Genomic DNA, 144179 nt, shown 5'->3' with positions numbered 1-144179 from the left:
TGAACATTTCAGTAGCAAAGGAAAAAAATATCCTAGCTAGTCATTAGCTTCTTTGAATCTTTTGTGAGGAACTTCAGATATTAGTATTTATTATTATTATTATTACTGCTACTATTATTATTATTACCACCATCATCATTATTATTATCATTGTCATTATCATCATCATTATTATTTTATCCTCTAACACCTTACAATCAGTGAGGGAATATACCACTCTGGCTTGAAACCTGCAGTTCCCCAAGCTGAGTGATGGAGGAAAATCGGTTGGACTGCCCCAAGACCTGACTCTCCCCACCCGTATGCAAGCACTGAGTCTTTTCCAGTTACCTCTATTATTAAAAATACTAGAGGTACCTCTTCCAGGTACCTCTATTATTAAAAATCCTCTCTGCTGACATCCCCATACAACTCATTGCTACTTTTTTTTTTCCTGTCTTGGAGAAACACTCTAGTCTCAAACCAGTCATCTGCATGTTAAGCTGTATTTAGAACAAATCATTTTAAAGCAAAACAACAACAAAACCAACAAAAGAGCTACGCTGATTTTTTTCTCAATTTTTAACAAAATGTTTGATGTTGTAGAGATTTCCAAACAATTAATGTGAAATTGGGGATTGTTGTTCCCATGATTTATTTACCATCTATAGAGAACTCAGCTGTGGTGCTGCTGCTGTTGCTACTTTTCCCTCTGCATTTAGAGTTGAAAACTGGTAAGCTTTTTGTTGGGGCACACTTCCATTGAATTAAAGTGTGCTGGAACTGCAAAGTTCAAGCTACAGAAGCATGAAACAAGAGTTCTTTCAATAAAGCACATACAGAAGAGGCAGGCTGGGTAAGAGCAAGTCAGGCTTGCTCTTTCCCTCCCTCAGTAATATACGGGGTAATGTTGGGAAGGCCCGAAGAGCTATTTTTTAAAATATGACTTGCTTTTTTTGGTGAGGAAGGCAGTGCTGTTCCCCTGGGGTTAACAGGGAGCTCACCAGCCTCCAAAGGGTGTTGCAGGGGGCCGCTGTGCTCCTTCCTGCCCAGTGCTCACCACTTGCAGTTGAGCACTTCTAAGGTCACTCTGGCAGGCTTCACACCCCCATCTCAAAAATTGCAATAGTAAACTTGCAACGTGCTCGGTTTGTGTCCTGAAAGTGCAAAAGAAGCAACTTGAGGCAAACACCTGATTTTGTTTGGAGCACTGGGGGCTTGCTGTTCAAAAAGGCATTTTTCCATAGAGGAAGAAAACCAGGTTGCATGTCCCTCGCACCAGGCTGACACTCCACTCTCACCTCAAGCAGGTCCCCCCAGGCCACTTCAGGCAGGAAATCTTTATCCAGGCTTAAGAGACGTCTTCAGTTGCTAGCTCCCTGGCAGCATGATTCATCTGGAGCTGCAAATGTTGAGCTGTTTTCACTGGGCTTTCTTTTCGAAAAGGCAAATCTCAGAGGTCAGGGGTAGCCGTCGGGCTCCAGCTGCTTTCTGCTTGCTGCAGCCGGAGCCAGGCCTTCCTTGTCCACATGCTTGATGAGGACCTAAATTACCAGATTTGGTTCCTCCTACAATTTGCTGGTCCCCCCAAGGGCAATCAGTTGACTGGTTTCTATGTATATATAAGATGGAGGGAAGCAGTGCAGAGATTTGGAGCAGAACTTGAGGGCAAGGAGGGTATTTTGTTTGTCTGTGCTTTCCTCAGCTAGAAGAATGTTTTATTTTATTTTTTAACCACTGCTACTAAGAATCCTATTTCCCCTGTCTCTTGTTTTAATACTGTATGGCTGCTTTCAATGGTAGCACTGTAGCCAGAATTAGATCTAATAACAGCCATCATATAGCGAACGCTAGATGCAGCACCACATAAATAAACCAAGCTGGGTATTCTACAAAATTGTAAAAATGAAATAAGGAAGGTGTGAAGTTAGGGGGTTGATTTATGTGTGGAAAACTAGTGCCAAGAATATTGTTATGGGCCTGGCTCCTAGAGGCAAGATTTGTTAGCAGAAACTGTCTCTAAATATTTATGCTGAGCTAAATAATTGCTAAATAATTCCAGTTCTCAGCTGGAAATTCAGGATCAGGCCTAGCCCAAATGGGTGGCTGAGTAGGATAGTATATTGGTATTTTATACAGCAGTCCTCTTACTCAATGACACTTGTAACTTTCAGGATATAATTAATCTCCTTTTATAAAGTGCTCTTCATGGTCTGTCATTGGAACACTTCTTTTGGAAGTATTTCTTTAAAATAAATGAAGCACTTAAAAGCAATATATTCGGTGTTATTTATTTGGGAATTAGTGAAGAAAGTTGTGCTTTTCTGCTCTGATTGTGTACTCTGCTTTGCATGAACTCTATTTTTGTCAGTTAACAACTTTGTGTGTGAGAGTGAGATTATGCTATTACTGTCATTATTTAGGCTTCTGCAGCTTAGGGACAAGATTTTTTTTAATGTTCTTTTTACCATGTTGGCTAATACTTACTGTGCTCAAGATTAATGGTGGGCTCCCTGTAAGGAGTTTTTTATGGAGAGACTCTAGAAGAAATTACCTCTTATGAACATACAGGGAAGAGAGAGCCTCATCACTCAATGCAGCTGGGAGACAGACATCTACAGTACAATATTCTTGTATTTTCCTCATCTCAGAGCAGTGTTACAGTGATGTGGCAAAGGGGACTATTTCGAGTTTATGATCATGAAACAAAGAAACATTTTAAAGGGACCTTGTCAAGATTGGGAATTCTGATACTGGTATGGGCCTTCAAATGGACTGGCTTTTGGTTACCTCTGTCCTGTCTCCTAGGCTGCCCCCTCGTCCCCACAAGACCGTTTCTGTAAATATGTTGAAATAATCCACTGTCAGGATTTATAAAAAATCAGATCACAGCAAAGTAGCAAGTGGCAAGACAACAGCAAATGGGAGAAGAATCACTTCTGAGTGGGTAGCACAGGACTGCCCAGGCCTGGGAATGAGCAGTGAGCATAGTGCGCTATTCTACAGAGGTTCTTTGGTAATTTAGGATTAGGGATACCAAATGGTGTGCTCTTAACATTTTTGAGTTAATAGCTTAGCATTTTCAAAAACTGGTCCCTTATTGTCAGAGCTGAAAGGGTATTGACCTCTAAGAAAATGTATTTTTGTTGGGGATTTCCCCAGGCTTTCTTGCACCTTGACTTGATTTACTGCCACTACCAGACTTTTGGACAAACCTACCATGGGTTGTCACAGTAGAACCAAAATTTTTCCTCTTCTTCCCTTCTCTCTGATCACTTTTCTAAAGTGCTGGACTGTCTGAAGCACAAAAGGAGGGAGAGACAGTTCTGTAACACCTCTCAGTTTACAGTTCTGTAAATGACTTGTCAAAAAAGGGGCCCTAAAATCTTAAGACTGTTGATCTTCTGGACTTCAAGACTTTATTGAATTTACAGAAGTTAAGGTATCTTATATCATTTACATGTACAAAGCAGCAACTATCTTCTGAACCAGATATATTTTGAATATTTATGCAGAAACAGCTCCTTTATGCATTTTCAAATGTTCCTGATCTAGTTTAATCAATTAAAACAACATTAAATGCATTTGAATATCTCAGCTCTTTCTCTTATCAATATAATTCTCAAATGTTTTCTTTTCAGAGCCCAAGGTGATGAAAAATAGATTCATTTACTCTATTAGTTCTTATAATTGTGGCTTCAAGATTTTTTTCCCCTAATTTTGAAGCCACAAGAAGACTTTATGTGGCTTTAAAACTGCTGTTGGTTTTCATACCACAATACTCAAGGGCATATCTCTCCTTCAGGCTGCTATTGTTTGCAATCTGGAGATAAAGGCACACTTGATAAAACTCTTTTAATGATGTTAATATTAATACTTTGGTGAAATACTTTATCCTCTAGTAATAGCTTTAAAGAGTTTGTTGAGATTTTGTCATCTCATACATTTTAATAGAAAATTAGGTTTGTGATTAACAAGAAAAATATATCTACCTGTTACTTTATTTTACTTACAGTGTCATATAACGGCTGCCAGTGGAATAATGTATACCTTGCACCATATGTAGCTCAGCACTCGTGGTGAATACTTGATGCTTCAGACAGAAAGTGAGGTGCAAGCTAGTTATGAGCATTAGCATAGGCCACGCTGTTTAGTGTCAGTCCCATGGGAAGCTCTGTACAGAGGTAAGCTGCTCCAAGGGGAGGGTGTGAAGCACTTCTTTCTGAAGCAGGGAAAGCTCCCAATCTCACAGGTGACCCAGCTGCTCTGATACTCCCATTACAGGAAGAAGGTCATTTTCTTATCTGTAACCCAGCAGGACTGTGTAGGCTCTGGAGCTAAGCCAGGAACTCGTAGTTTTTCCATCTCTGCTCCTCCTCTGGGAAGTTTTTACACTCAAGGAAATAGTAGTAGCAGTTTGAGAGCACTTAATGGCAGGGCAATGGTGAGGAGGGCAGAGGAGTCCTCTGGAGGACTTTGTTGAATGGAAAGGATCCCAGTAAGCGTGTGCAATTGCAGTTGGTGAAGCTGTGCAATATCCACGTGGAAGGAAGCTCGGTTAGTCCTGGGGCAGGGAGCAGGGATGACTGGAGCAACGTCTGCTGTCATAAAAGACAAAAAGAAAAGATGCTTAGTGCTCAGGGACTTGCTTTTACTGCTGCCTGTCTGACAGCCATGATACACACTCTGCTGACTCCTCTGGCTCACATTTGTAACCCACTGTTACCATATTTGCCATGGGTCTCCTGAATCTCAGTTAAAACCAGCCATCCTCTAGGCTCTAGGTTTAGGTGGTCACATTTTTCTACACTGCCTGGTTTAGAAATGGGAATACTGATGACATGAACCAGAAGCTATTAAATTTATATCTAATTCCCCAACACATGTACAAGCAGGCTAAAGCTAAGGCTTCACTAAAGGGACTTAAGCCTCTACATGATAAGTCCTCCTGTGGGCTGTTAGTGAAACCACTAACAGGGTTTCTCGAGAAAGGTGGAAGCAGACCTGCTTAAGGGAAATCATATCTGGCTGTAGTCAATGGTATCTAATGCTATCAATACCCAACAGGAGGGAGACAACATTAGCCAAATAGGCCAGATTTACTCACATGTGGGAGAGAGAGTAGGGGAGCAACCTCTAGTCCCCTTGGTGGAGGACAGGGCTGCTTTGTCTGGCATGGGGCTGCATCACAGCGATGTAAGTGATACCACTATCCTTGCACGGGTCAATCACTTCAGATGCTATTGCATTCCCAGCTGCATAATTTATTGTGGCTGCCACGTGAGGGCTAGTGAAGACAGCCAGAATGAAGTGCTGTGCCAGTAACAGCCTTGGTAAATTAAGTAGTGATGGGCTTGAGCAGGAAGATTTTGATATGGATCTGAATTCTGAACAGCTCGAGTTCAAGGGAGCTGGGATCCTGGTTTTGGGCTCTGTCCCATTTAGAATTACAGCAAATGAACCCATCACCATTTTGAACCCAATGTTTCACACTGTGATAGTGGCTGTGGGAACACTTGATCAGCTGCTGTCAGTCAGAGCAATAAATTGGCCAGCTTTGTGTCAGCTGATGAAAATGCTACAGGAAAAAGTGCAGGCTCTAAATGTCCTTTGGTCTTTTTACTCTCAGGCCAAAAAACAAAAGATCTTCATAATAGTATAAATAAGAATGAATTCCCCAGATTCCCCTCTCTTTCAAGCTGGTAAAACAATCATCTTCTCTTCTTGCAATGCTCATCAGAGCTCAATTCTTTGTGTCACAGCCAAGTATAGCAAAGGCACTGCAAATAAGGGAAAATAAGCATTCTCTTCTTGCTTGTTGTGTGGAGTTATCTTAACACGATTCTTGCTGAATGCCACTTTGCAGGTCTCTTACACAGCCCAACTATATCCCCACCTGAAGGAACTTGCTTTCTCCTGAGAAGCTTCTCGGGGAGAAGTTTCCAACCCCTACATATGGAAGGATTTTAATCTTCTTGATACTATATGGAGTGCAGGATTCATACTGCATAATGAGATTCCACTACGAATCAGGACTGGACTTTAAACCTGTTAGGGCTGGTGTAATGTGTCAATTAAAGATAATCCTGCTTGGAGTTCCTTAAAAACACCCTACCAACTGTTGGTCAAACTAGTAGGGCTGAAAGTGCTGATAATTCAACAAGCTCAATCTGTGTAAGTCTATGAGCTTGGGCTATTCTGAGTGCATCTTTCTATCTTTCAGGTACATTATCCAGTGTGTAACTTTGAGGTGACACTTAATTGGCATGCTTAACTGGGAATAATGCTTCATTGCAAAATTCAGTGTATGGTTGTTACGTTGCAGAGAAACTGCTGGGAAGTGTAGCATGGCAGGAAACCTTCAGCTTGCATTAAGAAAGTACATTAAGAAAGTACAATATAGACTACATGGTAGCTTTCTCTTACTTAGTGAGGAGATGGACTATTATTTCAACTAAACTTGTCAATCTCAAGTGTTAACAGTCTCCTTGGCCCATGTTAGATGTCCTCTAGTTATGTGCATGAGTGCTAGAATTATAGAGCTAGCAAAAGAGTGATTTCCTGCTGAATGCCCAGTATTCATGACACAAACTTTTTCCTTTCATCTCCTGCTGCCCCAGGATTAATTAATACTATTTTCTAGACCTCTGTGGAAAGGGAAACAGTTTTTTATTTTTTATTTTGCTTTTCTAGATGTAATTGTTATTCCTGGTATTTTTTCTTTCTTTGCTTTTTTTTTTTTTTTTCCAGCATCATTTTTCTTCCAGAGAGTTCACATTGCCCAATGTAACCTTGCTATCAAAGATAATGGACTTTCTGAAAGACTCTTTAAGTCCCTTCTTTTATGAATAATCCTAATTGCCTAAACAGCCCATATGGCTTCTATGAGATTACTTGTTTAACTAATGGTTTCTCTCTCTTGTCTTACAGTTTCTTTCAATCCATCTGGTAATCCAAGGTTATAATTGGTCACAAATACTTTGTTAATTTGTTTTTGCAATTCAGAAAGAAAAAAAAAATCACTGAATAAATGGTTCTTCTTCTGTCACTTTGTAAGGCTATCATTCTTTGACAATTCAAAACTCTAAAAAAAAAGTTCTAGCAAAATTTGGATATGGTTTTATCTTCTCAGCTCTTCTGACTAGTAGTTTTAAATTCAATTTTCCCTATTATAAATCTACTGGGCTTACCTATTGTGTATGCATGACGGTAAATCTAACCATGTCAGTCTACGAATATGATTTAGGAAACACGGCTATTCTAAGGAGGGTATTTCTATCTTGACATTACCACGTATTGTGGTCCTTCACTGTCCTACAGTGCCTTTTAAGTAGTTGCCTTTTTCTAGTCTCAGGAGAACTTTTCAAGTGTGACGAGGTGATAATCTATAATAGGATTTCTTCCTACACAGTGCTCACAGGGTTTTGAAGCTAATAACTTTAGCTAGAGATATTCAACATTCTTGAAGGAAGGGTGCCTAAAGAAGGAATGATTTCAATTCCAATGTAGAACAATAGATCGCCAACCTAAAGGCTAACTGATGAGTGCAGATGTTCAGGGATCATGGCTAATTACATCAAAAGCTGGCAACCACTGGATTCTAAGTACCATATGTTGTTTCTCAAAAATAAGTGATGCTGCTCCCATCCAAGAGACTGCCACCACTGTCAAGAAGCTAATAAAAGAGTTTGGGGTCTCAGTGGATCTGCACTGGAGCCAAGGATGTAACTTTGAAGCTGCCACTTCACAGATACAGCCTAATGTTTGTGTGCCCAAGACCTAGACAGTAGTGCCCATGTTGCAAGTGTGAGAGTTACTGTCTCTTCCTCCTGAGAAAGCCCTTGCTAGCTGGAATTCGATGGGAAATTTGGTAGGAAAATAGGGTGCCTGTGCTAGTAGTAAAACAATGCAACACTATTGGAGGTATTTTGCAAATACTTTAAAGGCCCACCATTTGTTCTGTGAATTATGTCACCAATCAGACCTTGGAAGAGTCTCGACTATTTATTCCCTTATACAGGAATATTTGGGATATATGTCTTCCTCCTGCAGCAGCAGCTGCTGTCAAGCTCTGTACTCATAGCTGTGCTTGTCGGCAGGAAAGAGTTGCTCCTCTGCGTCACTTGAACCAGTTATACCTGCCCCAGTGCAGGGCTGGGGCTGAGGTTTCATCTCAGCTCAGCTCAGTTTCCTGCCCTCTCCAGGGGTGAGGTTTCCCTAGGCTAGGCACACAGATGGCTTGTCTCAGCCACGGTGCTTGGCGGGCTAGGCAGCTGGGTGAGTATTTTTGGGCTGAGAACTCCCTTTTCTTTCGGAGAGTCTGGAAATGGACCCCTGGAGAACTATGCAAATGGAGGCCCTTGGATATTAGCAGTGAAGGAAAGAAAATACCATGGAGTAGTTTTACACTGAATTTTTCAAGTAGCTCAGTCACAAGTATCTGTATTGAGAGAACATCTGTGCAAGAAAAGTTGCATATGCAATATAAAATAGTGGTCTTTTTATTGTTGGTTGGATGGTCTACTTATCCACACTCATTGCTTTTGCCTCTTATATTAAAAGCCAATCAAAGAAATTAAACACCTAGCAACTGCAGTGAAAAAATACTAGGAAAAAAAAGAGACAGAGATGAGGTCTCTGAGGTTTCAATTCCTAAACACAAGATCTCATCTTCTGTTTTATTACAGCAAATGGCAACTTGACCAGCAATTTGGGGAACAGAGTCATTAAGAAACATAATGTTAAATATCCATTTTTGAAAAGTCTATTCTGTGTAGTTTTTATGATACTTTATTTTCTTTGAATTTCAAATGTGTTGGCTGTCTTAAGAAAGAAATATTTTCTTAGAAAAAAGATCTAAATAATGAATAAAAAATGTGGTTTTAGCCAAGACCAGACATTGTAAAGGTAACTATACTCCACGTAGAAGCTCTGAAAGGACAACGTAGAAAGTTGCCATACCAAATTCAGTCATAGTTTCAACCCAACAAGATGGAATTTAGTGTAAAAAATGCAAAACCTTTAGCTGTATTAATTATGACATTTCTAGCTCAGAACACCTCACATAGTGATAGCTATCAAGAAAATCTTCATTTGGAGTGAGAGGTGCCTCTTCAGGTGTTCTGGAGCACTTGCTACACTCGCACCTTCGTGAAATTGTTTATAACCATGACACTTACTATCCCGCTGTTTACTCACATTTAAGATTAAGAAATTATTCATTGTTTAATACAGCATGTAATGCCTCTCCTAGAAAACACCTCCTCTGCGCAAACATACCATGTATTTATTATGAATGAAACTCATTAATAAGTAGTGCAATCAATATTTGAGCTCTCGCAAATATCACATGCTAGAGGTTGCTGTTTGGCTGCTATTCGTCTTAATGTCAGGATTTGGAGAACAGGTTGTACTTCAACGGAGGTATCAATTTCCATAAGTCAGAATCAGAAGTCGTGTCACCTGTTTTGCCATCTATCTACTAAATCTTTCATCTGTCTCTTGCATACATACACACACATTGGACTCACTAGTTATGGCTGCAATACTTGCTAGTTTACTTTTACAGTTCTTCCCACCTCTGTGTTTATGCCCCAGTCAGGAAGATCTTTTTTTCATATGACTCCCCATTCGATTACCTTCTACTCAAATAGGCAAATAGTTTTCCTAACCAGATTCTCACTGACATATACACTTCATCATGTGTGAGACATTTCAGTTTAGTCTGGCTCCTTGAGATTTAGAAAAGGTTGAAAATATAAGTACGATGGATCTTTTTTTTTTTTTTTTTTCTTTTCTGAACTCAGTACATAGAAACTCCCCTGTACATCTAGAGAAATCCAGACCTGATGAAGAAGCAGTGATGTAATGTGAGAGTAAGTCTGAGTAAATGACTAAATTTGTAGGAATGAAGAAATGATCCCACAGGGTGAGATATTGGCTAGGTGTGGGATTTAGCATAATTGCAGAATGGCTGCCTTTAAACCTGCTCAAGTCCTCTCTGAAGCTTGCTGGTGGCCACAGAGAGAAGCAGCCGAGACCATTGCTGGTTAGTGGCCAGGTTTTGGTCCTGGACACGTGCCCCACACTGCAGGACAAACAGCTCCTGTGTTGAGTAGTCCCCCACCTTCCCTGTCCTCCATCCCTGCCTCACCCTGACAGGGATGCTTGCTGCCCTGCTCTGCCACTGCCCCCTGCAAGAGGGAGGCTGTGCTCACCACAGAGATGGAGAACCTCCTCCAAAGGCTTCTGGTACCGTTTTTTTTCTGGTGTAACCTCTAAGGAAGACATACTAGTCTAAATAAATAAGCTGTTCACTTCACAATGTGCTTTCCAAGTACAGCTCTTTTTACCGTGGAAAGAAGAAGAAATACTGAAGTAAATGCAAAATTAATGCATATATATATATATGTATATATGTGTGTGTATATGTATATATATATATATATTCTTCTCTTTCTCCTGAGGTGCCTTTGGAATTAGAGTAAGTTACTTTCAGGGACCTTAAAATATTCCTTTTGAAACTTCTTAACCTTTATAAACTCAAATTTGTCTTCTTGAGCATGAAATCACAGTTTTTCTGTTTCCTTTTTGTCCCTAATTCTTACAGCAATTCTTTTAGAATGCCTGTTTTACAACTCTTGCCTATGTCTTCTCTTCTGAGAAAAGAAAACCCACTGCAGCAAGCCTTATTCTACATAAAGCTGGGCTGGAGCCATTCTACTATTTGTTAGGGCTGGTCTGTTCAGATTATTTATCTAACTCATTTTATGAGCAATGTAATACCTGACCCATGCACAGACAGACATCCAGGCATCAGGCTTCATAGCTTCACTGTAAGTAAATATATAATACAGTAAAAAGTAAGAATGTAGCAAGATCAAAATTGTAAACAGAGTTCATAATGTCCAACTGAAGTCATATGAAGACAGATGCCTCAAAAAATCACAGGAATATGTATGCTTGCAATTTAATTTTGTTACACAAATGTTTTAAAATGTAATTGCGGCACTTTATAAATTCAAATTTCTGCCTTTTACTTTGGAGCTGTTAAGCAGTAAAATACCTATTTGTTCCTAAAGGCAATATAGGTACAGATTTCACTGTCTTGTTTTCTGCTGTAGGTCTAGAAGCCTTCATCCTCCTCCTTGTTTTTTTTCATATTATTTTTTCTTTAGGTATGTAAGAAGCAGATTTGCACAGCAATCCAGTACAGCCTGTGTAAATCACTCCATCCAAATCAGCAGAGCTATACTGATTTACACCAGCTGAGGCACCAGCTGAAGACAGTCGTAAATTTTGTGGTGATGTTTGACTTCAGACTTCCTCCTTTTTCAAGGATATGTGTGATGAGATCTCTCACGTATCTCATGGGCAAGTGTGTTGTGCCTTTCCTTTTGAGAAGCTGTGTGGGTTTGTGCTACATGTAAGTCCTAAAGGTGTTTTTAACTGTCCTTGATTGTTCTTCCACTAAGGCTGCAGTTAAGCATAGCTCTGAAGAAACACTGCTTATAAAGAAACTATAGGTTTTTGTGTCTTTTTTTTTTTTAATATATATATATTGATATACTTAACACATGATGTATTAATCAAATAAATACCACTTCAAGCAGTGCATAGCTGATTTAAGGAAGAATATTCTCCTCTCTTAAGCACAACTGAAAGCTTATATACGGGGGGGAAAAAAAAAAAAATAGGAACAGTTATCTCCTGAACTGTATCAGCGTCCTCTGATATAGCCATCTTTAAAGCACTCCTTTGGGTAATAGTACTAATTAAATCCTGCAATGCTTATTCAGTCTTCTGTCCATAAAAACTCCCACTGATGGGATCTGAGAGTCCTCTGAAAAGCAGGGCTAACTTTATTTATGTGTACAGATATGGAATTAGATGACTAACATTATACAATGTGTTGGAAAATGTTGGCCTCCATGCTCAAGGACCACAGAACAGGAGATTTCTGAGGTGGGCTGATAATCAAACGAAGCTCTCTCGGCCTTGTACCAATATAAAGGTGCAAAGAAATCTACAATTTATATAGCTGGGTAAAATTTCTTTCCTTCAAGGGGAAAGAAAAAAAAAAAAAAAAGAAAAGAAAAAAGCAAGCATTGAAATGATAGAAAAGGAAATCAATAGTGACTTACTACATAATATATAAGAAATTTATGGGACATGAGTTCAAGGTAATGTAAAATTACAAGAAGAAACTATTTCAACTATTCATACCTAATGCTCTGTTCCGAAATAGAGAAAATCTCTACACAAAGCCATCAATACCAAAACATGTGGTTTGCTGAAACATTATTTTAATGGAAAAAAGCACAGAAAAATTAACTACACCATAATGTAAGTTTGTCCTATTGTATATGGATAAGTCCTTTGTAAACTTTTGTCACAGTTGGGTGATTGTGACATGACATAGTGTTGATTCTTCTGTTAGTTGTGTTTTGGTACCTACTGCCTTGTTCTGTCCAGATTTCCGTGGTTTGAGCAATGGAGCTTTTTTTCTTACTGAAGGAATGTTAGGAAGCATTTTGTGATATTCTGCCTAAATATTACCAGGTTTGGGGAATGTGTCCTATGTTCCCCACTGCTGTTCATGTGCAAGGTCATTGTGAATGTGACCTTCTTCAAAACACCCTGGCAATGCTACTTTACCTTGTCACATCCTTGCACCCCAGTTTTCAAAAGTCTGTTGGGAAGTTAGTGGGACTGTGACTCCTTTGACAAATTTTCAGAGCTGCCTGTTTACATTTTGATGATTTGGCCTTATGTCCTGAATGTTAAACATTTAAATCCCTCTGGCTTTGCAAAGCTAAGAGGACTGAAGAGAGATAGGGATTGTTTCTGTATAGCACTTGGAAGAATATCAGGTAGTTTATTTTTGCCTGTTCATCCAGCTGCTCAGCCATTTACCATCCTAATAAGTCTAAGTAGGCAACCTTCTGTTTCCCTAAGGAGTCTAGATTGCCTGTGGCTACGTGGATTGGTCTCTAATAGGCAAAGTATCCTATACGCAGAGGATGTCGTGCTGGTACATTGACATTTGCTCGTGGAGGGGAGTTTGCCTTCACTGTCCATCTCTTCAGCTTTTGCAGGCAATTTCTGCAGAGGCTGCAGATCCTGAACATTGGTCCCCCACCTCCTGCAGGGGTAACCCTCTCCCCTCCATGGGGTGCAGGGGCTCCACACACTGGTGTGGGATCAGGACTGAAGCAGCTCAGGCATCACCCTGGAAAGCTGCTTGGCATGCAGTGTGTCTGCTGTGTTTGGCAGCCTGGTGTTTCAAGGCTAATCAGCATGTGCTGTAGCACAGACAGCACAGTTTAGAGTGGAACTGACCCTCAAATGTCCCTTTTCAGGAGAAACAGCAAGGGTCAGATTAAGCAAGTCTCACTGCTGAGCTGACTAGGCTGGAAGATTGCTTTGGTCTTGCTCCTGGCTTCAGGTGGCTCCTGTCTTGGCAAGGGTCATCAGGCCCAAAAATGGTCATCATGCCCAAAAAGATGGGGAAGGCTGGCTTTGGACCCATTCCCAGCCTCTGACCCCTGTAGCTGCCCAGTGGGATGCCCACATTCGGCCCTCATCCCAGCCACAGCTCTGACTCAGGGGAAAGGAGATGCCAGGTAGCTGATGTCAGCTACCATCAGTTTGACATTAATACCTCCAGTGATTAGTGCCTTAACAAATAAGTCATTAACTGCAGTTTCAAAGTGATTTTAACAGCCAGAGCACACTGCTGCTAGGAAAGGAAAGAAATTTTTTGATATCAATATTTTAACGAATAGGGAAGAGACTGTACCTGCTGCTGAGTACTTTGTGTTCTGTTTTAAAGAAAACAAGAGTTCTGCAGATTTTTTCCTATTTTTTTCTTCCTTAGTAGTAGAAGATCAATTTTTCTGGCTGGACACAACACAGAAGAGAAACTCTCAGGCTTGTAATTCCCTTGAACAGGCAGGGAGCTTGCAAAGCAATTACGGGCTTCTGTGGATTAGGATAAATAGCCCCTCTGAACTACGGTGTAGCTACATACAAAACCAAAGTATGTCCTACAGCAATCTCTGCTGTGCTTTGGTCTAGCTTGAACCTGCCAATGACTAACCTGATATATGACTTTCTCAGAAGCCTAGCAATAAGTAGAATTATTTATGAAATTGCCAGACAACTAAAACAACGCTTGCTCTTCCTCACTCCTAAGCCACAATGAACCTCAGTGGCACTCTGTTTTTTCCTGCAAGGAGGTCTGAAGAGACACAGTGTTTTTAGTGTTATGTTATGTTCTCCTCAGAAGGAATCGGGGCATGGCAGGAGATTGGCGAGAGCAAACATCAAGATGTGAGGAATTCCTTCTCCCACTGAAATTTTGAATGAATTTTCAGAAAACAGAAGAACAGTTTCAATATTTCTAGGAAGATGTCAGGGTACTTGACTGACTGAAGGTCCATTTGGATCTCAGTGATGGTTGGGTACCTAGGAGTTTCATTCCTCATTACCTGTCTGTGTATCATGATGCCCCTCTTACTCCTGGACATAGAAGGATATGTGCCAGTATCCTTTTTAAGGCCTTTGGGGGATCAAAGCTCTAGGGGCAGGAGGAAGGAACAGATTCTCTATAGTCTTCAGAAACTCCTGCCTCCAGACTGTGAGATAAAGAGGCAGGAGAGAGAAAGGCAGTGGAGTGGGAGCAGCAGAGCTCCTTAATGCACAGCTTTTCTCCGTGGATCAGGCTTCAGCCCATGGCTGGGGCTGCTGAGGGAGTGCAGGAATCCCACTGCTGGACCAGGGTGCTTCAGCTGAGCCCTTGTCCACTTACCGTCATTAAAGGAACCACAATCCTTTAAATGAGACATGACTTAGCCATTACTTTCTGGTTATGTTCCAAATGAGTAATCATATTTTACACAGGTTGCACACTCTTCAGGGAGAGTTTTTGATCTATACTTAGGCTACTCACTATTAATAACGGGGACCTTTGCAGAGGTAGGTGATAGCTCATTAACATTCTTCCCAGGACCTTCTATGTTTAGATGTTGTGTTGATAATACTGTCTTCTGGTACAAGTGCTCAGAAATAAAACTCTAATATAATCGGCAAATTAGCTGCAGAATAATAAGCTTCATTACAGCTAGCCAGCTACTCCAGCCTTCTGCTTTTATCAATGAATTAAAAGCTCTTCATCTGCAGTTATTACTGTAACATGACACGGCAGCAATGCTGAACAGTCGAGAAGGCGATTTTGCTGTGATAAGCATGGTCCCCCACAGACTCTGTGGTTCTGTAACATGCATCCCCAGCCATGGGATTGTTCTCCATAATCAAAGATTTCATTTAAAAATAAAACTGCATTACATCCAGCGTGCCTGTAAAGGCAGCTTTTAAAATAGTCCTCCAGTGTAGGACAGCGTCAGGATGTCAGTCCGAGACTGCAGGCAGACAGGAAATTATCAAGCCTAATTCAGTCGCTGCATTCCTCCCTGTGTTTTGTGCAGGGGACAATGAGAAAATGTTCAGGTCCCTGCACAAAGACAAACTGTGGCAGTTGAAAGCTTAGGGAAACCCTACCTTCTCTTGGGATTTCTGAACTTCCCAATGGCTTTTTGTTGAGTGCAGGGTCCTCGCTGGTGTCAGCGTTCTTTTCTTAGGAATTTGTATTTGTCCAAGGCCGAGATTATTACTTTTAATCCTTCTTCTTCCTGAGATTTAGAGTTCCTTGTGCTGAAATATTCTTTCCATGATGGTTTCCAATGGTGTTTGCTAAAGTTCTATCTGGCATTTTAGGGCCGGTGTAACTAAAGGTACAGAGATAAATGTATGCCAAAAACAAACAAACAAACAAACAAAAACAGCTTGGAAAAGTTTTTGCTGTTGTTGTTTTTTGTTTGTTTGTTTGTTTGTGAATTTATATCCACACATCTTTAAAAGTGATTGTCAGCTACATATCTGATTGGAAATCCTTACTGATTTCAGCATAGGCTATCCAGGGCTTATGTCTCCCAGGTTCCATTTTGAAAGGGGTCTTGTCTGTCACTCCCTGACTTTGGTAACAGCCCAAATGTTTCTTTTCCAAGTGGAAGGTCCTTTGAATGGCGGTCATCAGACACAAGGACACAAGGGCTTTGTGTGAGTGGTGACAGAATTAACTTTTTGGGTGCTTGGGTGCGTGGGAAAACTCCTACATTTCTCCTGTATAAGGTCTTCCTGTACTTCTCCTGCTCTAGCATGCTGAGGGCAATGGCAGCAGCAATGTAGCATTGTGCTGGCTCTCCTTGGAGTTGGGAACTGCTGTGAGAAGCTGGAGGAGAAGGTAAGCTCAGAAGAAAACAAGAGAGGGGGGGTTGTTGGCTGGACTGCAGTCACCTTCTCATCATTGACAGTTTCAGGTGTAAAAAAATCAGCAGGCAGTGTAATAGCACACTAAGCATATGGACATAAATTTTATTTATTTATTTTCTCAGGAGAAATTTCTCCTAAAAATCTCATTCTCCCCCACTCTCTCTAATAAATCTGGTAACAATATTGTCATTAGCCTTCTCTCCTTTCCTTCCCTAAACTCTTCAGAATGTGTTTTTGTATGATACAATGGCTGAGGCACTGGAAACAGCCTGTATTACCTAAGTACAGCTTAATCCCTCCTGCTGGCACAAATAAAGGGACGACACGAAGGTGGGAATGAGTACCCAGCAGAGGCTTTTTAGGTTACATTACAGTTCAGGAAAAGTTGTAGGTACTCATATGTCGAGGATTTAAAAAATATGAAAAAGCCATCCCTTCAAAGTCCATCTTCCTTTTTTGAACTTTCTAACCTTTGGGCTTCTTTCTCCAAGAATGAACATAAGCACTGAGTGCACCCTATGGAGTCAAGAACTTGGAAACTTTTTAGAAAGATCAGAAATCTTTTTAAAAGTAAAAACCTGAAAACAATCTCAGCCTTACAACTTGATGTCTTTGAATGCTTTAGACATGACTACGCAGTTCGGTATGTGGAAAAGAATAGCTTTTCTTTTTTTTTTTATGAAAAATCATATTTCTGAAATAAATGTTTTTGCTGAATTTCATTTTGTTTGTGTGAAAAAGCATCATTTTCTAAATAAAAAAGTTCAGCTGCTGTGTAAGAAGGCTCAAAGAAAAAGACATTTTTTTGAGTTTGAGTGACTTTTTTTGTGCATCTATTTTGAAATGCCAGCTCAAAAATGAAATGCAAGTTTGAATCTTTTCCAGGCTTGCCATGTGAAAACAGCACTTTTCTAATAAAACAATTATTTTATCTGCTGATTTCTTTCTCCTTTTGATCTGCTTTAATAATGATTAATACCAGACATAAGTTTATAGCAAGTCTTTTTTGGCATGTGCCACAGATAGCATGTACATTACATGTTGGCTCCAAAAATAACCAGTCCAGTCCAGGTAACATTAGCCTCTGCAGGTGCTCGTGGAAGGTAGGGCGGGAAGCGCTCTCCTCCTCAGACAACTCAGCAGCTCCTTGCCAAGGAGCTGGTGCAGAGGAGGCCTGGTGTCTCCACCTAGCCAAACTTCTCAGCTGAATCAGTAACACCGCTGATGTGCCAGCGTTTGTGGGCTTCCAGGGCTTTGGTGGCCTTCTTGGTCACTGATCTCCTGTGCTGGATGGAGACCAGCTGTTTTTGTCCAGGCCAGGGCAATAGCTTTCCAAGGGATGGCCCATCCAAGAACCAGTTAATGGCTGTTGTATTAACTCCTTCAAGGAATTTTTATTCGGTTTTATCGGGGCTGAATGGCGGTTTGATTTCTATTGCACATTCGTCTCTGTGTAAAGATGAGGCAGGACTGTTTCTGAGCCAAGGAGAGGCCCATCATTGCAGGAGACAAGAGAACAAACACTCTCACAGTATAATCAATCTTATAGAGCAGATGGATACAGTAATTAGAGCAAAAACAATTTTGCCAAGAATATTAACATTTCAACAGTTTATCAGAAAGGGGGTGTTGACACCGGTCAATAATTTTCTGATTATTGCAAAAACATCTTAAGTTGTTGACTGTTTTGTGCAAAATGGGACAGACTAATTTTGGCCTCCTGACCTTGTTTACAGCGATGGGAGGTAGCTTTGCCACCATTTTTTTTTTTTTTTTTTAAGACAAACAAACAAACATGTGTTTTTCCATGATTTGAAGGTATCCTAGGCCATAAAGATGTATGGGGTTTCCAAAGAGCATATTTATTTATATTTTACTCAGTCTCTTGATACTTGGGTGCATGTTGCAAAAAATTAAACAACTGTTGCCAACAGTTAGCATGAGTCAAGTCTACCCATTCCTCCCCCTCTTCCCATGCGTAGATGAAATAAACATCGTGCCAATGAGCCCCCCAAAAAAGAATAAGAATAAAAAATAATTTAGAAGAATCCAAGTACTTCAAAGTTTAAAACACTTCCTTCACTGGGTAGGAAATACTTTCTATTTGATTTCTATCAGCTGAGTGAAAAACTGACAAATATATGTGAGACATGGAAGGAAATACTGGAGTTATATATATATAAAGTATGAATGAGGGCAGGGGCATTTTACAACTGTTAATGTAAATGTCACTCATCTATTTGTCCTTCGTTTCCTTTTTGCCCTTCCCACTTTATTCTTTTGTCTATTTTCTCACATCAGTTCCTCTGTTTCCTCCCCTGCACTGTTCCTCACATGACTCTGTCTGAGATCTATTCTCCTCATGCTATTTCAGTGTTGTGCCCATTAGCACTGGTGCTGCTACACAGACCCAAGACATCAGATCCTTCTACTGTGTTGAAAGACACTCTCAACTACTACTGGAAGGGATTCCTCCTTGATATACCCCTTGATATACCTTGATATACCTGCAGGTTACAGAGCTGGACGTGAGCTTCTCAGAGAAGTCAGGACAAATCCCCTGAAAGCATTTCCTGCTCCTATAGTCAGCAATTGCACACATTCAGTTATTATGAAAGACTGGAGTTGTGGATATAAATTCATTTTTTGTTTCTTGCTTTGCATGAAGGAATCACAGAAGTCAGGCTCAGAATGAGGCCGTGAAGGAGAAATCAGCAGAAGGAAGGAATTTCCTTGGTATCAGGAATGCCCTGCTGCCTACCTCCTGCAGCTCTTATGCCGAAGATGGGTAAAATACCAAAAGGACCGTGTGTCCTACAACTTCTGACTAGTGGCAGTAACACTTCACGGCTCTAACTTTATAGCCTTAAACTGAGACAGTACAAATGGTTTGATATTGATGAGCATTTCTTGCAGCAAAACCAGACGGTATGACCTTAAATCAAATTTGTTTAGCCCCTGTCTCAAGTGCCAGGTGACAATGAGGCCAGCTCCTACCATAAGCCAGAGCAACTTCCTGCTTGAAGTTACACTTTCTGGTCCATGACATCTGTGGGACCACAGCAGAACTGAGGGCTCAGGTGGATGAGTTAATGTGTTGGCTGCTCACTTTTTTTTGCCCTAACACAATCTTAGGAGGTGCATTGAAGAGGTGCAGTCCAGCGGTCATGAGTATGTCTTGGAAAGGGTGAGGGATGATATCAAATCCCTTGATCCTCCTCAGTAGAATAGCTTACTGTTTATGACGTGGGAGCTGGCTGTAGGGCTTCACCTCCTTTTTAAAGGCAGAAGTCAATTAAGACTTTATAATATGATGTCGTGAAAATAGAGATTTTTCCTCTTGCCATAGCAAGTAGCCAGAGACCAGGAGCAGAGCAGCTCAGCAGTTGCAGTAGAAAAGGGGCAGCTGCTACTCAGAGCTCTTACAGCTGCTCCGTACTGGATCTGGTGGGTTAAAAGTCTGGGCTTAGAAGTCCTTGTGAGAATAATTGTCCCATCTACTCACTGTCTGGCAGGGGTTGCCATCGACAGCTGACATTGATTAACCAGGGGAGAGAGTGGGTAAGTGGGTAGAATCCTATCTGCACGTAAAATTGAAGCTAAATCACTGGAAATTTGCCCCTGTGAATCCTTAAAGGTCAAGAGTGTGGATCAGAGATCGAGTAGTGCAGGCCGTGGTGAGAGAGTCAGTGCGCTCAAGGGCCTGAAACAGCTTGAGTTTTGGCTGTCAGGGCTTGTGCAAAGCATCTCCCAGAAGGAGGTGGAGAGGAGCAGGGCAGTCTTACGCCAAGCCCTAGGGCAGGCGGTGGCAGATGCTGCACACTGGAGCGGTGCTCCATGGGACACGATGCCAGCCTGAGGCTCTGCCTGCACAGGAATGATACATTGGATTAGGCTATTCACCCTGGCTTCAGGAATGAGCTGTATCAGACGTGAAATGCAATCACATTGCTTTGATCTGCTTTCCCACGGTGCGCTTTTTTGTCCAGCAGCATGCTTGCAAGCAGTGCCATGCTTGTGTACCACGCAGAGCCCAGGGGATGTACCCAGGGCTGCAGTGTCCATCCGTCCGTCCGCTCGCTGCACCCTGGAGGGCATTGTAGAAAGCCTAGTGACAGCTGGAGGAGACCTGGGATCAAATCAGTACATTCCTGTGATTATTCTCCCAGCCATCCTGTAGTGCACCCTAAATAGCTTTGGGCTGATGTAACACAAGGGAATGATGCAAATATACAAGCCTATTTTTTCCAGTTGTCCCAGAAGCCCTCACTTACCTTTCTCCCACGTGAACCTTTCCAGTGGTGCTTTTCAAGAAGAGAATGGAACAGGGCAGGTAAACCTGAATGAAAGTAGGATGGGCACAGGGGGGACTGAAAGAAAGGTGGTACCACATAAAAACAGCCTGATTTCACAGGTAAGTGGGTCAAAGGGGCCTCAGTTCACTCTTGCTGCAGTTGGAGCACAGTTGTGAATAGTGACTGCACTGGTACCATGGCAATGACCAAAGTGCGTTGGGTATAAATTGTTATACTGGCCTGTGTGGGAGGGAATGTTTTCTAAATAATCAGGTGACCCACTCCTCAATGAAATTATTCAGGTCAGTTGTTTTAAAATCCGGTTATGAACAAGACAGGGAATAGAGCATACAAACTGCACTCAGCGTACCTGAGCAAGAACACTGCCGCTTTTAGAGCTCTTGCATTCGTCTCACTCATGACTATGGAGCACTCGAAGCAGCCATGCCCCTGCTATGAAACAGGGTGTGCAACAAGGAGGTCTGCAGTTCAAAAAAAATTTTAAGCTGTTGCTTAAACCTGCTGCCTGATAATCTCAAACATTGACTTTATTTGCCTTATAAGAAATTTTGAGTTTTCTCTGTATTCACCCCTCACAATTTTGCAGGTGTTTGTTAAGGAAGGAATCTGCTGCTACCTTTTTGCAAGCCTTCAGTATTTAACCTTTCCTCTAAAACAAGTCCATAAGACTGATCCTTCTTTCTGTGTTTTTGCAGGTTGTTCCTATATCTACATCTAGTATGTGAACCATGAGTGCTTCTCACTTAGTTTTTTATTTCTTAACTCAGATCTCCTTTAGTTTAAACTAGTCTTACAATTCTCCACTCATTGTGAGGCATGACTGGCCCTAAGAAGTTTGTATCCAGATACTTCTCCTCTGTCTTCCTTTTCTGTCTCCTTCAGTCTCTCAGCTGTTATTAAATTCCTATTAGGCTGGGGGTATAGCATTTTTCCCACTTAGGCAAGCCAACAACAACACCTGTACTTATTTCCCAATCCAAGCTGTCATGCTGATAATGATAAAGAATCACTTTCCCTACACTTTTGAAAGGACATCCTCGCCTAGCTTTCCCTGCCATTGTTTGCTCCAAGGTAAGATGTTTTCTAAAAAAAAAATCTTCTGCTTTCCCCATGTAAAAATGTAGCCTGAGGAATAAGGGCCTTTTTAAAGTTGATTATAAGAGAATAAAGAGAAAGAAGGAGTATAGGGGCATGCTTCGAGCCGGGAAGCCCCCTTGAGATGGGGTAAGAAGTGATGCACAGCTGTGGGCAGTGCTGCCAGTTACAGGATGGTGTCCTTCTTTAATGCAGATGTAGAAGAGCAGCAACATCCAACAGCTGGTCTTGCAAGGCTGTTTATTTTGTAATGCGAATAACACAAGAGTGCTCTTTGCCTTGAATTATGTTTTGGGAGAAAGTCTGTGGCAAAGTCAGCAACATTCTACACAATTTTTTTCTGGCCCCAATAATAACAAATCATTGCAACTGGTTTAAAATGTCAGTAGCAGTCTGAAGCTTCTTGGGGAAAGTTATTTGCCCCAGATTTTTACCCCAGAACTGTGCATGCTTACATAGTTCTGCATACCCTCAGAAGCAATTTTTTTTTTCTTTTTTTCTTCTGTTCTATTGCCCTGTGATAAACATGCAGGCCATACAACACATGTGATTTGTTTCAGCTCCTATGGCACATCTGGTTCGAGGAGGAGTTAAGGCTGTAAACATGCTGTTTGTGGTTGCATGGAATCCTGTCGGAAAAGGAGGTTGGTTTTTTTTTGTTCCACAGACTGTATATTGCTTTAGCATATTGTGTGGGTAAGCAAGGGACATGGAAAGAGAGCCCTACCTTCATCTGCCATGGCAGCTGCCAGTCTGAAACTAAGGAAAAAACCTGCATGCACTACATGGTGGGGTGGCACCAGAACACACACTGTTATGGAACCTCTTTTGCTGTGGACAGGCAAGGAGGCTTTTGTGTTATGCTGTATCTTATATTATGCTGTATCTCTGTTGGAGATCATGGTACATTTCTGGTCAAGAACATCTTCTACAGCATCCTGCTGGTACCGTGTAGCCTTCTGGGGTGTCCCTCTAGCACACCCTGTAACAGAGCCCACTCCTCCAGGATAGCTACTGTGACTTTCCTGATGCTCCCATTCTTCTCTGTCGTCATCCACTTTTTCTCTTCCTGCTTCCCTCTGGGACACATATCCTCTCTGCCCCCTCTACCCCATCACCCCAGGGACTACTTGCCTGCTGGTGGCTTTGCTCCAGACAGCACAATCTCTCTGATGAAAGTGAGCTGTTCCAGAAAACCTATAAGGCTCACAGCACGAACAGTGATGATAAGAGGTAGGTGACGACAGATATGTACTGTATTTACTGCCTAATAGTAAACCGTGGTGCACATATCCAAGTGCTTGCATGTAAGAGGAGAGATGTCATTTGGGCAGGCTGACCCAGAGCAGGAAGGGCGCCTGGGCCAGTCCAGTGCAAAACAATGCGGCGGGGGGTGGCGGGGGGGCTGCCAGTAGCTGAGCGGTTGGGAAGGCTCCCGTATGAACCTAAAAGCAAACAAACGCACTGCCAAGTAGTGCTGCTCCTGCTCCAAGGAGGATCACTTATTGCAGTTTGAATTATTAGCTCATTTGTTGTAGTAAAAGACTGTGTGGACGCAAGGCACTGTGAGGAGACCAAACTAAAATTACATCTGTGTGCAAAAAAGGCCTGGGAGTGTATTTATATCCCTGCTTTGCCATGGGACTCTTATTCAAAGCACAATATAAATCATTATGTAAAAATCAAAAAAAACCTTTGGTCTCTGCAATGTACCTGACATAAAAACACACAGTCGATGTTAAGCAGAATTGCTAATACTTGATGCTCAAGTAGATCTTCAGCAGTATGTTATTTACTGTTAATGTATGGGGCATTCGCTTTGGCAACTGGACTCAGCAGCAGTGTTTGGTGTTTTCCCAGCACGCAACCAGAGTACTGAGTCAGAAAATCACTGAAACCATATCACTGGTTCAGGGAAACCTTCTCTTCCTCCTCCACTTGCTTCACTGTTTTATCTTAAATAAATAAATAAGCATGATAATTTACTTTCAAACCTAGACATTTCTTTCTGCATCATCTGCCCAGTTCAAAGTAGCAATGCAAAGTGCAGCTCCAGAAATCCTCTACTGTAGGGCAGGGAGACTTTGCAATAGCACTCAATCTTTGTATGTGTGCTTGGGGCATCTGACTGCCCCCAAGCCATGGCCCTCCTGGAATAGGGGGCCTCTTTGGTTTCATTTCAGGCTTCAAAAACGCTCACTGGAGACTCCAGTATATCTGCATAAATCTTGTCACTTAAATATAGATTAATGGGAACCAGCAGGGAGTAAAAATACTCTACTTTTTATGGTAAAAACCATAAAGAATGGTAAATGCTTAACTTCAGTTTTATAGCAAAAGCTGTCCTGCCATCCCCACCCAGCACTCAGTTCTCTCTTTTTTAGGCATTTGGCTTTATTCACAGCTCAAATTTTATTCCTAGTAAGCACTATTATTTCCCCATACTTCCCTAAGCACATACAAAATACTCTATTTTCATACACTGCCAGCAAAGTCCTACTCAGCAGTGAGTTCTACTGACAACTTCCCAACTAATTGTCTTTTTGTCTGGGCTGCATTTAGAAAGAGACTTCATTACTGAAACCAAGCCCAATTTCTTGATCTCCAAAGAAATGGAAAGTTTGTTGATAGGATTATGACAGATGATGAGAAAAAGGAACAGAAAAGGGCATAAGGTATTTCCTAGGTAGTCTAACTGGTCCTAAAGTCAAGGTGACATATACTGGTAGTGGCTTAACTTCTAACAGTATAAACCTCTTGAACTCACATAACATTGAGATCCTTAATATCTGTATCACCTTTGAGGATGCTGCTAAGGATTTAACAGAAATACTTTGATCACTCAGGCCATGGTAAAAGACTTCTTTCAGCCCACCCACGGGGACACAAAATGCACTGACTCAAACCTCTGAGCAGGTAATGTGTGACTGCACAGGCTGGACCACTTGGAAGATAACCTCATCTAGGCCAGGAGAAGGAAAAACAAAGGTAATGGAAAAGAAACAGCTATAATAACCATCTGCAAGCCCACATGGCCTCCACTTCAGCACCCATAAAACTTAAAAGGATAAAAGAAAAGGAAATTGCTTTCGAAATTGAAAAGACAATTTTATAAATATTTCTTCTTATGCTTTTATAGGGTGTTGGACTTGTTGCCCTATTTCTGTTATTAGGAGTGCTGCATATATTAGCTTTTAGCATGAAGGGGAATAAATTCCGGGAAAGTGGCATTTTCCTTCTACCCTGCATATGCACACATTAGTTTAAAAGTGAGTTTTATTTTTATTTTTAATCTTAAGCTTAATCTTACTGCAATGGGCTCTTGGCTCTTCAGCTGTCCCCAGGGTGCCAGTGGCACCATCCTGCACGTCAGCTCAGCTTGCACTGCACAGCAAGTCTGGATCCCAGAACAAACGACCAAAACAAATGATCCCATTTACAGTATGAGAAGAAAGTCAATGGTGTCCACAGAGGCTTCCCTGGACTGAGCTTAGGTTATGCCCTTTTGCAACCAGCACAGCTGTTGGCTATCAATAGCTTTATACCTAATACAAGTTTCTTAAGTGATAGTATAGTCTTGCTGTCTTTTCCTTAAATTGTGATGTCAAATTACACATCTGTGCCCCTTCTAAGGCTTGTTGCCCTCCCAGCATGGCATGAAAGCTCCATTCTTTTAAATCAAGCCCAAAGCCTGGTGCAGCCTGGTGCAGCCCTGGGAGCAGCCCAGAGGTGCCATGGCTGGGACCCGCTCAATAAACCCGTGGGTGCTGAGACAAAGGCCATGGACAACGGTGATTTTAAATGTGGTATGAAAGACTGCCTTGCTACCTAAGGATTATCTTCTTAAAGAACTGAATGGGGCTAAAAGGAGAATTTTTCAGCCACTTGTGCTTTTGAAACAAAACTGAGGTTTGCAAACTTTTAGTCGTTTTAGAATCGCTGTGCTGAAATTGAATCTCATGTTAAAAGCTAAATTACACCAGGTGGAAGCTGTCCCTCCTCTAGGAATGGAGAACAACTGCATACATGTCATGTACAAGGTTCAGCTGTAGACTCCTCTGTAGCCTAGACAAGAGCTTTGCATAAATTCAGAGCTCCCCAGTTATGATGGCTTTATCAAGAGACTTATTAGTGATCATTTAAAATTATCTTGCTTAGAAGGGGACTGCTATGTGCAAAGCCTATCTTTCCTATGTAGTATGTGACTAATAATGGTTTATTTATTATTTTTTTTAATGTTTCTACATTAGTGCAAGGAATAGTGTTAGCATAATTCTAGTGTAAAAGAAAACCAGCTGTATCCATTATAAGTGCATTACTGCCAGGAACTGTAAATATGTTTATGCCTGATAGCCTTTTGACTCAATAATATCCTGCTATCTCTGTTGGGCAGGCAAGTTTTTAAACCAAGAAAAGACAGGTTATGATTTTCATAACCAAACTGTGTTTCTTTTTGAAGTATGTTATCTATATTCAAATATTAAGAAGGTCATTAAAAAAAATCTGCTTGTGATTTTAAAGGAGAACAATTGAAATGTCATCTTCAAAGTGGTGGCAAGAAGGTACAATGTGCACTAAGAACAAGTTATTCCTCCCAGATACACACATACGCAGACAAACCCTGCCATATCATACCATACAAACAATTTTAATTGTGTAGTTACAGTCAATAACCACTCCTAGTCAGAACATTTCTGCATAAAGAAAATTGTGATACACTTATAAAAACAGCCAGCTGTAACAAAATAACTGGTGTTTTCATAGCAATAAACTCATAAAAAAGAAATACACCTTTATACAGAAAATTTATACAGCTGTAGCTTTAAAATTGATTGTAAACCAAAGGAAGACACATTGCAAACATCAATTATTTTCACATTAATTGCATAAGTTTCTAAGGTGATCTATTAGTTTTATTTACCTAAGCTTATTTGCATGATAGTAAAAATTGCATACAACAATAAGAGTGAAGCTTATAGTATGAATTGCTTGGATAACATAGAGCACTTTTTATAGGCAACTGTGTAAAGCACATTTTCTCTATTTAAAACTTTTAAGACACTTTGTTTTACTGCCCATCAAAATACATTTATAAATAGAAAAAAAAAATCAGTATGATAACAAGAGAAGCAATATTACATTTAACGGAAACTTCCAAAAAAATTAATTACAACATGATGCTGCAGGATCTACAAATAAATAATGAGGACTAAATTGTGTTTCACATTTTCTTTTTCATTTTCTTTAAAACCATGTAACAATGAGAATGGAAAAAAAAAACAGTGACCTTTATTTCCAAAAGAAAACAAATCTGAATTACGGCAGTGCCATATAATACAAGGCATTTGTTGGCATATGTTATCTTTAAACTGCATTCCACAGTCTATAGTTCTTTTGTAACATACAATAGAACAAGAGTAACAAACTCTTTTTATTTTATTTTTTTTTAAATAAATGTGAGTTTCCAAAGATCAAGTGTGGAGTGCTACAGTAATAATTAAAAAAAAAAAAAAAAGAACAAAACAACAACAACAACAAAAAAAAACAGTAAATCACAAAAGTTGTAATGCTTGTCTGAAGGCTCCAGAATCAAAATCACTGGTATCATGCTTATTGGGTACACTCACAGTGTATCCAGTGAACACAAATTAATATCAAACAATCCTCAACGCTTCATCTGTTGCTGCGAAGCAGTTTGTAAAACAGAGTAAAACATCTAGTGCAGTCTGCATTATCCTTTTTTCAACTTTTGTGCAAGTTTTGGAAGATTCATTGGCCAAACAATGTATAATAAAGGTTTTTGACAGAACGCAAGATGGAACTTTCATTTCATTAGTAAATACCAGTGGCACTGTTGAAAGAAAATAATACTTTTAGATCAGTCTTTCAATTCAGCATTAATTTCTGTGTTCCCTTCTACCGATAACTCTTCTTCTAGTTTAACCGGAAAAAGCGTGTTTGCATTTTTATCTTGGATGCTGTCTTCTAAATCCTTGAGCAACTCTTCCTCCTTGTATTCTGCAACATCCACCTCTAACCCAGAATTGTCCTTCAGCTTCCCGTGGTGCTTGAGATAATATCGCTGGTTCTGAAAGAACTTGATGATGGTGTGCTTGGGCAGGTCAAGCTGAGCGGAGAGAGTCTGGATTGCTTCTTCATCTGGATACAGGCCCACATCTTGAATGAAACTCTGTAGGATCCCTAGGGCTTCAACAGAAATCTTTGTTCGCGGCCGGGGTTTCTGACGATTTTCATCCTCAGATTCAGCTGGTGATGCTACTGTCGGTTGCCTTGGGGGTAGTCTGGGACCTGGTTGCTGTTGCTGCTGCTGCTGCTGCTGCTGTTGTTGCTGTTGCTGCTGCTGCTGCTGCAAGACAAAGCACAGATTTTTTTGTACATGCATTCCTGCCCATATTTTGTGTTACGAAGAAAATCCATGGGAAAAAAATTGCAGAGCTATAAGTTATTACTCAGTAACTTTAAGCGAAACAACAACAACAAAAAAAAGGCTCATTATCAATGATAGTAAGGTGAACCTGAATTAAAATAATTAGTAAGCCTCTGCATACCTTGCACACATCTGCACATGTGTGAGCAGGGACTGGGGATAAAGGGCTGGCAAGATGCGGGCAGAGTGGTGGAGCACTCTGAGTTGGTCCGGCTGAAACACCGATGACGTGACATCAGTGCAGTTCAGCCGACAGTTTAATGAACGTGCTCCATGAGTCAAGTGCAGACAAGACAAAATGCTAAGTAGGTGACATAGCGTAGGATTAACTTGACCAGCTTAGCCAGAACTGTAGCAAGGGCAAAGTGAGAAAAGTGCCAGATGAGGGCAAACACACAGGAGCTCTGCCAGCAGCAGCAGCTGCTGCCCAAAAGCAAGGACTGAAAATCTCTAGCAATGGCTAGACAGAACGGACCGGGGGGATCGGGGAGAGGGAAAGCATTTTAGCTAAGTGTGGAATATCCCACTACCGATCTGTGCTGAGCAGCCACTGAAGCCTCCCCAAACTTGCAAACGTTACTGCAGACTGCGTTAGCTGGAAGGGTCTAACATCATGCTGCCAAACCCTGCCTCCACAAGGACAAAGAGATCAGGAGGTAGCAACTCCTTGTTTCCCGGTCTGGCTCTGACCCATCTTGCCTGTGGCCATGGAGAGGGTGTCTTGTCTGTGTTCAAGGATCCCAGCGTATAAACGGGGAACAAACATATTTACCTACTGCAGTGTTTGTGCTGGGGATTATTTAGTTAATATTTATAAAGCACTAAGATGCAAAGCTCTAAATAAGTTGCACTATTATTATTAGAAGGGAACATGCTGCATTCCAAAAACTCAAGCAATAAAAATGAGCCAGTATGCACATCAGAAGAATAAGATAAAGCAAATCATGATGTAAATAATTAACAAGAGCTTAAAATGAAGTTTTGCAAGCATGGATTCAGAAACATTCTTAAAAGGTGAGGCACTGAGCCCTAGGGACAGAGATGTTTTTCTCTTCCACTGCTAGAGTACAGCACATTATAAGATCATGTTTAAAATCAAAAGTAAATTTATCAGCTACTGTTTTTGTTGACAATTCTCTTGCTTCACAGCACAGGAAGCACTGGTTAGTAAGATATTTTGGATCAGCAAATTTCTTGTCATATGGTACAAACCACCAGTTATTATTAAAAAACAACAGCAGCAAAACAAGCAGCTGCTATCACTACATTTCATTTCCCTTTGCGAGTCTCTCCTCGACAGTTTTTTGTGTGTCAGAAGTAGTTCCCAAGCTTTTGGTTGCAATTTACTTGCAGACCTTAAGAAGCACAAAATATTGTAGGGATTGGATGAATTTAATTTCTGGCCATTTCGCAGTGCCACTTGTGGTTGTGAAGACTTCATGTAGGTCTCAACACCCACTTCAGCAGCCCCTGCTTGAAGCGATCCTGTTATTGTAAAATCTGATGCAAATGCCCATGGAATTAGGGCTCTTGCCTCATCCCTATTCACATCCTTTCATGTTTTACGCTCTGTGAGCAGTCCCATTGAAGGTTTCAAAGCCACAGAGATTCAAGACTACTCCCAGCACATTAAAATCTTACAAGACTGGAGGCTTTGTATATACAGTTTGAAAACTCGTGTCTTAACTACACAATTTTGCATCTCCAACAATTACAGGGTAGAAGAGCACAGACAAAACTCAGGCCCAGTCTCCCAATCCACTCTTACAAGTCATATTAAGAGATTACAGTGCAACTGCTTAGGTGAATAATATTTGTGAGATCAAACACAAAACTTTTATCAACAAGGCAAGAAAATCTAAGTAAATGGCATAGTGGCAAAATGTTTATACCGTGCATAAGCTTTTCCTTTTATCCCCTTAAGAAGTGATTTTATTAAAAACAATGTAGGTTTTCAAACAAGTGCTGTTTTCTTACTTAATATAGATCTTTCTCTCTCTTTTTGCTAAATCAAACAGCAACTTTCCAGGCTTTCACAATTATTTTAGTAGTTGATATCCTAAGGGATTGACTTATTCAGTTTGCTTTATCTTTAATATACACTTGTGTTGTTTCTGGCTGTGAGATAACTCTATCCTCCCTAGCTCTGTAAATATTTTCCTGTATAGGTAATACAAATCGTGCACCATGTCTCAGCTGAGGTTGGGAACTGAAAAGCAGGGGTAATATCTGCCCTGTAAGAGGGAGCACTTAAAGGCTGACCTCAGGTCTTCAGTGAGAAGGGATTAAAGAGTCTCTAGCTCAGAGAGCTGCAGATCTGGCCTGTGATATTTAGCAAACTGGCCAGCCGTGCTCCCTGGCTGAGGGGCCACCAGGCTCGCGTGCATGATGCCTGGGAGAGCCAAGGGACCAGCACCTCCAAGCCAGGTGGCGTGGGTCCTGCAAGCCCTCTGTTCTCTCCCTGGCACATTTGCCCTTGTGCCAGCTCACCTGCGGAGCAGCACCCAGCCAAGGTCCAGCGGTCAGCAGGCCTGGTAAGAAAGCGCCTCTATGCTCTCCTTTCCCAAGGGTGGTGGGAGAGGGGCTCTAAAGGAAAAACAAACAAACATTGACTCATCCCGGTCTCGGCTGGGGATCAAATGGGACGAGGAATCATGTCCCCTTCCCTCACTCCTACCTGGGGTGGGCCACCACTGCTGAGGGGTTGAGCTTAGCTTTCCAACAGCAGCGTGTTTTCACCTCCTCCCACTCTGCTGGCAATGCACAGCTAGTGCCCAACACATCTGTCTTTTGGTCCTGATGCCTGTCTAGCTACAGGCAGCTCATGCGGATGGCTTGTACTGCCCCACGCACATGCGCCTGAGCTGCCCTCTCCATGCAAACTTGAAAAAACCCAAACCAGAAGAAAAACACAGGGGGTCACCCACTCATCTTTTAATTCAGGTGGCGGAGGGCAGTGTGCTGTTATCTCTTACCAGGAGACCTGTAGTTAGTCTGGTGGGGAGGAAAGAAACACTAATTTCCTTTGCTATGTTTAAAGCTTTATTTACTTAGTGCTCTGCTGGATTGGCCAAGGTAAACTAACCTGAATCTGGTCTGCTGGCACATGGATAATGTGGGAAGGCCTGTCACCATGGTGATGAACTGCATTGCTTTCTTGTTCATAAATGGCATCGCGTTCAGGCTGAGGAAGACTGAGGAACCTTCGGATCATGGAGAGATTCTCCCAGAGGGTCCTGTTCTCTGGTGAGGGATCTTCTTTCCAACGTAACAGCTCGCAGAGCCACCCCTTGAAGATAACACCAGCAAAATGTTAGTATTTCCACATCTCATGAGGAGCAAATGAGGGTGAAACGTGGACTTCAGCAGCACTGCATTCTCTCACCTCCTTGGCAATACGCGTCTTTCACTGTAAATGCTGGATGTGAACCAAACGTCAGCACACCAAGAGACCACCACCTTATTGCTCAGACCCTTGCAAGACACAAGCACATTTTCCTTGGTCCTGTAACCCAGTGCTCTTTGTTCAACAAACCCATTGACCAAGGCAGAATCCCCTATATCCTCCCCTACACACCGATACCAGTACGTGATACTCTCTCTGCTGCCTGTTTTATTTTATGCAAGCCTACACCCATCTGAGAGCATCAACACCACATTTCAGTAGCTGGTAGATCAGCTGCTGTGCAGTTTCTAAATGCTGGTACTACTCCTCCAAACAGGAAAGTACTTCAGTTACCTGCTTTGACTGCAGAGCTGCCTGATGGAAATCAGAATGATAGCAAAGCTCCCTAATGTCTTTTTAAAAGAGAGGAATCCTTTTATGGGATGCAGGAAGGTAAGATTCGTGCAAATGCTCTGGGAAGCACAGTGTGCATTGGCAACAATTTTTTTGGTATATTAAAATTTAGAAACAAAATATTGCACGCATGCAACATGCGTATTTCTTCCTTTTAGCATCGAGGATCTGTTTTCAAACTAGGTCCATGCAATTTTATTTCTTAATGCTGTGGGAAAGATAATATGACATTTTATTGAATCAACAAATAATATAAATGTACAGAAGCTTTTAGATCCTTTTTATATGTACTGGTATTTGAAAAATGGTTTATCCAGACCAGTTTACTACTAGATACAATAGATACATAGATACAGAATAGATACATTATTTTTTTGAAGACATTCATATCTTTAGCTAGCAGTTAATAAATGCAGTGTAAAAATATTGCCATGATAGGAAGAGGTGAAAATAAACAAATAATCTTAATGCATTCATATTGTATACGAAAATATTTGTTGAGGTGTGTATAAAGATTTCAAGTGTATGCTCTTGGAGGAAAACTGAACAAATGACACAGGAGAAAAAGCAGAAATAACCCAACTGACAAATGTTGGTGAGATGCTGGTAGCAGAGCTGAGAAGGCAAAAATTTAAGCAGGGCCCAGACCCACAGCATGCTCATCAAGTGTGCTGAGATGTAGGTGAGCAGCGGCAGCAGAGAGGCCCCCTGCACCCTGGAGGTGGGGCACACCCCACTTTTTGGCCACACAGATGCTGGGTGTTGCCCCAGGGCTTAAAAAGTGAATTGGGAAATGTAGCCAAATGCCATCCTACAGATGTACATATAATGTACAGCTTGTCTCAGTTCGAGCTCTATGGCATGTTTCTAAAACAGTAGCAAGGGTATGTATGTTCTCCCTCCCCATCATGAGGAGCCCTGGCATGTGTCAGCAGGTCGATGCACAAACTCTCCCTGCCCCTAACAAAATCCATATGCTGCTTGTGGTTCTCTGCCTGCCTTGCTTCTGTGGGGTCAAGTGCAGGACTGTGCTCACCAGCAGTACTAGCCTTCTGCAGCAAGTTAAGATGTGAACTCAGAAAGCATAGGTGGTGTGTTGGGATGGAGGGGAGAAGATGAAGAGAACCAAATTGAGATCTTTTAATTGAAATGAAAATTTAATTAAAAAGAAACAGGCCCACCCTGAAGCTGAAAAAAATGTCCTAACTGAAGAACAACTGGAGTCTGCACTGCTTCATATTGAAACTGTTGGTCCTGTTTCTAGTGGTGGTAAAAGAGAAAGGTGAACTTCAAAAGCATTTAGGTGAAAGTTTATATATATATATATATATATATATATATATATATATATATATATATATATAATAAATATATATAAAAATACAAGACAGACAATATTTCCCCTTCCATGACAGCTCTTTAAGGTATACTCACAGACCTAACAAGAAATTGCACCACGCACTTAGGAGCTGCACATTTTGTCTGCTGGCAATGGGAATTTCAGATGCTCTTTTGAAAGGCAGTTGTAACTCTTATTAAATGCCCCATAGTAAAAATAATTCCTAAGCAATCAAAGTTTATGCTGATTAAACATATTTCACAACAACACTTTTGTTAACTAAGGAATTCCTTCTCCCCATATTGCCTTTTCTGTGTTTCTACAGTTGATAGATGTCTTTAGCCTTACAAATTACTGTTAACTAGCATTGCACTTTCAGTACTATGCTATTAGTATTTGCACTGAAATCTCACTTCTAATTTTTTATGTAAAAATGATTTGATGAGTTGTAAGATGAAGCACGTCTCTGCTAGCCTTTCAGAGAAACACTGATTTTGAGATACTGAAATCAGTTGCTGCTGACACTGTGTATAGAGTATACTGCTACTCTAATTAAATGTCTCTTTTCCACTCTGTTCTTCACGCTCTTAAGTAAACAGTTATTCTGATAAAATATATAATAGGCAACATGGAAATGACCAGCTGAAATCTTCTAAAATTACAAGGACAGAAGCAATTTTGGGTCTTTGTTTATTTCCAAAAATATTTGTAAAAGTTGACCTTACAGAAATTCTCAGAAGAGTCAGTGAGTGGGCAGTAACAGAGGCTGTAGGGGTTTATTTAGTTAGTAGGACTTTATACCACCGTGTTCAGAAAACCAACCAACCAACCAAAACCCGTAAGTATTTAATTTAATTTCAGTGCAGACTTCTGTTTGAACATAAAGCTTATTCAGGAAAGTCAGCTAGATGAGAATGTATGAAATGTTTTTGTTACGTTGAGAAAAAATAATAATATAGACTCGTCTAATGGGGATTTTAAGTTATGCAAAATTTGTAGGTTTTGCTTCTATTTGATCTGAAGAAGTATGAAGTGCTATCGTTAACATAGTTTAATTTACTAGTGAATTTAACAAGGCTGATTTTTCTCCTCTTGTACGCACCTACATCTAGAGTAATTTCTGTATAGTTCATACAATTTATTCTGAAGGAAAGCTCACACCACTGCTTTTTCATGCTTTTATAATCTTATAAAACAGGACCCTAAAATAATAAGGAAATATCTATAACTCAAATTTGATGTCAGCCAGTTTCTACAGCACATACAGCACATCATTAAAAAACAGCCTTAAAATAATTAGACAGATATATCTATGCAGCAAGGCAAACCCCCCAAAACTCTGCAATGACATTGGGAAAAACCTTGATTTTAAAACAGTAAATTTGCCAGGCAACATTACACTGAATATAAAGAGAGTACAAAGCAAAATATAAACATTAGCCACATGTAAATATGTTTGCAGAACTTTCAGGATGTTACTACTTTTCAAACTGACAAAGTTTAATTTGACACCTTCTGTTCTAAAACCTTTGTTTCTATTCAAAATCACGCCTTTAGCTGCTATCAATCACTATGCTCTCCCTATTACTTAAAATACTGGCATGGGCCCTGGATAAGCTGAAAATGCCATGCAGATGAATTCTGAGATAATATGTTCAAACCTGTTATATACAACACAAATCCTGTAAAGTTATGTATTGTAAACCTACATTTATTGGGAACTAAAAGTCTTAAATCCATCTGCTACAAAGAAAATACTGTTATGCACTTTCAAGTAACCAAGTACCATCTGCAAAGGTCTTGCTACAGTAAGCAAGAAAATGGTGAAAAAAAAAAAAGATGCTAAACCTAAGATATTTAAAATAAATAAGGGTCTTCTGCCTGGTTTTCTTGTAGGGATTTAGTAAAGAAACATAAGATATTAAAGGAAAAAAACCCGTGAAAGCTCTACTGCCAAACTATTGCAAGAAAAGCGCAAAGAGGATAACTGCCAAACATTAGAGTCTGCAAGACCCATGAGCACGCTTATTTTAAAGAAAGCATACGTGCATTTTATTTACGTATCCAAATGCTATTTTATTCAGACTGAGTTGAGCTGTATTTAAAGTCCTGCTCTGTCACACACAGCATCTAAAAAACCACTATTCTTGCATTCCAGTACCCTTCTTATTATATGAAAAAAAAAAAAAAGGAAATCTACACTTATGGTGTAAATACCAATTCTAACTAGATCAAAGAGGGTAGCATTACCAGCATGAAAGATGCTCTCTGGGCAAAGCTTCCTTCCAAATCAGCAATAAACAAGTCCGGAAAGAAAGGGCTTCAAGGTGGAGCAACGGAATTCTTTTGTTTGGTGAATTTGCTATAGTGATGATAATTTGCCAAATGATGATTTTTTTTTTTTCCAGAATAACTAACAAGGAATCAAACATTTTTAAAAGGAGCTGTAATTTGAATCCATGAAGGCAAAACATTTTACAGTATCAGTGCTAAGATGTGAACAGCTTTTCTTTGGTATAGCATATCGGAGATTATTTTGTATCAGTCTCTGGGGCATATAGCATAATAAAAATATATAGTGTTAGAAGAAATCAGTCTAAATAGGGAGGTATTTGATACAAACATTTTAGCAAAAAGTGTGAATTGCATTTCAGCTTCTACTGTGAACAAAGACTAAGTACATAATCCATTAAACAGTACTTTGAACTAAAAAAATTGAGTATTGTAGACTAAACTAAAGTAGGCATTTTGAATGAGCACATTTTCAGCAACTAACTATAAAGCTAGCAATTTATCATTCAGCAAATAATTTTCTACTTTTAAAAGAATCTGTAAGTGTTACTTATGCTAATGAAGACTGTTTTTAATCTGCCCACAAACATGCTAATAGAGGGCAATTTTTTTTATTTACAATGCTGAAGGCACTCCAGTTTATAGAGCACAGATATGAAATTACACTTGGTAAAATGGGCTCTTAATTGTCTGAGCAACCCAAATCCTTCACCTTTAACACAAAAGCTTATAGACAAAACAAAGGAAAAGAACTCATGAACTAAACTTTAAATATTGACTTTTTCCCTTCAAAAGCTGTCCAACTTGCTTTACAAATCTCATTTTTGTTCCAAATGGCTGTGTTTGTTGTAGATATTTCCATTTCTTTTCAAAACTGAATCCACACATAAAAGAGAAGAAAAAAGGCCGATACCACCACTACAATACATGCATATAGTCTTAGGCCTCAGTATTAAACTTGTAAGCTGCTCATTGTGCAGAAAGGTTGCTTTTGGAAAAGTCATAATACTTCCAATGAGATACATTATGGTAGCATAGGAGTACTGAAAGCATTTTAAATTATTTACTAGGTTAAAAGGGTGAAATGGTACTTTAAATACATCAAATTTCATCATCTGGGCCATTTTTTGGTGGCAAAGTGGTATTGATCTTTCCAAATGCTTAAAATTAACTATTTCCAGAAGGTCATTATTTGATTAAAGGCATTAAAGTTGAGGGCAAGAAATGATGCACTTTGTCTTCCTTCCCATTCAAATAATCATGTAATTTAATCAGAACTATCCCTTCATGTCCTGTAATAAAAATGTTTGTCTTAAGATATTGTTCTTTACCTAACATATTAACCTTTAAATGTTATGAAGTTCTTAAGAATAATCTCTGCTTAGAGAAGATTCTTCCATAATGCAATGAAAGGATCACCAGCATTTAAATTGATAAGGCCAAATTTCCTACACATTGATTGGAAAACGCATTAAACCCTTCAACTGAGATTTCTCAGAGTGTTGAACAGGATCGAAAATTCAGGGAGTTCAGAATACATAAGCTCTTGTATAAGGCATCATGAAGGAAAACAAACAAATGTTGCTTCAGCACAAAACAAATCCAACAAATAAGTAGCAATGGACTCTGTTTTAGTTTACAGTGGGAATGCAGTTTGCATTACGTTTGTATTATCCAGAAAACTACATCAGGCAACCCCCACTGCAGTGGAAGAAGACAGCATTTAATTCAAAATTCATCTTTGGGCTGAGATTAGTGAAATTTGACTTCTTTCTGGGTGAAATACTTGTGGGTTCAGACATAGGTACAAGCCCAGATGATCAGAGTGCTCCTTTTAAGCCTTAAATATTCTTCAGGAATTCCCTGACTTCAGGAGAATTTATTCTGACAGCAGGTTTGTATTTTTCCTAAACTACATAAACTGTCGTGGTTATCTCCTATCAAAGCTGAATAGACCTATATGTTTCCCAGAAGAGCTGAAGTCTGTTAAAAGAATGGCCACTGCATATCTTCATAAAATGTTAAGGAAAATTAATAATCTGTCAGATTCAGTAGTTTTTGATACTGAACAACGCATTTGTTAGTGAAAAGCTTTTCATTTTAGCTTATATTTTCAAGTACTTTTAAGAACTGACTTCTGTGAGGCACATACTTCCAAGCAATTTTGAAAGCTGCCATCAATGTTCAATAGCTTGGGATTTCTTATTTTGCTCACAAAACTGTGTATCTGTAATTCAAGAAGCAAAAGCTGGTGTTCAGTCTGATCCAGAGGATGAGGAGAGCTGCTAGAACATGAATGCGTCTTCTTGAGATGTGGCATAAAGTAAAAATAAATGTTCCCAGAAAGATGTTTGCTTTATTATCTTATTCACACTAATCAGTCCTAAATTTCAGGCTCTGCTTTTTAGCATTCCACTAAATCAGAGAAAGTTTGAAACCTGAAGCTGTCCTTTATCTCCAGATATTTCTGGTTTATCTGTTCTACTGGCTTTCATTACTAGAACATTGAAAGGGAAAGCCAGATGTGAATTTTAAGTAAATCTGTATCTGCCATTGTAATAGATGAGATTTAGTAAAACAAACAAACTGAAAACCCCACAACCTCATAGGGCTTTTCAGAAGAAAGGTAAACTTCACTAGCAGGAAAAACTTCCTTTGAAGAAACAGATTATGCCGTTAAATTTCTTATCCAACCTATTATTCAGCTGCACCATCTGTCTGCATGTTACCTACACCTCTTCTCTGGGTTGGGAAAAAAAAAAATGACCAAGCTGCCAGCAGTGGTGCTGACAGCATTTCACTGCATTTTTCTGGGGAGGAAAAGATCCCTGATGATCTTTTTCCCTCTGCCTTTTTTCCCTGTATAGCTGCAGCACTTACAAATTAAATATGTATTTCTACTCTTGTAAACAGCCAAACAAAACAAACAAACAAATAAAAACCACGCACACACACACACAAAAAAAAGAAAAAAGAAAAAAAGAAACTTGCTAAAGCAACCTGTAAAATTCAATGATAGGCATGAAATGAGTACGGAAACAAAACGACCCAGGAAACTGCTGCCCTGCTCCTGCAGTCTAGTCTGTCATATCAGACCTCTCTCTGCTTGGAGCCCTGGTGTGTGGCTGGGAGCCAGTGCTACAGAAAAACTTGTCGGATTAAGGGCTGAAGCTGTATCAAAATCGGTATGCACGGTCCCCGGGTGCGAATACTTGAGACGTACCACCAGCGCCTGGGAAGAAAAAAAAACAGAACGCTCCTAACCCGTTAACTCTAAAACTGGCTGAAAACATAAATATCATTACTTTTTAGTCGAGTACAGAGGGAATTAATAAACTAAATTAAGGGCTTCTCCCAGGCTTGGTTTCTCTGCTCTCAGCCTCCTCCACCTCTCCGTTTCCTTGTTTAAATGTATCTTTTCTACAGTATTGCCTTCAATTGCCTAGCAATGATAGGCACAAGCCCTAATCAAAAACATAATATGCATTCCTTTGAAAATCTTACATAAAATGCAACTACATTCATATGTAAAAAGAAGGGAAAAAGTAATAGATGCAAAAAACAGTGGGTGAAGCTTTATTCTGCCTTCCTCTCCTCCATATCCTTCCTTTTTCATACACACGATTCAGTTGGCATCGTAACCACGAGATATGCAGGACAAAAAATATACTTAAAAAAAATCTAAACAAGAAAAAATAACTGCTAATTATTAAATAAGTCAGTCTTAGTCTGGTACATTACTTTTTATGGCATAGGCACATAAAATGGGTCAGTGGGTTTCACAGAGGGTGACTGGTAATATATGGCCCTTTATCTTTCATTTAAGTAGGGAGAACTACTGATTTCACTGCAATGCCAATGCTTCCCCTGAAAGTAAATACAACCCTAAATCCAACCATGACCCTTAATAGCCCACATTTATTTATTCTTAAATGTGCAATCAATTTTCATATGGCAGCTATAGCTACAGCTTAGTTAGAGAAGGGTCTTTAACAGAAAGAGCTTGGCAGTTTTAAAAATCTTTTTCAGTACTATCAATTTACAAGTGAACTAGAAATGTTTATTATTATGTTGCTTATGGAGATTTAACATTTGCTTTGGGGGAAAGATCTCTAGTAAAAAGGCCACAGGGCCAAAGTGTCACTTCCACAATTACTTGTACATGTGCACCTCATGTCATTAGATTTATTATTTTTTTTAAAGATTATAATTTCCCAGAGGGAGTAATTTAAATCTGTGGCTCCTTGTCATATGCCTTTTTCTTTCCAGAATTCATTTTGGATCACAGGAAGATCCACCTCGTGCTGAGGAATCACAGACTTGTAGATATTCGGACTTAACTGTGAATTCAGCTCAGCTGACAAGATGCTCCAACAAGTGACATCAGTCCAAAACCCACACGGCTCAAACACACTCTCAGACATCTCAGGCATTTTTATGGCCTAACTAAATGCTTTCCTGTGTATTTGAATTAGACTTTTAAATAAGCTGAGAAGATTTCTTTTAACACTTCTCATACGATTCAGCTGGATCCTGCAGGTCCTGGTTCCGTGGTGAACAACATGTAATTCTTTGATCATGCCAAAGGTGAAGGGGTCTTAAAGAAACTGAAACCAAACTTTTCCCTAACTTTCCTCCACACTTTGTAATTACATCAGAAAATTAAGAATGCCCATTTCCTCCATGCATGTTAAAAAAAGTTTAAAATTCACACTTGTGAAAGACGGAAACCTCCCAAGCGAATGAGAAAGAAGCCGTCAGAAACACATACATCACCCATGGAAAAATAAAAGCAGTGAAGCCATCAGAAAGCTAAAATCCCCCGAACTGCAGTGTGGTTGCTTGGGGCATCGACCTGCAAGAATAGGAAAGCTGAACTAAAAGGGGAAGCTGGAGAGGAGCTTTTTCCCCCCTGGCTGGCTGTGGCTGGGAACCCACACAAGGGCATTTTCAGGTAGCTTGCCCTCATGCTGGGGACAACCATGGCCACAAGGGAAATGCTCCTAGAAAGAGAGCAGCTCTTAGTGTTAGGTGTTTCCTCACCAGCCAAGAAAAGTAGCAGCCAAGTGGAACATTTGCAGGCAGCAGAAGGGGCTGGGAAGAGCAGCATGGCTCTGCGGCAGCTCCTGCCCCTTGAGCAGGCGCCAGGGGAGCAGGCACCCTCCTGCCTGCCCTGGCCCCTTCCCCTGGCTGGGGAAGATCAATCCTTCAGTAAGACTCCCTCCTCATAAGAATATGAAATGATATATAAGAATAGGAAATGATTTCTTAGACATGAAGCAAACTGGCTTCCCCAAAGCAAAAATAAAAAGCAGCTCCTGTAAGCCCTCCATAGCTTTTTTTTTTTTCTTCTAATAATCATTTTTACATAAACAGTGGAAAGTTCCTGTATGAGTATGCATGTTACATAGACTAGAGATGCTAAGCACCTGGCTCAGCAAAATACCCTCACTTGCCCTAACACTAGGTCCAAAACTTGAGGGAATGCTGCTTCAGGCCCCTCAGTCCAACACCTTTACTTCAAAAAGGTTCTGAAAACTCTTTTCGTTTGTTTCTTGAATGCCATCCTGTATTGTAAGGGAACTTGACAGCTGCACAGGAATAAAAGTAAGATGACCATGGAATAATGTGGATTCTGATATAATCTGGCAGATTGGGAATTAGATAAATATTTGCAAATTGGATTTTTTTTTCAACTTAGCAAGCTGTGCACTTGCCCTAGTCTTTTCATTACATGACAGCAGTTTGGGCTAATCTGTAACCAAAACCTTGGAGTTTGATTTAGAGGTTAAATTTGAGGAAAATGAAAAACAGACACAATAAGAAATCATCAGAAACAGTGAAATTAAAAAGTATCTGCAACAAAACAGTCTCCTTTCTCAGCTTGCACCTAACAAGCCTGTAACATTCTTTCAGGTGTTGAATGCTTTGAATTACCCAGCTTAACGTCACAAATCTACTATTCCTTACCCCAGGAATAGTAGGGTATTTCTTAGTATTTCTTAGCCCAGCTGAAGTGAATTCACCAGAATTTTAATTGGTCACTCCTTTAGCAAATTGCTTCTCAGACTGCTGCTGCATGTTTGTGTTTGCAGAGGATGCCTTTATTCTTTGCAGCAGCGTATTTTGTAGCCCTCGGTTTCTCAGGATGAAATTTACCCTGCCGCATCCTGTTTAGTTATGCATTTTGCTCTCTTTTGTTTTCTGCACTGTTTACTTGGTGCCCTGTTTCCCCCGGTGCTGGGAACCAAGGGCTCCTCAGCCTCTTCCTCAGCTCTGGCACCACAGCTTTGTTTTCATTTCAGTATGCCATTAACTCCTGTACAGCTTGCACAGACTTTTCTTCTTCCTTTTTTTTTTTTTTTTTTTTTTTTAATGCCTTAGTTTCATGTTAAAAACCCAATATACTGAGACCTCAGAAGCCCCCACATATCACTGACTTGCATTGGCAATGAAGAAGGGGTGGGAAATACACACTGGGTGAGGTGCCCTACACACAGTTCCGACACGCAAAGAGCAGCAGTGGGACAGGAGAGAGGGGCAGATGGAGCACAAGGCGATGGTGAGCATGTAGACGGGGTGGGAAGAAGTCAAGGAAAGGCTAAGAGGAGAGGTGTAGCTACAGGGATTAGTGAAGGTGATGAGAGGAAAGCAAAACAGAAGGTGAGGATACAGAAAGCAGGAAGAGAGATTAAGAAAATCCATCCTGCCAGAAACAGCACCTCTTGTCAGGCAGACAGCAGGTGCTGCCTGAGGAGGAGCTGATTCACGCATCTGGAGTGTAGGAAACGAAACACCTCTACCTAGGAAAGAGAAATTGAAAACAAAAGACTCAAAGGAGGTGGGAGAGGGTGCCACGCTTTCTTTCTCTTGGCAATCCAGTGCTTCCAGACTGCATTGCTATTTTCAAATAGCTTTGCAAGAAATGAGAGATGGATTTCTGGACCCTTGCAAGCAACCTGACAGTTCACGCTTAGCTTTCTCGCTTCCTCTCCTCCTCTGCCTTACCCTGGACTTATTTTGGAATCATCAGCAGCCACGGCACCTCCGGGGCTCCTACTGCACGTACAGAGGTTACCTGCTCACGTAGGGTCGACAGGGACCCCGGGGATCTGTCCCAAAGGTGGTGGTGCCGTGAAGCACTGGTGGCTGGCAGCACACCTGCATTGCCCTGCTGCAGCTCAACACTGGGGCCGGGCTGTGCGGGCACAGCTTGGGGCACGTGCTCTGTCTGCACCAGGCTGGGGGGTTATCATGTAGCGAGATTTTCCTCTGCAAATTGGGCCATCTGTGGCATTCAAACACTACTCTGTGCTTTTTTTCAACTATCTTTGAACACCGAGTCTTCCTTGCATGTCTCATGCACTTTTGATATTGCCACCTCATTGCAAGTCAGTGGCAATGGCTAAAGCGGTCGCTTACTGAAGCCACTTCTTTTAAGCCTCCCTTGGAAGCCTTATTACAGATTAGATTTGAGAAATTTCTCTCAGCTGTGTGGCACCACTCATCTCACCTGACAATACCTGCAGCATCATTTGGGGAATCACAACACAACAGTTGCACAACACACACATTTTTTTCCTTGCTGTAAGAAATGTTTTAGACACTTTTAATTAAAACTTTCAATCAAAACTGCTTTTTTTTTTTTCTTTGTGTAAGGAAACTAGCCAACAGTGATCTACTAAAGAGTAGATGGTTTTACAAAGCCTAACTAAGTACTGAAGGCTGTTTAACTAGCTGAGAAATTGAACTGAAAAAATTGGATTTCTAAAAAAATATATCAATTTATAGACAACATTTTGACTCCTAAAACCCAATTGTAACCTGTTTTCATAGGAAATACTGGAGTGTTTTCATTAAAAAAAATCAATTCTTCATTTGCCAAAATTCTCAACGCTTTGATAATTCTTTAAAAAACAGAATCTTCTCCCCAAAGGAGGAGGAAAAGGAAAGAGATAGCACAGGGACAAAATTCATGGAGAAAAACTTTGGCAGAAAATTTTATTTCTGCTAAATTCAGGTGGTGGCAAAGGCTCCGTTTTTTGGTTAGAAGCTCTTCTTGAAGCGAGGTGTTTGCTGGCATGTTATTTTGAAAAACAGCACAGTAGGATGACTTCTTTAATAAGTGGGCATAAAACAGAGATTAGAAAGTCTCAGAGTGAGAGGCAACCCCCCCGTGTGATATCGGATTTCTTTGCCAAAGCAAGGAAGGTTTTTAATAAAGGTCATGGAGAAATAATCTCCAAAGAAAGCAGTGTCTCTCCCCCCCCTATATGTTTACCCGTTTATTTCGCTCCTTTGCAGCGAAAGGCAGACCTCAACACACACACACGCACAAAAGGAAACAACAACCAAAGAGGAGAGAAAAAAAAAAAAAAAAAAAAGAGCCTGAAATTTTAGTTACACCACATGTGGTTTTCATTTGTGAAAAATGAACAAGCTGTTTGTGGTTAAACTGTCTAATCTGCTGTTATCAATCTAGCGCTGCATTCAAGATTTACAGGATACATCAGCTTCTGTGCCACATTAGCTGTAAAAGGGAGAGGGGGTGGGAGGAAAAAGGAGGAGGAGAGAGTTTATCCTGAGGAATAATATTTCCAATGCAGCCACACTCACACTACATCTGGTTGTGCTGGTAGCGGCAGTTAAATTGAAATATTTCACAGCGTGTGTCAGAAACATGCAGAATGGTAATTATGACAGATCTGATTAAGCCTGAGTGCCACTCGCTCCCCGGCCAGCTCCGGTTGTGCAGGTGTGACCTTGTGCGTGCCTGCGTGTGTAAATAAAATTAATTACAAGCGAGAGGGCGAAGGCTCCGGTGACATCACAAAGCGGAGAAACTCCCAAGGGGGAGACCTAATGGAATATTTTCCCTCAGTCTAATAATACAGTTCATATTGACTTGAGGTAATTAGTGGGATCATTAAAGCAGTTTTCCCGGCGTATTTGGCTGCCTGATCAGATTAGTGAAAATGTTCTTCAGAACAAGCCCTGTGTGGTCTGCCAGGGAAGGAGGAAATAAAAAGCAACAAAGCATATTTTGGAATGATAAGCAGCGCTGGACTTCTCGCAGGGCGCGTTGCAGGGCTGCTCTCGGGAGCCTGGCTGCCCTGCTCTCTCGACCGTCTCGATGCTTTCATCCCGGCCGCATGTGCTCCCGCTTTGCAGGATCCAGGACTTTGGTTTAATTCTTGCTCCTCTGTCTCTTAAAACTATGCTGTCCATATCCCTCACTGCTTCAAAATCAGGTAAAAGCCCAGAAGAAGTGGTAGCCTTAGAATAACCACATTAAGATAACCGGGGAAGGAAGGAGAACAAATACATGATCGGCTCCCCCCGCCTCTCCCCAAAAAGCTGATAGGCCACGGTTAAAAGGATTGAAGGCACTGGATTGAGAATTAGTAACGTTTTCATTTCCTAATGAGCTTACCCCAGAAAAAAAAAGGGGGAAAAAAAGAAATTAAAAAGAAAAAAAAAAAAAAGAAAAAAGTTTCGCTCTAATATAAAGTCTTCCACGGTAGCAGAACACAGAGCCCTAATCAAGAAATGGACCATTTGTTTAAAAACAGTCTATTGAGCATGCTCTACCTTGCAAATGGAATATGCCAAGCTCTGTCACAGATGGCAAGCTTTGACAGTTCCCATCCGTAGCGTCGATACTCGACAGTTCAGCACAAGATCAGTGACATTCTGTCTCATTAGAGCCACGCTAATTATCACAGCTAGTTTCAGGGGAAACCATGTGTTGCAATGGTCAATTTGAAGGAGTCTGTGCATCAACAAACTGGTAATAAGGATCAGACACCTTATTATATGACAGCATGCTGCCTATGATCTGATTTACTGAATCAGAGGTACTGAGGCAACACTGAAGCCTGATGGGTTATGGAATCGTGTGTACACAATGCATGTCTGAAATGTGCTTTAAAAAGAAAAGGGAATTATACAGAAATGGTACATTATTTTTTTTTTAAATTGGGAAGCTATAATAAGGACATCTTTCATTTGTCATTAAGACATGAAGAGATGTTCAAGATATTGTTAGCTGGTTTTATCTTTAATCAAATCAAATAAGATAAATAATTCAAAATGAAAACTGTAAAATTATGGATTATGCTACATTATAATTCATTCCATACTCTGATTTTTCAGTTGCAATAACATGTACCAAACATTCCTTATGTTGTGCCGTCTTGCTTCCTTAACAGAATTTTATATTTTGTAAAAAGCTTTCCCTACTTGGCTCTCTTTTGTCATTTGTACATTTGACAACTTAAACTTGCAGCTCCCATCGCTTCTCCCCCACACCGTGCTCCTTCCACTGGACAAAACCACCCAAGCAAGAGTCGTGAATGCTGCTCCTGGCCACCTGTGAGATGGGGCTGCATCCTGCCCAGTGCTCAGCAGCCCCAACCCCAGCGCCTCGAAGGGGTGCGCTGCAGGATGAGACCGTGAAAGCATTAAGCATTAACTCCCGAGTAATGCCAGGCAGGTGTGCACTGCATTCCTCTGGGAAATCTCTCCTTAGGGCTCAAATACGCGGCGCTTCTGGAAACTGCTACCAGCTCCTCAAACCACCTCTCTGGGAGCCTCTTCCAAGAGCTGTTTGACCCCACGTGTAGAGTACACTTGGGAAGCAAGCTCTTCAATCCGTGTGTCAACAAACCCAACCTTTGCCTTACGTGCTGAAAGGGCTGCCCGGCCCCCAGGAGCGGCTTGAAGTGGTCAGTATTGTCCTCTTACGAGTGAAGTATTTTCCATACTGAACCTTTTTCTTTGGCTTCAACTCTATCAGGGTTTTAATGCTTTTTTTCCCCTCCGCACAGATTTCCATGGGCAATTGCACACTGATACGAACTGCCTCAGAGATTTTCAGGTTTACACTCTTCAGCATATCGCTGTTGATTCAAAAAAGTTGCTGTCTACTTTTTACAAGTGGGAACCCAAGACTCGCTGAAGACAACCTGCTTAACCAAGGTCATGCCCATAAAACAGGGATGGCCAGGACTGCTGCCAGACCTTCTCAGGTTCTGCCTGTGGTAAGCAATAAGCCGGCTAACTGGACCTCATTTTTCTATTTCTTGAGAAAGAATTAAAAAAAAAATCCTTAGGAAATTTCCTAAGGTTTTAACCTTTATTTCTGAGAAGACACAATATAAACAAAATTAAGACACAGGCAGAGGAAAGACCTGGAGTGCTCTAAGCACTCCTTTTGTTCCTGCAAATAGAAACCCGAAAATCTCTTTGCATCCGACCCGGGCGAGGCAGAACACACTGCCTCTGCCATACGATATTTTGTGAAAGAAGCAAATCAGCTTTATCTGCCAAGTTTCACAGTTTCACTGAATGACACGCTGCTTTATGGGGCCATTCTTGATCAAGCACAGGAGCCCATCTTGCCTTCTCGGTTCACACTCTTCCTCTCCCGTCCCTGCTGACACCCGATCCCATCCCAGCTCCTGCTGCTCATGGCACGTCTTCAACTGCCAGAGCAATCCCCGCGGGGAGTGAAGGGGGGGACATGGAAAAAAAATAAAGGGAGAGGCTGTTGCATGGTGTGCTTCTGCTGCTAACGCTTGCTATCTCGCCTTCCTGCGAGGGCGAGGGGTTTATCTCCAGGTGGAAGCAAGGGATGGCGGAAGACCTCAGAGCATGTTTTTATTTCTACCTTGTGGCTGCCTGTGCAGCATCCCTCCCCACTCCACAGAGAGCCCATTGTAAGCTGAGAGGGGGGAAAAAAGGAGGTTTTAAGCCAAGATTTAAAAACAGGAAGTGACTCAGCTGCTCGGAGGGAGACAAAGCAGGAGACAACTTCACAGAGGAGTGGGGTGAAGGACCGAGCCCCCAGGCTGGACTGCCCCAGGACAGCATGAGATGCAGCTCTGGGAGGAAACAGCTTTGGAAATAAATTGTGACCCCCCCCCCCTCCCCTTAAAGCCACATTTTTACCAGAGGGTTACTCCTGCTTATAAAAAGGTTTCTTTCCCCCCTCCCTTTGAAAATAGTTGAATAGATCGTTATATATCTGCAGTAATGGCATGTTACATCTTCGTGCCAGATCCACAATACTGTGCTTGTTCAATGTGGGAAGCTGTTTAAAAACGACTTTCCTATTAGAGTATATAGCTCAGTCTCTAGATGGAAAAAGCCAGATCAAAGATATAGCATTTATAAAACTGCTGGTTAAAAGATAAAAGTGAGATAACAGACATCAATTTTTCACTATAAATCTCTGGGTTTACTACAACATTAAAATTTCCAGTAAAAGCAGGGTTTTATATACCTGAACTCTAATGGCCTATTCTGAAAATATTTATGTCAGGAAAAGCATGGTATTTGCATGCCAAAAGCAATTTTAGTGCCAATGTTTAGCATTCCCTTCCCATTTAACTCCTTCCAATCTACTTGCAAGTGGGAGATGCTCTTTCAGTCCTACCCCATGCACCTTCCCATGCAGAGCTCCAGAGGAGAGAACTCCAGGTGCATACTAAGGCTAAGTTGAACACTTCTGATAAAATACCACTGCATGAAATACTTGTGCGATGGCTTAGGGTGGAGTCTGCAGCGTGGTCTAAACCACTGATGGCACCTCCATGGTTTGCATGCAGAACTATTCATTTCAAAGAGGATAACTGCCTAACCGAATTGAAAGACGGGGACAGAGGGACAGGAAATTAGGCAACACTGTGCAACAGCTCAGAAGTAACGGGTCAAAACCCTCTTTAATTACATGATGTTTCTGTAAGTTTGGCTAACTTCTTATTTGTTTTATTCCAACATTATTATCAGAGTGTGATCCCGGAAGAGCCAAGTGCCTCAGCAACCACGGGCTTCAACATACAGACATTTTTATTCAGGGAGAAGGAAGGGCATCTGATACCTATCTGCACACGCACAGTAATTCAAAATGCACTGAAGCTGCAGAGGGGTATCTATTTTACCTAGTTACCATACTATAACCTAAAATTATTTAGGTATAATAAACCAGGCAAACAGCTTTATATTATAGTGCATAGGACTCTCAGAGATATGGAAGTTGGTATCACTTCAGGTTTTGCAAATTGTAATTTCTTAAATTTAAGACAGCTTTTGCAACATAAACTGATTTTCATCAAAGTTTTGCTTTCTTCCCTATTTCATACCAGCATGTACAGGCCATAGCTTTTCAGGGTAAGACATAGACATAACTTCCCAAAATACAGAAAAATGTAGGAGCACTACAAGTCTCTACTTCCCTTATCTCTCGGGGCTTTTAGGTTTTTGTTTGTTTGTTTGTTTGTTTCCTTGTTTGTTTTTATGGAATAAAATTAGATTTCAGCATCTGTCACCATCAAAAAAACCTTCATCCCTAGCTCCCACATGAAAACATTGTAACCAATGCACAGTTACTGAACCATGATGCCTTAATGATCATTACACAAATCAACTTTTTTTTTTTTTTTTTTGAAGTAACGAAATTAAGAATGTGCTCTCAGAATTATTTGAATCAGACTGTTAGGTAATAAATTTAATAAAACCCAAATATGATTAAATTGTGAAAGTAATGCATACCACACAAAATGTTATGTGTGTGGATTCTTTTCATTTCAACTTATTCAGGTGTGCTGATTAAATTTTAGCAAATAATGTTGTTAGTTCTGCCTTTCTTTCACAAAAAACCCAGGGAGCAGAGACAAAGCACTTGGTAAATATTTCTGTCTTTTACTTTTATGTGTTTTTCTAAAGCTCTCTTTTCAACACAACCTAACAAAAAAATTGTAGGCCTATTATGCAGGCCAAATGCAATAAAGATGTAAGATTTTAAATACTGATACTAGGTGTTTTGCTGATTATAATTCTAAATTCCCCCAAATACATTATGTATTCAAGCATTTTTAATTATGACATTTTCCTGAATTCTTTAGTATGATCATCGTAACTTTTAAAGTACATATTTTGAATTTAACATAATTTGAATTTAGTTTGCAGATAATATATTGATCCTTAAATACATAGGATTTTCTGAAATACACTTATTGTGTACATTCCTACATGGGAAAATAATCCAACACTGCGAGGAATCTCCTAGCTACAACCCCAAATTCATTCCATCTATTTCTTCAGGAAAGTCAACCAGCAGTTTTTGAGTGAGTCGCCTGCAAAGTGCGCCGTGAAACTGCAAGTATGCAAATCACCACTCACCTAGGGCAGAGCACAATCTCACTGGTATCACTGCAATCTCTTCCTGCTGCCGTCATCCTTCCCTTGCCCTGTGCTACGACCTCTGCTGCACCTAGTCCCTGCGCCCACCGGGTCCATCGAGCATCAGGACCACGCATGGTCCTCAGTGAAGCAGGTAACTGCTGCCAAAGGCGCTAACACAGCACAAGAGAAGATGCTCTCGATTTTTACCTCAGCATTACCTAAATAGAAACTTCTGTAGCGCATCATTTAACAGCTCTTCTGTTCAAAGTGCTCTAGTCAGCAGAACATTATCTGCAGTCTCCTGACTCGGGCAAGCCCAGCCACCTTGCAGATGCTGGTTGCTTAGTTAGAGGCCCAATCAAATGTTGACACAAACCAGTTTCTGGTTTGTGAAATTAAAAAGCCCGCCAGCAAACAACTATTTTTGTCCACTGGATCACTGCTTTAGGTCACACACTGTTTTATACCAAAACTGCAGACTTCACATCCAGCAGTTTCAAGTTTTTAAATGGGAGAAGAATATTCAATTTTGGTGAGGTTTAAAAAAACAAACAAACAAACAAAAAAAAAAACAACACATTTTTAACCAGCACATCATTTTCTACTATGTGTTCTCCAGACTTTTCATTTTAACTGGAATTGATTATCCCAGGTTTTCCAGTCCTGAGTGAGAAACCAATATCCCCAAAAGAAAAAAAAAAAAAAAAAAAAGAATGAGCTATGTAAGAGCCTCTTAAAGAATATGTTTGAACAAGTCTCTGGTTCATGCAAGACAAACTTCTTTGCCCCAAGAAATATTTCTCTGTACTACTGACAAGCTCCAATGAAGATTTTTTTACATGACAGGTATCTCCTTTACTATACATGGCTTTGTTACATATTTAAAAAAATATATTGATTGGCTGACTCGTACTGAACTAGTTAGAGGAAACAAAATGCATCCAGTTACCTATGAAGTTACTTCTGTGAGGCAGGTTTCTACTACAAATGGCACTTTGGCTAAGTACAGTCTTGAGAATTTCCTTAATAAATAATAATAATAAAAAAGTAACATTAGCTTGCTTAAATCCAGGAGAAAACACAACCTCTGAAAATAAAGGCATAATTTCCACAATGAAAGGGAAAAGAACTAAGCATTTTCTCTTGTTCATTTTGTACAGTCTTGTGCACAATCTGCACAAGAATTGAAATTTTATACTAATACTCTAAAAAGAATGCCCTTCATCCTTTGGAAGCCTTTGTCTTTCCTGTGCTGATTTGAAAAGGGATTACCTTTCTCTTTTAAAATCACAATTGGAAGAGCTGTCCTGCCTAGAAATTTTAAGATTACACCCTTAAATAAATACTCTATGACATAAACTCAGATCAAAATGAGGTGGACCAGTAGATCAGATTCATACCTTAGTTTTGTGGAAGACTGCAAAGGGATGGGGAAGGTGTAGAAAACGGACAGCTCTCTAGCCCCTGGTCTTGACATGTAAATAAAGACATCTGAGGAGCACACAGGTTGGGAGCTGCTGTAACATTCTATCATAATTAGAAACATTTCAAGAGCCCTGTAATTTCCAATCAAAATTACAGTAATTTCTGATATACAAGCCATGATTCATGACAGAATTTTTACATTCCATGGGAGATTATAGTGGCCTGATGTATGACACACTGAGTACAGCACTAACATAAACAATTCAGTTTAATGTTTAAACAGCACTTGGCGTTTAGAATCCCACAATAAAAGAAACATATTATTGTAGAAATTATCACTTTGACAGTGATTGAAGGGTAGGCAGGCATGTGGCCTATAAAGCTATAATTTTTACAGTCCACAGCTTGAGTTTAATCATTTTGATATAACATTTCCAAAATATCCCTTTAAATACTCCTTACAGCATATAACTTAAGAGACAACATCCTTTCTGTACAACAAAATGCAGTAAACTCCAAAATGTGAACACCATAGAAGTCAAAAGTCAAATAAATTTAAAAAGAAAATCAACACCAAAATGCTGAAGGCCCAAGAAACACTGGTCTAACTTGATAGCCTGCAGCTTTCTCTGGAAGAGGATGTGTTTTTCTAAGAGTGAGTTTTAGAAAAGTAAAGGAAAAGCGACTAACTGGACTTAACATTTAATCTGACGTGAAGATTTAATGCTGCAAGAAGTGGTGCCTTTGCCATTTCCTTCAAGTGTTGGTATAACTGTGGTTCTATTCATTTCCATTTTTCTATATGTTTTTCCTTGAGTTGCTTTTTGAGTACATTCTCACTTACATCAATGCTTTTGCATACTCCAGTGATCTTTCTCAGAAGACATGTCACTTATGGTAATCACAACCAACAAGTGCTCACTGATTTCCCTCTCTTGCCACTAAACTTGACAGAAATTCTTCAGTTGAAGAAAACAGCATAGAAAACCACATAACAGAAGCTTAAAACTGAATATGCAATATGACTGTAAGCCCCTGCACAAGTAACGAAGCAGCCACAAAGACATGCTTTTTCAGATGTACCTTGTATGACCATGTGCTTGTTTTCTTTTTTCCTGGACATGGACAATTCTGCCCCACTTTCAACGCACAGCCTCACTGAACCCTGTTTCTGACTCATCATTTTAGCAAAAATCAGAACCCCGGTGTTCCTTGTTACAGCCCATGTAATTAAAACACCAAAGCCTACCTTCAGCACCACTATAGATAGCTTGCACACCGTTTTTGCCTCATCCATGCCAACTATGTATTTATGAAACCAGCACTTGCTGAGCTGCATGGGACAGTGAATAAACAGTACCCAGACGTTACCTTTGAACTCAACAATGAACTCCAAATTGTGGCACTGTGCCATCATGCTAACCCACGTCCAGCCACTATAACTTACACAGAAGCAGGTCAAAACCAGATGGGGAAAAAAGAGAGGCCATTACGCCCCAGGAACTTTACCTGGCTTTTGGTTGCTGCCACCTTTGCAAACAGTGCTTGAGACACCTTAGCTCTCTTCATTTCCTGCTGAATCTCATCATAAATGGAAGCATTAATGTTCATGGAATTATTTTCTGTTTTTCCATTCCTCTCTGTAGCGATAGTAGCAGTTTTGACCTAGAAAATATGTTATGAGACATTTTTCATTATGAAAAAGTTATTTTCCTCTCATTCTCTCCCCTTTCCATTTTATTCAGTACTGCTCTTGTATTCTTTCAGCTTTTTGGTAACTTAACATTATAAGTTATCCATAGTTCAGGCAACTGGGAAACAAGATAATTCAGCATATTGTAACAGGTGAATGCATCTGAAATATGAGTTACTCTTAGCTGACCACTGTGAATTTCCATGTCATAAAACAAATTAGGTGGAAATCTGTCAAACAGTCTTGTAGAAACTTGTGAATCCTTACAGGATTTCTTTGCCCCAGACAATTTAAGTAAAAAATTTAACTGTAGCATAAAAGTATTCCCAGTAATATAAAGAACAACAGAAAAATGCCTTATGTCCAGTACACTCAAAAGAATTGTGATACAGAAAATTTGTTGCTTTAGATTTAACCTTTTAATATATTGTCTGATCAGTTTAATTCTTAAGCTGTTTTTAAGAAAGCAACAATTTAGATTAATGCATATCTTAATCTCACTCATGAAATCAAGATAGGCTTATCTTAAAACTATTAATGCTGGTTGTATTTCACTTACGCACATCAAATATGCATTTTCAAGTATGTATTCTTCTTGCAATCCAGTTTAAAGAAAATAACATGAAAATAAGGCATAATTACTACAATATTGCCTCTTCTATGTTAGCTGCATCTGCAGTTTGTGCGGTATCAATTGAAAAGTACAAAAAATTAGCAAGTACACTGAGAAACACCTCAGAATATCCCTACAATACTGTCAACAGTTAAGGACAGCATCTTCCTTTAGGATCTCCTCTTGCAGTGCTTGCCTGAGATTTAAGGACTTTCAGAGGAAAGACTGTATTTCTGCCAAGAACCCTCAAGGTGATGAAACAAAATCAAACCTTTAGATTTCAGTTTGAATTGGTTCATACTGAAGTTGTAGGGAGCTGAATTAGTTTAGCCATTCTGAAGTTAGCTGTCTTGCCTAGTCATTCAGGCTACCTCTAAGTTAATGGCCAGAGACAGGCAATTCCAGAAAGTGATTCAGCCTACTCTCAAGGATGTGTCTAAAACCAGTTTCACTATCAGTTTAATCCAGAGCAAGTCAGCATCTTCCTGTGTTCTTAAGTCCCTTAGAGTTCAAAGGGAAATCATTAGAGCATGACAATTCATCTTCTAATCTCACTTTTATATGAGCTTTCATGTCACAATATGAGAAGGAAAGGGTTTGGGTGAGGGACATACTTAGGCAAATCATTGGTCCATTTTTTTCCTAGAAATGTCATGCTCAATTTAGCCTAACTATCCTCTATGGTACTTTTAAAATAAAATAATCTAGCCCAGAAACTGGGAGTGCATGCCACTTCTGCTGAGCCTTATTTGTCTATCAGGCATTTCCAGCGCTGTGCTAACACCTCATCATTTGCAGCAAATGGCAAAACCTCGGCATGGACAAGGCACATGCTTCCACCTGCCTCCTACTGGCAGGCATTAGTCTTTCTAGTGTCTGAGAACAGGAATCCTAAATCAAAAGGGAAATGGAAAAAAAAATCCCAGAACTCGTTCATACAGTCTGACTGTACATGACTTTTTTTTCCATCTGAAAATAACTAGTACCTTGCAGCAGTGACCAGGACAGTGAGGTGTTTCCTTTTCTGCAGTGTGACATTTAATGGGTGATACTACAGTAAAGGATGGTCAAGCCTGGGCCAAGGGCTGCTCAGAAACGTTCCTGGCACCAGGCAGTGAACAGCATGAGAAGCAGCACCACGAACCTCCTCTTATTCACGTTGCAGGGTGGGAAAACACATGCGTCACACTGAGCAGACTAGCATGAGGCCACAAGAGCAGGTGCATCTCCTGAACACCATGCAGTGATATAATTTGAAAAATACAAAATCAGTGGAAATTTTATAACCTTTAAATGGAAAGGACTCACTATAAGATAACTGATGAACAATGGGGACATTAAATTTACTATTGGAGAGAGCCCTCACTGTGCACATACAAAAATCAGGCTAAGCTAACTTAGAAAACTAAAATGTGATGGCTTTGTCAACACATCATCTTGGACCAGAGATTTAAATTTTGGCAAAGTTATTTCACTCCTTCCAAAAGAAATACTTCTAACCTGTATCTAATCTTGGAGGGTTCTCTCGGGAAGAAGAGACGTGGCATCTTTTGGGAAGGAAATGCTTTGCTCTTGTGTTCCTGATCAAAATGTCTCTTTTCTGCAAGCATACTGACTTTCTGATTGCTACTCAGCTTCAAAAGACAGCTTCACGTCATAGAAGTACTTCATAGACTACTGAACTGAGCTGTGGAGTGAACAGCCAGATCATCAAAGAACAGAATTCACACACCACATCGGAAACAATTTAAATTGTGTGTCTTGGTCCATATTTTTCCACGTTCAATTTAGTACGGATATGCATTTAACTCAGAAATTACTGAAAATTCTCGTTCTAGTTGTTAAATCACATCTATCTTTATAGAAGACAATAAACTCAATGGCATCTAATGTTTCTGAAGTTAAAAAACAAACAAACAACCTTATGCTGCCCTGTTGCCTTCTGCTGATCTTGAATTAGGGAATAAACAAGAGAAAACGCTAATACCTTCATCAAGATGCCCTATTAGCCCACAGATCTTCAGAAGAATGAAAGTCTTAAAGTTATAAAATAGTGGGCTTGGGGATTATCAAGAGTTGTACTTCACAGCCATATCCTAGCCCTCTCCAATTTACATCACTGGCCAAGTATAAAAATTCTTCCCCCGCTTCTTAACAATTTCTCTTTAAAGATCAGGTATAGACTATGGCTGGACTAGATGGACCATTGGTCCGCTCTGGTCTGATGAATTCCATGCAATAATACTAATTAACCTCTTGGAGAATATCCATACATAAAACTGTTTCATAATTTATACATAGCAAGCATCTAGCCTGCTGTGTTGAATTTAGAATTGAGTTCAAGCTAGAGGCTGTTTGAAGCTGAGTTGAAAAACACCCTCCTCCTCAAAACAAGAAAAAAAAAGAAAAAAAAAAAAACAAACAACAACAAAAAAAGCCCTCAACAGTGCAACTTCAGGACTTGAGAGAGGAGGTGAAAACAGTATTCATTTTGGACAGAAAAACAAAACAAAACATAATGTCCCATCTCATCCACACTTAAACGCAACCTCTCACCCCACCCACACATATAGCCACATTTTCTGTTTAGAAACGAAATCATAGATAAGCCTTTTTTTTTTTTTTTTTTTGACAGTAACGAAGTTTTTCAACTACTTACAGAACAAGGGAGCATTATTTTATAAATGTAGCACACTGAGAATCAGAAACTCATTTGGCCATCTTCCTATCACCAATCAATTTAGTTGTTTAAAAACACTTGGACAAAAAATAGCACATCTATCCCCTCCTGGCCTGCCTAGGTACATATCATTAGATAAGGCCAATTAGAGTAGCAAGAAATTCTGGATTCATTCTTTTTTTTTTCCCCAAACAAAGTAGAGGCTATTGTAGAAGAAATAACTAATCTGAAGAGGTTTCCATAAATATGGACGTTCATTTCTTCCTCACCAAAACTAAAACAAAAAAATCTTTTATAACACATTCTCATAAGTACTGTTTTAGCTAGGGAACAAAAATCTTCTTTAATCCTGGTTTAGCTTTTAATATTACATCGTACATTAAAATTCATAAAGTAGTTCATTCCAGGCAAAACAAACTACTTTTCAGTTCTACTCTGCAAATAGCAGAGGAGGTACAATAAATGCTGTTGCTTTCAGAACAGCTTTTATCAGGACAAGGTTTACTACTCCATTATTACACTGGCGCCTGGAAGTGCAGTTATAGTTAAGTGTCAGTGTTTCCATTAACTCTCCTCCATGGTGGTTTTCACGGGGGAAGGAGAAGACTGCATTTATTATTTGGTTCATTTTGAATTTCATTAAATTGCAACTTGGCACAAGGGCTACCAACCTAAATTTTGAATTTTTGCAGCAAAATAAGTTTTTTTGCTGGTTGTGATGTTTGTGCATTTGAAGTCCAGTTCTCCACTGTGAAGTTTTGAGGGAGCTGTCATTATGTGAAGTTCCTTGAAGTGGAAGTTCACTGGTCCTCAAACACCAGCAAAGCCATGTTCTGCTCAAGATCAGTCTTTCAAAAGTGACATCCTATCTCTGGGATCCAAGCTGAAATTGCTTATCATGAAGGAACTCTATTTGTAGTCATAGGGAGGCCAGGATAATATTTATAAAAATGAAAGTTTTTTCTACATTGAATACCTAGAACCATAAGTCATGTAAAATTTGTGGATATTTCTTAAAACAATCGTTTGCTAAAATTGTATTCTACTCTTGACTTTACATGTACTCTGTCTTTACACAGGCTGATGATGGGCACCTAGAGTTAGCACTTTTTTTTTTTTTTGGTGGTGAATATGGGTGGGGAGAGGATTTCTTCCTCAGCTCTTCAGAAACTGAGATTACCTGTTCCGAGAAAGAACTGTTCATAACTGCAGGATGGCTAACAAGCTTTATCTAGAATATATTGCAAAAGAAAATCTGTAAGTTGGTCACCAGTCTCCATCCTTTACAAGTTGTACTGAGGAGGAGGCGGCACTCGTTCTCCATGGCCCCTGAACTACCATGATGAGAGGGAAAGGCCATCCCTAGCAACTCTGTGGGGAACTCCAACTACCCTGAACCCAATTTGACACTCAGCATCTCCTGAAGTATCCTCACATCCTCCCATTCCTAAGCAATGTGTGTAGACATTGACCCATTCTCTGAGCTTGACTTAGAAACACTGAAAAGGAACCACTGTGTGTTAATCTGCAAGCTGAATGTCTTGGGGAGGGAGAAAGAAATTAGTAAAAGAAAAAAGAAAAAAAAAGATGTTTTATTAATCACTTCTAGGTTGGAAATGTTGAACTAGCTCTCCATGCAGTATCTACCTGATGGAGAAGCTAATATTTATACATTCCACTGCCCCAGGACAGAGCCTGACAGACAGGCTTCTGCCCCAGAAGGTGACAAGGTGAACAACATCCAAGGGAAAATTCTTGTGTATCCTGTCTCTTTGTGCTTAGCCCACCAGTGTGAAAGATGGCAGCAGACTTTTACAACTTGACCAGCTTAGAGGGCTAAACATGTTCCTGAAAGCTCAGGCATTAGAGGCTAATGATTTCAATTTAAAAAAAAAAAAGTAAAAAAAAAAAAAAAAAGTAAAATTTTGCTTTTTTTTCTTTTAAGTCAGAGAGAAAGGGAAAAGTAAAGGGGACAAAGAGCTTCTTAAAGGATTTCAAAAAAGAATTGGAAACAATCCAGATACATTAGCTCAAGTAGCAACTAGTAAGAATGCTGTAAAAATGAGATAAATTCAATGCAGTTTCTTCTAACTCAGGCACTGGGGTTTGTGCTTGGTGAGTTCCTACTATCCTATCAGACCTCCAAGGTCACACTTTCTGTTTTTGCATGTAATAGTATGCAAAATTCACACTGAACAAGCCCAGCTGCTAAACGGTTAAGTCTGCTCTACTGTCTGGCCACCAGTTGGCAACACAAAAATGCAAAATAGATCCTTTTCAGGATGTTTATTTTCACATCCTTCCGAAACTGATAACTTGCAATTGCAAAATAAACCTTCATGTGTGGCATATTAGCTCCCATTTTTCATGGTTTCATAGTTTAATTGTTTCAAATGTTACACTGGTCTAAAGATTTAACATTAAATATGTTGGCTCTTGCCTAAATTCTGTTGTCAGGATAAATGGTCTGTTTTGTCCTTCAGTAGTTATGCAAAAAGTTCACAGCTAAACCAGAAAAATATTATGCTCTATTCCTACACAGTGAATGTTAAATAACTGTTTATAATAATTTTAGTAATAATGATGGTAGTAGTTTTATTTCTTTAGTGTCAAATATCCAATAAACTGTGGGCATTTTTCTTGGGGCGTAGAGGGACAGCAATCAGAACAGTAGCTTGCATTAATAATTTTGCAGAATTGTTTGTTTCTGGTACAATTTGTAAAATTATATCTGCTAGTGCAATTACTAGAATAATTTCATTATTATTTCTAGCATTAAGTGTTGTACTTACGTTACTACCATGGACATTTCAATTTTCTATCTTAGGGCTCAGAACCTACTAGCAGCTGGCTAGTGCTACATGTGTTTATAGGCAGATAATTCTGGCAACAAATTAAAACAGTTCTGCAGCATTCTGACTTGGAGGTATTTATATCCCCGATCCATCCAATAGATAAAGTGCTTGTATGTTTTGTTGAATGACAAACAATAACTAGAAAAATACTTGTTTTGTTCTACAGAACTCAAGTATTAGTCTATAATGTTAACCTGTTTTCCTTTTAAAAAGGATCCAAACAAAACCATATGCTGTTTCTACTTTTAACTGTTGTGATTAGGTTAACAATACTCTGGAGTCTCAGGAAAAAAAAATGTAAATGTAAACAAATACACAATAGCAACATACATCTTCCCAACACCACTGAAAAAAAAAAAAAAAAGTGGACTTACAGTATGCTTTGCCAGTAAAATTATAACCAACCCTAAGCCTGCCTTTCTGGCTGAAAATTTATTCAGTTTAAAGTGTGTATTAAAACCAATACAAGGACTACCTCTGACTCGACATCCTTCTGGAAGGTCCTGTAATTAACTTTGTTCTTTAGCTGTGAAATTGCCCAAGACCACTTGAGACAGAGTGAGACATTACCTTGGCAGAAAGAGATAAGTTAAGAAGGAGGGTTAGCCTTTGCTCTGAATTACCTGGGCTGTGGGAGCAGGTTCAGATATTAAACCAAACTTAAATGTTGTCTTAACACAGTTATCTATACTTAACTATTTCCCACTAAAGCATTACTATGTAAATAGACTCTCTTCCTTTATCTTGGAGAGTATCTATAGTGGATTTCACAGACTAAACTCAGTCAATGATAGCAAAATTAGACCATTAGTACAGTCTGTTCTTTCTGGATTTTTTTTTTTTCTCCCCTTCATGTGAAAAGTACTTGTAGCAGGTCAGAAGAGATCTTCTGTCCTCCCTTTTGCTATGTTCTCATCATTACTCTTGTGTGGTCCTTAGCATCCATTAGCTTCAGGAATATTTGAAAAATAATCTGCAGAAATTTGTAGCATTCAGAAAAGGTACAGAATATAGTCCTAGGCACTTGCTTGAGCCTGTTTAGTTAAAAAACTGCCCTGAGTTTATACATTCAACTGTCACAAAATTTTCAGAGTCCCAAAGCCTTGCTTTGCATAGTGAATTTACAACAGCATGATTTCCACCTATTTGTAGATCAGTTTGTTTTTTCCTTGTAAAAGTATAACCCTGAGCCACAGCAATGCAGAGGATTTCAGAAAAGGTACGGAATATTTTGGAGTGTTTCTTTCCCAGCTGCATTTCTTCTGTACAGAAATCATATGCATTCCTATAGTTCACTCTTTTATTTCACATGCACCCTAAAACCAGCATAAAGAATTTCATTTATGGACACAAGAACTGCACCATTGAATTTCTGGATACCCTGCTTATCAGACTTTTTCATTTGGGGAGAATTAAAGAAATAGTCCCACCAGATTTGATGGAAATCAATAGGAGTTTCATTTGAACATAAACTAAACGAAGTTTTAAAGAATATATCCCAGTCTTTCAGAGCAGTGAATAGATCAAGGCTGTTTTTTTACCCAGCCTAAACTGGTGAAGGTGCCCCCAGCATTTTAGGAGGGAGTCTTCTCTCCCCGAGACCTTTAGCTTTACCTGTTTGTTTTCTGGAAGATATTTTTTAAGGCAATATGATGTGCTCATACTTCTGCTTTTCATTCCCACTCAGTTTAGTGGTCCAAATCCTTCAAAATCCCTATTTAAAACTCTATCATTAAAACAATACCTGAGAATTACAGGAAAAAATAAAGACAACAACAGAAAACCAGCATGTTCCTGGACCAAATAAAGCTCATGTCTCAATAGAAACAGCAAAAAACTCTGTGGGGGCCATAATGGATAGAGTTTATCTTAAAACTAGAAAATAGCTAGTAATGAACTGCTACTATCATCCATTACATTCCTTAAATTTAATTTGTGACATGCACTGCAAATAATGATTCTGTGAGCGTTTAAAGAATTCAACAGCAAAAGCTTTCTTGTTCTGAAGAAAGGCATCACCCAGCAGGATATGGAGAAAGCACAACAAGCAAATCCAAAAGACAGAGAGAGCAGTTTACTTGTGGAGGCCGGCTAGGCGGTGTGCTTATGAGAGGTGCAGGGCCCATGGCAGAGGCTGCGTTCAAGCTCCTTTCTCTTTCATCCTGGTAAATTCGATCTCGTTCGGCTTCTGGCAGCTGCAAGAAGTTCTGCATAGCCCGAAGGTTTACCAGCAAGGACTGCGAGGCAGTCTTGGGATCCTCTTCCTTTCGGAGGATTTCTGAGAGCAAGCCCTGTAGGGAGGGGGAGGAGAAAAAATGCTGGACAGTTAGCCTGGTGAAAACATCCTTTGCACAGCCGTTGCTCATCAGTCCTCCTTCCACTGGGCTTGGAACGAGAGCAGCCAAATGTACTATCCACTCCACACAGGAATATATTAATGGCAATTTAGGTAGCAGAGAAGAGAGCCTCAATTGTGCTCTTAATTTTATTAAGCATCTGTTTTACATACAACACAAACTGAATCTGCCTAATAGGTCTCCTTCCTTTTACTGGCTTAACTTGCCATGAAATCTTTCACAGTCGCCAGACAATCACAAGAAGTTAAGAGTAAGTGAAACACACATAGTCCAGAGGCATGACGCTGCGCTGTTCTCAGGTTTTCCAGGCAAAGCACATAGCAAACCTAAAGAAATTGGCTTTCCACATTTCTAGCACTTTAAACAGCTCTTTGAAAGGAAGTGATATTCCACAGCTAATCTGAGAAGATAAACTCGTAATGGTCCTGCAGGCTTAACTGACTCAGGTCCATATTTTCAGTCTAAGTCAATACTTAGGTAAAAGAGTTTTATATCAGAGTTTAACAACAGGTGTAAAAACTGACTGTTGGCCACTGAAAGGCTAGAAGTGTGCCCCTCTCCTCCTCCCACCACCCTCATCCCCTCACCAGACCATCCTAATCCTCACCCTGTCCATCGCCTGGGCTGTTTATTTGAGTACCTGCTGTGCAGGTCCCACTTCCTAAGTCCATTTACTGTTGCTGTCCTTTGACAACTTTCAGAGCCCAACAACGATACACAAAAGTGAGCATTGGGGAGTGAAAGAAAGCCAGAATAGAGGGCATAGGCAGCAGTGAGCTGGGAATGGCAGGCTGCAGACGATAGCATGCCACCGGCTCATACAGACCACGCCAGGTTCCCTGCGTAATCACTTCATCTCGGTTCTCAGCAATGGAGCAGGTCTGGCGGTCTGGGACACCTAATTACTCTAAAAGATGAAATATTTATGAACCTGTGAGTGCAACTAGAAGTTTAACGTCAACAGGTTCTTGAAGTCTCCCCCCTGCCAAACTCTCCTTTTAAATACGTCAGTCATACAAAATGCTCTGCTGTCTTGAAGTTACAAAACTTGCAGTAAGAAAACTGTAATTTCTGCAAAAGCAAACACAAACTTCTTTTGAAAATACATGTTGTTGCCATGCAGGGACAAGGAGAGGTTTGGCCAGAGAGACTTCTAATGCCAGTGTAACAAGGGAACATGGATGTGACATTAAAGAACACAACCCAATGTTCCTTTTCCTAAAGGGCATTTAAGTTATTTGGGGGTAATCAAGGTGTGAAGGGTGGAGGTGTAAGGAGGGAGTAATAAAAAAGTTAAGAGAGATGACTGACCATAGATGGCCATTCACACAGAAAGCTACAGCTGAAGTATCAGCTCCTGATGATGAATCTGATGCTCACACCTATGAAACCACCTATGGCAGTTGTCTTCTATCCCCAAAAATCCTTTTTTATCAGGCAAAAGCCCCTTATGCAGGCACTGCTGCAAAGCCACTGCTCCCAGGCAGCTGTGCTCAGGCAGGCCAGCACCCACCAGCATTGCTTTGAGCTGTTTGCCCCATTGCCCCTCTGCCTCCCAGGGGCAATGAGGACAGAGGTGCTAATCACTATGTTGGGGCCACGTGGTCCTCATGACTCCATATGGGTCTGCAAACACAGGAGGGAAATGGGATGGAAAACACAAACCAACCTTCCAGCACTGAGTCTGAAAGATAATTTGGAGGTAAACTTTAAAAAATTATAATAATAATCTGGTGGATACTTTCTTACCACTGTTCTTCATCCCTCCTCTTTTCTGGTGTCCAGGCAGAAACTATTTAGAAGGTAAATAAATGGGTTACAGACAAAAGTATAATTTGGGTGGAGACAAAATTTTTTAATTTTGTATAGCCTCAACAATAGACTTATTAACAGATATGGAAGTTAAATTCTTGTCTACAAGGTTAATGTACTTTTGTACTTAAGTACTCATACTGTTACTGCTTGTTAATGGTAGGGTTATACTGCCCATCCTCCAAAGAGCATTAAAAATGATTTTGTGCCACTGAAGAGAAGGCACAGCTGCCTGCAGAGCACAGGATGTATCATTATGGTGTAAACATGTGATTTCTGACTGCTCCTGTGCTGAAAACAAGTCATCCAGGATTAAAAAGAAGAAAGGAAAACTAAACACAAGTGGACTGGTCACTGGCAGGAAGGAAGACTCCTTCCCAGCAACCCACTGTCAACCACAGAAAACGTCCTTGAAAAATACTTTGGACCATACTAGAAAATAATAAAAAAATAAAACTTTTTTTTACCCTCCCCTGTGTCTGTCAGTATAACAATTTATGCAGGAAGTGTCATTAGGTATTAATTCCCCTGTCTTTTCCCCATCACTGGCGTGAATCTTTGCATGAGCTGGGAACACAGCATAGGACTCAGATGTGGAGAGAAGAGGGGAAATGAGAGTGTGGGGAGAAGGCATGAGGAGGTGCTTGCTTTGAATGAAAAGATCAGAATATGGATGCAAATAACAGATGAAAAAGGTGTAGTACCAGGTATAGGGCAAGTCTTACAATACAGTTTGCCGGCTTTAAATATTAACTTGTTGCTACTGCTTCAATTTTTTGAGCAACAAAATTCAGCTAAAGACTGTTGGACAACAAGTAAAATGGGAAAATCCTAGAAAGAATACATTGGCTCTTAAGTCTTGCCTCCTACATACAGTAATTTACCATTCATTATACTAGGCCTGAACTGGCTTGCAAAGCTGCAAGTCTTGGTGTGGTTTCCTGATATTATACCTCAGGTCACACAGAGGATCCATGCCATTTGGTATAGAGATTATAGAAACTGTCAGGCACAGAGTCCCCTTTGCTCATCCTCCCTCTTATTCTTTCACAGTGGAAATGTATTTTCTTAAGATGTTACTAGGATCCATTGAAAAAAGAAAGTTTACACATCATCACAAGTATAATTCATTACTAATTGCACAAAAATGTTCAATAAATATTATCAGTGCTTTCAAAAGCTAATTATGAATTCTTTAAAACTGGAGATAAACGAAAGTGTCTGCCAAAGTGAACAAAAACGCTGCCTGTCTGGCCCCCAGTTTGTCTCCTCTTTGAATGTAATCATTGATTCAAATAGATTTTATCAGCCTCACAGAACTTCAAAGCTTCCAGAAGAAAAATGCAATTTGCCCAAACCTCCCCAAAATATGCAGAACGTCCTCGAATGCTATCTGCCTCCATCGTGGGGTGCTTAAGCCCCATGTCCAGGTGGAGGATTATTTGCAAGCTCCACCCACAGGCCTGGATCCCTGCCAAGGAAGTTATAAGCAGACACATTTATCTATGTCGCTTAGTAGCAAGAGGAGAGCCGTCATGATAGTGTAATAGCACCTTTTTACCTTTTATTCAATAGTGATATGGATAGTGTGCTTTTTCTTAAATTACAGTACGAAGAATTATATGAATACAGTGGCAATTTCTGTTATACTTAAGCAGGCAAATTTCTCTCTACCACATAATTTACAGAACTCAAATTCAATAAAACATTACATGATGGTCCATTACTGTTATCAATTTTGAATAATCCATCTTCATTTTTCATTTTACTGGAAAATAAAGTGTGCCAAAGACAAAGTGGAAGAAAAAAAAGAAGTGCCTGAGAAGGTGGTTGGTGTAAACTTGGATTTTGTTTTAAAATTACGTGGAACCATTTACCGCATCCAAGTGTTCTCCTCTGAAACAACAGTTGCCCAGAATTAGTATGAGCACAGTCCTAAATACACAGAAGTTTTCACATAGGAGAGAAGGCATTATACATTAACAAAATGCGGTAAATCCTGGCAGCTAATATTTTAAACAAGTATGGGGGTGAAGGAGAAAGGAGGGGGAGAGAAAGGTATCTGGCAGAAATACTGAGAAGTACTCAAAAACCTTGAGATGTAAAACTGTCACTTGTGGGAAGAGAAGAATTACAATAGTCAGACATGGCAAAAGCAGCAGAAAGCACTCCCCCTCCTTTCACGACGATGGAGACGAGAGGTCACCTCCGTACAGCAGAACCTGAGCTCAAGCAGCAAATGTTATGGTTGAAAGTGTACACAAACAAAGGCAGGCAATTCGGAGTTACAGTTCCAACCACAACCATGACTAACACCTCCTCACTTGTGCAGCACGTAGATGTCACCGTGCCATGCACCAGGTTAAGTTATGCCTTCAAGTCAAATGTCAGACTCGCTGGTGGGAACCAAAGCTTTCAATTTCCTGACTCATGTTTGCATTTACAAACACTGCAGAAATTGGCGAGGAGTTTGTTTATTTGTCTAAGACTCCGAAGGTGGTTCAGAGGAACAAATTCTGATGCTCCTCTCCAGCTCTTTCAGGAAGAACCAAGCAGCGTGAAAAGCCTCCTGGTTTAACAGGAGCACTGCAGGGGCAGACTGAGCCTATCTGCTGGGGGAGTCTGTGGGACAGGCTGGAGCAGGGTCACTGCGCTTCGCTGCAAACACCATTTCTGCCCAGCGAAGTGCCTAGGAAAAAGCTGAACCATCCAGTATACCAACAGCAGCTGGAAAAGATATTAAATTTATTAATTCAGCTGAATGGCAACTGAAATTTAATTTACTGAAATTTTTGAAATGTATAGCTCAATTTACCAAAATTGCTCTAGCAAGTTGAGAGACTGGCACACACATTTGGTAGCCAAGATTGAGGTGAAACTTGGACCTGCTTGCACAGATCCTGACTCAACAAACTTTTCCAGGGTGCATTACAAAGCGATACTAACAGGATTCAGCCTGTTTCTTTGCAGCCAGTGAGCTGGAATAGCAACTGCTGAAGGACAAATAAAACTTCAGACCTCACTGTGCACTGAAGCCTTCCTAGCAGGCCTACTGTGAAATTTCTTGCAAGGAGAGGCGTTCCAGCCTCCAAAGCTACTTCTGCTGCCCACAACAATTGTGCTATTGTGCACATATGGTGCACGCAAGTTATAGCTTTCTGGCCTCCTCTTTGATTAAACTTTGCAAGGCACATTCCTGAAAAATGCACGGTTTTGAAACTACCATTTTGAAGGTACGGGTAGGGTGGAAATTATCCAAGAAGAGATTAAAAACACTGAACACCCTTACAATTTTCTTAGGTGTGGCTGAGGTTTCTTCTGTCCTATTAATAGACATTAATTTAGAAACAAAAAACAACAACAAAAAACGCCAAATGATTTAGTTCTCAGTAGTAATTTTACCATTATTTTTTTCCTTTGGGCTAAGCGGAAGCAGAAATATTTCCAGGCAATACTTTTGCCCCAAGATAAAAATTAAAAACATCTTGAAAATGATGGCGAAATGATGAACTACTATCTAAGCTGGTAGAACCACCCCTCATTTACCCTCTGCACCCTCCCCCCCCAAACAAAACCACAAATTCTGTATTCATACTACAAAGCAGAAATGCATAAAATGAGGTACCAACATATTCAGCCAATTCAACTGAAGTTCATCTTTATTGCCAAAACACTAAGCTAAATTACTCTGAGTTTACAATTCACTTCCTTCCGTAACTTTTACAGTGAAAGCAAATCTCTCTCCTCATCTGAGACCATATCTTAATATCAGATTTATTTTTTTTTTTAGTGCAGAACTACTGACTGATTTTGGTGAGATCTGCCTTCAACAACTGATGGCATGATATAGTCCCTGGACACGGCACAAATATGCTTATAGCAGTTTCAAAAATGTCAGTGGTAAGCCTGAGCTAGCTTTTTATCTTGCAAAAGAGTAGATAAATTTAAACAAGCATTTTCACTTGCTTTAGAAAAAAAAAAAGTCAGAAGATATTTCATCAATATTAGAAAATAACTTCTAAACAGCAACAGTTATTAAAGTGCTGCTTTAATTTTAGTTAAATGCGATATATCCTTGAATAAGCTGTGATAAATTCTGAAGCACAGCAAGCAAAACAAATTTTCGTGCTTTCATATAAAAACCACAGGTGACTATACCTGTACTTATATTTGGATGTTAGCTGTTCCTGTGGGTACAATGGCAATTTTCAGTTTTGCAAAGGTGAAATGTGCCAAAAGCAAACTCCTCTGGATTTCAGTGGGGCTTCACTTGCATATGAAAAGTATACTGACTTATTTCTTCACCATACTGAGGCTAATATTGCCTAGGCTCCTAGTATTTTTCCTTTCTATTCCCTACGTTGGCCACAATAAGCAACAAATACTGCAAATAGTTATGTAGCTAAATGCAAATACTAATTTGATTAGCTAACACAATTTGTAGGATATGGGGATATCCTACAAAGAACTCTGTGTTCTTTCAAGTTGATTTGGTTGAATATTGCCAAAATATATTACGAATATATATATTTCATATCATTTTCTGGATTTTTTTCAACATTTGTTTTTTGATTTCTTCCCAGTTTTGGGTCACTTTGAATAGCACGTTCTTCCTAGCTGGTTAACTACAGTGTCTGTGGAAGAACTGTACTTTAAAAAAATATTTAATAAGTTTGGTAGTAACAAAAATGTCTAGTAATCAGGAATCAGTATTTGCACTAGAAATCTGGCTCTACTGTTGCTTTCATCCCATCTTGAGAGCATGTTTATGCAGCACGTCATATAAATTTAATGTCCAGTCAGAACGAATTGTCCTTGTACTTCAGATACATACTGTATAACAAGCAATAGACCAAAACTGCATGAGAAAACTGAACAAATGATTTTGGAAGGGGGAGGAAGCTGAGAGAAAAAAAAAATGTTTTTAGACAAGTCTGAGAAATAAGTAAATAATAAATGAATCATTTTCTGAATTATTTGGCAGCTGCAAACTGTGGTAACTTGAAACTACTATTAGTATTTTGATACTTTAGAGTATCAATACCCAAAATACTACTTATTGTATTAAACAAATCTCTATGTCACTTATTTATAAATATAACAACTGGCACTGCCTAAATTTATGTAAGCTGCGTGAGTTCATGTATCCCATGAAATTTGTTATAAAAGACCCAAATCTTCAAAGTCCCCTCTACTGTTAAGAGGAAAGACACAAGGACACATACACAGCTCTACAGAGAATTCACCTCATAACTGTACTTCCTTTCAGTTGTAAAATCTGAAGGATGTAAAAAATAAAGGTAATAATAATTCTGAATGATTACCAATATCATGCTGATTCAAATCTGGTACAAGTGCATATGAAATATTTTTTATTCTCTAAATCCGAAACATCAACAAGAGAATCTCGAATTATAATTTTTATTATATTCTACAATGGGCAAATACTTGTTCCCTAAGTTAAAAATGTGAAATCCAAAACAAATTTACCTACATCCTTTAAAAATATTTCTTATAAGGAAATCCTATTTTATTTTCTGTTAAAACAGACTTTTTAAATTTTGAGATCTTATTTGCTTTGGGTATACTGACGTTTCTTTCATAACTTCTGCTTGATTAAATTCCACGCAACATGGCATTAAGTTAAATTCATAAAACAGAATAAATTATAACAGGGTTAGCTTCTAAAACAGGTGTAAAAAATAACACATTTTAGTGTTACTTATCAGCTTTGCTAGGGCTAGTTTTTTCTGCATTGAAGAGCCGAAGTATATGCTCTGACGTGGACATCAGCAATCTCAGAAACTACTGATTTTGCAACAAACTGCAAAAACACATAAGAGCAGAAGATCTAAAAATAAAGCTTTTTTTTTTTTTTTTTTTGTAAATTAGGTCTTTTCAGAAAGTTCCTATGAGTCATGTTGTTAAGACTTTTACTAGAAAATAATAAACACAAATAAGGAAAAGAAAATAGGTAGTTCAGTGCATGCATATGGTCAGTACTGGCATACCTTTACAACACAACGGCAATCTGTTGGGTGACTTTGTGAATGATCACAAAGAGCTATTCATTCCCTTTCCAGGGAAGATGGAGAAGAACCAAGATATCTCTAAAAACAGCACGTATTTCCACAAACCTATCACCGTGGATTTCTGTACTGTATCAACATGGACACTGGTCCTACAAGGAAGTGTGGTTCCTTCACAGGAGCTAAGTGACAAGACAGAATTGAAAATAGAGACTTAAAAGGCGATAATCACTAAATATGTAAATTAATTAATGAGAGAGAGAGAAAAAAAAAAAAAAAAAGAGAGAGAGAAAAAAAGAAGAGGCTGCTAGATTTAAAAGAGCAAGAAAAAAACACTGACCTGAGTTCGGTTAAAAGCCACGCGTGCAAATACTGCCTGTGAGATTCCTGCTCGTTTCAGTTCATCACGGACCCACTGGTAGATTTCGGAAGACACCTCTGTGTTTGTTGAGACCTGCTGCTCCAACGGCTTGTTCATGGATCTACTGACAGGAGGAGGGTGGTTCAAGTACTGTTGATTTAAGGACTGCTGGGCTAGAAGTCTGTTCACTGCATACTGCTGGTTCAGCAACTGGGCCATTACCAGCTGCTGATTTACCAGCTGAGGGCTAATGGGAGTAGATACAAGTCCAGGGTGCAGGTTTGGAAGCGGGGTCCGAACTGATGGTTGACTACCATGAGAAAGCTGAACAGGGGATGGAGGCTGTTCGGCTGTGTTCCCTGGGACCGGCTGCTGACCGAAGTTGACATGGTTGGCACCTTGCTGGGATAGTTCAGAAAGGCTATCCATCTCAACTATGGTGGAAAAGAAACATTGAAAAAGCCAACATAAGACTGAAAATCACAAACTTCATGATCCTAGCAAGACATGCTAACAAAAATATATAAATACAAAATAGCTCAACATTCATGGTTGAGCTTACAATATTCTCCAGCTTACTTATCAGTAAGTCCATAAGATCACTGTTGCTGTTATTTGCCTTCAAAATAGCTACAAATAATGGTGTAGTAGATATTTAAACAAACAAACAAAAAAACAACAACAAAAAACACAACAAATTGCCCATCACTGTCACCAAGCCATTGGAGGAACCAGCAGAACATCAGAGCCAAAACAATGTGCTGGAAACCACATATGGCAAAGGAGTCACTGGTAGAGAGCTTTGCAAAAGTGCAATGCACCAATTGCCAACCAAACCAGGAGCATGTGGCTACAGAGGACATCCCACAGTGAGGGATGCAGGGTGCTTCAGGCACGGCAGCAAACAACCAGAAGAGGGGCAAAAATGGGAAATCCCTCTGTATGCTCCAGAAGTGGCAAGTAAAATGGTGAGAGTATCTGTGCAAAGAGTAAGGAGGGTTGTTACCGGAAAACTCACCCAGATTGGAGAGAGAAGCCCCAGTGACTGGTTTTGCTTCTCCTGTGGGGTCCCTGCCACTACATCTGCAGTTCTTAGCCACTGGAAATCTGTAACAAGCAGGGTGTGGTGTAGACCTCCCCATGCTTGCTAATTTCTAGATGCTGCATCAATTGTATGGGACTGCTAGGAACTAGTATAATTTATGTAAATTACACAGATGGGCTGCTTTATCTTGCAACCATGTACGCATGTTTTTTTTTCAGTGACTTGCAACATGGTTGATTTTTTTTTTCCTATATTAACTCATCTGCCTTGACACACCCTCCTTTTTAATTAACAACACAGTTTTTTAAACTACAGAGTTCTTCCAGCTCCTCTCTCATGTGTGATAAGACAATACAGAATAACTCAAGCTTAATGTAAAGAGTCTCACTTCTACCAGTATACGTCACTTTTTCATTTTAAACAACCTCAGTTTTAGAGGTTTAGCAATGCTGGTCTGGAAATAGCTTTAAGAAAACATGCTTTATTTAAAAACCAAAAAGCTAGTATCTTCACGAAAGTGTTGTAGCTATTTTTTCTTATACAGTAAATCATATTTAACAAGGATAAGGCAATATCTGTGCTTTTCATAGTGGCTATGATCTTCACTAACAGGTATTCAGTCCAAAACACCCTTTTCTCCACAAAAATAACTGGAAGAAGAAATCAACACCTGGACTCCCACCCACAGCCTGCCCTCCCCTATTGTCCTAAGCATGAATATATGCACACGTTTCCTGTGTCCCCAAATGAACAGATGATGAAACTGTCTTGGAAGGTCACATAAGGAGAATTCTGCAGGGGTTGCCCCATGCATGGGCCCCACAGCAGGAATGCCGCTACAATGGGGCTGGAAGGAGGTGCTGTGGGATAGTCAGCCCCCATGCAGGCACTGCTGACATGGACCACCTCAAACCAAGTGCAGTCATGCAGGTCCTCAGAAGGCTATAAACCCTTAGAGCAGTTCAATGTTGCACACAAGGTACAAAGTAGATGAAGGAGAGAAGCTGCCTATTTCCACCAGCGGAAAGTAGAGATCAACCCAAGTGGGCCGTTCATTTGGAACAGTAATTCAAACAATTATCACAAAAGTGATTCATTGTCTTCATTACAGCCTTAAGCTATAAAAGGCAAGGAACCTGTTTTGGTAGATGAATGATTTTTCTCCAAATACTAACAGGTAAGTCAGGCTCAAAATTTGGTCCAAACTGAGGCACCATTTCTTCATTCTGCTGAAAACTATGTAGAAGTTTTCTGACATAAAATGTTCACAATTATGTTAATAGGTTTAATAAATAGTTTAAAAAAGGGACATCATAGAAAGATAAAAGGTATTATAGAATTAATATGTCCCAGTGATATATTTTTCTCTCCACTACTTTACTCATGATTACTACAACAAGCAAACAATTGTCATAACAACTATTTGCTAATATGAATCAAAATCAGGGTCCCAAAGTTAGAGAAATATATGAATTCATGAAATTATAGCATTCTTCTTGGAATGCAGTGATAGTTATAGAAGCCTTTTTCTTTAAATATACATTAGCCAGAGCAAGAAAAAAATACATACATTAAAGAAACCAGTCCATCACAGTTCCAGGAACAAGTTTTTTAAACAATTATTCTGGGCTGTAGAAGATCTCTAGATTTACAGAATGACAGCTTTACATCTCTGGCAAACCAAGTCAGTTTGGCTGTTTCAATAGCAAATATTTATTTAAATGAATTCTTTCACTATATATGTACTTTCTACATCTACTCATCAAAAGCATCCTAAACTTATCATGAAGGGGCCTGGCTTCTTATATGACTGTGACAGACCTCAACTTGACACATAATGGTATGTTATGTATCTACCATCATGGCATTTTTTTTTTTTTTTTAATTTTTTTTTGCTTACCCATCATATCTTTTGCCTTCTTGAAATGTTTATACCACCTTCCAAATTCCTGACATTTTGCTGCTGAGACATTTGCATAGTAAGTGCTGTTCACAATGGAAGAAATCATACTCTGCGTGAAAAGGGGAGAAGAAAAAAATAATCTGTAATATAGAGCAGTACAAGTCAAAGCACAAATTATTTCAATTGTTGAAACCATTATATTTTTAGAGTTTGAGAATCATATTGCATTTTGATCCTGTTGTCCAAAGCCTTTTAAAAAACTCATTAATTGAGCATAAAACCAAACCAAGGTTTATTATAAATGAGAGCAAAAAAAGCAGATGTACTACGGGAAGAACAAAGTTATCGACCAAGAAACATCAGGCCATGGGATGGGCTCTGGATGGAAAATGCTAATCATGAAAGTGCCTTTTGTTTGTGCTATTTCTGCTTTTAAATTTGATTGACCCTTCACGTACCAACACAAGTTTACAGGCATACAATTGCTACACTGAGTCCAGGTATGTAATGACGCCCAAGGAATCCATGTCCATTCCCTTTGTGCCACTTACATACAGAGCAGAAGCTGGAAAATCACAGGACCAAAGTTTATCTGAATGTGTTATTGGTAGGGTAAAACAAAATGATTTCTGGAAGGATAAAATACACACGTAACTACCTAAATCAAACCCAGACTTGCTTTTCCTAAAGAGGGCATTTTAAGTGATTCACAGAAAGAGGCGTATGAAACTCTCATTGTCATGTCTAATTCTGTAAGTGAATATTAGCTATAAAATAGACTAAAGGATGATAGAGATTTTTTTTTCCTCAAAGGTTCTCGAGATATCAAATAGCTACAGTGAGAAATTTACCTTCTGCTCAGTTTTAACCAATTTTAAAACAGTAGAATTTACAATGCCTAAAACTTTCAGTTCCAGTACATTCTTTTTAAAAAAATCAATTAAAACCAAGCCTTTCAAAATGAGGTGCTGTTCCAACATGGAAATTATATTTGGTTTATGATACATTAATAACAAAATTAGCAAATGTTATTCCAATAGACCGAACTTTGCCACCCTTTAGATTTCTATGAGGAAAGTAGATTCTTTTAGCTTAACTAGAGGAATCATCCAACATATTGAGAAAACAATGACATTCAAAAAGACAAAGCTTTGATTATTTTGTTTCTTTGCTATTCAGCATGTAACATTTAGCTATATTTGTGCTGTCATAAAATCAATGTACAGCATGAACTCTTTGTTAAAAAAAATTACAATAACCACTAGAAGAAACAGTTTGGAGTAAAAATACAATAAATATTACTCTAAGTCTTCTCTTATAAGGCTAGTTCAGCTTCTGATTCAAAGGACCTTGATTATTGATCTTAGTGAAGTTCATTATAACCATTTGTTTTCTAACATTACTCAGTAACACGCTATTTGTAGAGTCTCAAAATTGCTGGAGTGAGGCGGTACTACTTACGCCAAATGTAGATACCCTTTACCCATCAGGTAGCTATTTTAGTGTTTCTCTGAATCACCAAAATTCTCACCATTCCTTGATATTAATCTGGCACTTCTGAAATTAACTATAAGCATTTTGCAAGTGATATAAAAGGAGATTGAAATCTTAATAGACTAGTGCAACTTTAGCCTGAATGACCTGAACCAAGTTCAGCTGAACCCAATTTCAATTTCTAACATAATAGCAGTATCATTAACGTCTACAACTTATAAAATTATTGTTTAAGCTCTTTTACAGATTAAACCACTTAAAACATGGGCACACGATATAAATTGTGTGATTAAAAAAAGCTTCTGTGGACCTGAACTGACAAATTATATGAATGTATAGTTACTGTATATGCAAAACTTGCAGATCTGCATGTGCAAAATGGGGAACTGCAACTTTAATAGGCCACTTTCCCATATCTGCATGTATTTTGTGGATGGCGTTTAGACTTCATGGCGTTTTTCCTTTATTTTATTTTGTCTATCTCAGATGTCTTCTCCTGCCCAAGTAACTTTATTAAGCACGAAAACATGTAGATGGATAATAATTGTAATAAATTACCTATTACCAATGAATATGATTATCTAAGATTTCGTATTCCACCCCTCCATGTCATTTTACAAAGATATGCCAATGACATGGCAGTTTGTGATATCCCCTGCTTCTTCAGAAACAAATATAATGCAATTAATTTGTTTTACAACCAAATAGGGGACTAGTCTGTTTAAGTAACAGTGCTAGGAATTTCAGCTTCTTTGACACAATGTGAATCTGCTACTCTGATGCCTAAATAGCGGGATTTTATTCTAAATCTTCAAAGTAGATAAAAAATATCAGACATTACCTACACATTTTAAAATGAAAATTATCCTGCTTTTTCTTTGAGAACACTCGTGCAAACTTTCAAGCGATATTACATACACTAAAAATCCTCATCAGGAAGAATCAATGATTTATTTACTAATTCACTGAAGGCAAAATTTTACAAGCCAGATAAAATATTACTACCTTGTTAACTCAGAAAATAACTTGACAACATTGCATTTCATTGTTTCTATTCCTTATATATTATCTTGTCATCAAATCTTCAGTCACATCAGTGCAGAGAGATGCACTTTGCTATAGAAATTCCTATAGAATTCTTGTTGCTGTGTAATTCTTACACGTTTTAGTGATAGTCTATCTATACAGATGCCCACTATGCTTAGGGACTAAAACTGAATACAAAACCCTCCAAGTTAATCGTCTTCAGAGATTTACACTCCAGACTAGAGGTACATTGTTTAACAAGTTTTTCTTATTTCCCTGGTCACTACATGTGAGGAACTCCCAATGTCTGGCTTTAGGCTTATCAGTAATCAAAGTGGGAATGATTGTATTTGAAGCATACTCTGGTACTACTGTACATAGGTATTGCTTATCTCTGAGCCACAGAGGAAGATACTTTCCATGTACAAGGATGACGAATATAAATGCATCACACAAATATCAGGCGTATTCAAATGCATCACATTTATCACTCATAATTTCATTACTTTTTCACACGTCACCAAGAAAATTGATAGAATGCAAAAACTGGTCACAGATCCACAGGCTTAACACATCTCCTAGAAGTTTACCCTTGAAAGCAAGTTGCAAGACTTCAAGATCACAAATTTCCCTCTCTCGCCTCCCTCCATCGCTCCCCCCAGACACGGCGCTTACAGTCCTGCTCTGAGAATCAGAAGATCTAGTCTGAAATGGTGCCACCTTCACAGAAATCCCACTATTCTGGAATGATACCATCTGCTGCAGCCCAAGTGCTCTTTTTTTAGCCAAATAAGTTAATTATAATTAGGCATCCAACAACTGTGTGGAGGTAGGGGTAGAATTCACTGTGAAGTTCAGCTGAGGTTCATTCCACGTAGCTTGAACCAAATCCCATTCTCTCGGGGATATTAAATATCAGAGAATTGAAAACTAGGCACCGTAATTTCTCAAATAAGTTGGGGAACTCTCTGGGGAAAGACCTTAAATCTCAGCCAGAATTGCTTTCATACACCCATCAAGTAAAAACTGATAAAACAGCAGTATCAGACACTTTTTGTGTTGTGTCAGAAACTAATGCGAGGTGTGTCCTGCAAGCCAAGGCAAGGACCCATGCCTTTCATGCTGGCCAGTTGCTTCAGCCACCAGCACAGGTGCTACCAGGGAAGCATTTGTGAGTCATTTCCCCTAGTACTGCTCTCAGACCAGGTGAAGCATTGTTCAATCATTGCTAAAAGTATACTGTTGTCCTTTTTGCAAAACAACAAAAACAATGTTAATCAGGTTAATTCAATCATCTAAACCAAAACTGTTCATGCTTTTCTGCCAAATCAACCAACCACAGCAAAATCTGTTATCAGTGATTGCTCAGCTTCCAGTCAAAAAAGCTTTTAACCCCCACAGTCCCAAAACTTCCCCCTAAATAACCTTAAAATTATTTTTATATGGGCAGAATGAGGTTGTTTTCATGCCTCATGAAGGGGTAGTTGGGCTGCAGTATTTACACAAAACAAATACGTGGTAACTGAGTTAGCAGAGAGGAACAGGCACAGCAGCTTCCTAAAACAACACGGCTGAATTAGATATTGGGGATTCCTGTGCAAATGAAGCATTCCCCTCAAAAGCAGCATTGTAACCCAAACTTATTTAGGCCTTCCAGGATGTTTAACTATGAGGAGGGAAAAAAAAAATCCAAGCGTTTCTGCAACTCATTCATCGGTGTTTAAAGCTTCAAGCCTGCTCAGTGGAAGGGGCAAGGGCTGCAACAACTTATTTACACAATTATCTAAATACGATTAAACAGCTGATGGACAAATATTAAACTGGAAAATGTATAGTCATTTCAGCTTAATGTAATCCTCTTTCTGTAAACACCCAAGATGATTTTTTTTCAACCAGAACAGTCCTGACATCTCATAAGCCTAAGGGTGAATAGCAAGAGATTGTTTTTGATAGTTATAAATATTCAAAAGACATGCAGACCATCTGCTTTCATAATACAGGTAAAGCAAGACTGAAATGGTGACTGCTGTATAAAAATGGTTCTTTTAACAAAGTCTTCCTCTCCTCGAAAACTATAAAGACAGATGTCAAAAACTGTTTACACAGGGTAATCAGGAGCGTGCAAAATGTAATATTCCTTTTACACACAGTGCTTGCTAAAGAGATTTTTTTTTCTTTTTCTTCCCATCTGTGTGTTGCAACACATTTCTACAAGTTAAAAACATTTTTTCAAACAGAGATCTCATGAATACCCAAAAACATGCTATCTGGTTTCTGAATGCTAATTAATTTCAACTAAGGAATCTGATTTTTTTTTTTTTCCTGTAGGAAGGAATGCATGCTTTTGAAATGGAGCACTTCAACAATAACAGCCACTGAAAACAGAACACCCCACAAGTTTAATTTTGCACGAGTTTGACACTGGCTATTTTCACAACTGTTTTGCATTCAAACCCGCATCTGCTAAATCTGGCTATAAGACAGGCAGGAGCTGTTCTCCTGCTTTTCAAATGAGATTTTATTTATGTTTTACTATTTATCAAGTTTTTCAACATAAAGCCTTGTAACATCATAATGGTTTTGTCAAGTGATAAGTAGAAGGTACCTTGTCTTCCAAGCAGAATATGAACAGTGCTGCCCATAAACCTTACAGTCAATTTTCAGAGCTGAAACACTAATCTTGACAGTAACCTTTTAATGTATTATATTAATGGCAGAGAGGCGTTAAGCACCTTTTTTATAATTCTCAATAAAATGAACATTTACTGAACAATCTGTCAAACTAGTGACTCCATTTTTTAAAGCCAAACTTTTAAGGCTCTATTCTATTTTCTCTTCCATAAATCCTCCACTTTACACCAGCAGGGCAGAACATCCCGATTCTGCAACCCTAGCACTCCTTTAAAAAACAAAACAAAAAAAAAAAAAAAAAAAGGAAGAAAAAGAGAAATGCTATGAGCCTTTGTTCCTAGATCTAATTTGAATAGTGATAAAGTTGCAGAGCTGGACAGAACTTCAAGATATGGGTGGGAGGAGAGATCTTTTCTTAAAGGACAGAGGAACTTTGTTTCCCCCATCCTAGCCGCTATCACTGGCTTTTGTTTGCATAGAAGTGGAAAACATCAGTATTAATGCAAGCTGAACCCTTAGGAGTTTCTTTCTCAGAAGACTCTATGTTAACATTTTCCAGATAGGAATGAACATTCAAACCCCCAAATGGATAAGACAAGATTACCCCAAATCAAAGATTTTAGCTTGACTGAGCCTATGCCTATAGCTCTGATATACCCAGCCACTAGCTTTTTTTTTTTTTTTTTTTGACAAAGAATCATGAAATTGCATATGAAAAAATAATTGTTTTATTTTATTTTTACCTTGAACCATAACAAGCAACACAATAGATTTTGTTGATGCATGCCCTATAAACATGTAGAATAAGGAAAAAAAAAAAAAAACACAGATGGACAGAGAAGAAAAAAAACTTTTGTTTGTGCCTTTGGCACTGCACTTGGTTGGCTATCTGACCTCTATACTTCTGCCAGGGTCAGAAGAACTAAGGATCTGCACGGCAAATGCTGGTCATATAAGTTAAAACTGCCTAAAGGCCGATTTCAAATGACGACAGAAGTATTTCTTCCAATACACAAGCACTTATTTTGTCCTTTCTCCTGTCCTTGCATAGCCTAAATTATCTTCTCTTCCTTTTCTACCTTATGTCATCTCTAAGAATTCTAAATGTACGTATTAATGCAATCATTGAGCTACATTGAACATAACAAGGGAAGATTATAAAACAAAAGGAACCTCAATAAGTCATATATAACCCTACACAAAAAGACCTGAAAATCAGAAATGAGGATTAATCATCTGAAGAAACTGATCCTTGCACTTCACAGTTTGGTAATGTAAATTCCCAGTTGCTGCACGATCAAACAGCATCCTCCCAGTACTTTCTGAGTATATCCCACTGACGGATATAAATAAAGCTCAAACAAAAAGCTGATTTCCAGGATACTACAAAGGTTAAAAGTTTAAAGAGCAAGAAAAATAGGAGAGAAATGTTAATTCAGATCTGAAGTACTTTATAAATGCTTTACAATCTGTACGGCATAGTGGCCTAGACTTGAAAAAAAAAAAAAAAGTCATCACAACACCAACCTTTGAAAGATAGGAGACATAGGACATTTTTGTCTTCACTGTCAGATGCACTACATGAATCTTTATAATCATCCTGATCGTTATTGCTCTCTGTTTGTAAATCATAGGTACTTAGTACTTAGTAGCAAAAATATTTCTGGCTAAGCCTTTCCCAAACTCAATCTGGATAAAATATAAAATGCTAAATAATCAAAATTTAGTAAGTTAATTCGCAGTTTACTTCACTGAATGAAAATGGTCCTTTAGTTTTGGGGGTGTTTTATTACAACTTAAGATTTTGATTCCGCAATGCCTTTGCTGGAAAAGCTCTGAAACCAGAGAGCTGCACAGGTAAGGCAAGTTTCTGATAGACGAACTAAACCCAGAAGCTGTGCTCCAACCTTGGGACCAGAGCTGAGCTTCTCCAGGGAAGCTCCATCCCTCCTCCCCAGTCCTGTAACGTGAAGACAGGGTCCTCTGCCCCAACCATCTCCCTCTCCAGGCTGCTGCTCTTATACTAGGCAGTGGCAGAGTGCACTGTGGTCAAGGCCAACCAGCATTTCTTGTACAAGAATGAAGGTTGGGGTAGGTGGGGTTTTTGAGATCACACAGACTGATCTAGTAGAAAACTGGAGCGAGATATACCTTCAGTCTCCCTCTTAAGTGAATTGCTTTTACTTCCAACAATTCTGTTCCAGCGAGGTCAGAAAGCTTCTGACTTGTTTCCTACCTGGAAATGACAATCCTAATACAAATGTTTCAAAATGCTATCCTAATGCAAATGCTTTTTATGACAGATAACATTTTAGATCTATTAACGCATCAAATGGGCACACAAAAAAAATCCATAAAAGTGAAACATACACATTCTCTTGATACAGGTGTGGGCAATTTCTCTACCTTCAACCAAATGCAATGGTTGTTTCCTACAATGTTTTTTGTAAAAATTGTTTAGCATTACCCACCATGTTAAAGAAGATTTCCTTGCTGGGAAATAGGACATAATTTTCAGCAAGTCTCTTCTCGGATTCCACTGTTCTGCTAGGCAAAGCATCAGATGTCTGGCATGAAGTTGAGCCCTAAGGCACAATGTCCAGACAAGAAGTCATCAGACTCAGTAGCACTAACAGTTGTCTTGCTGAATTTCTTTTGGTGTTTAGGATAAGCCTTTTCTTTGATCTCTTTTCCTACACAAGATTTTGTAGATTTTTAAAGCCAAAAGGGACAATTTTTAGCATCTATTTGGACTCTACATAAAAACAGACCCTAGAAGTTCATCTAGCAATTTCTGAGTTCAGCCAAGTTACCTGTGGCTGAGCTAGAACAAACATCCAATATTGATCTGAAGACTTCTTGTACTGGATCTTTCAACTTATCCCATGGTAACCTGTTTCACTTGCTAAGTACTTTATATAAAAAAAAAAAAAAAAAAGTATGACTAGCTCTTAGTTTGAACTTCATTGATTTCAGCTCCTAGTCAGTGCATCTCTTATGTCTCTGATTGCTTGTTTAAATACCCCTCTAGTGACAAATGTAACATCCCCTGCCTAACCATTTAAACAAAGGATAAGTGTCAGATTTATTGTTTCAGGCCTCATACCTCTTTATAAGCCACCTGTACTTCTGATTATTCTTAATCATATAGACCCCAATTCTATGAGGATATTTACCCTACAAAAAAAAGCACATGAACAAGCTTCTTTGTCCGTGGAAAATATGTAAAAAATTATCAGGAGAAAAAGGAGTTATAGAATGAAATTTGCTAAGGATTCTTTACTTATGCTAAATAAAATTATATGCAAGTGACATTTTAAGCAGCTGTGTTAGACAAGATACTAGTTTCTTCTGCATTGCTGCCTTTCATTGTTAAGAGTTTGTGAAAAGTCTAGATGTTCAGAAGAGTTCGTAAAAAGAACAAAACTCAACGATCTTGGAAGACAAATGTTCTAGCTAGTTTCTATGTGGAATAGGCATGTGCACTTTGAGGTTGACCCGTTCAAAAATTATCTTAGTTACCACTCAGATTAAAATGTAGCTAGATAAGGTTTTGCACACAAAGCTACTCCTTACAAGATGTGTAGAACAGTGCACACAGCTTTAAAGGCTTGGGGACATATTAGCTGGCAAGCATATTTTAGGGAGATTGTATTGTAATACATACAAAATCCCACAATTCTGGGAGAATTTAGATATACTGACTTAAATACAGATGCTAGGTAAATTTCAAAGAGATGAACTCTCTTCTTCATCTCTAGAAAGGATATAGACACTGATGTCCTTCACATATCTCTCTGTTTTTTTTTTATCATCACAAAATCCATCCTTCTCTATGACATTTTGCTAAAACTTAACAAATCCTTTGAAAAGGTGGCAAAGCCAGGAATAGGTTATGCTTTAGGACAGTTTCCCCCTCACCCAGCACACAGGTAATTTAGGTAATTGTTCTTCACAAGCTTATGAAACAACTGCAACTCTCAGTGTAGGAAATCTTAGTTCTTTAAAAAAAAAAAAAAAAAGAAAAAAAAAAAGAGAGAGATGTAAGAGACGTGCATATATGAAGAGAGTCAAGTCTTTCATGTGCTCCCACCCCTGGGGAACAGAACTTTTTCTTTTTGACTCGTTTATTCCATGTCTTGTAATGAGGCAGGTCTGAGGCTGTTGATGTCCTGAAAAACCTGTCCTCTGATAGCTGCTGCAAGGCACCAGAGGAATCTGATACTGTTTGTGTTGTTCTTAAAGAAATGTCCAAGGTAAGGGAGACAAAGCTCACCCTTGCCTTAGGTTTTCCTACTGTGTCTCTTGGAAATAAATAAAGAACGCAATTATTAATTAAAAAAAAAAATAAAGGGGGGGAGGAGGGAAGGGAGCAAGCTTTGAGGTTTTGCTCAGGGTCTTTTTGAGAAACATAGCTCTTCTATGTTGTGATTAGAGCCAAGAACTGCATGAGTCTGGTCTGACAAGGTAAGAGGTGCTCATCTCTTGGCACCACCTCTCAATGAGTGGGGCCTTTCATTCTTGTCTGGTAAAAGATTATTACAAATTCAAGTAATTTTCTCCAGACAAATCTTTATGCCTACATCACCATTTACACTGATGCAGATGTACCTCGGCTTTAAATCTGCTGACTGCACTGCTACAGCACCTACAGAATTTGCTCAGCTTTCGGGTAGGTTTTTATAACCACACTGATATCCATGCCTCCCACCACTGCTAGTAATAACTGAACCAGTCAGGGAAGGTCTCCGCAAACCCATCGCAGCAGTGATTAAGACATAGACGTACGTATCTACTTGCCCTTTAAATAGAAGGCTTAATTGGCGATGTGGATAGCAGTTTCCTAATGGACAGAAATTAAACTCCATTTAATTCCTGAGCAGACACTTCCAATGCACAAGGTTTACCACACATTTGGAGCGGAGAGGGGGGGAGGAAGGAACGAGCCGCATGCACGACTCTCCCTACCTCTGACAATCACTGAGGAAAAGCAACATGAGGACCAGAATGGCATAAGTGTGGCAGGTGTGAATTGACCTGCACTGGCAAAGCTGCGAGCTGGGAAACTTGCAAATCACATGGTTGTGCAATACTTGGCTCCAGTCAGCGCTATCATGTTCTTTTTAAAAAAAATAAATAATAAAAAAAAATCTTAAAGACGTGTACATCAAGTTAAGGGATTAACTGTCAAGTGACATTACCGAAACAGAGACAATATATTTCTTTATTGTTAATGAAATTCAGTTAAAAGTGAAGGAAGTGATAAAGAAAGTACTGTTTTGTAATGTATTTTACATAAGAACGTAATATAGAAAGGGAAGTGCAATTAAATCTTAATGTGGACTTTTTTATTTTTAGTTTATCATCTGGTTTACATTTTGAGCCCCTTTGCAGCAGTAAATTATACTGGCATTTCTTAGGGAATAGCTGCCATGTTAATTTAGTTTAATAAAATAACTGACAGAGAAAAGGGGGAAAAGAAGCAAGAAGAGACAGTACCCCCCCCCCCCCCCCCCCCAATGCATACTCTCCTTATCTTTAGCTAAGTATTCAAATGCTTTCTATATGAATTGTCCGTGGTCCAACTCCAGCACCATGTAATAATACAATACATTACAACACAGTACAATACAATCTTGGATTTCTGTAGCGCCCTTCATACAAGCATCCCAGGGTGCTTTACAATCATTATGAGTTAAAATTAAAACTGAAGCACATACAATTCCTAATAGAATCATTTTAAAAATGCTAAACAGAACAAATAACTTTTAAGTCTAGATTTAAAAGTCCCAACAGCCAGAGCTTTCCTTACTTCAATTGGCAATGAGCTCCAAAGCTAGGGAGCAAAGCGACTAAAGGCTCTCTCATGTTATGTTAAAGGATCTCTCATGTTGTTTATACTTGTGCAGTACTCTGCAGCCAACAATTTGCCAATAAGAAGAAGAAAAAGACTTATTTGCAATCTTGCTTTAAAGAACAGTGGAGGAGTGGCTTGTTAACCCTCTAATAAAGTTACAGAAAAAAAAACACAGGGTTAACACTCAGCCATAACTGCATGAAGAAGTATGAATGAATGAATACAAAATTTTGTAGCACTGCATTACTTGGTTGACTCTTTACCAGCTAGCTGTAAAAAGGGAAAAAACAACAACAAACATGTTTTTATATATATGGAAAAAAAAAATAAAAAAGAAGAACATTATAACAAGTATTTAAAATGCAAGTTATTCTATATACCATTCTCAGGACCACTGAGGCAGTGAAAACAGAAGCTGAGTAGGGTTCAGTTCTACAACATATACACATTTTAGAAGAAAAATGCATCATAAGAAAATGTGTTTTGTTCCTTTTTTATTCTGTCACTTCCCTAAAACTGAAAGGTCATATGATGCAGATAATCCCTCACATGACACAGTTCTCAAAACTGCTGAGACACAATACAAAGCGGTTAACACACGAAGTGGGGAGGACAGTCACAAAAATGTTATTCCCCGAAAAAAACATGAATTTTGTACTTTGTTCACATGAAAACTTCGCAGAAAACAACTACTTATTCCTCCATACAGCTGAATTAAGGGGAGGGAGGGGGGAAAGAAAGAAAGAAAAAAAAAAACAAAAAACAAAAAAGAAGAAATCAACACTAGCACCATCCCACTGTTGGACTTCTCTTTTTCAGAAGCACGCAACCTCATGACAGCACAGACAGATACTTATGGATTTGTTGACACGTACAGAGTCTTCTGAAGCCATGAACTGCACTTATTTGAGAAACAAGGTATGCTCCCTTTCCTTCCTGTCTCCCTCCCTACAGAGTAAGTCCAGGCCCCATAATTGGTGTGGAAAGGGACATCCTCATAATTTCACCTAATGAAGAGGCAGGAAAAAAAAAATCTACGTCTTTTCTCCTATAGTAGCTACTGCCCAGAGAAAACAGTTTGAGACTGATATAACTCTAACATTGAGAGTGTTTATATGCATCTAAAGAACATAAATCAATGATCAAAAGATTAAGCGATTTGAATTTTGAACTCACTGTCCTCAAAAGAAATACAACACTAGTGAGGTCAACCAGTAGCACATGAAGGGTATCAGATAGAAGATAAAATATTTTTAAGGTTACACACAAGAGTTGAGTATCCTGAGATCACCTTAAATACAGTGTACCTCTAAGGTTCACCTTGAGTGCTCAGGGGCTTCCAGCACCACACCGAGTCTTGCAACTGGGTCTTGCAGAGGAGCTGAAACACAGGCTCCAGCAGCCCCATGCAAGGCCAGCTCTGGGATTGGAGCCCCTCTGTCCCAATGTTATTATTCAATCTTTCCCATCCCTTCAGCAATAGCCTCAGTACTTCACTCCAAATGCCCGTCTTACTTGGGTGACTAAAAATCACGGGCACAAATTTTAATAGGTAATTGTAAATGTTTTAAGAATCCTGATACCTTGTCAGCTTGAAGAGACATCAGAGGGAATACTCTTGAGCAACTAGGGGTGGGTTGGAAGGGACCTGCCTGCCAAGACAGGACCCAGGGCCCTCAAGGATTTACTTCCCTGAAATAATTAATGACATCTTCAAAACCTAAAGTACAGTAACAAAAGCAGAAAACGGAGCTGCATTCCTTACTGAGTTTATTAATTAGGGGGAGAGAGGGAGGAAGAGAGGAAAGAGAAGGGAAGCACAAGCAGCAAAAGAAATCCAACAACTTGGTCTCAGGTCTAGGCAAGTAAAATTAAAAGGGGAGGGCAGAAAACAACCTTTCGGTTTTGCGAAGAAAGAATTCAGAAATGCTCATAAAAGCATGGATTTTGGCAACTCTTAATAGCTCATTCCTTGGTTATTTATAGGTCTGGAAATTTTAATTTTAGCAATTGCAACTTTTTTTTTTTTGGTCGTGATGGGGGTGGGAATGCAGGTTGTCAGAACAGCAGCCAGGAAATGTGAGAGGATTTCTATATTGCTATTATGCTGCTTGTTTGCTATGATGGCCAGGTACACTCAGATCAGGTAAACTGAGAAACACTTATGTTCCAAGCAAGCTTTCTTCCTGGCATCTCTGCCAGATCATATAAAAACTGCATAAAACAGCATGCAAATTAAGGGTAGGAAATTTGAACAAAGAACAAAGTATGTGATATATATTGTGCCCATGTCATATGCAGAAAATCATTCACTACAGCACCAGGAGTTTGATCAAAATGCAGTCAAGACATCTATATTTATCACAAGTGCAGAGCCATTCAGACTTCAGTATCATACCAGCACTTGTTTGGTGGGTGCACACATTTTACGGACTGCAAGCGTGTATCTTTCCCCAGTCATCAACTGCAGAATTATGTAAAAGATATTCTGGGAAGGGGAGGGAGAGGGACAGGGACGGCATACAAAGACCTTCAAAATAAATGTAAATAGTAGTAGAATGCATATAAACTACTATGTGCATAAGTACCACAGACTTTGGATATATTCCATGGAAATATTTCACGTCTCCTACAAAATACATTGAAAAGATGCAACCATGAGATTCTACTGAAGGGACATACCACACGGACTCCTGATGGCTCTTGAACAGTAGGCCCTTTTTCACTACTACATTTCCCCATAGCCCCACACACCATCCACGTGCCCGAATCTGTCATACAATTTGTTAGAGACCCTCAAACACGCACCTCAAGCCAGCCAGCAATTGGCCACTGCCCCAGAGCTCATCTTTAACACTGTAGCCAATTTTCTTTATCTTGACCTTGCTCATGTTTTTACTTCTACCACTTGTTTCTTCATTATCTCTAATCCAGGGACGTGTGAAACAGCACAGAGACACCTGCAAATTCCTTTCCCACATTCTACTATACATCAGGCCCGCAATTTCTCATCTATAATGCACTGGCTATTGGTTGTCCGGAGAGTTAGGCTAGGACAACCTCAGTTTCAAAGGATGAGCAAAAAGGAAGGAAAATAAATAAATAAAGAAAAAGACCATAAATAAATAAATAAAAAGATCATATATAAATAAATAAAAAGACCACCTTCATGTTTCAGGATACTGTGGGGAATGGGAAAGTATTCCTTGCTTTCACAAACGCTGTTACAGCAGTTCAATAAACAAACAAATAAAAACACTAAAGTGAAAAACCCAAACCTGTTTGTGAATACAAAGAGCAATGATTCAGAAAATCTTTTTGTAGAAAAAATTCAAGGGAGATAATACTAGTTAGAAAGTCAATGTCATTTGATCATTGCCATATTTTCAAAGCTGTGCCCAGAAACTAATTAATCTCTACAATCTCTTAGTCTGGTAGGTGACCTATTATCTCCCTCTCATAGAAAAGATAACAGGAACTCAAGGGGTACATCTAAAAGTTCAAAACCACACCAACAGTGCGATTGTTCCAGAATCAAATGAACTTCCAGCCTTTCTAATTCAAAAGAGAAAATGAAACAAAAAAAACCTCCTTATTAATAACAGCATAGATATGATCATAGGTATTTCAGTTATTTTAACTGTAGAAGTAATAAGAAACTTGTGCACTAAAACCCAAAACACAGCAAAACTGTGAAAATGAAGTATGAAATGTTAGAACTAATGCTGAGCAGAGAGATGGTATGATTAACATTAAATAAATAAATGCAACAGGCCTGCTTGACTGATCACTTTGGAGCAGCTCCCAATAGACTGAGGTAGAGCAGAGCTTCAGCGCAAGGGTTTAGAAATAAGAATTGATGGTAGAACAATTTATTTACAACTCTTTGGAGACTGAAGAACCAAACCAGGAGAGAAATGAGATCTAAGCCACTTGCTAGATGTACCAATTTAATGGAATGCACAAGATGGCCCAGAATTGAGCCCTAGATTAAATTCTAAGTTGCCTTCCCCATCAAAAGAGATCTGGAGAGGAAGCAGAAATGAAGTGAGCCGTGCGTATCAAACACAAGAAGTCTTTCACCCAGCACCTGCATATGCTGCTAGTCTCTAGCAATAAAATCTGCAAACCCAAGGAAAAGCATGAAAATACACTGCAGAGCATAAATCAGAAAAGGTTTGGCTTTTCCATGCAAAATTTGTAGCACCATTTTACCTTGCCTTATTAATAACAAAATTTGAGAATAAATCTTGATACCTATACTCTCAACTCTACGGCAATTGAGAGCTGTGTTTTTGCTCCATTCTGTCCCAAGGACTCCAATTCATGTCCCTGTGACGTGGGTTCCTCTAGTAAGTGGTAAACCTGGCTGTCGGAAGGTAGCCACAGCAATCTCAGAGAGAGACAGCTGCAGTAACTTCAAAAGAGCCCATGTATTCAACTCTCCTAACAGGAGTAGGAGTTGTAGTGGTATTTTACTGAGGAACGCATGTAGAGTTCATATCCTTACTCCCTAAAGTTTTAGTTTAAATGAGAAAGAAAATGGCCAAAAAAAGGAGGAAAAAATGAAAAAAAAAAAAAAGAAAAAAAAGAAAAAAAGAAAACTCCCTAAAGTAGAAGATGCTGTTAAGTTTTCTAGACTCTAATGCAAACTGTATCTCAAAGTTTCTTTGCTGATATATTTTCAAGCCATTAAATATGCTTGCACAAGAGAAATAGCGTGCTTGGTATTTTTGCAGTTCACAGAATATCAGTGTTCTACACAAATAAGAGCAATTTCCTAGTATACAAAATGCAAGATAAATAAGAAAAAAAAAAGTAAATTCTAAGTGAAGATGATGACTCTCAGTCTTCCATGCTTAAATTAGGCTTTGGAGATGCCGCGCATTGAGCACAGCAGCTTACATATTCTCTAACAAATCCTCCATACCTACACAAAACAGAATACTGCTAATGACAGTGACAGAAAACGATAACTAATCTTGTTTCCACTTTGAGTCATTTTTCTGTGGTTAATAAGTTATATCCACAACAGTGTTAATAAGTTATGGTACGGTGTCACTGCATTAGTTTGCATTTGTGATGAAGCGCTTCATACAGCATTACCTATGCCCACGGAAGTACATAAGAGGAGAGACCACTGCTCCTCTCTCACAAGGGTCTAATGCTGGCATTCTGACAAACGCTCTAAGGAAAAATTGCCCTCTACCTTCTGCTTTGCTCTTACTTCTCACCTCTGTTACGGCAGCACAGTATTGCGGGAAATTCACGAACTTGTATATATTTAACAAAACACAGACACTTTAAATAAGTCTCCTTTGCATAGGAGCGATATACAATTAGTTATTATTTCTGCAAATATGGGAAGAATTCATATCAATTGAGTCACTTGAAAAGGCACTATAAGACCAAGATGTCTTCCCTCTTGCTCATGTAGGAAAGCTGAAAGATTTAGACCAACTGATGGGATCTTGACCAACCACTTCTTCTTCCAAAAGTTAAGATTATATAAACACATTTTAATCTTAATGTGATATGGTCTTTAAAGAAACGGACTACAAAAAGAAAAGCAGAAGCTATTTAAATTCCCAAGCAACCTGACCACTGCAGCACCAGTGAAGATAAACAGATGACAAAAGTACTTAGCATGCTTTAAACAACAGAAAAAAAATATCTCATGACTTTAAATATATTCTTTTATACTAAAAAAAAAAAAAAGTGAAAAACAGCAAAAACAGCAAACAAACAGCCTCAAATCAGAGTTCTGTAATCTGGGGTTTTGGTAATCTCAGGAGCTGTTTTTGAGGACTGATATTAGGCAAGATTTTTGTCCATTAAAATTATGATGTAAAAATTCAGTACTGTTTTTAAAAAAAATCTTTTAAAAACAGTAATTACTGAAATTTCTCCAGTACTATGGAGAATGAATACAATGAAGTATTTCTTTCAAAAACTGTTTTCCTGCTTTGCCACTTCATCATCTACATATATACACAAGTTGCTACGCGAAACACTAATCCCAATTATAAATGAAATGTTCCATCTTTATACAATTTACTGGCTTTCCATCACTATCAAGTAAAAACTAGCACTGTTGGACTAAAATGGAGAATAGTCCCAAATTATCCGCAGCCTCCACAAGCCAGCAGTGCAAAAGCTCACATGCCTTTATAGTAGGTATGCACAAGATAACTTTGCAGACGTATTACTAGAATGGTTTGCAACCAGTGAAGATAATTTTGATTATTTCCACTTCAAAACTTCCTATATTGAAGCCACATCACTGAAAACAATCTAACCATAGGGGAAAAAAAGTGATGGGAAAACAGACTGCTAATATATCCACTGGAAAGACAGAGAGAGAGAGAGAGAGAGCAAGCAAGTAGTTCTCTATAGATTAAATGATGTCTTTCAGAGACAAAAACTCCAATATTCTGAGCAAGAGAAATAAAATTCCTATAAAAATATCTCAACTTCCTTAACTTCCTTTTTCTTCTCCCTACCACAATTAGCATCATTTATTTGTACACTGAATTTCTGTCTCCACTGTGCCACAACAAAATACAATTTAAAATCTAAAACGTAACAATATATATGAAGTTCCCACCAGAACACCGGCGGACTCCGTACTGCATAGAAAAATAAGTTGCTCCCTCCCAGTAATTCAAAAAAGGAATGACAAAAAAAGAACAATACGACTAAGGCTTCAGGAAGGCACCAATTCAATATTTAGCAATGCATAAATTGAGACTTCATTTTTGTTTAGGTATATTTTGATTAGAACTAATAAATGGCTGATTTTCCTTTGGTTGTTTGCAACAACAACACATCATCCAAAGAGCTTTATTCTTTATTCCCCTCTCATATAGCATGCCAAGGACTGTCTCATTTTATGAATTAGCATTTAAAACTACTGCAGGTTATCTAACAAGCATTCAGATTCAATAGTACTTTTGACAGCAGTAAGTAGAGAGCCTTTTAACATCTTGAACACACGTGCTTGAAAAAAGTAGTTACATCAAAGCAGTTCAAAGACTGAAGACAAAAACCAGTTAAAATCCAGTTTGCTGTGAGACAATTTTAGTGTGGTGTAAACAACCTTTCACAACTCCCCATGGGAAACGTTGTAAGACTATGTTCAAAATGAATCAGGCATATTTATAAAGATCATGAAGTGGTCAAATGAATTTGCATTTTTGGCAGATTCACTCCACGGATACTACTTGCTGCAGTCTGTAGAAATCTCAAATCTCACATCAGTGTTGCCTGTAGTGCTTTATTATTTATTACATTTTATGCTAAGTACCTGTGAAAGGGGACATTCCTTGGCCAATGAACTCTGGTTCATATCCTTCAGTAAGTCCTTCAGAGCATTTCTTACTGTTGTGTGAGACCATTGTTCAGGAGGCAAGTCTTCTAGTTTAGGGCAACTATTTGAAACACAGATTAGAAAAGGGATTATTACAAGATTGCATCCTGCTGCAGAACATTCCTTTAAGACAGACAGATTTCATTTTGCGCATCAAGCAGATGCATCTGGAGATTGCTCTCGGTCTCCTGATTGTTCCGATTAGTTAATTACTTTATACAACACATCTGCTGTATTGATGCATGAATTATACATCAGCTGCATGTGGCGACTATTTTTTCATGTTACTTCTACCTTCCTGCTCTGATGCGCTTGGTAAAACAATTTAAGGTGTAATGCTTTCTCACGACTGATCATGAAAAGCATTAATATATTAACCATTTTTTTTCTTTTTTGTTACCGTGAAATGTAAGAACCTAGACAGCAACAATAAGTGTGAGCAAGTCATTCTTTTACAAAATGCACACAGATGGTACTGTTCATGATATGCAAAAATATTTTTCTCTTAAGTAAACTTTATGTAAAATGCCTTCTTGTAATGCATCATTTAATTGACTAAAATGCAATATAGTTTTAATGAGATATCCAAAGAAAATCTATGTATCAGAGCTATAAAAGTTTTCTGCAATAGTATGCTGTAAGTTAAAGAAGAATTAGGGTAACTAAAAAGGAATTTAGATAAGCCTTTGTACTTTGAGCACACAGCACAGCGGGAATTAAATACAAGCAATATTAACCATGAGAGCTGACAAGTAACAGTTCACTTCCCAGAACTGGTATGCAACTTACCTGTGTAACTGGATTTTCAGTGTGACCACATGATACACGTCTTGCAGCATGTCTGCTACTGTAGCATCAGGGGCATCTGTCACATAGGAGAGTGGAACTGGATTCCACTTCCCAACCTGGATAAGCCCTGTGGGATATGTACATATATATCTATATATTCTTTTTTTTTTTTTTTTTTTTTTTTGGAAGAGGAGGGAGGGCAAGGAGGACAAAACCAAAAAAAGTAATGTACCTGCTAATTCCTAGGGGCAAAAAAAAAAATGACCAATTTTAACAAGATTGGCACTTTTGTTTCTAGCTTCTTAAATCTGACACGATAAAACAACAGCCCCCCTACCTCCCCCCCCCCCCAAAAAAAAGGGAAAAAAACAGACAAACAAACAAACAAAAAAGCAACACCTACTCACACATCACCAAGGGCATTCTTTATATGTATTGTGAAATTATACAAATGCATTATAATAGAGATTTTTTTAATAAACATAGAAGCATATTTTCCTCAAGTTATGATTAATTCAATAGGATGTAATATAGTAGTTACCCTTCTTTACAAATTATAAAGGATTTTGTAATGCAAGGACTGAGTTAAAAAAATACTTTGCAGTCTATAAAAGCATCGGGAACAAAATAAAAGAAACAGAGCTGGATATTCAGTCATAAATGCAAGTTGACTCTCAACAGTCCATCTGCTCAAATATGCTTTACACTTCCTTGTGGATCCTCAGTGGAGCAGATTATTAAGGTCAATAAGCATACTAATGATTCAGTTGAAGTCTTTTTTTCTTAAAAAAAAAAAATAAAGAAAAAAGTGTCTACCTCAACATTCCACATGAACAAAACGTGCTAACAAAAATACACTAAGGAAAAAAAAAGCAACAGAGACAGAATTTGCAAGAAGTTTAAGAAGTGAAACCCGCATCTCATTCCTGAAAGAAATCCTGCCCCTCCCCCAGGACCCCCCAAACAAGCACAATTCATTGTACAATTTCCCAGCATTATTTACCTTTTGCTTGGGCAGCAGAGCTGTGAGAATATCCGAGTGATAGCAATGCCATTTCAATCAGTTGGTTGAAAAGCATGTCCTTCCTCACCAGCACAAATTCTGCATGCTCCTCCTTAGAATCATACTCAATGGCATTTTCATAATGTTCCACTACACAGAAAACTGGAAGCATACTTCCTGTTAAAAAAAAATAAATTTTACGTATTAAACTGGAGTTATAGTAGAGTAGGTGGGTCTACAAAGCATTATGTAAATAAAACCTGTATGAACAGGCAGACGAGGCATCAGGAATCATCACAAATATTTGATAAACATATTCCCTGAGTCCTTTCCCTTCGCTCTCCCCGAAAAAGAGAAAGTTCTGCAAAACACCCCTCTCTATGAAAAGCAGAAATGCAAATTTACCTTCCTTGATGGGGTACAGATGAAAGAATTACCTGCTATAGAAATCACAAGGTTGACTGAAGAGAAGTTGATTCTCTCTGTCCTGCCTGATTTGTTGTGAGTAGCAGGCAGCACGAGAACCTAAATACACACTGCAGATGTCTTCAGTGTATGCCATTTTAGTACCAGCCACATAATTTTGTTCGTTAACACTAAAACTTTCTTGGTTCTGCCAAAAATATTTCATTACCTTCAGCATCAACAACAAATCACCTCGCATGTTATACATTTGCTCTGAAAAGGGCACACAAGGAATCAAGGCAAAAGTTAACACTAATTCATGCCTCATTCATTGAGTGCACTTGAGCACTGCTTTCACTCACATCTTTAAGAAACAAACTGTGATTTCAATTCAGTTTTGAGTAGTGTACCTGCAGCCGGGGCTTTCTTTTTGTTGCCTCATGCACTTACATTCAACATTCCTGGTGTTCACTGCTATTTTGGTATGCCTGAAACTAATTACTAATTTCTAGTTTTGTAGCATTTCACATCAGAACCTTCCCTCTGCCGCACAGAATATTGAGCAAACCACCTCTTTCCCTTCCTTTTGGATTTTATTTTATTCTTTTAATTCCTTTTTGACAGCAGACAGGAAAATTAACGAACAGCCCAGGCTTTTTTGGGGAAATCATCCCTGCCGGCAGCCGGGTTTCCAGACGCTGAGAGAACCCCTCCCAGCCTGCCAGAGGCACCTCACCCCTCAGCCTTCTGCCCCGGCCCTGTCCCAGGTTAGGATCTCCCGGCGACAGAAAGCCAAAGGGTTAAAAGCAGATGTACTGAACCGCCTTATGGCAGCCTGCCAGAGGGGTATCATCTTTAGCATAAATGATGACAAGGGTTATTTTAACAGGGCACCCAGGAACTCCAATTAGTCCTACAATGTTAATGCCTCTATAACCACTGCCCTCTAGACTGACAGAGCCTCCTAACCTGCTCCGGTGCACAAGGCATCTTGCAGCTGAAAAGGAAGATTTACTGTTGACAACAGAAATGCTTTAAGATCACGTCCGCTGACTTGTACCATAACATCTAGCAAGAAATCACAGTAAAAAAGATACCTTTTAAGCTTGTATATTTAAACTACATCTGTTCACCAGAGAGTCAATCTCTGGCAAACAAACCCCTTCAGGCTCGCTTGGAAAAGCTCAAAAACTCACTCCAGTTTGCCCAATAGGCTCAGCATGAAAGACAAGACTAAAAGCTTGCCAATATTTATGTAGTGCAGGAAGGAGCTTTTTCTTTTTTTTTTTTTCCTTTGTGTGTGTGTGTGTGTATGTGTGTGTGTGTGTTTTGTGTCTTGTTTTTTTAAATCTCAGCGAGACTGGTCAGGAAGGGAGAGAAGACCAAAGCAAGAGCAGTACGTGCAAACTGGTGATTTCTTCATTGGTTTTAATTAAGCTGTGGAGAGCTTTCCAACACACATACACACACACACACTTCATCTGCAGAAAGGTTTTGGCTGTTTCTCCCCCCCTTCCTTTCACACTCTTACAATTGATGTTTCACCTGCTACCATCTGACTGAAAGAAAGAGCTCAAAATTCTTAAGTGGTTTCACTGCTAATACCTGAAGATGAAATGTAAACAAAGCTTCATTTTAGCAAACAGTGCATATACACTCAAAAACAGCCAAGACAGATTTGTCTTTCTCCTTATCAGTTCCTACAAATCAGGTTATGATCAGACACAAAACTAGCAATGCACAGGTACTGCATTGCATGTCAGCACAGTTTTTGAGAGGTATGCGGTCTCAGGAGTTACAACATTCAGAAAAATGTAGTACTTTAAACAAAACAGGAGACACTCCTGGCCAAATTTTGATGTCCAGAGTAGCTTAGCAAAGGTGGATCCTGGTACTGTGACACAGGTATCATCTGACTACAAATCAAGCTACTAAATCTTTTAGCAAACTGTCACTAGTGTCCTTCTGTTAATGTGAAAAATGTTGTACAGGAGAGCACAACCTCAGCTGGCTGATCTCTCCTGCTAGTGCTTGGCAAGACCTCCAAGTGCAGCAACTCCATAACCTTCTAGTATTAAAGGGGAGAGCACTGGTCAGTGCTCGCTGCTAAAAATACAGCATGATTTAAACCTGAAGGCAGTGTTAGAGCTTTTGCTGAAGGTTTACGAGTCTGTGTAAACAGCACGTCTGCCATAAGGAGCAGTGAAGTCTGTAGAATCCTTGTCTAAAACTGTCCTGGCATTAAAGTTTGCTGTGCAAATATCACATAATACCAGAGACAGCTGAAATCTCCTATTTAGGAATTTATGGAACTTATATGTTTGCAGGCGTCAGAAAGTCCTTTTTATATAGCCCCACTGCTTCACTGTACAATATTAATGCACTCTGCTTGAAAAGCCGTAATAAATTATATTTTTAATGCTCTTACCCTGGCTTTCTTAAGATGCATACATTCTTGGCAAACAATCAATAAATAGGGTAATCATGAGCAGAGGCCAAAGAATTTGCTGAAGTGCTGTTTTTCCATTTTTAATAGATAAAGATCTAACAATACGGACTGCTGTGTCTGTTCATTTCAGGATCAATATATTCTTTGTTTTCGCCAAACCGAGGAAAAAATAAATGATTGTACGATAAATGTTATGCATCAGACACAATGAAATTCCTCTGCCTTCTAACTTTGTGCGTTTAATAGTCTTGGTTGGATTTTGCACTTTGCTTAGCAAATGCAAGAAAAATCTGGATTACAAACATATACTGATTATACTAAGAAAAGTAGAGGCTGTTTTAATACAAATGCCAAATTACATACAACATCTTTTGATTTAAATTAGCAAGCCTGCAGAACATGTTAAAAAAGGTTTCTATATTCTGGTATGTAAAATTTATAGATTATTGTCCATTGAAAGTATTTTTAATGCAAACAAAAGCCATCTATATACAAACATCAGTGATTCTAAATGTGCCTTTTCCTTGTGTAAATGTCTAATTACAGCAAACCAGCCACTGAAAAATATGACACCCAAGTTGTTCATTGTTCAATAATGAATTGTACTTAAGAAAATAAACTGCGAAGATTGACATCATAAATGACTTTTCCAATGTGATACCTAAAGATTTATACACTCTCCTTTCAACCAACTTGCAACTGTTATGGAAATAGTGCTGCCCTTCCAAGCTTGGACCATCATTAAGAGGAAAGGCGAGAATTTGTTTCAGGGGTTCGGTATTTGATCTTACATATTTTTGCGTTTCTGAGACCAACACTTCCTCAAAGAATTAATGCATTATATTACTTCTATTTCAATGTAGGAATTTGTTTTAATCAGGGCAGCTAGCCTTTACCTTAACAAAAATCAGACTCCACCCTGTAAAGCAAGATGCTCCACCCAAGCATGAAGCTTACATTTCCCAAATGTGATTTATATCAGAGTTGGGAATATACAGTATTTTAGAATGGAGATTTAATCCTGAAATATAAATGAAGTAGAGTCTGCAAAAGTATGCTTCTCCCCCCCCCCCAATATTATAATTCATATTTCTCAAATGCAGAATTAACAAAAGTGTTACCTTTTCTAATATTAGTTTTCATCAGGTGTCCAGAGTGTTTTAAAGGCACTCCTTGCATTTTAGCTCCTGTACTTCCAAGTCTTCCTCTTCCTAATGGGCTCCCATTCTGTTCCAAGCGCGCAATTTTGGCTGGTGGACCCTTCGGATCGCTTACATTGTTAGACATTTCTGAATGTTCTTTCCCCTGAGTTGCCTCGTTCAAATGATCCATACTCAGTCCCGCCTCTAAAGATCACCTGCCATGATTCAAAAAAAAATATATATGTTGTACACGTGTGCGCATATGTATACGTACACAGCCTGCACATGTACAGAGATATATATGTATCATAAGCTCATAAAGAAGAACAAATAACTATTTTAACTAAGAGAAGATGCCTTTTTTAAAAGATACAAACTTATTCTCCAAAAATGACCCCATACCCCAGTTTACAGAGGGATCGCATCGTAATCTGATGGAATTATTTTTTTAAAAAGCCAACTAGAGTACCCCTTAAAAAAAATAATCTTAATAGTTATTATAAATCTGAGAGGTACTAAGACTCTTATAAATGATGATGTTTGTCAAGGTATGTGCTCCAACACAGCTATTGTTACAAATCTCACAGAAGGGGCTGTTATTAAACCTGGGTGTTTTTATTGTGTTAAAGAGAGAAAGAGAGAGGGGGAGAGACAGGCAGAGAGAGAAAGAAAAAGATTCTCCTGAAACTGTTCTCAGTCTACTTGATAAAAAATGGATGCACAACAATAGAGGGATTGTTAAAACTTTAGCTGAGGAAGCAACAGATTTATTAGTGAAGTAGAAGACTGGCCATTCACAATTTCTCCCGACACCTTGAGAATAAAAATTAGAAGAGAATTTGACAATTTAACATTCAACTTCAGAAAGCAGTGGCGGGAGGTGGTTGCTTTTGAGTTGCCCAACTGATTTTATACAGAAAGTTTATCAACTTTTGCAAAGTTCAAGATAAGCATATGAAAATTTAAAGGTGTTAAGCCTTAACGGTTAAAGAGTAATTTGTTTTCTTTAAAAAAAAAATAGAAGAAGAAGAAGGAAGAAAATCAGCATCTCACAAAACACAATGCTGAAAAAAAATCACAATTTTGACAAGACATTTGAAACCCTTAAAAATAAAGAATCCCTTGGTGATGCAAAGCAAAGTTACACACTGGCACAGCTACGTGAAACCAAAAAACGGAAGTAATTTCAATAGCAAATTAAGAAAAGGTATTTGTTAGCATGCTTATATTTCCCTTTTTATAAACTTTTGAAACCTCAGTCCATGAATAACAATTCCAGTGAAATCATTAAAAATCCCCCAAGCCTAGAACATAACGGAGTAAATTTCAAGGATTTTTGTCACTCGTCAGAATCAATTTTACCAAGTAGAAAGGCAATCAGTTGCTGAGAACAGAGACATCTTTCTGGTTATGATTTCATTCATCAATACTGTTATGATTGTTAGGGATTTTACCCTACCTTTCTCTGACGGAGAAAAGGTGTGACTACACTCACAATTATGTTATGCATATAAGATAATCACTAAGGACAGGTGACTAGACATTAATTTATGAACTAGTATTTACATTACTGAGCACAAATAGTAATACTGGAGAAGTCATATTTAGAAAGACTGGTGCGAATCTGATAATTGCTACTTTCTTTCAGTTGCCTAGTAATTCAACACATTTTCTGCACAATTCATAGCAAAGCTATTAAAGTCTAAACATCTTGGGATTTTATTTATTTTTTTTATATACTACTCTATGTCATTGGTATATACGTCAATTCTGTAAACTATTTTTTTCTCCCGTGAACACTGCGCTGTTTTTCCGGATATGGTGAAGAAAGAGGTAATGTATTAATGTGAATGTTTACGAGCAACCTAAAGAATGCCAGCGAATAGCTAAAGTTTAGAAAATCATTTTTCCTTATGCTGCAAGGTGACATGCTAAGGTTTCCCATTCATCTTGATCCCATCTGTTTTAGGTCGTGTCTCTCATTAATGGTAAACATGCCTATTTTAGCCACTTTTTGAAGAGAGTATTTTTTTTTCCTTTTACTGTGTTAACTGCAGTCTAAGGAAAGAATTACAGTCTCAAACCGTTAACATCTTCCGATGTTTCTGACGATGCTAACGTGCTATAGGGCTGCTTTTCTGAGACTGCCCTCTCTCAAGAATAAGGGAATTAAAAAATAAAAAAATAAAGGGAGGGGGTGTTAAATAATAATAAAGAAGCCTTGAACGAGAAAATCCTCGTCACTTTTGGCAACTTCGGAAGCACTCTAATGCACCAAGGCTCTTTGCTACAAAAAGTATCTAGTCATCATGAGTCAGAATGGCACTACATCATGTACAGTGCATAAAAGTGATAGATCACAGCTCAGTTAATACCCTGACTACAACCAAAACACCAAATGGGTCATTTTCGCTTGGCCTTAGAATACCCACCCATCGGCATCCTCTCCCCGCTTAGTCATCTTGTAAAAAGCTTTATGTTACAAAGCAAAATTACATGCACATAAAACACCTAATTTACTCATTTAAACTCCATGCCCAAGGCTAAAGTTCACTGAAACCTCAGCCTGGAATAGTGATGAGCAACAACCAGCGTGGCCTGCCCAGGGAGAGAGGGCTTGCAGGGAGGAGGAACTATTATCTCCTCCGCTTCCAGGCCAAGAGTTTCCCCGGGTTTCGCGTTTCGGCATCTTTCACAACTACAAGTTCTCGGCACAGGCGTTCAGAGCAGAGCCCGATTTCGAGGCACGGTTTCCCAGCGTAACGCGTACGGCCCCACCGCGCGATTTCTCAATGAGAAGCCGGTGCCGCGTCTACTTTTGTCGCGATGGAGGAGCCCCGCCGCTATTATCTTATTTCTCCCTCTCCTCCTGAACCAGCCCCCTCCCCAGTCGTTTCCCCTCCTCTTCCCTCCCTCCCCCATAAAACCCCATAATCACATTTGCGAGAGGCTCCGCACTTATCCGTTCCATATGGCTCTGGCAATCCAGGCCAAGCTTTCGCTGTGACCTTTTAAAGAGACAAAGAAGCAAAGTACTTATCTAGAAACAGAAACACTGCAGTTTTCGGAGTGAAATTAGCAAAACCGACCCGAAACTCACCACTTCAAAACTTGACAGCATATAAATAACAAAAACAAAGGAGGTTTCCTTTGCAGCCCGAGCTCTTGAAGAGGAAGAAGTTCAAGACTGATGTTTTCTAGGTCCCCCCTTTTGGGGGGGAGAGAAGGGGGGGGGGCAGCAGACCTGAGGGCTACTTCCCCTAATATTCGCTTATTTGTCTTGTTTTCTTGTTGCTATTTTCCTCTAGGCGGGGAGGGGCAAAAATAGAGAGCGAGAAACGGAGTAGCCATGAGCAAAAAAAAAAAAAAAAAAAAAAAAAAAAAAAAAAGCAATGGGCAAAAAAATAAAATATCTATATTAAATATCTTTAGAGAGAGCCCGTTTTCAAGGTTTAGCAACAGAAGAAGGAGCTGGAGAGCGAATTGATCAGACAAGTGTAACGCTCGAAACGAGGAATTAAGAATAATAATAAAAAAAATAATAAAGTACCAGGTTTAAATTGGGGTGGAGGGTGACTTAAGTCTAGCTATCCTTTCAAAAATAAAACCAATGCATACAGGAGCAAGTGAGAAAGGGGGGTGATTAAAAAAAAATCAAAGCAGGAAAAAAAAAAAAAAGGCAGCTTTTCTATCCAGTGTGAAGAGCAGAAAGTCTACTTCTAGGTTGTCACTTACACTATTATTCTCCAATAGGCACCCAGAGGAGCAGCACACACAGAAGGAGCCCGCTCCCCTCCCCCTCCGCCAAAATACACACCGTAACAGCCCCCAAACTTTCTGCGGAAACCTCAGCCCCAGAGATCGCTACTGGAGATAAAAAAAAAAAAAAAAAAAAAAAAAAAAGAGAGAGAGAGAAAAAAAAAGTGTCGAGAAAATTGCAGGAAAAGGCACTAAAATGCCACTTTTAATCTCGCCTTTGCGGTCCGGGGAGGAAAAAAAAAAAAAAAAAAAAGGCAGAGAGGACCTGTCTCCTCTCATTTACCGGGGGCTGTTGTGCGAGAGAGGGGGGAGAGGGAGCGAGGAGAGGAGGGGAGAGAGAAAAAGAACAGAGGGGAGGAAGGAAACACACACAACAAGGCACACCACCACCACTACAAAAAGTGACGAGGTTTCACTCCCCCTCCGAGTCCAAAACCGGGAGAAATTGTAATAAAAAAATAAAAATAAAAATCACAAAAACCTCTGTATTAAAAAAAAAAAAAAAAATCAAAACCTGTCTGTCTTTCTGCGAAGGAAAAAATAATAAAAAATATATAAAAAAATCTGGTAACTCCAAGAAGAGTTACTCGCAAGAAGGGGGCAAAAATATAAAATAGAAAGGCTGCAAAAAGCCAACAACAACAAAAACCAAACCAGCAGGAAAAAAAAAATATTAAAAAATAATAATTGGAAAAGAATAATAATGGTAGGCTTTGGGGTTTGTTTTTTTTGGTCTCTCTCTTTTTTGCTTTTGCTTTTTTTTTTTTTTTTTTAATGCTCGTTTCCCCTGGCTGGCTGAGGAGGGCTGCTATTTAGGCCGGTTTGGTGGTTGTTGCTGGATGTTACACGGCTCTGTGTCTGTGTGTGCGTGTGTGTGTATGTGTGTGTGTCCCCGGACGGAGCTGCCTGGCTCTGCTCTCTCTCTCTCTCCCCCCCTCCTCTCTCTCTCTCTCTCTCCCTGTTTCTGTCCCCATTAAATTATTAGTTGACTCATCACTACTCCTCCTCCTGCTGCTGCCGCCGCCGCCGTCCCCTGCTCAGAGCCTCCTCTCCGCTACCGCTCGCTGCCGCTCCTGCCGCTGCCGCTGCTTCTTCTTCCTCCTCCTCATTTTAATACAAAATAACACCGAGGCCACCGGCTCGCTTTTTTTTTTTTTTTTTTTTTTAATAATAATACAGCCCCGAAACGGGGAGGAGGAACCCGCAGCCTCCCCGCTGCTGCCCGGAGCCCTTCCCCGGCGGCCCCGGATCATCCGACGCGTCCTGGGAGAGAGAGAGAGCGAGAGAGAGAGAGAGAGAGAGAGAAAGTGGCAGAGGAGGAGGAGGAGGAGGTGGTGGTGAAGGAGAGAGGCGTGGGGGAGGGGAGGCCGGGGAGCTGAGGTTGGAGGGGGGGGGGGTGGAGGGCCGGGAGAGGAGAGGTGGTGGCACCGGGGTGTGTGTGTGTGGGGGGGGGGGGGGGGGGGGGGGTCCGGGCCGGGCTGGGGGGGCTCCGGGAGGTGCGCGGGGGTGGCCCGGGGTGGGGGGGGGTGCCGGGGGAAGAGGGCGTGCGGCTTCCGGGCGCGCACGAATTTGCAGCCAGCTGGCTGCGGGTGAGGCGGCCCTGCCTGCGCCGCGCACAATGCCCGCCGTGCCGAGCCGCGCAGGGCCGCGCACACACCGCCGCAAGCTGCCCCCCCCCTCCTCCTCACCCCGCAGGCGGCAGATGGGGGGCCTGCGGCTGTGTGGGGGGGGGGGGGGGGGGAGCTGCTGGAGGAGGAGGAGGAGGAGGAGGAAGAGGAGGAGGGGCGGGGATGAAGGCCGAACAATATCCTGCCGGCGTGGGCACGGCGCGGAGCCCCCGCCCCGCCCCGCGGAGCCTGCGCGGGCAGGTGCACGGCGGAGGGGGGGGGGCTGTGGGGAGAGGGGGAGCGGAGCAAACTTCTGCCCCCTCCTCCCATCCACTTCCCTCCCCGCTTCACCCCCGGCTCTCCTAAAGGGCTGGGAGAAGCCCCCCACCGAGCCCTGTCCCGGGAGGGGTCAGCCCCGGTGCTGGTTTTTGGAGGGGGCTGAGCCGGGCCGTGCCGGGCCGAGGTGCCCCGAGCGGCGGCCCCGGGCCGGGGCAGAGGGGTCCCCGCAGCGCCTCCGCCCCGCGGGACCCGCAGCCACCAGCGCAAGGCGAGGGCTGGAAGGTGGCAGCGCGCTGACAGCAGAAATAACCGGCAGCCAGCCGTAACTTCTTCCCACAATGCACTCGGAAAAACAACAACAACACGAAAAAAAAAAAAAAGAAAGAAAAAGTAACCCAACTAGCCGAACTTGAACGCAACAAGTCTGTACAGGCTGCGAGATAAGAGAAAAATTAAAGTTCTTTATTGATAAAGGGCATGGTGTTTGAAGGCGCTGTGTCTAACAAGGGGCGTTGCATCACCAACCAGAGAAATGCGAACTGCTGCGCGGGCGGGTATAAAGCCCAAATAGTTAGGGGAGCAACTTAAAAAAAATTAGCGACCTGCACATACAAACTTGACGCAGAAGCAAAAGTAGGCAAGCGGGGAGACTGATAACACTTGTAGAGTACGCAAAATAGCATGGCCTCTGAGCAAAGGGAAGGCAAATCAAATCTATGAAGAACAGAATTATCTCTACACGTACTACTATAAAACAAGAGGAATGTATCAGAACCGGGTAAAGAAACAGGCTGACATTCACCCAAGTAAGCACAAACAGTGTACAGAAAAAAAGAAAATGGTAATAGGGTGAAATACATGAAATATTTATCATATTCAGCAACACACAAAATAGATTATAATCTCAGAAGCAAAGAAATGCAATGCTTGAAAATGAGTACAGTGTTACATAATGCTATTATTCAGAGCAAGTGGAGGTGGAATACATAGGAAACATGAAAAGTTGTACAGATGTTGCATGTCCTGAAAAAGGTTACTAAGATTGTTACCGAGAGTGCTTAAAAGGGGGAAAAAACAAAAAACACATTTCACAGAGAAAAACAAGGGAAAATGTAGATGACATCTTCCATAACATATGATCAAGGGATAACTGTCTTGCGGGTTGTTTATTTAGAAACCCATCTTTTTCCAAGACGATAGATTGAATATTATTCAGTCTCTCCAAAAAGAAAGAAAGAAAGAAAGAACGAAAGAACGAAAGAAAGAAAGAAAGAAAGAAAATTGTTTTCCGATACATTTGAACCATTGGAGGAAAGACAGTGTTTACTAGTTGAAGTTAAACTTCATGAGCGCAATGGAAAATATCAATATTGTATCAGTTTTCATCTTTTCTAGGAAAGTCTGGTGCAGTAAACTTTAGTAGCTAGCAAGACTGACCACTAAAGAAGAAAAACATGAAAGATGAGGGAGTTTCAGCTGGCAGCGTGCTTCCTGCAGTGCAATGGAGAAAAAGGAAGATAATTTGAGGGATGCAGTGAAGATAATTTGAGGGATGCAGAGCTGGTTAGAATAGATCTGATATTTAAAAATATGATTTGGAACAAGATTCGGGACTAAAACACCACTTTATAAGAATGATTACCAGATACGAGAATAACAACCACCAAGAAAACAAAAAGATTAGAATCTGTTCTAAAATAACTTCTGCCTTGGTGTCACAAACCATTCCCTTCATGGTCAAAAAACCCGTAAAATGTTCAGAGTAAAACAAAGTGATTAATCTAAAAAGCAGAGACAGAGAATTAAAGGAGCAGGGAGATAACAATCTGATAATACAGGAGCACAGAAGGCCTAATAATGATATTATTATGCACACTAACCAAACACTGACAAACAAATATTCTGTTAATTATATAATCATGCATATGCTTCCTATGCTTGAGATAAATGATTACGGAAAATCACTGTCTTCTTGAAGCTGCATATATGTACGAAGCCCTACAAACTCCCTGCAACACGGATTAATTTAATTTCTGTGTATCACCTATGTCTGGTAAAGTATTTACTGCAGACTTGGGAGGTGGAGCGTGGAACCTGTGCTGTAACTAGAAAGCACGGGTAACTGAGGGCTGCTGCATCTTGGCATATAGGCAGCAGATTTCTCTTATCAATACGCAACTACTTGGAATGAATTCAAGATACAGATATCTGATTTTCATTTGACCTATTCCAATTTGCACTTCACTGTGTCAACTTTGATATTAAAATGTTCCACTAGAAGAAAGATATTTATAATAAAAACATATATAAAGAACAGAAGATGAATAGATATTGTCATGGATACATATGCAGGCAATCATTTAAACATGCAGCAAGAGTAACATCACATTTTTCATAGCTTCTAGTCAACATTCAGCAAACAAATATATGCTTAATAAAGCTTATTAATCCTTAATAAAGTTGTTGCACTGTATTTTTTTTCTATATAAATTGCATTTTGTGCTAGGTTACATTGAAATAAGACAAATAGTTATAAAGTTGGACTGTGTTTCTTCACCCCCACCATGAATTAACTCTCGAGCAGCGGTCTCAGTGGCTGCAAAACAAAACAAATTCTCCAGTGTGGCATGCTGCCTCGGTGCCTTCTAAAGTCTCCATTCCAATCTTTTCTTGTTCAAAATGAATTAGGAAATACGGGCCCAAATCTTGAGGCTTGGCTCTTGTGCAACACAAACAGAAATGACCTGGCAGCAGAGTAAAACCAGCATGGCTGTGTATTCTCTTTTATCAGATTTCTTTGGGGAGATCAGGCTGATTGGGTTTTGTAAATATGTATTTCTGACAACTCTGCAGCCATTTGGGTAACTTGTCGGCTCCCGCCCGTGCTGGAGGTGATGCAGAGAAGCTGTGCAGCAGCGGGACTGTCAGGAAATTCGCTTTACTCAGAATTTGAGCAGTATTTTCCACGCTGTGAGGTACCATCTACGGCTAGTGGTAACCGCTGGACCGCAAGGCAATGAAAATACCAGTGCCTGACTTTCTGAAGGGAAACATCTATGGCCAAAAGGTGGATGGCTCCCTGGCAGTTTGTGCCTAATTTCTGCATGGGGTACGCAGAAGTGTTAGGGGGAAATAATGCCGGTACATCCTACTGCCCTTTCCCATGGCCATCTGTGCAAGCCCCAGCATGGTCACCACTGCATTGTGGACTCAGTCCTGAAGCCCTCCAAATGTTGTACCTCTAACTGAAGGTGTTTCTCAATCTCTGCTGACTGCCTTCCCCTCCGCTTTGCCCTGAACAACTGCAGGTGCCCGACCACACACAACCCACAGCTGACCTGGCTGCGGCAATTGCAATTTTCATGCGCCTCGAGCTCTCGATGCACACCGATGGGGATTGTGGCATTCACCGACGTCCCCCACACTGAGCACCGAAGTTACATACCAACCTAGATTTTTTTTGACTGCAACCTGCCCCAGCCTGGATAGTATGCCTGTCAAAAAGCAAAAGTGCTATGAAATGAAATTCATAGCACTGAAAGGCATCGCACACAAGCTGTCGTCCCCTCTCACATTTTGCATGAGCAATTTCTGCTCGTTTGTGTTCTCTCACATACAGTGTCCTGAAACAGTTACGTAAAATGGATATTTAACTTACAGGAGTCAGCTGTATTGAACTGCACTTAATTGCTTATTAAGTGAAGTAAATTATCCTTACCATATTCGCCAGAGGTGAAAAACCTACATATATGGCTACATGTAGAGCACTCATTAGTTTACGGACCCCAGATCCCTTGGAAAGTATCAGGTATCTACACAATGTCCCATGGTGCAGTATTTTGTAGTTGGATGTCTCCGCTTGCTTGCAGATATGTAAAATCATATACAAACAGACATCTCCCTATTGATTGCCTATGTGACGAGGCTCGTTTACTCCCACAAACATTTTCTGCAGTGTATTTCAATGATGGAATTTTCTTTTAAAAATAGAATTGAATAGGAATATGCAAAATGAGGTTTGGGATAAAACAAATGACTTTTAGTCAAACTACTGCACCATTTTGCATAAGCACCTTTCATAGCTCTACATCTATTTTGACTAGGATGAAGGTATAACTGAAGTAAATACATACATTTGCTGATGTGGTCCCAACAGTCATTTAGGTTTGCCCCTTGCTGCCAAAAAAGTCATGGAGAGGCAAATTACTGGAAGAAGATAACAGAGAAAAAGCCAATAAAACTGTTTGGCGTGGTGGAGGAAGAGAAGGGTGAACATGACTGCTAATGAGAATAGAAAGTCTTTCACCTCTGCCTGCCACGAGGAATCCTAGCTGGTTGAAACTGCAATAGACAGGTGTCCACATTCCCATAAAAGATCGGAGCATTAATCATTCATTAATGAATATTAATGGATTAATCACATAATTCTTACTCTGTAGTTGCCCAATCTCTATCTGTTCTGCGGACAAGCTGAGTTCATTCCCTAAGTATATTATTAGCGTTGCAACTTCCACAAATACTATGTGGTATTTAATATAAGCCAATATTTTTATGAATACGGATTTCAGAACTACTTCAAATAATAAGCTTCAACTTAAATAAAATAAAATAAAATAAAATAAAATAAAATAAAATAAAATAAAATAAAATAAAATAAAATAAAATAATTTTTTTTAGACTATATCCCTTTCTATCCATAATAGTAGACTAAACCCTTGATGAGTCACGCTTGTAATTTCCATGTGGCAGCTACAGCCAACTACTTCCACAAAAAACAACAAGCAAAAAAATTCAATAGAGTTTTATATATTAGTTTTAATGAAATTAGGCAGCTGGAAGAAAGCAGGAAAGCCAGCATCTTAGGATCAGCCTATGTTATAAATGTGTGTTTTGCAGGTTACTAATTTCCCAACTTTCTCCAAAGAAGTATAATTTTCAGGCCTATCATGTGAACATATTTAATACAAGATAAGAGAATAAGAAGAGAGAATAGTTCCTGTTAAAACCCTGATCATCACAACACTAGGTAACTCATAGGAAATACATGATCATATAATTGTTACTTGGAAGAAGAGTTGGTTGATAAGCAGTTATTTTAGGGATGTGCCTGAACAGAAGCTCTATTAATTTAATACTATGTAAAGAATGATCCCCAGACATATAAACTAGTAGAGTTTCAGTTAGTTTTGCTTGTTAAAAGCAACGTTACACCAAGCTAACTCTAAAGTGTTTTGCGGTGTTGCAAAACACTGCAAAACTTTGTCTTTGCTTTCCTGACTCCTTTTCCATCACCTCCAACCTCTGTTTCTTTCCCAGTCAAAAAAAAAAATGCTTTTGGGCATACAGAAGTTTAATCCAACACTTCTGAGTGAGGATGAATTTCACACAGCCCAAGCAAAACTGCACGGTATGGTAGAAAATCAGAACCATTGCGGTTAGCGCTACAGAAGGACTATTCAAGCATTATTAACTTGAGTTCAGGTGCTTTCTGTGAGCTCAAAGAGCACTGATTCGTTACTGGAACACTTTGCCACCATGACAAACTATCGTCTTTTTCTTTGACCTGATAGCATAAATAAAATCTACTGATAAAAATTGAAAATATGGAAGAGTCGAAGTCTAAGGAAATGGTTAGAACTGATTGATGACTTGAACTATGTCAAACTTTCATTATGAAACCCAAAACCACATGAAATGTCCTGTTTCCAGTTTCATTGTTAACTCAGAACTCTGCCCAGGTTCTTCTAGACTTTTTCTAAAGTTCAAAACCTTTTAAGTAAAACTGTGCATCTAATTACGGCCAAACTTGACAGGAGTCAATATTCATTGTACATAAAATACATGCAAAATGTGTGGTTTTGGTGTAAAACAAATTGAAAGTTGGTGGTTTTGGCCGAATTCACTTTTTCTTCTAGGACTTGTTCCAGTCTCAAACTCAGAAGATTCCACAATAATGAAGACTAAATGAATGAGTTCTTCACAGTTCTTTTCAGGAACAATTAGCTGTTAATGTTCACAGTTCTTTTAAGTAACAAGGTACCTGTTAATATCTGGGTGCTGAAACAAAAAACGTTTATCATATTCAGTGTCACTAAGATAAAGGTCATCTATACATGTATCAGCGTATGTTTAGTTTAACCGCAAGCAACAGAAGGCAAAAACTAGTCACTTTAAAATGTTACTCCAAGTAACTTGTTCAAAATATTTGTCCTGATTAATAAAATAAAATAAAATAAAATAAAATAAAATAAAATAAAATAAAATAAAATAAAATAAAATAAAATACTGTAGCAAAAGCGTGCTCCAGTATTTAATGCATTTATTTGCTAAAATAACTACATTTCTAGATTTCCTACCTATCAGCTACAATGAAAACGGGCTGACATGGGTAAGAAGTTGGGAACCCACTAAAATATGACATTTTTAGGGCAAAATGAGGTTAATATTCATGACAGTTCATTTATTCTAGAACTAGAACAAAATGCCCGAGTGTAAATACATATATATATATATATATTTCCGAACTACATACAAACATTTGGGAGAAAAGTTTGTATTTGATGTTGACATAATAGCTGAGGAAGAAGCATGTGGGAAAGCTGAGGCATGCACATGAAGGTTCCTACCAGAGCTCCACCGGTGACAGGCGAAATAACGTTTGAAATCAATTATTTTCACATTGTCCAAAAATGTCCATGTCCATTTTCTAAGGAACTCTTTTCAATATCATTCATTCCTGGCAGGTTATATTACAAACTCCTTCCCGTAGTACAATTTTCTCTTCAAAACTGTACGTAACATGCTCACAAGAAATTTTTATTTTTTTTATTCATGAAAAATATGGGGTGCATTCCCTATCAACTAATCTTTATTTCATAGACCGAAAAGCTCCCTGCACCATGTCCAAAAACATGCAGCTTCAAATGTGGATGAAGCCAGGTAAATAAATGCTCCAAACTTTTTCAGGCACAGAAAAAGAATGTTCAAATCACCTTACACCTGCGTTTCTGAAACACAGGACAATTTCAAGAATCCCCCAGTAAGCCACCAGGAAGGAACTACACACAAAAAACTGTAAACTCACATCTGTAAGCTCATCCAAGCACATGCATCAAGCTTTTTTAGAATTTTATATATAAAAAAAAAAAAGAGAGAGAGAGAAAAAAATGTATGTAGCTCTTCTTTTACGTAATACCAATTGGTTGTTGCTGTGGGCACGTAGCAAAGGATTATTGTCTTTTGCATGATTTAGGCCTGTGAAAATCTTTCCATGACCAAAAGAAATTGTATGCCCAGTCCATACTGAAGTTTTTAATAAAAAGCAGTAAAGCAATCTGCTTCATTGTCAAAGGATTGAAAGAAATTTAATTAATGCCTTCGGAGGGAACGCCTATATAAGTATCACAATCACAAGAATGTGTGCATATGCATATATGAATACATATGCACAGCCATAGTCTACCCTGTTGCTTTCATGTCGTAACACTATAGGCCATGAGCAGCTAAAGGCAGAAGTGAACTCATATAATTTAAAATATCATGCTGACACAATTTTAAGGTTAAATGACACTGTGTAGTTTATGAGAAGTTTAAGTGCTATCATCACAGGATAATTTGGCCCTAGAAAAGTAAGGCAGTATAGAAATGCCAACAGACAAACAAATTAAAAATAGTAAGTTAGAATCAGAGGAAAATGAGTTTATGCCACACTAACAGAAACAAAAAGAAACAACAACAACAAAAAAAACAACCCCCCAAAATGAAAAAAACAAAAAGATGCATGAAAAGCAGTATGCTATGTTAGATGTTTATCTATACATAAGAGACAGGTGTCACAAAAACAAAACAAAAAAATCATGAAGCTAAAGAGAAACTTTAACTCACCAGTTTCCATCTGTTATATCTGAATTCATGCATAATTGATTATCCATGACTGGTAAGTTCTTTTTTTTCACTAGCCTAACACAGTTTTCTAAACATTATGTGTTAAATCACCACCAAAGTAAAGGGTGTTTGAGAAACCGTAAGGGCAGAATAAAAATTTTTTAATGAAAAATAACATGTCAGTTAATAATAGAGCTGACCTATGTTTAAGAGAGAAATTTTAATCATGTGCATATTAAATATTAATAACCTATTCTGTTATTGTTATAATAAGGTTAAGTAAGCTTCTCCATGCTTAAGGAAAGAGAAAAAGTAGGAATATGTAACAGTGAAAAAAAGCGCTGAGAAGCAGAGACATAAGGAAAATGTGTCAACAATAAACAAGAGGAAATGAGAAAGAAGGAAAAGATGAAGGTGGAAACTAATCTCTATGTGTCATTATGACTGCCAGAGTACTGGCAAAGAAGCAGCATCCTTTTATTTCAATTTTAATCATTTCTGAATTTTAATACCCTGCTCCTTTTGTAATTCTCCTGGCATTCCCTATATGCATCCATCCCAGCCAAAACACCAGTGTAAATTAAATGGCACGCAACCACACCACTGATGTAGCTCTCCCAGTAGAACCAATTGAGTGACCAAAAAGCAGAGAAGGTATGACTACTTTGTGTCCCCGTAGACCACTGGCCAATTAAGTGACTTAATGTTCTTCAATTCCTTTAATTTTGAAAAGAAGGGCAGTGGTTAGGTAACCCAGCAATATAGAGCCATTAAAAAAAAATAAAGCAAGCCAGTAGTAATACAATAATCAGTGACCATCAGGGCCTGGAAAAATGAGTTTGCTCTCACTGGCACTAAGGAGCATCACATGATTATTTAATTACAGCTCTAATTTTTGTCTCGTGGATGGCAACATATCAACAATTAATAGGGCAAATAGAGGAGACTGCGTTTTTAAAGAGACAGAACCTATATGAAATACTGTTTAGAAATGCAATTTATCAGACAGTATAATGTGTCTTAAGGCATATCTTTCATCATGCCACACAAATAAAAAAGTTCTAGCAGTTTAATTTGCTGGCATGGCATCTAGGAAATTCTTCTGGAGTCCTTAGAAAATAATAACTGCATCTATGCATATCCTAATAGTCATTTTAATTGGTAATGCAGAAGTCAGTTTCTCATAGGACATGCAATCCAAATAAACTAGTGGAATCACAAGTTTTAAATCCAAAATTGTTATTACATAATTATTACATCCTTTATCTTAAAAAGATGATAACAAAATCCTTCAGGAATGGCCAAAAGGATTATGGTATTCAGCAAGTCAAATGAAGAAGAAAAGAAAGAAAAAGAAACCCAATACAGTAGAGTCAAGGGGACAGAGATTGATTTTGGTTGATTGATTTCACCGTGAGATTTTCTTATAAAGAGTACTGAAATGAGGGTTCCTACTCCAATATTGTGGTGTTCCTGAACAATAATTCTACTTAAGAAGAAAAAAAAGAAAAACCTGAAAGAGGACCTGCACCTGATCAATTGGAAAGATCTGCTCTGACGGGGTTAGATGCAGTTCCCATTGTGCCCAGTCCTGCAAATGACCAAAGCACAGAATGAGAACTACGGGCACAGCTCAGCACCCTACACATGCTGCACAATTACCGGAATCTGCAAGTATAGCACAAGGAAAACTCTCATGTACCTGATCTTCCTTGCAAACAATCTCTATTCCACAGCCGTGCACGGACCAAGTTATGAATTCCAGAGATTTACATTATCCACAACACATATCAGACAATATTGAATAACTGACACAGGGAAAGTAAGCTCTAAATTTCCTTCAAACATTAAGCTGTACATATGAAAACCCTACCTAACTACTCTTACTTTTTTTTGAATCTTCTGTCTCAATATGCAAGTTAAACATGCTTTTTCATTTGATGATCTGTAATCTATCCTTTGAACAAGCAAAGAAATGCTGACTTTCGGCTCTCGCACAGGAAAAAAAAAAGAAAAAAACAAACCAAAACCGCTGTTAATCAGCCGTTCAAGTATTACTGCAAAAAGAAAAGTAATGAGAGAAGAAATATTATTACAATGAATGCCCCATTCCTCCTGAAAATTGTCTAAAATTAAGTTGTTTTGATTGAAGACATGAACATTCTGGATTGGAGATCTTAATCTATAATCTTAAAAAGAAAGCTGGCAAGCAAGAGCTTGTATGTAGAAGTATATATCATTCTTTTTATGCACTGGTTACTATACAGATAACATGTCTCACAAAGACTGTAATTAAATGTCTAGTGCAGAAGTAACACTAAAAAGCATACAGTATTATTATATTACAATGAATCCTTAGAAGCTAAAACTGTCATTTTTAAAGTTTTAAGATGCCTCTAATTATTCTCAAGACTTTTTACATTTATCAAGGAAGCCCACCTATGATGAAAAGCGTTAATGATTTAAAGTCATTCTAATACAGCTTTACAAAAAAAAAATAAAAATAATAATTTAATCTTTGATTATAAACATTGTAAAACTCACTCTGAAATTTCTCCCCACATTTTTTTTTCCTTTAGTTCCTCTGTGAGTTTGCATGCATGCACAGTCTCGCACGCTCTCCACTCCTCTCTGTCTTTTATTTGATGCATTAAAATTGGGAATACTTAGGGCATATTTAGAATTTTTATTCTGTTTATGGCAAATGTTTTTCATTACAACTAGACATATTCTAAGAGAAGTTACTGAAAAGGAAATACCTTTGTCAAACCTTTGCATGTGGGCTGGAGTTCAGAGCAGCAATTCTCTGTATTGTGCTATAAAAATGTTTTCCATTCTGGGACCGATTTACAAATATAAAGAATTAATTAATATTTCAGTGATATATGAAATGTATATATTGCTAATTCCAAAGAGGGGTAAATAAACCAGAGGCATATTTAGGCCACATTTACAGAGAGACTGTGTGCTGCAGCTTCCTCTTCTTTCATACAAAGTTGTGAGTGCTTCGGCACTCACAGGCTCATGACATAAAGGGCTGCAAACGTGCCATGGTCAGTGCTTTACCAAGACCACACACCTTGTCAGTGTCGGAACTGAAAGCAAGACCAGGACTCCAGACACCAGAAAAGGTTACGAGACAGTCCTCCAGGTATACATGATCCCACTGCATCACCACTTATACCGAGCAGCAAGTGGAACGACGCACAAACGATTGCTGCTGGCCAAATAAATCCTGTCAGAGCAGGATCCTGGGAAGATGAGGTGCATTCTAGGTTTAAAGCACCTCCCTCATCTCCTCAGGTCATATCATGTCATAATGTGCCAAGGGAAAGAGATAAAGCAGATAGTGGCTGGGAGTTATGCAAGGCCAACACAGCTGATAGACGTGGCCCATCCTGAAGCTTTGTTCCCAGGTGCAGTTCAGGTGACTGAGGTCCACCTGCACACAAGCAGATTCTTCTGCCCATCCAGCCTGCAGTTCATACCAGAAAAGCAGGAGATGGCTCGAGCTAACTCCTGTGAACCCACAGATGTGGAAAAGCATTTCCAATGCTGTTTTACAGCAGCTTAAGGACAGGAGCAGGCCCACGCTCTGGTGAGAGGAGGCCTTCTTACAGCCTGTGCCAATCCTGGCATACACCAATGCCCACAGTCTTGCTGAAAAACTGAGATCACATTATATTGGCATTATAAATGAATAGGAAAAAGGTGACTCTGGTGTAAATGTTGTATAGTAAATGCTAGTGTGTCCCTCAGCCCATCTGAACACCTAACACTCATCCCGTCAAAACCAGAACTGTCAAAACAAAGGTCTACGGACCTCCACACAGATCCACAAGTGTGCATGAGAGGAAAGTCAGGCCCAGCAAGTTTAAAAACAGATATTTACAATTCAGACAGTGCCTGAGGTATGTAACTATGCTCCACTCCCGTACTTTGCTGGTGCTACGCTATTCCTACTATACTATACCAGATTATGCAGATCAAGGGTAGATTACAGTTGGCATAGGGTACAAGGACATGTGAACAAGATCAGGAATGGCAAAACCATGTAAAATTAATCTCTACCTGGATTTATACTTATTGAGAGCATGCAGTGCAGGAACCATTAGAAAGTCAACATTTGCAAAGCAGCAAGCAGGTATCAATTAAGCAATAAAGTGTCGGTGATACTGTGGTGAAGTTAGATGCCACAGGATGGCAAATGTTAGAAAACACCTACATTTTAGAAGGCACCATTATATCATATCCTTTTTGAAGTAACAGTTACAAATTGTGGTCAGGTACTGTTGAGAGCTTGTGATACTAGTACCACTTACATGGGAGCTGGCATATGAGCTAATTTAATGCTAGATTTTATAATTTACAGAATGGTAGAGAAAAATATACTTCATGGGTAAAGATTATTAATGGAACCCTTTGGCAGAAAATTTAAGGGTGCTTTCCGTAAATTGTGAGTTACTCTACCTGCAGTTATCTCCAGTTGATGAGCCAGCTACTTGCACTCGTTTGTCCAAGATAAAAAGTAACATCAATGGGGTTTTCTGACATGGACTTTATAAAGTTGCAAAATTTCAGTATAACAAGCAATAAGAACTGTAAGTTACTCTTTAACCATCAAACTGTTTTACTTTTTTTTTTTTTTTTTTTTTTTTTTTTTTTTTAGAATCGGTGGCAACTTTGTGACAACTAAAGTTTAAAAAATGCACTTGATTGCATAGTGACAGATTTGCAGAACATTTTTCATCACACACACATATGTGCTTTCAGTTATTAATAAAATGCTTCTGCCCTTAATCTGCCGTTGCCTGAATATACAATTTCAGTGACTTGGATAGACAAATACTGTTAAGGAATTCTGTTTTCCCTGTTTGAGATGCAATTCAAATACACCAAGCAAAACTAAATGCTGTGTCTTTAAAACTGGCTCCTGCATGCCACAGAAAGGAATACTGATTCACTTTTCTACAGAGTTTCCCTTGGAGTGGAATGATAAGGAAACTTTCTTTTCTTCCCCTGCCCTTCTTTTCTTTTCCCCTCATTTCAAGCGAGGAAGAGTCAGCTACCCTAGATAACATCACAGGTAGATATTAAAATGGAGACAGACATTATTTAGTGGCAACAGGAATATACATACACGCACCAACCTATAAACTGGTGTTTACTTCAGGAAAGTAAGTCATATTTTTCCTCTGATTGCTGTGCTGTCAGTTTAATGCAGCGTAAATAAACAGTAGGTGCATGATAGCTTTAAGTAGAAAGTGTTCATTCCACAAGAGGAGCAGATTACTGAAGCCTGATGCCTATAATGGCAAAAGCAGAACTCCCATTTTACCTGAAAATATAGCCTCCCGTGCTAAGAGACTTGTGGCTTTTCTATTAAATTAATTTGTCAGAATTCTATGAAAAATATTATGTACTCAAAGAACTTTACCAAAAACATTCATTTTTGTAGCCCTCGACTTGAACCATTTGAAAAAACAAAAGCCAATCACTCCTCTGTAATTTCATCATCCCATTGCTCTAAATGAAAGCTTTATATAATCAACCTAATCTAACAGAAAATAAAATGATATATAGAATTGCCTATACTTTGAGTTATTTTGTTCTTATAAATATATTCCCTGACTGAAAGTAAAAAAATTCCCCTTTGGAAAAAGCAATGATTTCTGAGAAGATTGTATATACACTCTACATCTATTAACATAAATTATAAGAAAGTAAAATGTTCCAGATGTGTTTAAACTGTTGTGGAAGGAAAGTTTGTGGCTTCATTGGATATATATTAAATATATCTAGAGAGAGCAATGGCAGTTATGTACAAGAAGGCAATAAAATGCTTCACTAGTATCTACGTTAAAATAGCGTAGTTCCTAGAAATGTGACCGAAACATTTCATAAGTCATGTTCGCTCCATTTTTAATTCAGAAATCTACTTTAAATATAAATTTTCTATATGATGCAGTCTATTTTATTAATAAAGTAATGTCCTTGATTTTTTTTTTCCAAAACAGAGCTGGAAACATTAAGAAGGTCTTTGAATTTATCCGACAATTTCTATATAAAATATAAGTGATAATAAAAAGGTGACATCACTTCCAAAATTGTAGTCGATACAATTAAAAGATTTATGTTGTTGTTGTTGTTATTATTATTATTATTATTATTATTATTACTGTTTTTCAGGAACACCAGACTTCAGCTGAGCATCTTCTAAACCGCAGTCGTCCCCATTTAAAACCCCTGTCTACCCTGAACCTGCAATGTAGGGCATATCAGCGCCCATTCAGGACTTTCCTACTCTGGGGAGGCTTTGTGTCCACATCCCCCGTGGGACTGGTGGCCGCAGTCGGTGCTACTGGGCTGCTGGCAGGGCCGCAGGCAGCGCTGGCCTCTCTGCTCTCGCCTGGGAAGCGCAGCAGCAGAAGGCAGGTGCTCATCAGCTGACCCGCGGGGCCTACGCCGTGCACCAGAAGAGATGCCCTGCTCAGATCTGGGGCTTTTGTGGCAGACCCTCTCCACTCCTCTGTCTAGCAAAGCAGCGCATCCCATCAGCGAGTTATGGACTGACTCTGTCTGCTTTACAGGGCAGCAGGTTCGGATCGGTGCGCATTGCTAAAATAACAGGAGAGGAGAAACTGGGAGTCACTTTCCTATTTAAAGTATTAGCAGCAAAGAATGTAAAAAGGAAACAGCTAGATTTTCAAAGTGTATGCACAAAAAGGATTCCATTTAAATATTTTTTGTTCCAGTAAACTCTTTTGCATACAAAGGACTTATTTATTACATATTTGAACTTGTGGGAAAAAGGGAAGGAATGCACTGACTCCTGAAATAACTCTGCAGTCTTTTTGGAGACTTCACTTTTCTGTGCTCTTGTTCTAGTCAGAACAGTTTTATTCCAGGGCCGGAGGAATTCCTGGGGGTCAGTTGTTTCTTTTCCACTAGCTGTTTGTATTCACGAGTGGGCATACACAGCACGCTAGCCCATGATTTTAATTTTTCTTCTATCGCCTCATGATGTGCGCGTGCTAGCTGTTTAGATGCACGCCTGGAAGTGAACACGTTACATTTTCTGCTTGCTCATTTTGCTACCTACTCTACGTTATTACACATTTCTGCGCAAACCATTGCTTCGATCTGAAAAGCAAGGTAATACCAATAACAATCGCAAAGACAGAATGAATTAGAAAATGAGTGCATGTATAAATGCATTAAAGAGCATATAGGAACATAGGACCGATAAGAGCACTCAAATTCTACAGATAGTGCTGCAGAGTCAGAAGGAGATACAAATCGCAGAGAACACCCTACGTTCACGTCTTTACACTCCCCGCTTACTGTCTCAAGTTGTTTTTGAATAGTGCGCCTGATTTGACACATTTCTATCTGGCGATTGTGCTGAATGCTTGAAGAGATAGTGAAATATCCAAGCATTCCTTGTGCTAACTACAGTTGAAATTTTACACTTATTGTAACCTTTTCTAACAATGTGAGAAAAACAGAGTAAATATATTAAATTTGTTTCACAACAGATGCTTAGGTTGTTAATATTTAAGATGCCTATTCATGCTATTCCTGTCTGCACATTTGTCAAAAATGTAAGCTTGAATGCTAATGTTTGCCAGCAGACAGCAGACAAATATATGAACGCACTATACCAAAATAATAGAGAGTAGAAATAAGGGACCGCTGCTGACTCACGCCCGGACCAGAAGGCAAGGGCACTGCCCGCCCGGGCCCCTTGGAGGCTCTGGATCCGAATTTGTGAATTATTTTCCCAGTCGCGCTGCGCTCACTTGGGCTGACTACGAGCAGCGGAGAGCTTTCGTCATTTTCAGCTCACTCCAGCTTCCGAAAGCTGGTGCGAAGTGTTTCATCTAACTTGCATTTTAGCGAAGTTTCTCTCGCGGTCCCAGAAGCCTGGGGACAGGCAGGGGGCAACTCCGGACCTGGCAGGTGCCTGCCTGGCAGGAGCGCTCCCGGGGGCAGCGAGCGGAGCCGGCGACAAAAGGAGGACGGTTTGCGCAAAACCTCAGGGGCCGGCTTTGGAGACGGAGGGAAAAAAAAGAAATAAAAATAATAATAATAAAAAAGAAAAAATCCCGGAGCGCGGCGACGAGCCCCTGGCAGCGGTCCCCGGAGCGCCGGGTGGCCGCGGGGGGGTCCGGGGAGCTCCGCAACCGCAGCTCGGGGGGCGCCCGGCCCCGCGCAACCCCCGCGCCCCGCAGCCCCCCCGTTCCCTCCAGCTCCCCCCTCCCCGTCACTCCTCCCGACCCTGCGCTTCGCTCTGCTTTCCCCCGCCGTCGGGGCCGCCGCGAGGAGCGCGGGGAAGAAGTTTGCCAAAGTTTCAGATATTTTTTCTTTCCTTTTTTTTTTTTTTCCCTTTTTTTTTTTTTTTTTTCCCCTCCCCGCTCCTTGCGCCTCGCCGCGGGGGCGGCGGGCAGGGGAGCGGGGCGGGCGGCCGGCAGCTCGCCGGCTGCAGGTGTGTGCGAAGGCTCCCGTCGGGAGGCTCCGCAGGCTGCAGCGCCGCACGGAGCCCCCTCCGGCCCGCACCCCCGGACCCCCCCACGCCCCGTCCCCCCGCCCTCTCTGCCGGGTGGGCTCCGCAGAGCACCGCGGCGGTGCCCCCGGCGCGGCCCCGTCCGTCCCCCCCCCCGTGCCCGTGGAGCGCCGCCGAAGGAGCGGGAGCGACTCACTCATGGGAGCGCGGCGGGCGAGGCCGGCGACACCTCCGGCTTCCGAGGCGCCGGCGAAGTTAATTGCACTGAAGTTCAAGTTGTCTTTTCACCCATCAGGAGTGGGCGTTTAAAGGAAGGAGAGCGAGGAGGAGGAGGGGGAGGGGGGAGGGGGGAGAGTCGCTCTCGCTCTCGCTCGCTCTCGCACACACACACGCACACACCCGCACACACACACACACACACGGAGGCACAGCCAGCCAGCCACACGCACAGACACACGGACACACGCACACAGCCACACGCGCGCACCCGCCCGCTCGGCTCCGCTCCCGAGCTGCCTCAGCAAGGAGGAGCCCGGACGGAAACCACCAGGGCAGCAAGGTACCGGCGTGGGGCAGCCCTGCCCGTGCGTCTGCGTGTCTGTCTGTCTGGGCGTCTGCCTGCGGCCCCCCCTCACCTCCCCGGTCCCCCCCCCCCACCCCCTCCTTCCTCCGGTCCCCCCGGGCGGGGAGGTGCGCGCTGCCCCCGGGGAGGGGGTGGCGGTGCCGTCGGGGCAGCGCGGCCGAGGGCGGCCGGGGGGGTCCCCGCCTGCTGCCTCCCTCCTTGATGGGGGCGGCGATGGGAAGCGGCGGAGGGGGGGTTGGGGGGGGGGGGGGTAACCGAGCGGCGGCTGCGTGTGTGTGTGTGTGTGTTTGTGTGTGTGTGCCGCCTCCCGCCGAGCAGGGAGTCAGGTGGGACACACGCGCACACACACACACACACACAGAGCCCCCCCCTCCGCCCCCGCCTGGCCCCCTCCCCTTCCCTCCAGTCTGCCCCCGATCTTTTATTTCCACACCTGCCCTCCCCGGCCCCTGTCGGGCAGCGAGCGCCCCTCGGCCCCCAGCGGTTCAGGCAGCACCGGGGCCGGGGTCGGGGCCGGCCGGGCAGGGGGTGCGCAGCCCCCCGGGGGTCGCCGCTCGCCCGCCGCCGCCCCGTCGGGACCGGGAGCAGAGCCGGGTCCAGCCGCGCCGCGTGGTTTTGGGAGCCACGCATCGCCCCCCGCGGTGGTGTCGGCTGCGGTGTCACCTGGCACCGTGTGCCCCTCGGCACCGCTCCTTCGGAACTGGCTTTGTGCGTGTAACTTCTCCTCGGGGAGGGACTTTTTTCTCTGTTCTTTTGTTTTTAAGACCCTTCTTTCCCATCTTCGCTGCTGCACGGTTTGGATGTGGAGTTCCTGGAAAGTGAACCTGGCAATGAGTGCAGGTTTCCCTGAAAGCCGAGGCTGCTTCTTATTCCCTAAGAGATTGAGAAGAGAGGGGACCCTGGATGTCAGCCCATCTCCTTTTTTTTTTTTTTTAAAAAAAAAAAAAAAAGACTTTGAGGCACATTGCCTCTTCCAGCTCTGGGAACTGGCAGCTACAATTCCTGTAGACACCTTTGTGTGTCTCAGAAACAAGACCAAGACCACGGAGTTGATATGTCAATGCTTTTCTCAGTTAACCTGTGCTGCACTCTTCTATTAATTGGTATTAACAACTGCAACCTTGTAATGCAGTTATTGAATAATCATTAATCTGTGGAGGATACACAAGCCCAAAGGTTAATAATAAGAACAACAATTAATAATATTGACCTTGCCAGCAGGGAGAATTTTTTTTTTCAGTTATTAAGAGGCACTCCCATTTATACGAGGTACAGTGGGGTGAATTTGGCCCTGGTATGTTGAGTACCGAACTACTGCAGGAAGCCCAGAAATGAATTCACACCATTATCTCCATGTTACTGGGCCTCTGACTTTTTCTCCCTTTAAAATGTATCAAGCACTACCCTCATTTTAAATAGAAATGCTAAGTCTTTAATCAATTCTGACATTTCCACTAGAAAATAACATCTAGCTCTCTTACACAGATAAAAATTTATTTGCCTGCAGCTGGTTTGTTGTACTGTTTCGGACCTATTCCTTTCTCAGAGAGGACTTAGCTTTTTATAGTCTCTAGGTACCATGGGGTAATAAATAGAAAGTCAGTACAAAGGGGACGTTCACACTTTTACAGGCATAACTATCCACTCCCTAGAGCTGCCTCCTCGCAGAGCTTCTCTGCCTGCCTGCCTGCCTAACTGGCATGCTTCTTATTGTCAAAGACCCATCTCCTTTATTTGTATCCCACTCTCCCAACTGGCTGGTCAGTGAATCCTAATAATAATCATGTTTCATGTCTCAGAAATCTAATAATCGAGTTACTCACTCTTATAAACTGCAGTTAAGCTGTTTGGGTTAGTCGTGTTATCCCCACTTTAAAGACAGGGAAACTGAAGCAGGAAAATTAACACATTTGCCTGAGGCCACACATGGATATAAGAGTAGATCCAGGACTGGAACTGAATTCTGTATTTAGACCATGCTCCCTCTTAAAGATTCTGAAGCATGCTGTGGAAAATGCTTCTTTAAGAAGGAACTGTAATATAAATCTTATTTTTAATTGATCTTGTATGTTAGTCAAATTACACACTTTAAAAAAAGTGTGTATGTGTGTATATATATATATATATATATACATACATGTATATATAAATATCACGTTTCCCTTTCTGAATACAAGATTTATTCAGCTTTTAAAAAAGTGTAGTGATACCTTTCAACTACATGGTCAGGCTGTTCACTTTGGAAACAAGAAACATTTAATATGAGATTGTGAGCGGTAATGGGAACAGAATTGCTCGTTATTAGGTTATTGTAAACAATATTCACTGGATGTTATGGAGTAGTTATAGCCCAACATAATATAATGAGTTCAGCATTAGTATAGATAAGGTGCTATTACTTACCTAGTGTGCATTGGTTTTCACCGTAATTCTCCTTCGGTGCTTTCAGTATCAAAATACTTAGTATGGGTTTAAGCGCTGAAGAACGTGTGTGTGGAGGCAACCATATACTGTGAGAGTTACGATTTATATCATTAAGCAGTGAATTTTACAGAGTTGTGTCATTCATGTCAATGAAGCAAGAAGTATATTGCCTGCCCTTTAGCTGTGGCATGTCATCAAAGCTGTATTATGGTATGACTGAGCGCAGATGGCATGCCTAAAAAGCAGGTGTACAATATAACTTTCCTATTACTGACACATAGATATTTCCTCTTCCTCAGTGTCCATCTCCAGATGTTTCCTTGCCCAACCTTCTACAGGAACTATAGAAAGTCCTGCTCATCCTGCTTGTCTCTGAAGTCTGAATGTGTACAGTCAAAGTCTATACAGAATACACGGATATGCTCATACATATTTTTATGTTTTTATACTGACAGCTCCATTCTGATTTTTTTTTTTTGTTTGTTTGTTTTTTTTTTCAGAGTCCTGATTTCAGGGAAGTGAGTGCAGATCATTCAAAGAATCACTCTCCAATGCCATTAGCATTACCTGCCAAAAATGAAAGTGGCATATGAATCACAATAATTCACTCATGATTTTGTGGATATAGAGCCTGCCAAGGAACATCAGAAATCCACATGTTGTTCCTGAGTTTTATGGACTTTGAACAGTGGTAAAAGTAAATTTATCCAAAGACCATCTTATTGATGACCCATCCTATATGAACCACAAACATAACATATTAAGAGAAAGACAATATTAACTGAAAATATGAATGTCCAGGTGTTTATCTTTCAAGCGAGGTGGTGAAATTGGTGAACCAGAAGACTGAAACTATGTCAGAAGCCTTTCCTGAGGTGCCCCTTGTTGAAGTGTTACTGTGACATAATGATTTGGAAATATGCTTTTGTGTGAGAAGAGCTATCAGATCCTCTGGGAAATATTGCAGATACTTTCCAGTTCCTTTCAGACATGCAAATACATTAATGTTTAGACATGAGTAGAAAGTAGAGGTGGGGAGTAGAGTAGAGCAGGGAGTGGAGTGGTGTGGGGTTAATGCCTCTGCATATATCACAGAACCAAATAAATACATGCTTTTTTTTTTTTCTTTTTTTTTCTGAATCTGATGTTAGTGGAGGCTTGGAATAAAATGGTCATTATTAAGAAGAAACACTGCATAAATGTGTGCATACTTGAGAGTTATGTTGACCCATGGCTGATAGAGAAGACCATCTCCTGCCTGTTGTTACAGATGATCGTCAGATCAACAGAACTCTCAGTAATGCTCAAATACTTGTGTCATCCCCAAGTAGCACGCACCTTATAAAGAATGGCTTATTTCCAGCTCATAGTGTACAGCTACAGTTATAGCACTGAAAAACACTGCATGCTACCTAGTACTTATGATTCCTTGCTTTCTTCATGATTTGCTTTAAATTGAGCGCATCAGAAACTTTTTTTTTTTTTTTCCCTAAGAAGCTACAAGAATGGTAGCCTACGTATTGTAATATGTTCATACACTTGTGAAACAGAGCAAAAAGACTGCTCACTAGCAAGGTCTGTCTGTAACTGTCTCAGCAGCTTAATGAAATGTTAAGACTTGGTTTGAGCAACTGTTCTCCAACAACCAATATTAGCATTATCTGTTGTAGATGAAAATGTCAGTAAAAAATACAACCATTCTGGAGAGGCCTTCCATGCATATTTTAAATGCAAGTGGCCATTATCAGCTTTATCAGAATCATATCTGATGTCTGATATCACTGGTGGCTCAGTGGAAGAGATCCGGATGACTTTTTTTTCTGAACATGGCAGCTACTTCAGAGTATTTCTGCAGTCTTCTGTTATCTCACTATCTGTTGGCTAGAAACCAATCTCCTGAACTTAGGCCTATGTCACCTCACTACCTGAATGCCTCTTCTAAAAATTTGTTCACTGAAAAGTGCATCATGTCAATAACAAATTCATCTGTCCTTCTCCAGACTGGCTTGAGTTTCCTCTAGTCATTCACTGAAGGTTCTTTTTCCAAGCCCTGATGCTACACAGTACCTCAATCCATTCAGCTTCTCTTCAAGATGGTAACTACTTTCCGCTCCACTTTCTGCTGCTGCAGATCTTTTGATTACCTAAGAAAGTAAATTGCATCCTGTAGATTTCCTCTTATAACTTCTGCTTTACAGAAGAAAAGATCAACTTGTGGCAGATGCGTCAACAACGTCAGACTCGCTTCTCTGTTGTCTGATTGCCCTCTCCACCTTCTGTTGATCTGAAACTTTCATTTTGGAAAGGATTGAAGGGTTGTATTAATATTTGTGTTAACCACTTTTTCCTGCACATTGTCTGCTCTTTCCCCTTGGCGTCTGGCTTGTCTTGGCTGCTTTTAAAAACTCTGTTGCCTCTAGTGAGGCACTGCCAGATTAGACCAGTGAAGAGAAACCAGGTGACTGTCTACTTTTACAAATATAGGTTGTGTATAATAAATTCAGGTTTTACATCTAAGCAAATTAAATCATCATATGATTCTGACTACATGCATTTTTTATCAAATATGGCATATATTTCACAAATTATATTTAACATACGCATGTTGCTATTCTGAATACCTAACTAGGAGTTACAAGGTGTGCCATTAGGTCTTAGTAAATGGGTTTATGGAACCAGAAGAAATAAGATAAAATCATCTCTTTTTCTTGCATTCCTGACAAGTCCAGTGGAAGGGCTTTTCCTGCTCTATAGATGGCAACATAAACACCTCACCACAGATCTGTTTAGAGATACAAGTACATTTTGTTATTAGAAATTTAGAGAATTTATAAAGACCTAAGCAGAAACTGCACACAATAAGGAAGTTTTAAAGCAATGTCTTTGGTCCAGAGTTTACCACATCTAGTCAGTAAGGTTTCTTCTAATGTTTCCTCTAATATTTCTTTCATGTAGTGGAAGGCATTAGTTACAATGTCAGAATAAACATGTTACTTCTGCAAAAAATATGTTTTAACCTCAGGAATATTGCAACATGAAATTAGGATTTAGCACAGTTCTCCCTTTGTGGTTTATCTACAGACAGGACAGTTTTAGTGTAAAGCCCTAAACCTTGCAAGATGATTCCCTGCCAGAGGTACACCATACCTTGAACATCAATCCGTCAGCTGAGCACCAACAAGGATTATCCTGTGAAGGTAACAACTCAGTGCTTTCAATGTTAACTGTCCTCAACAATTGTTTTTTTCTCGCTCGCTCTTTCTTTTCTTTCTTTCTTTCTTTCTTTCTTTCTTTCTTTCTTTCTTTCTTTCTTTCTTTCTTTCTTTCTCTCTCTCTCTCTCTCTCTCTCTCTCTCTCTCCCTCTCTCCTCTCCTCTCTCTCTCTTTCTCTCATAAATAAACAGATACTTTGGTGAGCACAAAGATGTCTCTGTCAATACTTACATTTTGGTCTAGGTGATGTGAAATGTGTGACTCGGGTGGAATTTAAACATGTGAACAAACAGTTGTGATTCCAAAAATTTCTGCTGGGCAGTTGCTTAAACCTCAAAGCAGTATGTTTGTCTTCGTGGTTCAGGCCTTGGAGTTAGTTCCTTTTCCACCTGCGACTCTCAAGCTGCCTTTCAAGCCTGCTCATGCAGGGACCTCAGGACCTCAGCTCCATGGCATTTCATTTCTCTACCCAGGTTGCTTTGTTGGCTTGACCTCCTGGCCCCTCCTGGAGCATTCTCCAGACTGTCTGGCATGACTGGAGCAGGGTCACTCTGGTAGTGATGGCACTTACTCCTAGAAGACATTATTGCACCCCCCCCCTCCCTTTTTTGGGGTGTTGGATTGGGGGGAGGAGGTGTTTTGTGCATTCCACAACAATTTATGATAGCGAAGATAGACATAATCCCAGGAAAACTCAGTGTGTTCCCCAACCCTGGGAATAATTTAAACATTAGATTATGATCTAAGGAATCCTGAATTTGTTTGTGCTCAAGGGCACCATTTCAGCAGAAGGGTCGAGATTGCCTGTTCTAAAATAACCATCAGCCTGATGGTCAGAGTCCTCCCTTGGGGGAAACGAGTGTGAGCTGGGGCCTTTCAGGGCAGGAGCGATGAATCCCGTGATTGTGTGAGCGCTCTAATCACAGAGTCGTTATACAGAGGGAGATGGCAAGACAGCTTCTCCTCTAGCTATGTTTTAATAAAACATAAGTTTTGAAGGAAAGATCACAGGAACCTATTTTCATAAAAAGAATCAGGGTGTAGATACTGAGTGGATGGAGGCATCTCTCAGACAGCCCTGGGTAGAGCCCTGTCTTTACAGGTAGCCCTCAGGTAAAGCCCTGGCTTTAAAGGGAGGCAGGATTTTCAATCTGGGACAAACCTCCATGTTTCTTCCCTGTTATTTCCAGCCAGTTTATGCTGGGGTCAAGGCACAATGTGCTGCCTGTCTTCCAGGCTGCTTGTCTCGCTTTATGCCCACCACTTTAAAAACAAGGTTCTGGATATCTGATAGGGGACTTAGATGCTGGAGCACCAAGGTTTTGGAGTGCCAGAATATTTTATTGGATTAGACCATAAACTATATAAATCAGTACCTGTTTATTCATAGCAGTTGGTTTCATATGAACACCAGTACTTAGTACCTGCTGATAGCTGTTCTCTCAGTAGATTTTGTGGTCCATTTTATTTAGTACCACAAAAGACAGCACAGAAAAACTCTTGGATTTAATACTATTTATAATGAAAATTCTCACTGTTTCTCACTGGAAACTGCAATGGCCATCATGGCTAGACATTCATATTGGTTTGAGAGATTTTTTGTGGAATTTAAATTAAAAAGGAAAAAAAAACGTACTAAGTTATTTATTTATTTATTTATAGGAAAAGCATAGCGAGATTATTTCTTTGTAAATATATATATATATATATACACATATACTTAATCTGCTTTCAAATTTCTCAAATCAGGGAGCAATATAATCTTACAAAAATGTTGCCAATGTGATGGCAGCCCAGCACACAGGTTTGCTCTGCCATATCATAACTATCTGCTTTTGCCATGTCCAGGATGTATGGGCACTGTTCAGACAGTCTGTCCCATGCATGTTTTTTTCCCCAAACCTGCATGATACAACTGAAGAGGAGGTTACAGAAGCTGCCCTGGAAGCCTTCCACTTGTGATCTGCATCCTACAACATGGAATATTCTAAATATCATGGGCCTTCCCTAGCTAACAAGCTGGTTATTCTGGCTATGCATGAAGATACAGATTTGGGTCTTAATTAACATCTGTAGTTTAATCAAACCATTTATGATCCTGAGAAATCTGAACTGTAGTCTTTCTGGTTTTTCTGATGACAGACAAATACCATAAACAAAAAGGAACTAAAATAATGATTTAGTATACAAAGTGTTTGCAGCACAGCTATGGCTGTGACAAATTTTGGGGAAAAATAGGAGGATTGAGGTTCAGATTTTTCAGCGTCTGAAGAAGATTTTAAAGATAGTAGTCATGAGAATAATACATTAGGGATCTCACAAAAGTTTCTGGAGTTTAAGTTTAAACAGCATTCTGTTTAATTTCACAGGGGCTAATTCTCTTGCAGTGACAATGCTGTAAATCTCCAGTTAGTCTCAGTATTATAATAAAAGAAGTTGGCTCAGGAGAGAAAATCAGGAATAAATTGCCATGAAAGTGGATTGGCCTGTTCAGGCTGGTGACCTAGTGAAACAGTGCAGGACTTTATAATCTTCGACGCAGACAGGTCTTCATTGTTGAAGGAAGCAGGAAGTGTAAAGAGGGCTGTAATTGCATATTCTTTAATAAGAAATATAATTGTTGCTTTCTCTAAACAGATCTCAGACATATTTTAATAGTGTGCACACATTGAAAAGTCTCTGAAACACACCCTTGTACCCTAATTTGTTCATATACATTGATATATTCTAATGTATTTATGTCCTCTAAAAATGTAGTCCATGTAGAGCATTTCTGATGTGCAGGGTTCCTTACTTTTTGTTGCTTTTAGATAGACTATGATGTAGAGAAATATAATGGAGCATGATTCAGTAAGAGAAATAAAGTCCAGTAGATGTGTTTGTTTTCATACTTTGAAGTTTCTGTCTTAAAATAAGGGTTTATCATTGCCATGATTATAACGATCAGTCTTTACTACAGTGTCAGGACTGTACTATCTTTCATACTCATTGAAGTGTTTCCAGTTCCGCAGCATGAATGAAAAAAATAAAATAAAAAATAAAAAATGAAGCAGTCTTTTGTTTCAGTAAACTTTGAATTAGGAAAGTCCAGTTGTGAAGCAGTATCATTTTCTTTGCTGAATTTGGAGGGATTGCATCGCATGTTAAACTAATATAAATCTTAGGCAATATGAGGAAAAGCAGCGTTGTACAAAGCTTATAACTTCTGAAGTTCAGCAAAAGAAGACATGATCTTCCTTTACCAGTTTTATCTTTGAGGCTTAAATGCAGTTTATCTACTTTGCATTCAATACTCTTTTTCCAGTCATTACAAAACAACAGGTTGTTTTAACTACCATTAGGTGTACAGCTTCCTGTGAACCATGGTAACTGAGGCTTGAGATTTACAAATGATTGTTTAGTTTTTATCAAACTCCGTTAATCTGCAGAGCTAAGCAAAATTATGCCATACTTTGGAAATGAGTTCAGTAGTGACTGTCCTTTAGAAACTCTGCTATGTTTATATTGTTTTGTAATGCCACGGACAGCTTTTTCAGGACAATTGAGATCACAGATACATGTTCAGTAATTTTTATTTCTGAAAAGTATCATATTTTAAAAGGCATTAATTCTTCTTTCTGGGTAATTGGAAGTGAGGAAAACATTAGCTTTTCCTCCCATGAGGAGGGATTCAGTTTATTTATTAAACAGATACACTACCAAGATTTCCAAGATTCTCCATAATTTTGCCTCTGTAGAATAATCAGCTCACAAATGTTAAAGGTTTCAGCCTTTGTACACATAAAGGTCTTTTTTTTGTTTTGTTTCACCACAAAAAAAAAAAGCTGCATTCTCTTGTAAATTTGCCATTGGCTTTAGAATATAAATACTCATCTGATAGTACCTGGTGTGAGTTCATCAACTCCTTTTATGTCTTCCACTAATCCGTCACCCCTTGATAAAGGCTTCACTCGCTCAGGTGACCTATGTGTGAAATATCCCACTCCTAATGCCTGAGGGGTATTCAATATCATCTTTCTGATCAAGGAAAAGTAGAAACATCTGCATATCTGCTTATGATATTTATACAACTGGGGTCTAGGAAAGTCTCTAAAAAAAAGAAAAAAAAATCTGCAGAAAGAGTAAAAAGGCTACTGTTTGTCATAGTTCATATGATTTGTCTTTTTTAAAACCGCATGTCTGGCTAAGATGTACTAGTGAGAGCAGGAAAATGAAATCGTGGTTTGCTACTGCTTGGCAATATTCATGCAGTGAGTCAAGTCAACAATACTGAGGTTGAGAAGAACACAAACCAAGGAGGTTGCCCATGCAAATGATGCATCCTGGTTGCTTCCTCATGAACTCTTCCATGAAACCTTGCTGCACCCATCTTGATTACATATGCTAATCCTGGCTTCTTAATTGACTCATAACAGATTTATCTGGATTTCCAACTTCCTCTTCTCTTTAGAATGTTAATTAAAAGAAAAATGATTACACTTAAGATATTCATGACAATAACAGAGCTTTCTTCTAGAGAGCCAAATTTTGCTTTTATTTATATGGGACCATTTAAAATCAATGAGTTTGAGTCTATTCAGCACTATGGACCTTTTAATACTCACATAGTATAAATGCCTTTAGTAGGAAAGGAAGATCATTCATATAACATATTTTGTAAATTTTAACCAAAGACAGTAAAATGGAGGAAAAAAAATTAGCTTTTAGAATGAAATATTAAAAAAAAAAAAAGTTGAAAAAAGACAAGGTGAAAATAAGCCCAGAGTTGCTCGTGCAGACATATATTCTTCCTCTTTTTGCCAAAATCAGTCACTGTCACTACTAGGCCTGCAGAAGTAGGAGAAAGAGGCCTTGGATATTCCCTTTATGGAATATGGAGATTTTGAGGTATGTCCCTAGCATAAACACACAATTGTCCTTTGCTATTTCTTATGCCAGATGCTGAGTTTGTTTGTTTTCATTCAGGATTTAGAAACTCTTTAAATAATATTTTTTATTTTTATTTATTTATATATTTATTTAGTGTGAATAAAATGAGATGTAATAAAAGCAGAATGAAATTGCTCTTTTTTCCTTTTTTTTTTTTTTTTAATCTTATTTCATATTGTGAACTTGTACCAGCCATTTTAAATTTCATCCATCTTTCTTTCCTTCTTTCTTTCCTTTCTTTCTTTCTTTCTTTCTTTCTTTCTTTCTTTCTTTCTTTCTTTCTTTCTTTCTTTCTTTCTTTCTTTCTTTCTTTCTTTCTTTCTTTCTTTCTTTCTTTCTTTCTTTCTTTCTTTCTTTCTTTCTTTCTTTCTTTCTTTCTTTCTTTCTTTCTTTCTTTCTTTCTTTCTTTCTTTCTTTCTTTCTTTCTTTCTTTCTTTCTTTCTTTCTTTCTTTCTTTCTTTCTTTCTTTCTTTCTTTCTTTCTTTCTTTCTTTCTTTCTTTCTTTCTTTCTTTCTTTCTTTCTTTTTCTTTCTTTCTTTCTTTCTTTCTTTCTTTCTTTCTTTCTTTCTTTCTTTCTTTCTTTCTTTCTTTCTTTCTTTCTTTCTTTCTTTCTTTCTTTCTTTCTTTCTTTCTTTCTTTCTTTCTTTCTTTCTTTCTTTCTTTCTTTCTTTCTTTCTTTCTTTCTTTCTTTCTTTCTTTCTTTCTTTCTTTCTTTCTTTCTTTCTTTCTTTCTTTCTTTCTTTCTTTTTCTTTCTTTCCTTCCTTCTTTCTTTTCTTTCTTTCTTTCTTTCTTTCTTTCTTTCTTTCTTTCTTTCTTTCTTTCTTTCTTTCTTTCTTTCTTTCTTTCTTTCTTTCTTTCTTTCTTTCTTTCTTTCTTTCTTTCTTTCTTTCTTTCTTTCTTTCTTTCTTTCTTTCTTTCTTTCTTTCTTTCTTTTTCTTTCTTTCCTTCCTTCTTTCTTTCTTTCTTTCTTTCTTTCTTTCTTTCTTTCTTTCTTTCTTTCTTTCTTTCTTTCTTTCTTTCTTTCTTTCTTTCTTTCTTTCTTTCTTTCTTTCTTTCTTTCTTTCTTTCTTTCTTTCTTTCTTTCTTTCTTCTTTCTTTCTTTCTTTCTTTCTTTCTTTCTTTCTTTCTTTCTTTCTTTCTTTCTTTCTTTCTTTCTTTCTTTCTTTCTTTCTTTCTTTCTTTCTTTCTTTCTTTCTTTCTTTCTTTCTTTCTTTCTTTCTTTCTTTCTTTCTTTCTTTCTTTCTTTCTTTCTTTCTTTCTTTCTTTCTTTCTTTCTTTCTTTCTTTCTTTCTTTCTTTCTTTCTTTCTTTCTTTCCTCCTTAGCAAGGGACTTTGTACTCATAGTCTTGCTTGGTACCCCACCATATTGTTGCTTTATTTTTATTTTTATTTTTAAAATATTTATTATTTTTATGTTCAGTAGATTTAATCATACTATCCTATTTGGGATCTTCCCACCACTACAGCTTTTGCCACCCATAACCTTATTTTATGATCAAAGGGGAAATAAAGGGAAAGCAGTAATGTTAATAGGCTTTCCCATGCAGTCTCTCTGGGAATGGTCTTTTTATAAGTGTCTTGAACTTGACCTCTTCAGACGGCCCAAAGGTCCAACACACATTTTTAAAGTTGCATTTAAATTTTAATATTTTTATTCTGTGAAGCCATTTAAAACCTGGCCCTCAAAACACAAAGCATAAATCTTTCAGGACAGTCATACAGTAAAATTGATGTGTGCGGAAGAGAAGTTCCGGAAAACCCCTAAAGCTCTGTTGCTTTGCTTTTCATGTCGTTTTATAGATACCTTCCCTACAACACTACCAAATAATCAAACAAAATCCAATGAATAATATTGTGATTTCATCACTCTGGCATTTGAACTTGCAAATACAATTTAGCAATGAATTAGGAGAGGAAAAGTTTTGCGTTGCCCCACCCTCATTATAAAAATGTTCTTCAGAGCCAAACATTTCAGGCATTAGAAAGATTTACAGTAATAATATACGTAGCTATAATGAACTTGGGAACAAGGGAGTCTTGTAAGAGATTCTCAGAATGAGAGAGAGGTTTTGTAAGCAATTCTATCAACACTAAATAAATATTTAGGAAGATAGACTTCTCTTAGTGAGTCTGTATAATAACTGTAGTGCTAATAGGAAGTATATGATTTGGATATGAGAAGATACGTATCTCTGAGTCCATACAGCTTGTTTGTGTGGGTGAATCTAGTTCTCATTAAAGGTACTGGTTTGACTGTCCTGATTGCTGGAGTCTTCTTTCCATGAAAATAAGTAAGCTTTGTCACCAGTTGTGTAAGGTTTATAGCCATCTCTCAGTTCAACTGAGGCGAATCTCTTTTCATAGAATCATAAAATGGCTCAGGTTGAAAGACCACCTGGTTCCAGTCCCCTTCCATGGGCAGGGACACCTCCCACTACACCAGGCTGCTCAAAGCCTGGCCTTGAAGACTTATAGGGATGGGGCATCCACTGCTTCTCTGAGGAACCTGTCCCAGTGCCTCACCACCCTGAGATCACTTTTTTGGGGGGGATGGGGGTGGTCAGCAAGGCAGCCAGATGTGACAATTCAATTTGGTAATATACATGGAAAGGAAAAATACACTTGTTAAGTAGTTGAAATTGACTTGTAGGTGGAGGTTACACTACAGCCCACCTCTGCAATGTCAATGTGCACTGTCCAAGCTTGGTAACACACACAAATCTTCATTTATTTTCCTTTGTTTACTTGTAAAAACTTTCTATGTGTAACTCCTAAATCCAGATCTTTGACCACACCAGTACACAGAGAAAATAGGAAGACTGGGGAACTGTGATCTTCTAGGCATAGGGAAGGCAGGCAAGAGTGGCTACCAGCCACCTCTGTCTGGCATGTTTGCTCTGGTACCCTCTTTCAGTGTCCTGCTTCAAGGAGAGAGGCTGGGATGGAGCATGGCCTTCTGTTCCTGGAACTCACCCTGGCTTCCCATGTGCCTTGCTGAGCTGAGGATGTGGGCACAGAAACAGGGAATCCCGTTGAAATTGCTGGAAAAAAACTCTCATTAACTTAATGAGATTTGGAACATTACAAGGGAACTCCAGCTGGAACCAGATCTGAACCCGAGTGCGAAACATTCCTGAATATACTACCACAAACTTGTTTCAAGGAGAATATGTGCTCAGACATACAAATGGCTAGATTCTGATCTCGGTAACGCCAGCGTGAGTCTCTTGACTCATATAAACTGAACTCAGAGGACTAGCCCTGAAGACTATAAAATGAAGACACACACATGCCACAGGAGGCTATGAAAGGAGGGTGGAGCTATGAAGATTTAGCCACACACCTTGCTGGAACACCTTAAGACAGGTAGACCTGGCAGCAGTTGGCTGAGACGGGACTTTCATCCTGCATAATCACTACTTTCCATAATTAAGAGTACAGTCTGACTGGGTTCACACTTATTGTGCTGTAGTCTAGCTATGCTCAGGTTCTCCATACAACACTTCTTTCCTTGCTCTCTAACAAACACACTTTACTTTCGTTTATTTTGGATAAGTAGCTGAACTGCCATGACTGTTGGGCTTCTTGGGGGAAAGAGGACTGACTTATGAATATCAAAAGGATAGAATGAGGAGAGAAGAAACAGATTCTCCTTCCAGCATAATGTGATAAGGCAGCAGGCTGGGCTCAAAATAGGCAGAGGAAGTGCTGAATGACCCAAGTGATGACAGGCTTGGTGGCATTCTCTTGCGTGTACAGAAGACACTTGTTTTGTCCATATGTCTCTATACTGTGGCTGAGAAACTACTGTAGTGTTCTTGTGGAGTGATATTCAGACTGCAAGTTTAATCTGAAGGGGAAAGCCAGTCTGTTTCCATGTAGTTTATAAACTTTTCAAAAATGTCAGCGGAATAAAGATCTCTACATTAACTAGTCTTTATTCTTTTTCGTCTCTAGATGTACCAAAAGCTCTCGCTTCGATCAAAGTTAACGTGAGTTTTCCTGAAAAAAAGAATTGGACCTTGATAGAGCTTTGACTTGTCACCTATTTAAGAGTGTTTTCATTACTTTCTGATTACTTACCCAGTGTTGCCAAATTTACCTTTTCTTTATTAAGTAATTTAATACTCAGAGCTCACAGAAAACTTAACATGTCATCCATCTCTTTCATTTTAACTGATTCAAAGCAAACTCCATTTCTTAGAGCAGATTATTTTTGCATTGCACATCTGAACTTGCAGTGAGAGAGACTAATACAAAACAAATAAAACCTTTCTTTTTTGAAACTTTTGAACAAGTTAAAACACATCCAAAACTGTATTCACAGTAATTGATACTAATTAAAATGCTGAAGCTGCATTAACAAGAAATGAAAAGGAGTATTTTGGGTCTTATCTTTTGCAACGTGAATGTTTTTCGTGCTTAGCTTTTCATAAACGCAGAAATATTATACCTTGTATTATTTCCATGGTAAATGCTATTGCTGTTCGGCATTTTATGGGGTGTGGTTTATAATTTTATTAACACCATCTGTTGTTTAAAAGATAATATAGAATGTTTAAAAATTACCAAAAATGCTGGTGTACACAAAATCAGGAGCAATATTTGCATTTTGCTCTTTGCCTGGCAATTTATCTGCACATAAAGCTGATTTGACTGAAGTCAGTTGAATTTAACTCTTTATGGTTCGTGTGATACTTCAAATATATAGACTATGCATTAAACACTATTAGTATCATGAGCACAGTATGTATCTGAAACAGTCTTTGCTGCCAGATCTTAAAAATGCTAAAGGGTAAGGAGGGAAATGAAAGGACATATTATGAAAGGACTAAGGACCCTGAAGATCATCTACAAACAGAATTACAGGTCTTTAAATGGAAAGGCGGGCCAAGAAGATGAATGAGGAATGAATTTGTTTGCGTGACTTACATTTCTGTTAGAAATGCTTAGACACATCTAAAGGCAAAAAAGAGTTTTTAATTACTGAATAAACCTTTTTTTCTGAAGCTTAATGGAAACACAGCATCATGAGCAGGTGGTTTTACACATTTCACTCCACCCACAGCCTAAGAGCAGAGCCAGTTAAAATACAAAGGCAGGAGAGGTCATAAATACAGGAGGTAAGGGATGCTTGAGTGAACTTGGAGGAAGATCAGTGACAAAAGATCAGGAAAGATGCCTGTGGTTGGCCTGCATCTTGGCCAGGTGGAGAGCTATTTCAGCTTTGCTTAACAGGAAAACCATCATGGCCTTCTCTGATTTCTATTACCTAGCTGCTTGAAATAAACAGCCAGTTGCATTTAGGGAGAGAGGAGGGACAAAACACTATTAAATACAAGCTTGCCAATTACAATTTGATTCTTCTGGATTTATGAGGCAGAGACAATTGCCCTTTTTTGCTAGAAATGTACTGAAAAGAAGATATTTTCCAGCATGATCTCACAAAACCAAGTCTGTAACAATTTGTCTTTCAGCTACAAATTTTCTATTTGAAGAATACACAGAGGAGGACAAATCCCCTGTTACCAAAGAATGGAAAAAAAACTATGTCAATGAAAAGCCCATCAGGCTGTTATTGGCTGCCATAACAAATATTTTGGACTGAGAAAAACTGCACTTCAAACTAATGAGAGTCCAGGTGACAGGCATCTTATTTAACTCAATGTCATAACTTCATCTATAAGGAAAAATGGCCTAACATAGCCATTCCAGGAAAAAAAATAATCCAGATATTCTAGCATCCTACTCATATTCTGGGGTAAAAACAAAAACAAAACCCAGCAAAACCAACAAAATCCAAACAGTCAAAACTCTTACATAGATGTATACACTTTGTCTTGGAATTAGGTTGATTTTTATTCTAGAATAATTATTCCACTCACAATGCAGAGTAATTATTCCCGAATAAAGTCTGTTTTTTTTATTGCAATGAAGTGTCCACAGGGAGCTATCAGAGAGTAGTTATCCCAGAACTGCTGTGCTGCTTAACTTCCTCCATGTAGACAAGCCTTAAGAAATCATATCCAAAAGAAGATTGAGGAGAAAAAAAAAAAGTGTCTGTGCATGTGTTACAGCATAAAGTGTAAGTGCTAAAAGTTATACATTGTAATGTAGATGCTGTAAACCACACATTTATCCCAGGGTACATGGTACATGGTAATAGCAAAAAAGGCTTTTGTGGAAGTGTATGTAATAAGAATTCACACCATTTCTTTTGATTTAAAAGTTACTCTCAAATATTTCAAATTGAGCTTTTGTCTTTATTCAGTGCAGGTACACTGCTTACTAAACAGTTTGTGGTGTTCCCTCTCTGGAGCTGCTGGGAAGCTGTAATTAACAGCTATGTTCAATCTTTTGGAATATGATGGCACCAGTATGATGCTGGGTCATAACTCCTTAAGTGAGCTGAGATGCTAAACCTTTGGCATGTGCTGCAACAGCAAATTAAACACAAGGGCAAGAAAGAGGAGTGTTTTATTAGCTGAGCTGGTACCCCTCCCATTATATTAATACTTTAAATACTTTACTGAGATGCAGTCCACTCTCCCTCTTGCTTCAGGATGAGTGAAGTACAGTTGTAACTGTATTGATTATATTTGGGTCATGTTTTCATGCTTATTTATTTATTTATTTATTTATTTATTTATTTATTTTATTAAAATAAGTCAGCATTAAGTCACAAGACTCGTGGAGTTTGTTATCCTGGGTGGGAGTTTGAATGTGCTACTACTTTATATCACTCTCAGGGATTCCTTAAGTATGGGTATCCCAGCCAGAATCTATTCTCCTCTAACTCTGTCCTATCCTCATGACAGGGGTACTCTTACAGTATGCCTGGAGGGTTCCAGTGTGGCCCCTGGAGCATGGTGTGTGACCCTGACTAAGCCCTTCCACCACTTGGTCCCACTTGTGGCCCAGCACTGGTAGGCCTGGCTTCCAGTGTGCTCCTGCACATGCATTTTGTTGCATATGGCAACTTGCACAGCTGGAGAAGGCAGTGGGGGAGAACGCAGTGTTTGAGCATGAGGTAAGAAGCACTAGTTGGGAGCACCAAAGCAGGCTGACCAACCGTTATATCCACAGGCCAAGGCCTTCTGACAAGTACTAGAGCTATCTCCATGCCTGGTGCACAGAGCCTGACTGGTGAGAGTTTACACCACTCAGAGTGGATCCAGTTTCCCGACAGCTCTGGGTACATATCTGAAGTTGAGCAACGCTGAGGTGGCCTGACTGGTCAGGCAGGGACTGACCAACCATGGTCCTGTAATTTCAGTATATGTGACGGAGCAGAACTATGTTTATATATATATATATATGTACATACTTTTTCTTTTTTTTTTTCTGTTGTTGTCCATAGGTGCTGGTGGGAACTGTCCTCTGCAAGGTCACCAGGAAACACTCCACAGATCGTGGGTAAGTAGTTTGTCATTTGCAGACCTGCCGCCCTTCCAAATCCAAGTGACTGCAGGGGAGGGGGAGCTCTAGAAGGTCTCTGCCAAGCCTTGCTGTGACCTTAGGTGCTGCCTCAGTGGACACGGCTCCGGAAAGGGGTGAGCCATGTGCAGTGCCATCTGGGCCCACGCTGGCGAGGTGACCCTCCCTCCGGCACTCCGGCTGCAGACACCTGTGCCTCTCTGTGCCTCCAGAGCCTCAGCCCCATCTCCAGTCTCAAATCTTACCCCAGCACTGCTCAGGACACTTCCTCCATCTCTCCTCTCTGTGGACAACGGTGACAAGCAGCTGCCTGGCCACCCCTGCTGGTCTGTGTGGAACCGTGTGGCCAACAGCACCAGACTCCTGCTGCCTTCCTCTGACACCCAACCCACGAAGGACATGCTGTGCTCCGGACCAAACCACTAGCTTGGCCACTGGCAAAATCCCCCCTTGCAAATTCCCCTTGTGCTGTCTCATCCCACTGGCCAGGCACAGTCAGGAGGTGAATCTCTGTAACAGGGCAGTGGAGATATCTGTGCAACCTCCTGGGACCCTGTCTCACTCCTGCAGCCACACAGCACATTGTAGGCATCACCATCTCATCTCCTGCCACCAGAGGCTCTTCCAACTCTCCCTAGAAAATAGGGAGGGGAAGTTTGCTTTAAGGTGCCTTTGATTTCACTGAGTTTGAGATGACACATTCAGCCAGCAGGCATAAATAATATTCTAATAATCAGTATTAAGAATTACTCTAATTCTGTTGGGATAATCTGTTCAATATTTGAATACTCTTCCTACTTTCTAGGGAAAAACATAAAACCAAACTGGGTTGGGAGGGGTTGTTTGTTTTTGTGAGGCTTCTGGAACTTGTTTTTATAGCTTGCTCAGCAGGGCTGCCAGACCTTTCCCTTTGCATTCTGATACTTCTTCTTTGTGATCTGGACACAAACAGTAATTGCCAAAGCATTTAATTATTTTTTTAACTTGTTACTGAACTTTTTTTTTTTTTTTTTTTTTTTTTTTTTTTAGAACTGTTAATAATGTTTGGGCTCAAATTTGAAAGCTGGCTGGAAAATCCCATGCTGGAGTGATACCATTTCTATTTTTGGCACCAGATACTTGTTCCTCTTGCTTTCAACTATTTTCAGTCAGGAAAATAAAATATTTGTGCTGATTTTGATAATCAGCCTGTTTGTGCACACTTTCTTGTCAGTGATATTGCTGAGAGTAATCTTGTTTCTCTTTCAAGTACCACGAGAGGATGTCACAGTTAATGCCTTTATATTAAATGGGGAAGTCTGTCCACAAGCTGTGGAGGTATTCCCATATTAGTTCACACTTTTTGTTTTTGTTTTTGTTTTTGTTTTTTTCTTTCTTTCTTGCTGCAGTCCTGATTGTTAACTCTAGGAAAATGAGCTATGCTACAATCCAGGCTAATCGCTGTGTTTGAACACTTATTTTAGGTAAGAGTAGTGGTGTTTAAAATCATGTTAGCAGGTCACACACTGATGGGAATATAACTCATCTTTTTACTGTGTAACTGTGTATTAATGTCCACTCAAACCCTTCTCTGTCGTGTCCAATCACTTTAGTATAAGGAGCCATCAGACACCGAGACTGCAGAAGTAAGGATGTTAATTATTAAGACATTATTTCTCTGGTCTTGTTTCCCCTTAACTTTAGGGTTTTTCTGTCACATCTTTCCAAATATAAAACCTGGAAAAAATAAAAATAATAATAAAAAAAGAAATAAATGCTTTTCTTTGTTTTAAATCTTGTTTCTCTTTGTTCCCTTTCTCTTAGGTAAGGGAAGTGTAATATTCTGAGACCTGAAAAGTCTGGATATTGTACAGACCTGCATGATAGTAACTACTATATTTTTAACCTTGCATGACTGAGGGAAAATATCCTTCTTTGCAGCATATTCCCTGCATTTCTGTCTCATTTTCTGAATGCAATTCTTGTTTTATTCATGTCCCCAACATTCATTTGCAGAGATGTGCAAAGCAATCAACCTGACACCTCCAGTTGCACTGGGGGGATTGGAATTGGTGTATACGATCTCAACCTCCTGAAGAGAATAAAAGGATTACAATGGAGTCTTCATTGCTATTTATTTATTTGCTTATTTATTTATTTATTTATTTTCTTGGATTTCAGATAAAGTATCAAAATTTCTTGTTTTGATCCTGGGCAGAAACAGGCTGAGATATGATCTGCATTTTCAATGAATGGATGAAGTGAAGTAAGTGGACAAGAATCACATGGATGTTGGGCCTGTAAGTCAATCCTTAAGTTCTGCTCATCACTTTTATTTTATTTTATTTTATTTTATTTTATTTTATTTTATTTTATTTTATTTTATTTTATTTTATTTTATTTTATTTTATTTTATTTTATTTTATTTTATTTTTTTTAAAAACACTTTAATTAAACTACAGTATTTTTCCAAAACAGCATGTTGTCATGTAAATCTACTGGCCCAATGACAGTTACACAGGCTGTCTATGTAACATCACTGTGTGGAGAGAACCATGGAGCTAAAAATGGAATTAACTCTGGCATGGCCTTTCTTGTACAATGAACCACATTTATTCTGGCTGAATGACCACAACCCCGTTGATTCCTCAGTACCCTTGATGTTTCACCTTCTGATACTGAGGTGTATCAAGGTATAAAAATAAGTCTCCTTTACCCATTATGTATAAACAGAATCAATTTAAATGTGCCACTTCGCTCTCACAGACCTAACAAAAAGTCCCTTAAGGTTTAGGTTTATCAAGTTTGTGAACTTTACCCAAGACCCAAGGTGCTGACATCTCTGTATGATTCATAAAGAAACGTTCTGTTTACACATCAGCATGAACCTCAAGAAGCAGAGTTTAAAAGTGGTTTGAAATATAGGACAGAAATTGAATGTAATAATGAAAAGCATTTGATTTTCCCATAAAAGTAGCAGATACAAGGTCAGCAAGTGAAACATGAATGTGCTTATTACTAGCCGTGTTTCAGTCAGGCTCCTAATCCAAAACGTTTCTTTAGACGCTTGTGATTCATGTATAAATATTTACCAAGGTGGCAAAATTGGCACCAGAGAGCTTGTGCTTAAAAGGGGAGGTTTTCCTAAATAAACAATTTATTAGAAGAATAGGTGTTCCACCTTCGCATTTTGTGAAATTATGTATGAGGTTTCTACTCTAGAGTATCCCAATGCATAGGAATGCAAACAGCAAGAACAGAAATGAACACTTTCGAATTTATTTATTTATTTATTTATTTATTTTAACCAAACTTGGGTCAAAACAGATTTCAGAAGAGAAAATAACTGGCTCAGAAATATATTTCACTTGGAAACACCTGTGCAAGAACTCTGTGTTCTCAGAAGTGTAGTCACATTAAAAGTAGTTCATTAAAATGGCTCTGACTTTTTGAAGCATGTTAAGTCTGCAGTATCTACTCATGCAAGGTAAAATTGAAGACTGAAAAACTTGTAGATGTCTGATAGTACAGAAGTTACTGTTGTTGTAAATCAGTCTTTTCTGTGGTTAAATGGTAGGGTGGAGAAGGGTGAGGGTGAAGCCTGTAACTATCTTTTCTCTCCATCTAATTTGAGGAAACATTAAAAGATGAATGAGTAAAGGACTTTCTTACTTTTAGGGCAGGTTCACAGCTCTCTGAGTTTAGCTGCTAAACCTGCTAACCCTTTTTTATTTCAAAACTTTTAGTAAAATGGACTTCAACTGACGGAAAGCTATGTGGAAGGTACTGCATTTTTCAGAAGCAACATGCTCCTAGATTGAAGAAGCAAGATTTCCAAGCCGTGTCAGATGCTGTTTGGGAAAGGAATTTTACCTGTGTCTGCTCTGCCTCCCATATGTTGGCTGCTCATATTGTAGCAACACTAATGAACACTAATGGACCTTAATGATAAGGAAGTTCTGCTCAAACCAAAGGCATACAAGGGGCAGCACCATTTCTCTCCACAGGAGGACAACAATCAGAATTGATGTGCAAATAGCCACTGGCAGATGCTTGTTAAAGATCAATGACTTTCCCTTTATTTATTTATTTTTTAAGCCTTTTTTTTGGGGGGGGGGGGGGAGGGGGGCAGTCTGTGGTGAATTTCTAATTTAGATTGCAAGCTGTAAATAGGAAGTGAATCCTCTAATTTTAGGGTTGCACAACTCTCACTTTAAAAGAACAGCACATGGCCTGAATATCTAAACATGTATATTTAGGTGTCTCTTTTGGGGGATGCTTTTAGAGCATTATCCCATTTACCATGATCCATGAAACAGCATCCAGGATTTGCCTAAACATTTCATTTCTTCTTTTCCTCCAGCACTTTATTGTTATTTAACTGTTGTGGAGCATTTGGTCAAACAGTAAGATTGTATTTACATTCCAAAAGTGATTTGTGGCCTCAGTCAAGGATCAGGGCTGTATGATGTTTCTTTGCAAGCTGTTTTGTTTTTGTTAAATTACTAGGAAAAAAGATTATTCTGACCCAGCAAGTTTATAATCAAAGTGTACAACAGGATATAACAAGGGGCTGAGATGGGTGAATAGACTGTAAACATGTCAAGAGGAGGAGGAGAAAAACATATTTTTTTCCATAAGAAATGCTAATTTCCACTATTTACCTGTTTGGCCACTGTTTCTTCTGGGATATAGATTCCAGGAAAGATTATTTGCAAATGAATGAGTCCTTGATCCTGAAAACACCTGTGCAGGTGGCTAAATCCACACATTTGCTTTAGAGGATTGAGGCTCCAGGGTTTTACATTTTTATAACTTCATCCTTGTGTTTGATTCTGCTTTTTATTTATATATTTTTTTATTTTTTATTACCTTCTTGCCTAGTGTCATAGTGACAAAATGGCAATCAGGCACTTCTGCTTTTATATTTACAGTAACTTTGAGTGATCATATGGGGACTCACACAGGAAAGCATAACTTACTTTGAACCTCCTACCCTTTCCTCATGTATGGCTTAAAATAAGTAGGCACAGTTATCAAACTCTTGTCAGGACTTGTAACTTGTCTGCAATAACAAGGTTAACCAGCAATAGCAGTCTATGCTCTGTGGTTGCATGCCAGTAAAACACTGACAAATTGAAAACTGTAATGAGAATAAACACATTATGAATATACCAAGCACATTGACACTTTTGCATTAGGAACTGTGGTCTTGGTAAGTTGCCTTGTCCTGACCAACCCCTGTCTTTTGAAATAGGGCTCCATTTTAAACTTATCGTGTGCTTTAAAACAGTGGTAATAAATGTGTCCCATGTGCCATAACCCTAGGTTTTCAGGACATAGTTTAAAATGATTTGCCTGCTTGGTGTATTCCTGCTTCCCCCAGTAAACAAGACTGAAAGTTAATAACAAGAATGGTTTCATAAATGAAAACATAAATTGTCATGGAGCTGAATAGAGTTATAATTTATAGGCAATCAAAATCTTCAAGCAATAATTGTTCTATTATTTTTGTTTGGGTTTCTTTCAGTGTTTGTTTTTTTTTTTTTTCTTTTTTTTTTTTTCTTCTGCAGATATGATTTGGCATGTGCTGATTAATAAAACAATAACTGAAAATCATTTTCCAGCAATGAATTCTCCTAAAACGAGCTCAGCGATGTTTTGTAAATCACACAGAGGATTCTACAGACAGAAAAGTGTGACTTCCTGCTTTGGTATACAGCATGTATACACACAGCAGAGATGTGAAAGAGTGGGTTACCACACCATTGTTTGGAGCTAGAGGTCTGAATTTAGCTGTTTGCTTTTAAAAGTGAAGGGTTTTGTTTGATTCCCCTCCACTGCAGGCATTGTCTGGGAGTACAGAGCATGCAGTCGCAGGCACTCGGTGAGGTGGGCAGCCCTGGCACAGAGATACACAGTTCTCAGCAAGCAGGTGTGTCGCAGTCAGGAGCGAGCTGCATTGGCACTGCTGTGCGGGGAAGTTTGCACAGCGATTGCCAGCACTGGCTGGAGCAGTCATTATCTTTCTGCTTTGCTTGAGTCTTCTCAATGTCTGCCTAATTTCCCCATCCTTCCTGCCCCTCCAACAGGTGATGTTTGGCACATACCCATAGGGGACATTTCACAGAGGACAGGACAGCAGCATAGGCAGGGAACTTTGGACCCTGAAGTAATTCAGATAAACCAGGGTGATGCTGCTGGTATTTGGAAATGAAAGAAAATGCTTCTGAGGCTCCAGAACTGTTCGTGTTGCAGATGTTCTGCTCCCAGTCGAGCCCTGGCATCCATGCAGGACCTGACAGGCTGCCTTGTGGGTGTCCTAGGCAGCCCGGGAAATGCGGCAATAGCCTTTGTTGTCACTCAGATTTGGGGAGCAGGATGTCAAAAAGGTAAAGGAAGGAGGTGGGGCCATAGACCTATTATCCTTCCTTATCAGCCGTGGAGCTGGGCCAGTACCTGAGGGAATAGTGTGGAGTGTGATTGCTCGCCTCCCATGGAGAGAGGGTGCATGCCTTGAGACTGTAGCTGGGTGGTTTTACTATCCTGCCAAAAATTCAGAAATTTCCCTCCTTATATCACGATGAAACAAGTGTTTTAAGGCAACTCTGGAGAAACCAGTAACCAAGAGGTTATTAGGACACTCAGATGGAGAACAGACACCCGTGTTGCAAACCCTGACTATGTTTCATTCAGATCAGACATTTGAACCTGCTGGATGCCACATATGACAGGTGTTCCCTTTTCACTAAAAAAGCAGTCAGAGAGAGGCTAAACTGGAGAGAGAAGAAACACCAGCTTGGATTAAGACAGTCTGAAGCTGTGGGTTTAGCATCAGGTGCCATTTGGTCATT

At 39.5% G+C, this 144179-nt stretch overlaps 1 protein-coding gene and 1 non-coding gene across 7 annotated transcripts; one reads left to right on the top strand and one right to left on the bottom strand.

The window, feature by feature from the left end:
• Window positions 1-26351: 26351 nt before the first annotated feature.
• On the bottom strand, window positions 26352-119102 carry SATB1 (SATB homeobox 1). 6 transcript variants are annotated; one of them, XM_072033493.1, is made up of 13 exons: window positions 99826-100438; window positions 99664-99733; window positions 96705-96940; window positions 92730-92906; window positions 91727-91853; window positions 90875-90998; window positions 72558-72669; window positions 69592-70046; window positions 61132-61344; window positions 52722-52877; window positions 31256-31459; window positions 30661-30756; window positions 26352-28089 (listed from the first exon to the last, which is right to left on the bottom strand). In XM_072033493.1, exons 3-13 carry the CDS (start codon window positions 96913-96915, stop codon window positions 27601-27603), a joined length of 2364 nt encoding a protein of 787 aa, XP_071889594.1. In that variant the 5' UTR covers window positions 96916-96940; window positions 99664-99733; window positions 99826-100438; the 3' UTR covers window positions 26352-27600. The 6 variants fall into 6 exon arrangements, with proteins under 6 accessions (XP_071889594.1, XP_027306842.1, XP_005012288.2 ...); XM_027451041.3 differs by lacking the exons at window positions 99664-99733; window positions 99826-100438 and adding an exon at window positions 118957-119102; XM_005012231.6 differs by lacking the exons at window positions 99664-99733; window positions 99826-100438 and adding an exon at window positions 100461-100613.
• Window positions 119103-119178: 76 nt separating this feature from the next.
• On the top strand, window positions 119179-128011 carry LOC119715801 (uncharacterized). Its single transcript, XR_011806944.1, has 3 exons — window positions 119179-119319; window positions 122268-124964; window positions 126828-128011. It is a non-coding gene; the product is annotated as an uncharacterized protein (transcript).
• Window positions 128012-144179: the final 16168 nt, after the last annotated feature.

The sequence above is a fragment of the Anas platyrhynchos genome, chromosome 2 (assembly GCF_047663525.1).
Source record: "Anas platyrhynchos isolate ZD024472 breed Pekin duck chromosome 2, IASCAAS_PekinDuck_T2T, whole genome shotgun sequence".
Taxonomy (NCBI): Eukaryota; Metazoa; Chordata; class Aves; order Anseriformes; family Anatidae; genus Anas; species Anas platyrhynchos.
Note: the sequence above shows the minus strand (reverse complement) of the source record. Positions and strands in the feature narration are given on the sequence as shown.

Bases quoted from the DNA above. Each gene is read 5' to 3' on its own strand.
- SATB1 (XM_027451041.3), bottom strand. From the start codon at position 96,915: ATGGATCATTTGAACGAGGCAACTCAGGGGAAAGAACATTCAGAAATG. The intron at 70,047-72,557 runs GTAAGCAAAAAA...TTTCCACCATAG, and splicing joins GAAGGCAAAAGATATGATGG to TTGAGATGGATAGCCTTTCT. The intron at 52,878-61,131 runs GTAAACTGCTCT...CATATTTTCTAG, and splicing joins CGCCTAGCCGGCCTCCACAA to GTCAAAACTGCTACTATCGC.